The sequence below is a fragment of the Protopterus annectens genome, chromosome 1.part0 (assembly GCF_019279795.1).
Source record: "Protopterus annectens isolate FY-2018-M chromosome 1.part0, PAN1.0, whole genome shotgun sequence".
NCBI classification, from domain to species: domain Eukaryota; kingdom Metazoa; phylum Chordata; order Ceratodontiformes; family Protopteridae; genus Protopterus; species Protopterus annectens.
Genome location: NC_056725.1, coordinates 1,990,799,707 through 1,990,943,885, shown reverse-complemented (window position 1 = coordinate 1,990,943,885; position 144,179 = coordinate 1,990,799,707).

The window sequence follows — 144,179 nt, the reverse complement described above, 5'->3', positions numbered from 1 at the left end:
CACTGAATCCAAAAGATTTGATAGCATCACGGGTATGAATCAGACTAGCTTCATTTCTGCTGACATGCAAGGGAAATCACAAACTCTATGAGAAGCATGTCACTAACCTGAAACAATAACCTGGACACTCTGACAAATGAAAGGAAGGACTGAATGCTTGCCAACTCCTCCAAATGTTAATGATTAAGCAGACTACACTAAAAAAAAACTGAACCCTAAAATCATCATCACCAGCAGCTAGAGCAAGATACAATATACATTAAGGTAAGACAGTAGTACACTGTGGTACTTTGGTAAAATACAATCAGATTAAAACCATACAACAGTTCAGTCAAACTTCACGACTCATACTGCAAAATCTGAAATATCAGAATGATGACTGACATTTGTAGCCACTATAAATCCCACCACAAATAAAACAATTAGGAATTTGAAACGTAATACTTTGTACTCAGCTGTCTCTTTCTTTTTTAACAACTAAGAAATAAAGTCCTGACTCAATTGACCCAACTCATCTGACACAGGTGACAGGTGACCAGCTATATGAAGTAAAGTAAAGAATATTTCCTTAGCTGCAACACTATAGTGATAGGGCATGTTCATGAATTGGTACTTAAATAACAACTTTCCATCAGAACTGAGAAGTCACAGCCATTGGTAAATTATATTTGGGACTAAGAACACTATTTGATGAAGAACTATGAAAATTACTGAAAAAAACATCATACATACTGAGGTGAACCTTAGGAGAAATGACTTGCTACATAAATAGATAAAAGTAATACTATGAGGACAATGAAGTTTGCTACACAGTTTGTTGTTAAATTATGGAATAAACTGCCACTATCTGTTAGGAACAGTTCATCCTTGGAGTCTTTTAAGACAGCATTAGCCTGATGGGTCGTTTAATGGGCATATTCATGTACACAGAATGTCAGTGTTTTGATATGACTTTTGGATCTTAACACATTATAATTAAGCCTTGTAGCCCTTGCAACCTAATGCACATATAACAACTTCTACTCCCAGATAGCTCAATCCTTACCCTGAAAATGAATAAACAATGGGGGTCTCACACAAAGAAAATAAATGGGTTCAGAGTGGCTGAGGACAGGGCTCGAGAGTCAGCACCAGTAGACTATCACATACAAACAACTGGGATTTTTCACTTTATGCAGTTGAATATGTACATGGAGAGAGGAGGGTTCCTTTAGCTTGTCATGTAAGAGATTAAAATTATAAACTTCTTTTGGCAGCCATGGCAAACACGTTTCTGTACTGACCTACTTTTCCATTTTTTTCTTCTTTTTTTTTTTTTTTTCATTATATGAATAAATCTAAATAATTGATATTAACAAACTGCACATTTGTGGTTGAATTATGTTGCTTTGAATATAGATCAGATTTTCATAAAATGCAGCTCATGGCAAATGCCACAGTGCCATGGTCACAACACAAAACAAAGTTGCAAACACACACACACACACACACACACACACACACACACACACACACACACACACACACACACACACATATACCCCTACCTCCATATACTGTTTTGTGTTTTCAGTGCAATCTTTATTCTCATCTCCATATCACTTTCTCAGTTTTAGTTTTCTAAATGTTCTTTTCTACATTATTATCCACCTCCTAATAAGTATAACCAGGGAGTTATGCCCTAAGGCAATAATACCAAATATCCCCTTTGTGCTAAGCTGAGTTACGCTTTTTCTGGTAATTGCGACTTTTTCATGTAGCTGTTGTAGCAGATGAGATCAACATGATCTGCTCAACATTTTTCCAATTCCTCACCTTTACAACATTAATTTTTCAACTGACATCTATTTAAACACTGACGCTGCCAACTGGTAAACAAATGTACAATGAAAATAATAATAAAAAAAAAAGTCAAACAGATGTATTCTGCCTTCTTTCTCTAAAATTTGTGCATACCTATACTGAGATGAGGCCAAGCTTGAGACTAGCATCAAAGTTCTCATCCATAACATCAGCAGACCAAACATGTTTGAGGTTATTCAGAATGGGTCAAGCTTTACTGGTTATCATTATTGTATAAAATCTTAAGTAAATGTTGAACAGTATAGAAAGTACATTCAATGGTAAGTATCTTTTGCATTTCAGCTTCTAGTTCAATACTGCATTTCATCGTTGTGTTGGCTTATCCACATGTGCAAGTGCAACATTGTTGTTTTAGTCTAAAAGATCTTTATGCATATTTATGAGTATTGCTTCATTAATAGTAAAGATCTTATAACTGGTAATGAGGAGGGCGGGTGTTATAACACAAGAAACTGAAAACAAAATCTGCACCATTTTCTTTCTTAAACTGCATCTTGCCATTTTTTTTAAATCAAAAATAAACTGCATGCTGTTGCTTCCCCCATGACCACAAAGTATCAGCTGAGGAAAACAATGCTGTTAGCATCGTTACCTGATAGACCTTAGTTATTACAAGTATCCAGTATCAGCTCTTACTATGCAGTATACCCACCAGCCTTGGAATAGAAAACATGTAACACAAAATAGTTGTAAATTTAGCAGGTACAGTCTTGAACAGAAAAACATGTAACACAAAATAATTGTGAATTTAGCAGGTGCAGCCTTCTCCCCTGCTCTTCCCAGGACTGCCAGACTTCAGCTGTGCCTCATATTTAACATTTTGCTGAAGCCCATGATATGCATACTTACAGTTCCATAGAGACATGCAAACTAAGCCGTACTCAAAATGTAAGTCCTGACACTTGTCTGAGTGTCTAGACTATAAAAGTGTTCTACCACAAGTACTTATGCCTGCACCAGTTATAGAAGATTATGATCAGGTCACAATTTTAACCTGGTTATTATGTGCTCAAGGCATCTATGTCAAGAAATTTACCATAAGAGTGAAGCTTGAGAAATGAATCTTGGCAACCCATGTTGAAAACACATAATTACAGAATGAACTGGCACCCCACCTAAGTACCATGTTCAGTCATAGCCTCACTTCAAGCTTTGTGCCCACTGAATGGCACACAGCGACAGTTATCCCACTCCATAAAGGGGGAGCCATCATGGACCCCGGGAATTACCACCCCATTAGCCTGACGAGCCGGGTCTGCAAGACTATGGAATGTATCCTCATGGAACTTATAAACAATGATATTGGTAGTCTCCAAACTCTGGACCCCACCCAGTTTGGGTTTGTAAAAGGCATATCATGTCTCCTAAACCTGATAGACTTCTTTGAAGAGGTCACCAAAGCCATAGATGAAGGTAAGATGGTTTACACAGCCTATCTAGATCTTGCCAAGGCTTTCAACACCATTCCACACTCTGGAATTATAGATAAACTCACTAAACTAGGTATAAATCCCTATGTTACAAGATGGGTTGCCAACTGGCTCACTGACAGAACCCATACTGTGAAAGTAGCAGACTACAAATCCAACTTCAGACCAGTGAGAAGTGGAGTACCACAGGGTTCAGTTCTGGGTCCTTTCCTGTTTTGTATCTACTTCTCTGAAGTACAGGCTAACACAGAAGGTCTTTGGCTAACGAAGTTCGCAGATAACTGCAAACTAGGAGCCATAATCAAAACTCCTAATGATGTGGACATCCTACAAAAGGACCTCACTGAGACAGATGCCTGGTGTCGAAGCCATGGCCTCAAGCTCAATGCCAAAAAGTGCACTGTCATCCCTTATGGTAAAAACTCTGTACCCATGAACTACCGGTTCCACTTGAAACCATCAAATGTTCAGAACATTGAAGTTCTAATCATCGAGACCAGAACATCGATGTTCAGAACATCGAAGGTTCAAAGTGAACCACAGAAAAACAAATAAACAGTCAAAAACTATTTTATGCAGGGGGGCTTCGCCCCCACACCCCTCCTACTATAATATTCAAACTCCTGGATCGCACTACAGTCAGGTAAGGGAAATCTCTCATTTACCGCTATATGTGGTAGCGCTAAATGGGAGATTTCCCGTACCCTACCTGCAATGCCAACACTCATATGGCACACACACACAACATGCAGGGCACCTTGCTGCCTTGCATATACACCCAAAACTTACCAGTTTTACTTACCTGGCACTTCCACTTTCAACCTTCGATGTTCTGAACATCGATGTTCTGGTCTCGATCATTCAAACTTCAGCGTTCTGAACATTCGATGGTTTCAAGTGGAACCGAACTACCACATAGGCGGTAGTCTACTTAACACTGAAAGTGTGTTGAGACCTTTGGCCACAGGTGGAAAGTAATCTCCCCTTTGATAATCAAATCACCACAGTAGTCAGGAAATCATTCTACATGGCACACCCCATCACAAAAGGTTTCTCATGCAGTAAAAAAGAGGTCATTGTTTCCCTCTACTCATCACTCATTAGACCTATTATAGAGTACAACGCCCATTTTGGTATGTACCTCACAAGACATCTACAACAAATGGAAAGGCCACAGAAATACCTCACAAAGAGGATTACTGGCCTCAAACAGGTGCCCTATGCAGACCATTTAAAAAAAGTCCAACATTACTCCATCGCATATCACCTACTCTGAGGCGATTTCTACCTAACATACAAAGCTATGTCAAACCCAGAGCTGTTGGACATGCTCCACTTAAAGAAATCCCAATCCCTCCAAGTTACATGTGCTATGGACCTAAACCTTGTCACCACAATAAACAGAACATGCTGGGGGGATAGATTCCTGCCCACAGACTTCCCATACTCTGGAGCAAACTACCTATCTATATCAAACAAAGCTCCTCATTAGCACTCTTCAAGAAAAATCTTGATGATTGGATGGGAGATAGGAAACTCACCCCAGGGATCACTTCTGTGGCTCTGCTTGACAGGGGCACAGGGAAATAATTTTCTTGGGTGGCAAAAGCCAGGGTACCATTTGGCTAGGCTTATATAGGCCCTAGGGGCAATAGCCTAATACCTACCCATGAACCTATGATCAGAGACCCGATTATAATTTATTGTAGGCCATGGAGGTTTATCTGCACCATGTACTACTAGTTACAGAGAAAAGTGTTTTGCTGGCTTTGAAAGTCATAATGCACTTAGCGAGCACTGTCAGAAAGATAATGTAACAGTCCCTTAAGTTCACACTCACCTTGCTATGCCTTTCAAATGTCCAGATTTTCGCAGCATGTCCCCATATTTTTGCCTTATATATTTGGTCTCTTCCTCATAAAATCTTTGGATAAATCTCTGAGAATTTAAATCACTAGATAATGACATACATTTGAGTTTCAGACTTCATATTCTTCAGAAAATACAGGTGATCACACATCATGTCATTCTAGCTACTTTCTAAGTTTATATCAGAAAGTCTCTGACATGTTACTAGTATTGACTGCAGGCAGAAACAAATCTGTTCTAATTTATTTTGCAACTCTATTTGCTGGTCAATACTGGTAGATTTGACTGCCAAGTAAAAGACATGACTTTAATAAGTTAAGCAGAGGGTTCTTAATATTTGTTAAGATTGGGCTCCCTGTAAAGTAATGCTTAACTGATTTGTCTTTTTCCTAATATCAGAGTGAAATCATTGTGCTCCGTGCACTACAGTGATGCTGTTTTCAGATTATTATTTTTAATTAAATGCCACTTAATAAGCCCTTTACGATGTGAATGCAGAATAAATTTTAAGCTGTAAATTAATGCTGAAGATGTCTTAGCTGAGATAATCATAAAGCTACATTTACGCTATAACCATTCATTAAAGAAAAGCATAACTATAATGCTGATAAACTGATCTTAATAGAAGGGCATAATTAAAAAAAGACTTCTGTGATTGCAGAAATGCACCATTAAGGCTGAAAACCAAGGCTGGAATTCCTTAAGTAGAATGCACCTTTTAAAGATAGAGTAAATATTTTAGATAATAACACAGTAAAAATAAAGCAACACAAAACAGGTCTTAGTAATTCTTTTAATTTAAGTATTTCCCCTCCTAACTTTCTTTCTGATTTTGTGAATTCCATGTACTCAAAGTCTCAAATCTCCTGAAATTGTGCAACTAATATAAGTTTAACAGAACCCAATTTCTGTAGACAGCATGTTATGGTAGCAATATCACAACATATTTTGGAACCACAACACAGCCATTGTGCATAATTTATATTTAGCAATTTACTGTACTAACAGCAGCTATGTTTCTCTAAACCATTTAATGGTCTACTATATTAACTAGTTGATTATTCACCTGTTCTGAGAACACCTGTACTCAACATTCCTTTTTATTAGGTCACAAACAAGTAAGTAATAATGTAAGTTTTCATAATAAAATAAGGACGTGTACAAGTTTCCTATGAAAATGCAGTCAACATCCATGAGCAAAGCATGATCAAACCTCCAAAGAAAACAGTGTATGTAATGAAATAATGGAGAATTTACCTTATGTATGACTGCTTGCACTATGAGTCCTTCCTTCTGCTGAAACTGATAGGGCTGGATTCCAAAAGCTATTTGCAGACAGCGCAGCAACCCAAAAGATCCACCAGCTGTGGATGTGATTTCAGAAGACACACTGAAAGCAGTCCAAATACTTACCTATTCATTGTAGGATAATTACAGATTCTGTGCATGCCCGTCTGATTCCAAAACACCACATGTGCCCAACATAATTTAAATTCGACAAACTGCAATGCAAACTCTTTATCCAAAATCCTTGGCGTATGCTATATGGCCTCACAAGGAATAGAAACTACTACAGATTATGCCGTATTCCATAAAAATATCACAAAAAAAAGAAAAGAAAAGGAAAAAGAAAAAAATGCAACATGCAGTTACTGAAGTGCAACAGGCTGCAGTAATGCACCCCATAAAATGAGGATGTGGCTGTCTGCCCTAGATGGTAGCTAAATCAGCTGCAGCCTTGCACTGACTCTGGCTGGCTACCATCTAGGGCAGAGTCAGTGCAAGGCTGCAGCTGATTTAGCTGGCTGGCTACCAGAGTCAGTGCAAGGCTGCAGCTATAATTCTGGAATGGGGGATGGTGATGAAAGCCTTGGTGAGGTCAGGATAGGCTGTGTGAACCACCTTACCCTCATCTACGGCTTTGGTGACTGCCTCAAAGAAGTCAATCAGGTTCAGGAGGCATGATCTGCCTTTCACAAACCCAAACTGGGTGGGATCCAGAGTTTAGAAGTTACCAATGTCTTTGTTTATGAGTTCCATGATGATACGTTCCATGGCCTTGCAAAACAGGCTCATCAGGCTAATAGGGCGATAGTTCCTGGGATTAGTGAGGGCTCCCCCTTTGTGGAGTCGGATAACTGTTGCTGTGCACCATTCAGTGGGCACAAAGCCTGATGTGAGGCTATTATTGAACATGGTGCTTAAGTGGGGAGTCAGTTCGTTCTGAACTTCATGTAAAACGCAGCCTGGGATGTTGTCCGGTCCCATGGATGCTGTGTTTTTGGCTTTAGAGAGTGCAGCTTTTACCTGCGTAGTTGTGATTACAGGGACTCTGCATTCCTCCTGTATACATATAGGCCCTTTAGGGGGTGGTGGGTGGGGTAAAGTTAGCACTGAACGTATCTGCCAGGATGTTGGCAATATCAGTTGCTTCTGTAATTTCTGTGCCGCTGTGCTGTAACTCAGAGCAGATCTGGGTGCTGCCATCGAGATTCTTGACATAGCTATAGAATGCTCTGTGGTTGTCCTTAGAATTAGTGGTGATTTTGTTTTCATAGCTAGCTTTGGAGGATCTTATAAGGGATCTCAGCTTCTTACTGAGGCTGACCAGGGAGCGCCTCCACTCATGGGATTTTACTCTCTTTTGCAACAGTTTCTTCCTTCTGTTGTACAGCTTGTTTATGGCAGGGGACCACCAGACTGGCTTCCTTTTTTTGGAGGATAGCGTCTTGGTTCTGTTTGCGATAGCACAATCCATGCACTCATGTAAGTGCTCATAGAGTTCATTTGGCAGGATTCAGCAGTTGTAACTGTATTGTCCATCTGCATGGGTGCCCTGACGTTCACCACTTCTGTCTTAAGAAGCATGAAGTTGGCTTTGGAGAAATGTTTTACAGTGGTTTCCTTAATGGGAAGTGGGGGCGAGGTGTGGATATCAAGGGTGATTAGCTTATGGTCAGATTGGACCAATGAGGAGTTGACTTCAGGTGTAGAACACCAGTCACTCATGTTGGTAATGACTAGGTCTACGATATTTTTGCCCCTGGTGGGGGTGTGGATAGGTTGATCCAGGGCATTGGAGTTTATGAATTCCACAAAGTGTTGAGCTAAGAAGTTGGTAGACGAGAAGTTTTCCCAGTTAATGGTGGGGTTGTTGAAGTCACCCATTACTAGGGTGTTTGATTGCACCCTAATATTTTCAGTACATCAAGAAAAGACGAGTGGGAATCCTGGGGCATGGTGGGGATCTGTAACAAGCTACAATTTGGCTTGCAGTTTTGCCCAGACTTAGTTGCACTTGGATAATCTCGGATGAATTATGCTGAGCAACTAGCCTGGAGGTGTGGATATCCTTAATGAATACAGACACACCTCGGCCTTTGTTGTTTCAGTCCAGGTTACAGGGCTGAAAAGTGTGGTATGAGTTATAGCCTGGTAGTGCAGGGGTGCTCTCTGTAGCTTTGAGCCAGGTCTCAGTTACTGCACAGATATCGATGTTCTCCATTTTAAGGAGTGCCTTGAGTGAGTGCATTTTGAGATTTAGACTTCTAGCATTGAGTAGCATTGCCCTCAGTTTTTGCTTGCCTGTTCCTGTTATGGTGGCAAATTTGTCATTTGAACCTTGCCTAAAAAAGGCACTATAGGGGCAGCAAGAGGTTTAGCCAGTATCCAGAATCCCAGGGGCGACAGGAGCAGGCCATCTGTGGCAAAGCATCATGGTCTGTCGACCATGTCATCCCAAGCAGACAGATACTGGATCCCCTTAGAATGACACAAGAAGCTTAGCCAATTGTTGAAGTCAATCATTTTGTCCTTGTACTGCGGTATCATTCCGGGCAATGGCAGGATGCTACTCAGGGCTAGGGTCATACCTGCCTGGGCTACAAGATCGAAGAGCTCTTCCATGTCTCTTTTCATGTAGTCCAGGGTGGTACATTTCAGGTCATTCACACCAACATGGACAATGACAGAGTCATATTTGTACTTGTTGTGGAGTGACCTGAGTGCGTGGGTTATGTGTTGGATCCTGGCTGCTGACAGGCAGCTGACAGTAACCTTCTCCTTGTTTAGCCTGGTGAGTGGGACATCAGTGTGCCTATAGAGTCACCTTTGACTAGTGTGTTGGGTATGTTGTTTTGCCTTATTGGCTGTGGTTGAGTGGCACACTGAGTCTGTGGGTTATGTGTCATTTGGGTTGTGTTGGGGGATGGAGGTTGCTTGCGTTTCTGTTTTGGAGGTCTCTGTTGCTTAGACAGATTATTATTGAGAGCCTCCGCAAATGTTTTTGTGTTACTATGTGTGGATTTTAGTGGTGTAGATTTAGTGAGACTATGTGATGAGTGTGGTGTGGTGCAAATGTTTACCTTCTCCTCATGACTGTCAAGTTCAGTCTTGGTTGGAGACAGCTTTACCTCCAGTTTGGCTAGATAAGTGCATCTCTCACAGGTTGTAGTGTTGGGTGGTAGGAGGGGAGGGTTGTCTGTGTACATGAGGCAATTTCTACATTGCTTCAAGATGCTCAGATTCATCAGATGTACAGGAGAGAACACTGGGAGCTGACCCTTGGATATGCCTGAATGAAAAACTATGTTTCTCTAGATAAGTGAGGAAAGTGAGTACAAGAGCTGTTTTTCTCTAAGCAAGTAAGAAAAGTAAGTACAAAAACTGTTTTCCTCTAGGTAATGAGGAAGGTTAAGTGCTATAGTAATTAGTAGCTTATTTAGTGCTTACAAGTTCTGAACAAATGCTGAGCATGAATAAGCAAATGTAAGTGCTAAAACTAAGAATCTGTATCTGCACTAGTCGAGTTACAGGATAGAAGCAAGTGCAAATGCAGGCTTTCAAATCAGAAAGTTGAGAGAGATGGAAGAGATTGCCCAAATGGCCAATAACTAAAATTTCTGGGCCAGAACCACTCCTTATGTGGTAGACAGGTTACCTAGTGCTTACCACTCCCACTGATAAGCTAGAAGGCTTCCCTCCAACACAGAAAGGCTTGGGGGGCTAAGAAGCTTACATGCAGTCCTGGATACAGCAAATCTGTATCTTGAACACTAGTTACAGGAAAGGTAGGGAACAGGCTTACAGTTTTTTTTTTTTACAGAAAAGTAGCTAAAACAGTAGTAAAAACAATTCACATGCAGTGCAAGCTAGCACACTTGAATATGTAGCAATATTAGACCAAACACCATTTAAAAATGCAATTAAATTAAAAAGGACTACAAGCAAGTGCAGAAAGAGTTTATAGGTAGAATGTGGTAAAGAGATGGGACTGGGGGAGTGTCCCAGATCAAATCTACAGTAGGGCGGGCAACTGTAAAAGCCACCAAATTTAAACTAAAGCCAGAAATAGGAAGGCTGGGTGCGACAAAACAGTTTCAACAGAGATCTAAGCAACAATTAACAGTGCAAACTCTAAAACCAAAAAACTATACTCAGCTCTGTCTATTTGCCGATAGATTGGAAGGCAGTCTCTCAGAACACAGGTTCCAGCAACTAATGCAGGCTATTACTGCAGACTGTTTGCAGACTCCAAATATGACTTCATAGGATCATAGGTTCATAGATTAGTACTAAGCTAACTGCCCTTGTGAGCCATTTTAAGCCTAGCCAATTATCCCTTGTGAGACTTAAACCCTGCAACTTGTGTTTGTAAGGCAAACACCTTAACCATTAGGCCACCCTCCCAACCCCCTTCAAACCAGTGACAAGTGGAGTACCACAGGGTTCAGTCCTGGGACCTCTCCTGTTTGGTATCTACTTCTCTGAAGTACAGGCTAACACAGAAGACCTTTGGCTAATGAAGTTCGCAGATGACTGCAAACTAGGAGCCATACTTGATTCCCCAAATGATGTGGACATCCTACAGAAGGGCCTCACTGAGACAGATGCCTGGTGTCAGAGCCATGGCCTCAAGCTCAATGCCAAAAAGTGCATTGTCATCCCCTTTGGTAAAAACTCTGTACCCATGAACTACCACGTAGGCGGCAGTCTGCTTAATGCTGAATGTGTGATAAGAGACCTTGGGGCCCAGGTGAACAGTAGTCTCTCTCCTTTGATAATCACATTGTCACAGTAGTCAGGAAATCCTTCTATGTGGCACACCTCATCACAAAAGGGTTCTCATCCAGGAAAAAAGAGGTCATTGTTCCCCTCTACTCGACACTCATTAGACCCATTATAGAGTACAACACTCTTTTTGGAATGTACCTCACAAGACATCTGCAGCAGCTGGGAAGGCCACAGAAGTACCTCACAAAGAGAATTAATGGCCTCAAACAGATGCCCTACACTGACCATCTCAAAAAACTTCAGCTTTACTCCATAGTATACTGCCTACTCCGAGGTGATCTCTGCCTAACATATAAAGCTATGTCAAACCCAGAGCTGTTGGACATGCTGCACCTAAAGAAATTCCAATCCCTCCGAGCTACATGCTCTAGAGACCTAAACCTTATCACCACAATAAACAGGACATGCTGGAGGGATAGATTTCTGTCACAGAGACTTCACATAGTCTGGAACATTCTACCCATCTATGTCAAGCAAAGTTCCTCATTAGCACTCTTCAAGGAAAAACCTTGATGAGTGGATGGGAAATAGGAAATACACCCCAGGGATCACTTCTGTGGCTCTGCTCAACAGGGGCACAGGAAAATAACTTTCTTGGGTGGCATAAGCCAGGGAACCTTGTTGGCTACACTTACTTAGGCTGTTGGGCCAATACGCTAGTACCTACCTATGAACCTATGAACCTATACAGGTAGTTGAAATTCTAAAGGAAGAGATAGATGACAGAGATCAGGGCAACATGCTTACATCACATGTTGTTTATCATTAAATACATAGAACACATATATCTCACTACAATGATGCAGATAATACTGACTTACCATTAGGTCTTGTCTGTGTATGCGTAACAGGGAGTTGACAATTAGGTTACTTATCCAGCATACATGACATTTGTACAGAAGACAAACATAATGCACACCTTGCAAGGCTTCATGGGGAGACAGTGAGGTAGAAGAGGGATGAACTTCAACTACTGTAAGAAAAAAAAGTCAGTATAATTAATCCCATCATTGTCAGAATAAACCATTTGAATAGCATTAAAACATAAAGTAGGTTTTACAGAAACATACCACTTGGTTGTGCACTTGAGGACAATGCTGTCTGTCCTTTGAATGAGTAGAAGGACACAGTATTAATGAAGGGCAACAGTAGGAGTAACGGTGACGACAGGTATGAAAGATAACTAACAATGTACCAACTGACAGACTTCCAATGTTGTGAGATTGTGTGTTGTACTGCTGATCCTGCTGTGTAACAGTAACGAGAAAGGCAACAGAGTCATGTATGCACTCATCAGAATACTGACAGGATGACATATGACATATACAACACAGTAACAGGTGCTACGAATACTCACTGCCCCTGATGACCAGATGTCCCTGTACAGAAAAACAGTGACATTAATGTCATGTATCACAGCTCTAGTACACATTGCTGCAAACTATGAACATGTTGTGGTAACATACCTGGTCTGTCTTTACTTGCACCTGTATGGCTTTGGCTCACACTGGCTGTACCTGTAGTGTAGAATTTTAGGGAAATATCAATATGACAACAAACAGCGGTGCCATTACATTAGGCTGAGGCAATAACAGACAGTGATCACAGTAACACTCTATGGAGGCACTCAACTGTCATTCCCTGGTGTTGTCCAGAAATAGATGAACCTCTGAATATTAATGCAGACAGTGTTACACATGATGGTTTCACTCTCAGTGATTTGGGATGTTTGGCTAAGTAGAAAAAGGCCCTTGTGGTCCTTAACCTAGTAAATATCTATGATCCTACGTTCTGTCTGTACTGCAGCTGTAATTTCTATGACTACATGTAATTACACTTATGTTCATTGCCATCACATTTTGTGGATCTCTATGCACTACTCACGTTTGCTGATGTAAATCCAAAATGACAATACATGAATATGCACATGACAGCGATATCAGATGAATAACTCTGTAGTCATCCATGTCATGCAAAGTAAGACATACATGTTTGCCCAGGAACTCCTGCTTCTATCTTGCCCCTGGGTATACATCACTCCCTACTTGTAGGGGAGGCAAGAAATATTGTGATTGCATTGAGGGGGTCAATGGTGGGCCACCACCAGTGGCATCTCTTGATCTTTCATACCCTGTTGGCTGCACGGAGGATTATATCAGAGCAGCATTGGCTACAGGCCTCATGGGATGCATCATGACCTCCAACCACATTAACAATGTTGGTGATATCAGCCCACATTTCATTCCTCCATATTGTATTCCCTGCATGCCCAAGGAGTCTGCACCCATGTTGTTGCAGAGCATCTATTATAATGTAATTTTCCTGTGAGGATTGCCATCTGAAAGACAATGATGTGCACATGTTCATATTCATGTGGGGGCCCAGTTATGCAGATGATTATTTGGACAGCTTATATCACCATAAACAGTATGCATTTCTGTGCAATGCAAAAGTGTATGAATCACTCACTGTGACATATAGCGACATGTCTGGGCATCCAGTTGGATAGAGAAGGTGACAAATGCTGGAGTGGAGCATCAGGTGAGAGGCAGGCCAAGAACTTTGTGAAGAACATCATTTGGGATTGCGAGAGAGCACCAACAATGTATGGAGATCTATGAGACAGCAATGCATGTTTGCGGTCACTACAATTACTTGAATTGGAAAGACATAGAGAAGGTTCTTCGGAGGGTCGCCAAAGTGTGTAGACAACCAGTGGATCCATACATTAAATGTCACAATCCTATGTATGCCTGATCATTCCTATGGAATTTAAAGATATAATTGTGTCCCAAATATATCATATGCATGGCCTTTATAAGCAGGTGGTAGCTGTTCTGTCAATTAGCTCATCTGGATTTTTAACAAGACTTGGTGACTGCTCTCCATATAAGTATGGGTTCTATTCCTATGCTGTTAATTTATTTGCTAATGTTTAGAATGTACATAATACTGAATATTGTTAGATACACATCTGTTTTCCAACATATAATGACATCATTTCACTTATCCACTATAGTTGTGTATCACTGATGCCTATAGTGCCTAGGCTGCTGCTGACTACATATTTCTTTGTCATCCATTATACTATGACAGCATCACCTACTTTAGCTGTAAATGTCTGAATAGTAACTCATAAATAACTTCTTAACTTCATTCCTCCTAATAAAGTGAATATTCTTACTAGAGTCCCATTTGTTTAAGCCAACAGGAATGCGTGTTGTTTGAGTGATAGTACATATGTTTTTAGTTATATGTTAGTAGCTGCTATTTCTTTAGATTATAATGGCCAGTAAGTGTTGGAAGCTTCTGTATTCATCTGATATCCATAGGAAAATGGATAAACATGTGTAGTGCTTGTTTGTTAAGAAGAAATGTGCTGCCTGTTAGCATGTCCTATAAAGAGCCAGGGTCTATATTAAATCAGCGAATGCTTAAAAAAGTGAACGATGATTTATTGACCCCATGTAAGTGAAAGCTTACAATCTCGAACACTTGGAACAGAGATTTTTTTTTCCCAGGGGAAAAAAATTGCTGTTCTACAAAAAGAATAAAAAAAATAAAAATAACAACTTCAAAACATTATATAAAGTGTGCTCCCCACACCACCCCTATCCGAGATTCCACTACAGTGAGGAAAACAGCAAACTAACGGAGGCATCCAAGCGATTTCTTTCCCAAGGAAAGAAATCGCTTATATGCAGTTTCGCTATTTTGCTGTTTTGTGCTTTCAAGTTCGATCAAGACGCATTCAAAGGATTGCCTCTTTGATTATATAATAGGAACCCAGAAGCCAACCAGCATTCCTATAATTTGACATATTGTGGGTTAAAATCCACACAGGAAAAACATATTATATTGTTATCTTGGTTTATTCCACATATTGTCAAATATTCTTCTCTAAATAACTGCTTATAGATAATAATGTTTATTTTGTGCATGGTTATAAATAACTTGGTTATTCATCAAATTCCTATTGATATCTTCATAATCCATAATGTTCTGTAGTACAGGATTATATGTACACCTTGGAAGAGACTGTTATAGTTCTGACAAAAAGTTTTGTGGAATGTGCCATTATTTGTAAAAGTGCAATCAATTGTGGTTTTGTCATTCATTATTAAATTCACTTCAACAACCACTTCATTCTTATCTTTTGAAAAAGTCAGGCGTTACAGATGAAATGAAGAACAGAAAGATACAGTGATGTACACAGTTGATTTGTGATGTGCACTTTTTCCAAAGAATATAATTAAATGCATTCCTTCCACCTGCCTTACTGTGTCTCTGATGTACACCTTCTCTGTCTGCAGATGCTGTGTGATACATGATACATCCCACTGTCTTAAGAGTTGAAGGTTTTCTATTGCTATTAATAGCTTTGACCACAGTGCTGACATGAATTTATTCTTGCTAATTGTTTACCTAAATGCCCAGCACATGATCATTTGTTGAAATCTTATGCAATGACTCATATTAGTAGCCCAGGTCTATATTATGATATTGCATGCTTAGAAGAGCGAACAACACATAATCGACCCCATGTAAGCAAAAGCTTACAACATCAAAACCTCAGAACAGTGATGTTTTCCCAAGGAAAAAAAAATCGCTGTTCCGAAAAACAAAACAAAAAAAAAGAAAACTGTATAACATTACACCCCCCTACTTAAATATACCAACTCTGAAATCACACTACAGAGCTGAAAACAGCAAAGTAGCGAAAGTGGCCAAGCAAATTCTTTCCCAGGGAAAGATTTCACTGAAAAGTCGCTTTGCTATTTTGCCTTTTCATGATTTTCAGTTAGACAAAGACGCGTTCGACAACCTGCATCTGCGACAATGTAATAGGGAGCCAATGGCCTATTCTCCATCCAGGTGATATAACCCCCAAGCCATTTCACTGCTGAGGCAGACAACATTATTAAACAGTGCAAATCCCAATATAATGTTATCTTGAAGTTTACAAGCTTTTATTTTGTCAAATTTCAGTCATGAAAATGTGGTATAAGGCAGTGTCAGGCATGATTCCATTCAAATGTCAGAATATGTTACATGTGCTTGCTTTGCATGTGCTTGTCATGCTTCTTGCTAGTCGATAAGTAAATATTCTGTTGATGTCGTGATTTCCACTGGTAAGCTGCATTATGCATGCCATTGCACAGCCTTCATTGAACTGCTCACATTGGTGATGGATACATTCTCCCTGATTCTGTTATTGGACACATCCATAATTATAGATAAAGTGATATAGGGAAGGTGTTGTATCCATTAGCAGCCATTCACTAGTAGCAATTGTGCTGATTATAATATTCAAATTGAATTACGTTTTAAATAAGAACTTTAATTTAGGTTACTAAATCTTCAGTCTCATAGTTGTATTTGCAGAACTCATAAGTGGATGTATGTTAGATTTCAGATATGTACATCAGTTTCATTTTAAGGTCAGCTATGATCTTCATGTGAATGTGTGACTTGAAAGACATTTGTTTTTCATTGCTACTTTGGAATACTGACATGCATTGCATACGGTGGAACAGTGGCTATGATCATAATGTAGTTTAACATTTCATGCATATATAATTTCTGTCATGCTTTGTGATTCATCTTGACAGAGCATGGGACCTATGGACAATAGACAATCAGACATAGACAATGATCACATGCCAGGCTACTGACAGAGTCCTCAGATGACGACAACAATGATGACAGGGAAGCTGGACCTGCACCGGCATCATGCATGCAGCACCCCAAAGGAGATGATGCCAGGAACAGCAGAGAGGTGATAATCCAGAGGAAATCTGGAAGGTTGTGACCGATGTATTTTGAATGCAGATGAGAGTCATGATAGGGATTTTTTTTCTAAGACATGGCACAGGGTATGCACAACTCATTTGGAAATATAACCAGTGAGATAATTTGTGAGGCTCATTCCCATCAGGCTTGTGCCTCAGGTCTGTAAGTATTGTCTGTGTCCTCCAATTGCATTATGCTATCAACATGCTAATCAACATATAATTGATTGAACTGTATATGCACTCTTGTGCATGCATACCATGTAGCTGCCAGGTGTATGTGTTACATGTGGAAACATGTCATGCAGATATCATTGTATGACATGTAATTATGTTTCAATATGTGCATGACACAAATTAACACATTACAATTTCCTGCTGAATGCAGTTGTCTATGCATTGCGGCAGTTAATTTTCAGCTAGTACTGCAATAATTGCTTTCAAACATGTTTTACTGAAGGAAACAGACAACAGATGTTGTCCATAGTCCATCACTACCACTGTGATATGGTTAGGATTTATGTATTGCCATATCATGTATGTGCAACAGGAGGATATGTCATTTCCCATTTTGTTTGGATGACAGTTGTCATGCTGTCCCACTGCTATGATGTTTTGTGTGCCACACTGATGCTATGTAGGGTCACATACAGGTATGTCATACCTATGGGCAGTACTCCTTTCCTGACTGCATTGAACACCAATCTAGCATTAATATATACACTGTGGTAAGGATAATTTATTCAGTAACAGCACATTACAGTGTGTTTGCTCTGTCCGTATCCATTCCTTATTCACATAAGTTCATACCTTCCAGAAGTATTTGTACACACTAATTGATTATTGTACCTCTGTGCACATAGTCAGAGCCATACTGAAACACTGTTGTACCTTTGACTTATGAGCATTCACTGACTTATCATTGATGAGCTGTGATGATGCTCAAGGGAATGTTCTCTGCTCAGTAACAAGGTGGGTGCATGACATACACCTGTGGCTGTTTATTCCACACTGGCATGACAGTATATGTGTATGTGATTGAAATTCTTAGCTTGTTTACCTATACCTGTTGATGTTACATGATTGTGCATTACTGTGTATGTGTGATTCATACATACCCATTTTGATTGACAACAGCAACGCAGTCTGCCCATGTGACATACATGTGCCATTTGCTTAAATGTATTTTGGGTTGGCTCAGCAGCAGCCTGTGTGTTGTACGCATGCATTTACAATGTGTAACCTCACCTTGTTGTCCTGCTTTATCGTTGTCTTCCTTGATGTGGACCCAGGTTCTCCACCTCTCTTCCACCTTCATATTTACATAATATATTTTGCAGATATGTTTGCCTTTGTTGCATCGACTATTGTCATATATTATGTTTTTGACATTGTGGACGAGTGCCAAATGTATGCTCATTTTACGGATGCAGGACATCTGTACACACGTCAGTGGCTACTGCCTGAAATACATCCTTGTTCTTGTTATACCTTTTTTATTAACTAGTGTATATTGTTGAAATTCATGTGCACAACCCAATATATTTTTTAAACTGTAGTGTTAGACTTTTGCAAATATTCTTACGTCATTGGTGTGTGTATGTGTATTGACATTGGTTTCATGTATACTCCATGTAGGCCTCTGACAGACATGTGATGTTGTTTGGCTTACACTTGCTCTGCTGACAGGCTAGTTGGATATGTGTTTATTTATCCAATGTGTACTGTGGTCCTTATTTATTACTCTAAACCACACATCTACCCTTGGTCATTCTCATCCAGGTACGACTGCCACTCAGTTTGCAATATGTTGTAGTATGATAATGTATAGGTAGATATGTTTTTCTGCATTTCACCATGGCTGCTATGCATCCCCACCCTGTCTGACAACTTTCCATTGTTGTCTGTAGAAATTACCTGTCCTTACTGTTTTTTTTCCAGTCTTTGTCGGTCATGTGCTTTGATATTTGTTCTATGGGTATACCTACTATGATAGCCTTCTCCTCCTCTTTCTTGAACTGTACCTATCATTTTATTCTTAAAACAAAATAAAAAATGGGACCTATTCCCACACAAAAAAAACATTACCCATGACACATTGACTTTCCCTCTGATTTTCCTCTTCCAACACCCCTCTTGTGCATCACTCTTTTTCACCTATACTCCACATCTTCTTTTCTATCTCCTGGTTTCCTCAGGTGTGTGCATTACCTGTTTTCCCCATGCAAGTCCCACACCCATTGTTAGCTAATGTTAGCTGTGGCAATGTGGCCAAAATTGCCCTTTGCCTTTTTTAATTTTTTATTAGAAAATTTACAAATTCCATTGTATTCCGTAAGCGATAGCTAGCATATTTTAATACTAACAGACCTACGATAATATTCCATAGTTGCCCTTGAGCTTAATGGACAGATTCTGATATAAATATGTATTTCACCCTGTCAAGGATGCTTGAACTCTGAGTTTCTTTCTGTAACTTTGGTAATGTACATCACTCTTAAACAGTATTTTTCATTACTTACTTGCAAGTAATGTACAGTGCTCTGTTACTGCAGAGATAGTCCATTATGCATCGAGATATTCAGAGTTCACTGTGGCACATTTACATATTACCTTGTTATTCACAACTTTTCTGCTGATATTGGCATAGTGTTCCAGATTCCATGAACTTTAAGAAACCTGGCCCATATTCTTCAATTGGACAAATTTGAAAACTGGAAATGAAAAATTATCCATTTCTCTAAATTTCCTAATAAAAGAGGAATGCAAAAACTCAAAAGGGTTTTGACAAAAATCAAGGCTTTTGTCTTTAGTTCATGAACTCCTGCCCACTTTACCAAAGACAAAATGAACCAGACCATCTAGCCATGTTACCAACATATTTATGTCAGATTAAATACCATAGTAACCCAATGCTGACATAAATCCTGATAAAAAGCCTTAGGAAAAGGGGAAAAACAATTTACCATAACCTGTCCATGTGGCTTCCCATCAGGCATCATGTTCCCTCCATTTCCTGCCCCAATCACCCAAAACTTCCTTAACAACAAAGCGCTCTATCTTACCAGAATCTTTCTTCAACGATATTAACAAGTGTTCATTAACAGGATCCAAACCTATATCACTTAGAAGAATGCTATCTTGCCTAAAACACTCTTGTCTTTATCAGTGAAATCCAAATGCTTAGCTATTGATATACCAATAAAAGATGCTGTCCTTGCCACCCCATGGTTGATTAAACACCTCACCATCTCCACAGCTGAATTCTTGAACATTTCTCTTCAGTAAAACTGCTAGATAATGGCAGACCAAGCTACCAGTGTCCCTGGGAATTTTTGCTGAACAATAAGTAAATCCTTAATAATCTTGGACAGCAGCTTCAATTTTAATACAAACTGCAAACAATTAACCTTCCCAAAAGGGATCATGATAACCTTAAAACTAGATGCTATATCTACAAAGCCATCCAAACATGGAAACAACTGACTCCATAACATGCCTCAGGTAACTTTCCAAACCACATACTAGGAAGATGTATGGAGTCCTAAAAACCTTCCAACCAGTCTGACGATAGCACTTTTGGCCAACAAGAAGATAAAAGAGTGTCTTTTAATCAATATTTCCCCTTGACCTGTAATTTACCAAACAAAATACAACATTTCAAACATTACTTCAGCCACTCAACAGTTACTTTAAACAAACGTATATGCTGCCCTGGCCTGTCTACCCTTCCTTTTAATATAATCAATATACTTTCTCTAAATCTGATGTTCTCTCTGACTGATTGAAAAGACTGTGAGAAATACTTCCCCCCAACAATAACCTGACTAAACAAAGCTATTTTCTAAACCACATTGAAATGTTTGGGTAACATCAGTCCATCATCAACAAAACTAAACAAATAAGCCTGCTGCTCTATAACAACTTGATCAGTTTTAGACCTTGAAAGCCAAACTAAAACCTCTTCTTCTATCAAAAAAATACCAGTCCACTTCCAACTCCCCAAAACTTCACTAATCCTAAACTCACTTTGATACAGGCATAGTGACAGTGTTACCCCTAACACATACAACTCACAAGTAACAGAGACCAAATGTAAACCTTTCTATACCACTTCCAGTAAATGCCTACCAATGAGCATCCCACCATCCAATGATATACCTTTAACTGTATCTCTCATCCCTTCAACATTCTGCCAGTTGACCAATGTTTAGTAAACTTCATGGTACCCACCGAGCTAGCAGTAGTACCCATGACTGCTAAATTTACCCTCACAATTCCCAGGGAAACACCTTTACCCCATCTGTACACAATATACTTTGAAAACAGACTAACCACCTACTATTCTGCAAAGGCAACCTGCCCAGAAAAATCCCTAAAAGACAACAGAGCATCCCTATAAGACATCCTAGTGGCTCAGACCAAGATTGCTAAATCAACCAGCTGGCTATGGCTTCCCGGTTTCTCAAACCTTCTATTGGAATACTGCTGGAAATTCTCTGCCTCTGGGGCTAAGGCCTGAAACCTGCAAAACTGAAAACAAGGCAAGCTATCAGCAATCAGATTTAGTTTCCCAAGAATATGCTTTGAAGAATAAAAGAACATTCATTTTGAGAGAATGTAAAACCAACTTCCTTGCCAGCAAATGAACCACCTCACTCTTCTTTGACTTTAACAACACTTGTACAAGTGCTTAATTGTCTGAATGAAAGACTACATTCTTATTAAGCAACTCCTCTTGTCACACAACCATTGTTACCCAATTTGACTTTAATTCTAAAAGGACAATTTCCCTTCTTCTCACATCTGACCAACTCCGTGGCTATGCCAAGGAAAACTATTGTTCTTTAAAGTAAGCCTCCATACTCACACTTCCTGCCGCCTCTCTATAGAGGTGAAAATCATCTGATGAGACCCAGTCTTCCTGCCACATGGTTACTCCATTAAAACTTACCAAAAAAAAAACTTACTCAAAATGGACCAGTCCTCCTTGTCTTAGACATCCTAACTTTCTGATACTTTTTATTACTCTTTGACAGATTATCTAAAGACATGGTAAACACTCTATCTGGGCAAACTATTCTACATGCAGTAACATTCTGTCTGGGCCAACTGTTCCACATGCAATGAACACTCTATCTAGGGCAACCATTGTACATGCAGTAAACACTCTTTCTGGGCCAACTGTTATACGTGCCAAGATTAACAGCCCCAGCAATTCCATTACCTCTTTCATCCTCAGTTTTGACTTTTCCAAGAGACTGTCGAATTTCTCGGCAACATAATCAATTTATCTTGTGGGAGACAAAGTAAGGACCTGAGACACATGTTCAGACAAATTTAAAAATGTTAAACTTTATATGGGTCTTCTTCTTTTTTTCTTTTGCCAGTAATACCCATAAAACTTCCCACTGACTTAAAAAGGTATGGGCAAACTTCCATGCATCTTCTTAGCTTTCTCCTTCCAGCAAATACATCATTCAAATAATGCACCACCAGTGCATAGCTGAACTAGCTGAACTAAATGTCTGAAAGGTGGCAAATGGTACTGAACAACCCAACAGACATAGCTTTGTCAAAATAAAAGATACCCCATAAACATATCCCAAGCATTAGCCAGTCTTCTTGTCTAATGAGTAACAGGATTTAAGCTGATTCAATGACCAGCTTTTCCAGACATTGGTCTTGAAAGGTACATATCAGTTCTACTGCTTCATCCAGTGATGCATACTGCACCCTCATCTCCCTCTTATTGATGTGATCAGTGACTGACCATCATTCCAAAAAGGATAAGTAATAAATCAAGTGATAATTCCCAGGCAGCTTCTTGGGTATCAAACCTAGAGGAGAAGTCCTATATTTCTGAAAAGTAGCACAACTCACTGGGCCTAAAACCCTACTGGTTTGTACCACTTTATTCACCAGCTCCTAAACAATGTTCTTTTGACTCCTTACTGATATTAGATTATCACAGACCTGCTCAACCCCCTTGACTGGTGACTTAATGGGGAACCCATGCTTAAACCCATTAACCGTTTTTTTTTCAGAAATTGCCTTGTCAGGATACCCTGTAAACAAGATTCCAGTACCTAAACCTTCGTAGAGGAGTGACATGGTCAGTCTTCCAGCTTCTCCCTGAAAGGGAGGTTGACTCTCTCTGGCCTCTAAATGAACATCTGCACCACAAACTATTCTCACCTGCTGGCAATAAAGTATTCACCTCCTGAACATGAGAAAGAACTCAGTGCCCTGGCCCTGTTCCCTTATGTTCCAGCATGTGGACCTCTACAATGTGAACATAAATCTGCAAACTTGCACATGGTCTATACATCTGCTAGCATTAAATGCCCAAGAAGTCTTAGGCTTTCCTGAAACATCTTTCCAACTAGACCTACTGATGCACCATACTTTATCAATCATTGTCCCCAAAAAGGTGTCTGCATGTCTGCATTCCTAAAGTAGGGATCTATCTATCTATCGTTGAAATACCAGTTTACCACTAGCACTATCAGTCATAGGGTTTCCTATTGTCAAAAAGTAAGCTGTGAGTGGCAGACCTGATTTAGGGTCACTTTCCAAACACCACTGCTATATAGTACATAAACTCCATTACACAATTATCCCATGAACTCAGTCTGAATTGGCTGGGCCGCCATCTCTGTAGTGCAGTTAGAGCTGCCATCAAATCTTTAGACCTTTGAGCTTCTGTATCAGCAATCTCCTGAGCTCTATCTGCATCAGTAATATTTAAATCTTCAACAAACTCTCCTCTCCAAAGTTTTTCTTTCACTACCCCAGGAATGTGTGAAATTATGAAAACATTTTTGCTACCATTCAATAAAAAGAACTCAGCTTGTTGAATCGTGATCACTGTATCCAGTCCCAGGTCTTCCTCTGCACCTGCTTCAGCTGTTAAAATGGTAACTGGGAAAAAACAGCACCTGCCAATGGAGACTATGCCTCAGTTACATTCATTGTGTGTCCTATATCACTCCTGCCTTTACCGGCCAGGCCTTGCCAGATATTAATTTTGATCAACAACAAATATAGTCTCACTCACCATTTGCTCCCCAAACCCTGCAGTACTTCTAAAAGGTCCAAAATTGTGTGTGCTACACTGTCCTCCCATTGAATATCAGACAGAAACATGTTACCTGCTGCTCTCTGTGGTGCTGCTATTTTGGGCACCATATCTGCCTCTTGTATCTTGCTTGATTTTCTCCTCTGACCCTTCACTGTTTGGATGGAGTGCCAACCTCTATTGCTGCTCATTTGCTCCTCCCTCTTGGCCTGGATGATAGTTCCTGTGCATCATCTAATGGCTACTGAGCTGCTGTTGTAGGGTTAATACTTGCGAGGCAATTGCCTGCCACTTCTTCTGGAATTCTACCAGTGTAGACATCATGCAAAGAAAACAAAAAAGTTAATCACTATCATCGCATCAGGACTCCCTACTGCCCTCCACTTATTTTAAAGTAACGAGTGCCTGACCATATCCAGCTAATGCTTGTGTTCTATACTCTCCACCAACAATCGCCATTCCCATATTGTAGAAGGCTTCAATAACCAAACTCACCACCTTATCTGCTAGGTCTAATTCATCACCTTTTCCCTTCTTAGGTTCATAGGTTCATAGGTTCATACTAGGCTATCTGCCCGAGGGCATTTACAAGCCTAGCCCATAGTTTTGTGGCTTACGCCACCCCTTTAGTATGGGGAACTATACCCATTATTTTGCTGTGCCTCTGTTGAGCAGTGACGCTGAGGTAATCCCTGGGGTATATCTGCGATCTCCCATCCATTGGTCAAGATTTCTCTTGAACAAGGCCAGCGAGGTGCTCTGCCTCACATATACCGGGATTTTATTCCACAGCATAGGGAGTCTTTGGGTGATGAATCTATCCCTCCAGCACGTCCTATTAATAGCCGTGTCGAGGTTTAAGTCTCCCGCCCTTGTGGCTCTGACGGATCTAGATTTTTTGAGGTGAAGCATATTCATCAAATCTGGGTTTGACATGGCCTTGTATGTTAGGCAAAGGTCACCTCTGAGCAAGCGTGGCGACTGAATAGAGCTGGAGTTCTTTCAGTCGGGCAGCATAGGACAGATGTTTGAGACCCTTTATCCTTTTGGTGAGGAACTTTTGTGGCCTCTCCAGCTGCTGCAAGTGTCGGGTCAGATACATTCCGAATGGGGCATTGTACTCAATCATTGGTCTGATGAGTGATGAGTATAGGGAGACTATGACCTCCCTTGATCTAGATGAGAATCCCTTCATGATAAGGTGGGCAATGTAGAAGGTCTTCCTAACTACTTTAGCTACATGGGTGTCGAATGACAGACTACTATCAACCTGGGTCCCCAGGTCCCTGATAACTTCTTCTGTACTCAGTGGATTGCCACCTATTTGGTAGCTAGGGGTAACCTTGTTTTTCCCGAAGGGTATGACTATGCATTTTTGGCATTTAACTTTAGGCCATGGCTCTGGCACCAGTTATCCATTTCTGTGAGACCCTTCTGAAGGATATCTGTGTCAGATGTGTTTTCTACTATGGCCCAGTTTGCAGTCATCTGCAAACTTTGTCAGCCATAACCCTCCTGTGTTTGCTTGTACTTTGGAAAAGTAGATGCCAAACAAGAGTGGGCCCAGGACTGAGCCCTGTGGTACACCACTTGTGACAGGCTTTGAGTCTGACATGGCGCCAGCAACTCTGACCCTGTGGGTTCTGTCACTCAGCAAGTTTGCAACCCATCTTGTGATGTATGGGTTAACATTTAAGCTGATGAGTTTTTCAATGATACCCGAGTGGGGTATTGTATCAAAGGCCTTCGCCAAATCGAGGTAGGCTGTATGGACTGCCTTTCCTCATCAATGGCTTTGGTGACTGTTTCAAAAGTCAACCAAGTTTAGAAGGCATGATCTGCCTTTGACAAAGCCAAACTGGGATGGATCCAAAGTCTGCAAATTCCCTATGTCTTTATTTATGAGGTCCATTATGATCCTCTCCATGGCTTTGCAGATAAGGCTTGTCAAGCTAATGGGCCGGTAATTTCCAGGGTCGGTGGAGGCACCGCCTTTGTGAAGTGGGACCACAGTTGCAGTGCGCCACTCCCTGGGTACGTATCCAGAGGTAAGACTATGATTAAACAGCTGTCCTAGCTGTGGGTTTAATTCCTCATTGAGTTCGTGGAGCACACAGCCGGGGACACCATCAGGTCCCATGGATGCTGTGTTTTTTGCTTTGGAGAGAGCAGTTCTCACTTGGGCGTTGGAGATGTTTGGGGGGCTGCAATCGCTTGGTATAGATATCTCTCCTTTTGGGGGGGAGGGGGGCTCTCCTTTTGGGGGGGAGGGGGTCTCTCTTAATTGCAATTGCAGCCACTTTTTCCCAACCATTTTGTCTCATGTGTCCCTTATGTCCTTCATTCCTTCAAGTTTCAGAATGAGTTGTTACTACTTGGACTAATAAGCATCCCATCCATTAAATGTACATACAGATGTCATCAATCTCTCAATGCAGCACATTCCCAGAGAATTACCCTTGACTCATATTCATACCACTCAGCTACTCAGTCTCAATGCAATGCCTCAACCCCCTGTAGCTATATTTATATATATATATATATATATATATATATATATATATATATATATATACTTTTGCATGTATATACATATCTATATCTATATATCTATAAACACGCACACACACACACACACACACACACACACACACACACACACACACACACACACACACACACACACACACACACACATACTTCTTTATCTGTTCTCCATACCATTTTACTACTTTTAAAGTTTAGAGACTGCAGGCACTAAATAACGACAAATGTTGAGCTTAAAACTTCAGGTCAAATCAAGGCAATCCATTTGTTTTCTTTAGGTTGCTACACCACTGCAACTCATATCCCTGCCTCTCACAAATGGGGTCACCCTGCCCATGTCTGACCAACTGGAAAGCCCTCACAGCCCTCATTTGTCATATTCTTCACCCCACAGGTTTTACAAGCAGGTACACTCTTTGCCTGATACTTCCCTGTCTTCAGTGGTGTCCTGCTTTGTCCTAAATTTCCTCCTTTCTATACCTCACCAAGATGCTTCCATCATCTCCATTTAATGAGATGGATACCTGCAGTGGCCCGGAGTATGAACACTCTGTGCATTTATTTATTTATTTAGGTATTTATTTATTTATTTATGACTACAGATATCGCTCAAGAGCTCAAAAATAGCCAAACACTGCCCATCCATTTGTTGTCCTGAACTAACTGCAGCCTCATATGAGCTCATGATACTGGCCTGGCTAGATACTAAATTTCCCCCCTCAATAGCATATGCCTTAATTACCTGCCAGAAAGTCAGCAATTAATCAGTGAATTAAAATGCCCCCCCCCCACACACACACACATTCTATCTCATCTCCTTATTTATCTCTTCCTTTTTTTGTTTTTTTTTCTGTTCAAATCACAACTGCTGGTTTGATTCTGATCCCTCTATCCCTTGGGTGGTAGGGTTTTGTCCCCCTTCAACATGGTGATGTCAGTCTTCTAATGCCATTTATGGCCCAACAATAGGTGGCAGAAGAGACAGTGTCATTACCATCCCAAGGAACCTGCAAGCCGCTAACCATCGTGTTGCTCTGCCACTATCCATCGTGCTGCACTGCCAGCTATTATGCCTCACTATCAGCTAACAATTGCACTGCACTTCACTGCAACTAACCATCATGTTGCATTGCCAGCTAATCATCACACTGCACTGCCACTAACCATAATGCACACTACCAGGTAATCATCACATTGCACTGCCACTAACCATCATGCTGCACTGCCACTAACCATCATGCTGCATTGCCACTAGCCATCATGCTACACTGCCATTAACCATGACATTGCACTGCCACTAACCATCACATTGCACTGCCACTAACCATCATGCTGCACTGCCATTAACCATCACATTGCACTGCCACTAACCATCATATCGCACTGCCACTTACCATCACATTGCACTGCCACTAACCATCAGGCTGCACTACCAGTTACTCTTCCTCAGCTACTGCTTCCAGTCTGAACCCAGATACCTAATAACTGCCTCAGCTCTGAAACATGAACTCCTGCTCAAATGATAAAGCCATACAGCTCATAACAAAGACTCATAACTTAAAAAAAAAAGAAAATGAAAATTAATAAGAATATACTTAAGACAACTTACATATTAGTGATAGAAATTTTAATTGTTTAAACTAAAATTCTATTTAAATTTAATTCATGAAATAAATGCTCTACATGTGCTAAATCCAAAAAAAGAAAGACTTTTGTCTATTATACGCTATTTAAGAGGCTACCAAATAATTTCCTTACTGATATTTGTATAATTCTGAACTACTTGCCTAACAACCCCAATGAAAAATGAACTCTGCATTTTTTCTATGACCTAGTACCTGAACCTTGCTTGTTGTAAGTCACTTGGGTGATGGGAGCTGTATTGCAATGAAACACTTGCACCACAGAGATGGAGAACCTACTCCATCCCACTTAAATACTGAAGCCCACTGCCCCTATCAAAAATTAGCCTTTACTTCCCTTCCTCTCCTCCCTATTTCCTCATCTGACCCTCCTGACACACTGCTACTCAAACATCATCAAGCAGGCGTTCCTGAAAAAAACTGGGTGCCTGGCAACTGTTATTCCCTCAGTAATGGAGACCCTCTATACAGTTATATCAAGTCGAAGGGGTTGTGCAGGTTTGTCACCAGTCTCTAAGAGACAGAAAACTTTTCATCAAATGCAAGTTGGAAATCTTCTTATCACAGTTTAGTGCATTTAAGGTTTAACATTTGCTGCCTTTTTTAATATAGGGGTCAGGAACGATATGTCCAGTTACCATTCATTCACTAAACAAGCCAATTTTCCCTAACAATTGAATACTTTGAACTTATTGCCAGTTTGGAAGTTCATAGGTTCATAGATTATTACTAGGCTGACTGCCCTTGTGGGTAATTTTAAGCCTAGCCAACTACCCCATAGGGATTAGAAAACAAGGAAAAACAGTTTGGGTGAGTGGATTAGTAAAGTAATTACAAGTAAACCAGTGCAATAATTTTACTCTTATTGTATGGAATAATTTCCTTACTGATTATTGTGTAATTCTGACTGAATATTTTAGATAAGAGTGTACCCAGGCATACACTTTGCAGTCTACAGAGTATATATTGTCTTTGCATCACTCAGAAACGTTGTGACTTTTTTTCAGGTCATATAATTTTTACTGCTGTCAAAATTAATGCCTCAAACAGCAAGTGCATACCTTGCTTACAGAGAGGATTGCAAATTTAAAAACTGTATACCTCTCATGGCTTACTGGTAAATCACTTTGTCTATGGTGTGTAGGGTCCTGGGTTTGAGCCTTGCAGATCCTATTTATTCCAATCCCTCAGAGCCACACAATCCAGGGATCTAAACCTTGTCATCACAATAAACAAAACATACTGGAGGGATAGGTTTCTGACCCAGAGACTCCCCTGACTCTGGAATAGATGGCCCACACATGTGAAGCAGACCACCTCCTTAGTTCTCTTCAAAAAGAACCTTGACAACTGGATGGGAGAAAGGAAATTCACCCTGGGGATCACGTCAGTCACCCTGTTAGACAGGGATCCAGGGAAGTGAATAGTGTAGGAAGAAATAGCCAGGGAATTGTTATGGCTAGGCTTGTATAGGCCCTAGGGCCGATAGCCTAATACCAACCTAAAACAATATAGCTTTAGACAGAATGACTGAAAATGATGTCTATGTTTTATTAAATGCATGGGTGGCAACATTTTGAAAGATGTGCCAATTTGTTTGAAATGCCAGATGGGTTGAGAGGGCAGTAAAATGAGTCTTTCAGTACAAAATGGAATTTCTGGCTACACCTCTGGAATGGAGCCCTTCTTTTCAGTCTGACTTAAAATCCATAACACTGCATACAAATTGTTATAGTCAGATACAGAGACAGGAATAACAGGAAGATAGAGGATGCAGCAGTAATCTGAGCAGTCTTTACAGACCCACACATGCATGCACACAAATGCATTCACACACACACACACACACACACACACACACACACACACACACACACACACACACACACACACACACACACACACTTACCCACACATTACTCTTGTCGTCATAGAACTGTAAACCTGAACAATTTTCAAATAGTCTCAGAAGATGCACCAGTTATCTGGAGTAATTTTTAACTGTCTTGTTAAACATCTCAGTCAGAATAAAAGATCCCAAGCAAATCAAAACACCTGATTTAAAACTGCCCCCCCCCCCTCAAAACAAATGTTGTCAGGCTTGTTTCAGAGGTTTTGGGCCTCAAAAACTAAAATAATACACTGTCAGTGAACAAGAGTGGCAAATCTAATCTGAGAGGCTCTTAATCCTAACAAGCTGTAGTAAATTATATGCTTAGTTATTGGCATCACCACAATGAATTACAGCTGGCTTCGCTTATCAAAAGGAAAGGTTTATAAGTGCAATAACATGGCAGAAGTACTTGACACTTAGCACCTCCATTCCTTGGGACAGCAAGGGGTCACTCAACATTTTTTGTAGACAGATGTTTAGATTTATTCACTTTGTAATAATTTAAATTCTCTAATGCATTTAAAGTACTTTGACCTCTTTTGAAAATGATGGTTGTTGGAGTATGAATAGCTGGGTCTCCTTCACATGATCGACCTTTCACAAAGTCGACTTTCATATGGCAGAGACCATATGATCGACTTTCGAAAAGCCAACCATGGGGAACCGCTATCTCCGTACAGTGCAGAATGGGAAAATTTCCATCTTCCATGCTGAAGTGCGATCTCAGAGTTGGTATATTTAAGTTATGGGGGATGTGGGGGGTGGAGCCCCCCACGGGGGGTGCAGGGGTGCTTGCCCCCCTGCTAACAGATTTGAGGTGTTTGTTGTGTTTTTTGTGTTTATTTTACATGGTCGGCTTTCCAAAAATCGATCATATGTTCTCGGCCATATGAAAGTCGACTTTGTGAAAAGCCGACCATGTTAAGTAGACCCGAATATCTTAGGTATTGGCCTCAGTCCAAAAATATCAAGGTGAGGCTATAGCTGGTCCAATGTATGTCATTGTCATTTTACATTTAGTAGTTAAACTAGCTTCAGGTTGTAAACGGAGTTTTACAATTTTGCTTCTACTGCAGTAGAGCTTTCACTTTTGGAAACTTCTTTTTCAAATATTTCTTGACTAACCCCCCTGAATGAGGAGTTCTACCTTTTGAATCCCACAGTATAAGAGCTGTGAAACAGCAATTGCTGTAGTACTTACCTTTTTTACTTGAAATGAGGTTGAAGCAGAAGAAGCAGGTTCACATAATGTCTTTTAAAGCTATGAAAAACAAAGGGGGGGAATTCAATAAAGCCTACATTTTTTTTTTCGTGTAAGCATTTTGCCGCAATGCCTACATGAGTGCGAGCATTTTTAGATTCAGTAAGCATTGTTTATGGGCACACCCTCATGCACAAACACGGAAACTTCTATGGCATGCAGGTGAATCACATGCAAATGAGGCAGGTAGAGCGATCCAACATGTAGAAAGGCATCTGTTCAGACCCCATGTCAGTGTCCATGCTGTACATGGAAAAATTCTGCATACAGAACACTAGACAGAAAAAGGGGGTGTAAAAGTGTAAAAATGTGGACATAAACCCCCTGAAAATGTAATATCATATACGCATATGAACAAAACTATTACTTTGCATGTCAGAAAGATTAAAGGGAATAAGTTAAATTAATATATTTTTTTAATAATCTCAGGATGTTTGCTTTACACACCACAGTGTGCAATCAAGCTTAACAGAAAAAAAAAAATAGAAAAAAAAGAAGTTTTTAGTATGTGACAGAAATGTATTATAGGAACTTGCATGGGCTCCCTACAGTGGTGCATTGCTGATGTTGCTAAGGTGATAGGGCTATGAAAAGTGTAGTTTCTAGGCTGTCAGCATGGATAAGTATGCAGTTGAAGTGGGATTATTGAATAGCAGAAAGGAGTAATCGTGTCCACATTAAGGTTGCCACCTTTTCAAATGCCCAATGTGGGACATTTTTGGTTCAAACGTCAGATTTTGCAGGTCGAAACATACCCACAGCCAGTACAAAGGACAGAACCTCACTTTATTGCCTAAATAAAAGCTTATTCTTGTAGCATTTTAGTTGCTTATTCTGTTTCTTATAACATTTAGGTGTTTCAGATACAGAATAACTGTTTTATGCAACTATTACATAAAATATAGGAAATAATTTTGTCCTAAAATCTCAGGACATCTGCCATTTTTACAATTTTTTTGCAGGACACAACTGCCCAAAGAGGGACTGTCCCTCGCAAAGTGGGACAGGTGGTAACCCTAGTCCACATATCCCCTTAGTGTAGGATCTTACACCATGTTGATGTTTACACAGGATGTGGCTGACATTAGTGAGGGTGTCTCCTCACTTCTAAGCTCTTTTAAGCTTAGGTGCACATGTTTGATCAGCATGCTGCCTGGCTGAGAATGTTCTCAAAACCAGATATATTCAATTAGACATATTGACCTTTGTATAAGCTATGCTGCATGGGGTGGTGCTGTGCGCAGTATTGCACACTGAAATAGGGCCGTTAAAGTATGTTAATTATATTGTAGGAAGATGGAATGCATCATAGTTTGCCAATCACACATTCTGCACCTACAACAGAGCTGTATAAAGTATGCATACACTATGCATTCTAATTTTCACCCAATATCCTGCACCATTGGAGTACAGACTTGGGAATTTTAACTGAGATAATGCTAGGGGCTGCTGCAGGTCTAGTACATCTGTATGTGCTAGATGCTGAGGTCAATGCTGCAGGTGCTGTTGACAATAGGCCTAGGCAGCGAAGGAGAAGAGTGTTCAGGTCCAGGGTAACCTTCCAGGAGCTACATGAGCGGAAGATTGTAGAGTGCTACAGGGTGGACAGGGACATACTACAGGATATCACTGAGCTGTGCTGCCCTCAACTCAGACCCAGAGCTAATAGAGGGGAACCCATTTCAGTGGAAACAAAGATATGTGTAGCCCTTAGGATACTAGCTGCAGGTACTTTCCAAATACATGATGGGGGTGTCACAAGCATCTGCATCCGGGATATTCCACCAATTCTTGGATGCTATGCTTTCACATGCTAGTGAGCACATATTATTTCCCCTTTTCCCTGAGATAAGAGCCAGCAATATGCAACAGTTTACCATGTAGCACACTACTCTGAAGTACTGAGTACTATAGATTGCACTAATTTACACATCAAGGCACCACCTGGTGAGCAGTGTAGCATCTACATTAACTGTAAGGGGTACCACTCCATCAACTGCCAGGTTGTGTGCAATGCCCAGGGGATTAACCTGAATGTGTATGCTGGCAGACCTGGCAGTTATCATGACTCCCATATCTGACACTCATCACAGCTGTACCAGATATTTGTTAAGGGGGACATCCCACATGACCATTTACTGGGGGATGCTGGTTACTCCATGCAACCTTGGATGATGACACCCATCAGAAATGCACACACACTCACAGAAGGATGCCATAATGAGGCACACACACACACACACACACACACACACACACACACACACACACACACACACACACACACACACACACACACACACACACACATACAAACTACGATCATCATAGAGCATGTGTTTGGGTTTCTATAGTCATAGTTCCTGTGCCTCGATATATCTGGTGGAGCCCTGCAGTACTGTCTTGCCACATGTGCACATATGCTCACAGTATAGGCTATGCTACACAATCTGATCTTGCAGAAACAGCTGCAGCAAAATCAGCAAAGGGACAGGATACACAGCCTCCAACAAAAGCCCAGGTCACCACACCCACAGCACAGGAGGACTTGGAGGAGGAACCCTCTGCTGATCTCCCTGTAGGCAGAAGTAGGCATGCTCAGTTCACCCTGGCTTTGGCTTAGAGACAATGCATAGCACATTCAGTGACAACCTAGGGACCTAGGGAATAACACCTTACTCCTACTCACATACATATATCAAACTTGATGCCAGACAACCTACACAACCAGTACCTATCCATGTATTGGCTGTGCACTGCTTACATCAGACAGAGACAGCCCTGAACTACAGTTCTGTCAACCACTGCATTTACAAGGTAAGTCTCTAAAGTATACAGTACTTGTAAGGATTACTATGATATGGTATAGCATGTATGGATCTGCTACATTTATACAAGTAAATATGGTGGCTATTTAGACAAAAGTAACATCCACATGGGACTACAGATACCCTGTCCACTGTCATGTGTCCATTAATAGTCACTAGGCCTCATATATGGTATATTCACTACATCAGTCTAGGGAGATGTTAAACAGATGGGTTATATGATATTTGGACTACTGTGTATCCCAGCAGAAGTTGCGGTGTTGTTCTCCCACCCCCAACACAGCAGTGTTTCCATATAACTGCTGTAACAGTAACTCATCAATGGTATATCAGCAGTCCAGGCAATCTCAGGGCAGTGACATAGAAATTGATCATACATTGTATGAGACTCACTTAATGCAGGAATAACAATGTACATATTGATGGTGTTGATTGTGTGATGCATGAGTACACTCTGTCTGGCAGCTGGTGTGGTTTAGTGGACTAGTGAAGTTAGCATGGGTGAAGGTGTTGTTGGTTCTAATCTGAGAGTATCCACATCTTTTGGATGTGAGGTAGTATTATGTTAGCATTTTGACAGACTGTGTGTGGTGTAACATTGCTAACCTCTGTCACATATTAATTGCATCAGACAGCTGAAGAATGCCATGGACAATTTGAGAAGCGCAGTACTACAGACAGAGGGACAGCTGTCATTATCTGTAACACACAAAATGCATGGACTGGCGTACGGGTAGGTGTGGCCTGGAGCCAGTTTATAACTAATGACCTGTTATGTATAGATATGTCTATATATACACAGATATATGTATACATATCTGTCTACCACTATCTCTCTCTCTCCCATAGATAGTATGTCTATCTCTATGAATATACAAATGGAGATATTCCTATATGTATCTATCTTTAACTATATATATATAACATACATCTTAGGTCTCTCCCCATATATCTACGTAACATATATATATATATATATATATATTTTATATATATATATATATATATATATATATATATATATATATATATATATATATATATATATATATATATATCGTACACACACACACACACACATAGCCAAATTTCTATATACATCTCTGTAATATACAAAAATATGCGTGTGGATGTCTGTATTCTCCTATATACACTGATAATGGTGATTAATACTAAACTATCACGCACTTATAATGTTGCTAAAAGGATTGAAAGTAAGGGCTCAACAGTACATAAGGCACTTACCTACAGACCACTGTGCCTGCTGTATGTCACCACACATACAGCAATAGGTTAGCAGGTGGTGTAATGTGTAAAAAGAATGGACAGGGCACATTGTTCTTGCCCACAGTCATGCCCATCCAAATGCAAACAGCCACATATGGCCAAACTGGTAACTGTAGCCACATAGCTAGAATAAATAATGGTTTACATCTGCAATGGCCAGATGTGTGAAAGTATGATTACAAAAGTCCATAATAATGAACTAAAAATTGCAAAAATTACAACTGAGTGAATGCCAGTGTGCATTCGCTCATGTGAATTCGGCATTCTGAGTGGAGATCGTACTGCAGTGGGGATCAGAACATGTACCCTTCCCCTCACTGTAGTGTGACATCAGAGTTAGTGTATTAAATTAGCAGGGAGTGTGGGGGGTGCATAACAATGTTTGGAGAAATCCAGAAATGCTGGGTGTTTCGAAAACATTAAACCATCCTGGAATGTCGAATTCATTGCTCAGCACTTTTGGTGTTGTAAGCATTCGAAAGTGCAGTTTCCAACCTTTAAAACTGGATATTTGACTAGTTACACATTTGATTTGCGAAGTTATAAAGGTAAACCTAAATAACACATATCTGATTGCTAGGCCACTAGATGCAGATAACACTATGAAGCAATTTCACTGTGCATGCCAATGATGCTGTTCAACACAAGCCTAATTTGCGGAATCCACAATTAGTTTGTCTGCAGTCATGTCTAAAGCAGACATCAGCCGTGGCACATGCAATAAGTACTATGATAGAGGACATGTCCTCTGAGGTTCACATGTAACTACACTGTGCATTGTGATTCTGCTTTGTGGGGAAGGTTGATTTTTGTAATATACTGTTTCTACATGACATCGCATAAACACTATGTGCTTGTTTAGCTGAGAAGGTTGTGTCTCCATTTTAGGAGGCACACTCACCCCTGTTTTCACACAGAAATGTCCATCTGTTATTCTACATCCTCCTAATGGCAGTTGCCCACCACGCCGGTTTGTTGTGCCATTAGGAGCCCATGTTCCTCCTGTCAGGTACAGCTGAGTCTATGCAGTTGAACTGTTGCTTACATAATGCATGAGTACAGAGCTCTGCATACTTGCCTGTCCCATATGAGGGGGGAGGTTCAGTCATGCTATGTAATCCATCCTATATGGGGTAATACATTGCTTTGCTAAAGTATATTTTTGTATTGCCTGCAAGGAGGGGGTTAGGTCTGATAGTTTTAATAAGACTGATCCATGTTCAGAACTCACCAGGGAGGACTTTACAGTGGGGTGCTGCAGTGGCCACCCGTATTGGGATATACATGAAGCATTACATCACCTCCCCTTGTGGGGATGTCACACCACTGGTCCAGGGAATAGTAGTTAAGGATGTGGAGTAACCTTTGGGCAAGTGAGCTTCAACATGACTAACCAACACAGTTGGTGGTTACTTAATGTCACCACAAACCATGGTGTACTGATATATCTTGATAGACACACGTACATGCAAATAAGCACAATGGGTGTCTGGATTCATGGAGCTGCTCCTGTATCTGGCAATAGCTTGATCACTGCCCTTCCAGCAGCGATTAGGACCTGCAGTGTCCCTGGGAAAGCATAGTGTTTCACTAAATGTGGATGTGTATCTATCCTTAATGAATATGTACACACCACCTGCATTACCTTGCACACTGTCAGTCTGAGGCCAAACATGTGGAAGAATTTGCAGTCAGGTATGGCTGTGATGCTGTCCATTGCCATGAGCCAGGTGTCTTTGACTGCACAAATGCCTGCATATTCCAGGGTGGGGACACCATCTGCATAGTGGTGTTTAGCATTGCCATTCCCAGCATGTAGCAGCATAACCACAATGTTGTGGTGTTCACATTGGAAAGTTTTCCCTCTAGATAGTGCTATAAGATGCCCAGTGGGGGTGTCAGCAGATTTGGTCAGTACTCTAAATCCCAGGGATAAGAGATGAAGACCATCTCTGGCAAAGCATTGGCATCTGTTGAGCAAGACATCCCAGGCAAACATATAGTTGATCCCCTTACAATGACACCACACACTAAGGAAATTATGTAAGTCCCTCATGTTCTGTGTGTATTGAGCCATCATCCTAGTTGAGGATCAAATGCAGCTGAAAGCTATGGGCATATCTGCAGGAGACACAAAGTATGTAAGCTCAGTCATGTATCTGCATAGAGTCTGGTGATGTATGTCCCTAGTCATACTCACCTGCAGGAAATATGATGTCATAATTATGTCACCTGATAGTCCTTGAGTTGTGGCAGTGTGTGGTATGGTGTATCATGTCAACTCACACACAGCTAACTGTAAAGTTTCCCATATGTAGTCTGTGACATGGACTTCAATGTGTCTCAAGATGTACTCACCTATGAATAATAGATCTGCTTTTGTGTTGTGCCTCAGGTGTGTGACTGATTAGACCAGTGGTGCCTGCACTGTTATGTGTACAGTTCTTTCCAGAGGTAGGTTTTCTGAGGTGTCTGTTCTTTGGGAATGTGTTTGGTAAGGAACTGCACACATGCAGGTGTGTGTGTTGTGGGTGTGGGTGGTGCATGAGGTGAGCTGAGCAAGTTGGCAAAATGCTCATTGCCATATGTACTGAATGCTGTGAGACACCATGCAATCAAGGTTTGAAATACAGTTACATCTGTCATATGTTCTATTTGTGTGGCATAGGAGTAGAGTGGTGGGCACACTTTCCACATGTCACTGGCAGTCACTGAGAGTGCCATTAAAAATGCAGTAATGCTTGTGTGTACGCAACAGCATGCCATTGTTAGGCAGTGTCTTGACAGATGGTGAAATGTAACATGTAATCTTTATGTAGGTCCCCTAAGGTAACAAAACACCTGACAGTGGGCCATACAGTTTTTTTGTCAGTGATATGGACCATGGATTGGCCATAATCCTGTCATTAGGCATGGTCACAATACCATACTTAAAAAATGTGACACTCTGCAAGTCCTGCAAAGTTAGGGTCATGCTGCCACACCCCTGAGGTTGACAGCCTGAAACACAATGTTTGAAGGCACACCTTGCAGTGAAGATGTGGATGCCCGTGCATGCACAGAGGACTTGTTCAACTTTGCTGACATTACATTGCCCTAGCAAGCATTTAATACCTGTCAAGCAACCACACAGCAAACTTGTTGATGCGTGACTTGATGTGGTACATAACTGTACAATATGACATACCTAGTACATATGGCAGGTGGACACACTTTGGACAAAGATGGACAGTCCTCCACAGTAGGCCTCACAGCCATGTCATACAGATATCCACCATTACTCTGTGGAAGGACAGGATGCATGAAGTGCTGTAAAAGTGTCAAGATGGATCACCACCACCGTGCTGCTTTTTTCAACAAGCCTGGACATCTATGTCACTGAACATTGCACATTATATTGTGACACTGCAGCTTTGCTCCTAATCATCATCTGGTCAGTTCCATAGTGACTTACCACCCACCCTGGTACGGAAGGCATAATACTTGCAAAAACCAACTGATTGCTCAGGTTGCTAATCAAGGCATCTACCTGGAGGATGGTATGTGAAGCCTACAGAGCCTTTCATGATGTAGGACAACCATGTGGATGAAGAATCAGGCTGTGTCCTGTTACTCATCAGGAGCTTTGTAGTAACATTTTGCATGTGATGACAGAAAAAATAATTGGAGCATGGTATCCAATAACAGAGTGGTTATGGATAGACCAGCAGTAGTCATAAACAGGCACCAGCAATTCAGGGGACTCCCATGCTTTCCGCATTCTTCATGAGATAATTGTGTCCTTGCAGTACATACCACTTGAGTACTGTTCAATTGCAGAATAGCTGTGCAAAACCTCCCACCTTACCTTCACAAGGTATACATATTACGCTTCCCTCCATTGTTTCTCCCTGCTCTGTACAGACACATTGGATGACTCTTTTCTTGGAACATGATGGAAGAAACGGCAATATTTAGTTGCACAGAGGGCAACTAGCATGCAGTGTCAAGCATGTCCCCAGATCTGTCAGTCATCTGATATGTAAAGCCATGAAAGGAGTTAGCATGGATACAATCAGTAATAATGTCATACACCTACTGACACTGGACCAAAAAAAGTTTGTTTTACTTAAGGGCAGATCATGCCTACCTACCCTAACTGGTGGAACTTATTGAGTTTTACAGTATATAATGGATGATGGGAATATGACTCACTCTACCTACCAAGGCCTGACAAGGTGTTTGACAATATTAGGCCAGCAGGCCTTGCTGGAAACTGTGTAGGTTATTTACAAAGTTGTATGTCAGCTTATGGATAGCCAAGTGTCTAATAGTCATAATCTGGGAAGATAGAATTGGGTAGACCTACACTATAATGACATCAGTCAACAGTGGACTTCCCTCAGACATCATTAATAGAGTACCCCTTGTATCCATTCCCTTCACTGCAGTCACCGGCACTGTCATTGACCTCTGACTGACTACATTAGCAGATGATTGCCTATTAGGAGCTGTCACTGAATCCCACACAGAACCAACAGGTATCCAGGATGGCTGAGACACACATTCAGGTGTTGTCAGAGCCACTGGTAAATAGTAAATGCCAGGGACTTCACAATACTATCCATTTGGAAGTATCCACCCCTGGAAAATACAGTAGTGTCCGCACACCGCACACAATTGAATCAATACCCATGACCTTATGGAGACAGAAAGTAATGTTGCCTTTGACTTTCACTGGTCGGTAAGATGTGGGGATCCATTCAGTTTTGTACAACCTATACAGAAAGGTATAGCATGTAAATCCCAGACTGTCATTGTTATACCATATTTGGCACTCATCACACCTATGATTGAGTGCAATTGGACCTTTGCTATGTCACTAAACAGGCATATCTTACAACTGTAGCAGTCACTCAGGTTCCATGGTAAACCAATGCACATTGCAGATAACATGTCTGATGCAGTCCATGTCAAGAACGTACATATGTAGTCTGTCTCCTATATGCTTTGGAGGGGATGTGTATGGCTGCAAAACAGGGAGGTGTCAGATCCCACTGTGTACCTCCTGGTTATCCAAGGCAGATCTAACACATGTATTACCTGTTTTACACACCTACACCATCACTATGGTATAAATAGTACATGCTGAAGAGACAGGCATGTAACACAGACACTAAACCCTATATGTAACAGGTTCCTCATGCATGTGAAGCACACATCTGCTGTTACACACATCATGTGCAAGTTACACAATGGGATGCAGAACAAGACAATCATAACTGGTGTAGGAAAAATGTCTGTAATGGAAACAGGAAATTTGTAGAAGGGTCATCTCCATCAGCATAGCTTGCAGATGTGTTATGTACAGACACCATGGTGACACTAATCAAGAGTATCAGACCATGTCATACATGAGAGATGCAAGAGTAGACTGAGTGATGCCATTGTTTTTGTTAGCCTGTGTTAGAAAAATATGTATTTGAACATGTATAAAGTGTTAGTTTAAAAGCAAATAGTATATAATGCATTTTATTCTATTTACAATATGGCAATAAGAATGATTTTACATGTAATTGCTTGAAGCTTTGGAGCTGCAGTGTATTTGAACTCTGACCCTGGCAGTAGCCAGCTCAGCAAGCTTATGTTTTCACTAATGATTATCTGCTGGGTCAGGAAATTAAATGTATAAAGCATTGAAAATCTTCTTCCTTCCTCTGGGATAATTGGCCTTGTGAATATTATCAAAGATAAGACACAGCTGCTAAAGTAAAGTTGCAAGAAGAACAAAGAAGTATATTACAAGACTGAACCAACTATTGTATTCGAGCAGGCCTGAAACCTTGAAGGAGTAACATTTACAGAAAGACATTATAACGAACCAGGTGCTTTGCAAGGCTGTATTATTCCCATGGGAAAACTTTTAAAATGTATAACATCAGCTTTTTCTTATGAATAGAATATTGTAGACCATAGTGATGTAGGTGCCCTGTGACTAACCACGTCAGTAAGGTGGGCACAGCTTGAATGTAAGACTATATAAAAGTGTGTATTTCCTGCATCATGTCAGACAAAACTCTGTACTTGTATGTTTTTTTCCTCCTGGTGTACACTAGTAAACTTTTGCATCTGAGCCTCCTGTGTTGTTATCATTGTTTTTATTTAACAGTTTGGTCCTCCTTGAACCGGAAGCCCTCAGACAGCTACAGATCAGAGTGTACCGGTGGTCGAACACTGCGCAGGAGAAGCTACCGAAACGGTTCTTCTTGAAACACAAAGACCTCCGACTGAATTGTCGTTTTGAGAGGCTGGCCACTTTCTGATCTGCGGTCGAAGAGCGGTCTCGAACTGGTCGACCCAGGAGGCTCAGGTAGGAAGATATTTGCCTTTTTTCTGTTTTAGATCAGGGACTAGGTTACAGTAAATGTCATTGTCAGAGATTTGTTATACAGATCAGGGACAAAAGGAAATTACTGTATATTTTGTCAGAGATCAGGGAAACAGAATAAGGTAGGCAGTTATTCTAGATAAACTGTGTAAGGAACTGAAATACCACGTGGTGAAAAGGGTTATGTAACATTTTCTTTTAGAATGGGAAATCAGTGCACTAAAAACTCGCGAGATCCGCCCCTAACTGATGACGCAAAATATATAGGTTCATAGGTTCGTGCTAGGCTATCTGCCCTAGGGCATTTATAAGCCTAGCCAGAGTGTATGTGGCTTACACCACCCCTTAGGATGAGAATACTACGCCCTTTTAGGGTTTAGTTTACTATGCCTCTGTCTAGTAGTGACAAAGAGATGACCCCCGGGGTAAACCTACGATCTCCCATCCACTCGTCGAGATTTCTCTTGAATAGAGTCAGTGAGGGGCTCTGCCTAACATGGACTGGGATTCTGTTCCAGAGTGTAGGGAGCCTCTGGGTTATGAATCTGTCCCTCCAGCACGTTCTATTTATTTCTGTGTTGAGGTTTAAGTCACTTGTTCTCGTGGCTCTGATGGATTTGGATTTTCTGAGGTGGAGCATGTCCATTAATTCAGGATTGGACATGGCCTTGCTCAGTAATGCCAAATCTAAAATTTCACTTTCTTCATCCTCTACATCTGCTTGCACTTCCTCTGTTCCTTCCACTACATTTACGTTTGCCCTTTGTTTGTTTTCCTTCCCTGATGATTTCTGATTTTCATCACTATCATATAGTCAGTCCTCATCAACTTTATTTTCTGTATTTTCTGTAGATCTTACTGGGAAGAGATCTTATGCAGATATTTGGCATAGCGGTAGTTCCCACTATGCAGGGTATGGAGGCACAAAGACAAATGGATACTTTTGTGATTACAACGGGCTGATAATGTAAGGTATTATACAAAATGGGTTAATAAATACGGATTTGACGGTAAATTAAACAAGATTTCATTAGTTAAACTTTTAAAACAGCTTAAATCTGACGCAGAAGGTCAGGCAAAAAAACAACAGCGATTAGGCATTCCTCAGGCACACAGGTGGATTGAGGAAGTAAACCGAAGGGAACAAAAAACTAAAAATGCTAAGACGTTATTTTTAGATAAAGAGGATAATAATACAGTAATAGCGACGGCCCCTCCTTTTCCACCCCCTCCAATGCCTTTTTCAGGATATGACGCAGGAGGGCAAGCTGGTCCACCTCCATGTTATCCTGAAGTCACAAGAACACTAAAACCATTTGTTAGAGATCCTATTGAAACTAGGTCCCGGACACGTAAAACACTTGGGGACACAGACTTATATCAAATAGGGAGAAACACACTAGAGGAGAGTGAGGAAGAAATCTGTCCACTAATCGAGGTACCAAATCCTCAGGCAGGACAGGAAGGGCAAGACCCAACTCTTCTAGTATATAGACCATGGACACTGGAAGATATTCGGAAAGCTACAGAGGGAATCCCTCATCCAAAAGTTAATTACACAAAGTTTCTACAAGATTTACAAGGTATGAGACTAAGTTACCACTTGAATGGGGAAGAAGTAGAAAAGGTAGTTAGACAGATTGTGGGTCCAGACTGGCACATGATTTGTGGCACCTGGAATCCTCGTAATGCAGAGCTTAAACCACTCCCACATAGTGACGCAGAATTAGACAACAGAGTGAAAGGTCTTACAGATCGAATTTCTGAAAAATGGAAACCTAGAGCAGATTGGACTTGCATTAACCAATGCATACAACAAGAGAATGAAACTGTAGATGGGTACTATGGTAGATTATTGGAATGTTTCAATAACCATAGTGGTATGGCTATCCCTGAAAATCAGACACATGATACCTCGTATGAACAGCAACTGAAAAATGCGTTTTTGAAAGGTTGCATTGCACCTATCAGTAGCTTTATTAAAAAGCATATGATAGATCATCGAACAAGTAGGCTACAAGCCTTACTTGAATATGCTAGACATGCTGAAAGACACTTTAATAGTAAAAAGAAAAAGAAGACACAAGTCTTCACAGCTGAAGACGGAGCTGAGGTCTTTGTAGTACAGTCAGGTAAAAAGGGTAAGAAAAATACCCAGGGAAATAGACAATCTGACAAAAGTTCAGAAGATTTTGAAGAAAGAAAAAAGAAAGGTGAGTGCTTTAAGTGCGGTAAGAAAGGACATTTAGCAAGGGATTGCAGGCTAAATAAAAAGGTGACTACAGAAAATAAAGGTGATGAGGACTGACTATATGATAGTGATGAAAATCAGAAATCATCAGGGAAGGAAAACAAACAAAGGGCAAACGTAAATGTAGTGGAAGGAACAGAGGAAGTGCAAGCAGATGTAGAGGATGAAGAAAGTGAAATTTTAGATTTGGCATTACTGAGCTTGGAGCTCTATTTGGCAGACACAAAACCGGAAGTTACACTTCTGGTGGAAGGAAGGGAAGTGAAATTCTTGTGTGACTCAGGAGCGTCACGAACTTTGATACACCCCTCAAAGTTACCAGAAAATTCCGAATCACCTGATTATATATTAGTGAAAGCAGCAAATGGACAGCTATATAGGGAGCCACTCTCCCATGATATAGCAATAACTGACCCTGTTTCAGGTATGACTCAGAAAAGTAAAATTGTAGTTTCTGCAAAATGTCCAGTAAACTTACTGGGAAGAGATCTTATGCAGATATTTGGCATAGCGGTAGTTCTCACTATGCAGGGTATGGAGGCACAAAGACAAATGGATACTTTTGTGGTGCGACCGGAGGGTGAAACTTTTTACTGGTGCAGCCAGGACCTAGTTACGACTGGTCCAGGGGCAGTAACCGAGGAACTGATGAATGTAGCCATCAGTAAGGCCCCCTCCCTTGACACTGACCAACAGCATTTGTTACATTGTACTCTATACTACTGTAGCATGCCAGGACCTAATAAAGAATATGAGCAAGAATTATTCAAAAATCCTGCTAACAGATTAGTATTACGAACCTTGTATTGGGATACTGAGGGAAACAGTGTGGTAAGCTGTTCATTACCTCAGGAATTCATGACACTGTACAAATCTAATAGACTACCACATGTCAGTTTGACAAAGAATAAGGATGTGAGATGGGCAGACTTAGGAGAAAAAGTAACAAGATGGGAAAAACAAACTGATTTAGAATTATCAGAACAGGGAATACAAAACAGAAATTGAATTGGTTAACACAGACACATCCAGCTGTACACTTACAAACTAGTGAAGACAGCTGATTAGCATTCTTATTAGAAGAAGAAGAAAAAGCCTTGTGTGACATACCAAACATTCTTTGGTCAACAGGTAAATCAGATGTAGGACTTATTCAAACAGCAGGACCAGTAACTATTACACCAAAATCAGCATTTAGACCACAAAAAAGACAATACCCCTTGAGGAAAGATGCAGAGCAAGGAATCAAGCCTATAATAGCAGCATTACTCAAGGAAGGAGTACTGGTAGAATCTCTTGATTCACCATGTAACACCCTCTATTTCCTGTTAAAAAGCAAACGGGAATGGCGGATGGTACAGGATTTACAAGCTGTAAACAATGCAATAATACCCAGAGCACCTACGGTGCCAGACCCACACACCTTGTTGAATGATTTGAAGCCACAACAAAAATATTTTACTGTGGTAAATATAAGCAATGCTTTCTTTTCAATACCTATACATCCTGATAGCCAGTATTGGTTTGCATTTACATTTCAGGGTAAAAGATATACCTATACTCGGCTACCGCAGGGATATTGTGAAAGTCCAACAATATTTGCACAAGAAATGGCAAGCAACCTGGCAGGGTTTACTCCACCAGGAGGTAGTCAGATTCTACTTTATGTAGATGACATCTTGCTAGCAGCCCCTACCCAACACCAATGCAGGGAAGATACGATAGCATTATTGAAATTTTTAGCAGCACAAGGACACAAAGTAAACAAAAGTAAATTACAACTTTGGAGAAAACAGGTTAGATACCTAGGATATGTAATATCCAATGAAAGTAGAATATTAGACGAAGACAGAAAAACAGCGATTTTACAGGCACCCAAACCAGCAACCAAGAAGGAAATGATGTCCTTCTTGGGAACGACTAATTTTTGTCGAAGCTGGATATCAAACTATGCTTTAGAATCTGCTCTGCTGGCTGATTTAATATATAAAACACCAATGGCAGCACAAGATGTATTACAATGGACACCTGAAGCAGAAACAGCTTTCTGCAGACTAAAACAATTGATAGCTTCATCATTAGTTTTAGGACTTCCAAATAACCACAAAAGATTTTTTCAGACCGTAGATTGTAAACAGGAATACATGACGTCAGTTTTGACGCAACAGCATGGGGATAAGCAATGCCCCATAGCTTACTATTCATCACAGTTAGACCCAGTGGCACGATCGTTGCCTCACTGTGTGCAAGCAGTAGTCACAGCTGCAATGGCAGTACAGGCTTCGGCCTCAGTGGTGTTGTTCCACCCTCTCACATTGAGAGTGCCTCATGCAGTCGTGATAATTTTACTGCAAGAAAAAATAGCATATCTATCTCCTGCTAGACATCTTTCATGTATGACCATACTGCTGAGCCAACCTCATATGGTAACTGAACGTTGTACAACATTAAACCCATCAACGTTACTTCCAACTCCTGTGGATGGCACACCGCACAGCTGCCTGCAGGAAATTGAGCAAATAACTTTGCCCAGACAAGACCTCACTGATATACCCTTGGATGATGCCGAGGTGACATTTTATGTGGACGGTTCATGCAGAAAGGGTCCTACAGGAAAAAACCTAGTAGGATATGCAGTAGTTACGGATACAGAGATTTTAGAAGCCCAACCCTTACAGCATAACCTGTCTGCTCAAGCAGCAGAACTGATAGCCTTAACACGGGCTTGTACTCTAGCGAAAGATAAATGTGTGAACATATATACTGACAGTCAGTATGCTTTCTCTACAGTGCATGTTTTTGCACAGCAATGGAAAAATAGGGGAATGATAACATCGACTGGCAAACCAATTAATCATGCGCAACTTATTTTGAACTTGTTAGATTCCATTCAGTTACCTACTAAAGTAGCTATTTGTAAATGTTTAGCTCATACAAAACAACAGGATGCAATTTCAAAAGGAAATGCAAAAGCTGATGCAGCTGCGAAGCAAGCAGCCTCAGACTCAGAAACTTTACTTTTAACCGAGGAATTACAACCCTCTGAGATTTTAGATCTGGAAATGTTAAAAACAATGCAGACACTAACTACGAGGGCAGAGAAACAGAAATGTGAGAAACGAAGTGCAATCCTCGAAAATGGACTGTATATCTCCAAAGAGAAAAAAACAATAATGCCGTCTAATTTATTTAGATATGCAGCTTTGTTGAGCCATGGGCAGTGCCATGTCTCAACAGGGGGGATGGTACAGTTAGTAAATCGAATATTCCAAACATATGGATTCACAAACTTCACACAAAAATTTTGTGCAGCATGTCATATCTGTAACAAACATCATGCACAAGGAGCATTCAAACCCAAGCAAGGGAGTTTTCCTATACCACCATATCCGTTCCATACTATCTGTATGGATTAAATAGAATTGAATAAATGTGAAGGGAAAAAATACTGTTTAGTAATTATAGACATGTTTTCCAAATGGGTAGAAGCTTTTCCAACTAAAAATCCGGATGCAGCAACAGTGGCAAAGGCCCTAATAAAAGAAATAATTCCTAGATTTGGCATACAGAAAGAATCTATAGTGACAATGGGACACATTTTGTTAATCAGACGATTCACCAACTTGGGAGATTCTTTGGGATCTCCTTGAAGAATCATTGTGCTTACCACCCACAGTCTGCAGGACTGGTGGAAAGGTACAATGGAATTTTAAAAAGCAAGTTGAGGAAGTTAATAAATGAAACACAGAAGAATTGGATTTGCTGTTTGCCTTTGGCACAGCTGAGCATGAGAACAGTTCCAAATGTAAAGGGTTTGACCCCCTTTGAAGTGATATTTGGAAGGGCATATTATGTGCCACAGTGGAAAGCTCTCAAGCCTGCAGAACTAGAGGCTGGCAGCTCATTAGCTAGCTATATGAAGAAACTGTTAACAAATAAAACTGTTTTGCAGTTGAACTCTTTTTCAGATAAAAGACAGACCAGACTGTTGGAAGCAGTGCTGACCCCAGGGTCCTGGGTGTGGTTAAAGGTCACGAAGAGGAAGAATTGGGCGAGTCCAAAGTGGGAAGGACCGTACCAGGTACTGTTGGCGACGCCTACTGCAGTCAAAGTTGCTGAGAGGTTGTCCTGGGTCCACCTGACGCACTGCAAACCGGTAAAGAATTTTCAACTTGATAAACATTTTGTGACTGATACACAACAAAGGCAGGATGGCCAAGAGCGAAATGAGTAAAAATGCAGATCAACCCTGAAGATATTGTTTAATCATCTTGCTAACTATGCATTTATTGACTATGATTGTGATGACTTTCCTTTTGTTGTGGTTTTTCCTACATATAACCACACAAGTGAAAGTGGAAAAACGTGATGAACTGTCTATAGACTGGCATCCAAACTTTAACACGTACCTAGCTATGAAGTGTGTATATGTAGAGACTATGAACATTTCAAATTGCTGGGTTTGTACTGCCATACCAACAGCATATGGAGGACTGTTGATGTCCGCTGTCCCCTTGGGGATAAATGAGACTTGGGAAAATTTACTTTTTGATACAGGTTCTGTAAGATCACAGGACAAAATTGCATTGTATTTGCCTATTACACAGAGGGGAATTGTATGTTTCTATAAGAATGATACACTCCAAGTGGGTTGGAGTAACTGTAACATAACTATATCTTATAAATGCTATATTAAAGCTAAAGATAAAGGCACTGTTTGTAACACAAATTATGATTCATATTTGAGCTTAATGAAAACAACATTAAGTGATGTGCAGAGAAATCCTGTCTTGCATAAACAATTGTCTGTTATAGACAAGAAAATGTTTCATTCAGAATTAACCCACATCAGTACTAAAGTAGAAAACTGTTATTTTGTTTGTGGGAAAAAGGCATACAAATGGCTACCTGAGAATTGGTCCGGCAGTTGTTTTTTGGATTATCTGGTTCCGGCTATAAGGCATACTGCAGAATTACCTCTAGGTAAGATAGGAAATGTAAGAGATGTAGCCCGAAAACCTGAAGATCCAATCGGAAAACCTGTAAATCCAATGGGAAAAATCGAAGCTGGTTGGAAGAACCATCATTCCGTGAAAGATAAAGAAAAATTGACTCATATGGACTTGAGTGACAGTGTTATATCCTGGGCTGGAATATTTCCAGCATATGGAGCAGTCAAATCGATCTGGGAGTTGAGAAAACTGTCGAAGCTTCTCGAAGTAATGAGTAACGCAACTTTTTCTGCTCTCGAACTAGTGACTGATGAACTGAATGCAATGAGAACTGTTGTGCTACAAAATCGAATGGCTCTTGACTTCACCCTAGCGGCGAGAGGTGGTACGTGCACGCTTATCAAAGAAGAATGCTGTGCATTCATACCAGACAATCGACACGAGATTAATGACCACCTAGAGGTAATACAGCAGGTATCGGCCATGACTAAACCAGGCCCAAACCCACTGACAAACTTTTTCCAGAGTCTGTTTGGTGGGTGGGGTTCTATCCTAATGAATATTTTGATTGCTATTTGTGTTGGTCTGCTTCTATTAGGAGCATGTGTCTGTTGTGGGATCCCCTGCATGAAAAGATTAGTCAAAGATTTTGTTGATATATCTGTAACTGAAACTTTGTACCAAGACATTGAATTGGAACTATTGATTCCAGACGAAACTTTTTCCGAAATATAAACTAAATGACTTGCCTAGTTGAAAGTCCTTAAAGGAGAAGGCTAGGGGACGATATAACGTTGTTTATGTTTCTGAATAGAATAAAAAAGTATTAAAAGGGAGGAAAATGTTAGAAAAATATGTATTTGAACATGTATAAAGTGTTAGTTTAAAAGCAAATAGTATATAATGCATTTTATTCTATTTACAATATGGCAATAAGAATGATTTTACATGTAATTGCTTGAAGCTTTGGAGCTGCAGTGCATTTGAACTCTGACCCTGGCAGTAGCCAGCTCAGCAAGCTTATGTTTTCACTAATGATTATCTGCTGGGTCAGGAAATTAAATGTATAAAGCATTGAAAATCTTCTTCCTTCCTCTGGGATAATTGGCCTTGTGAATATTATCAAAGATAAGACACAACTGCTAAAGTAAAGTTGCAAGAAGAACAAAGAAGTATATTACAAGACTGAACCAACTATTGTATTCGAGCAGGCCTGAAATCTTGAAGGAGTAACATTTACAGAAAGACATTATAATGAACCAGGTGCTTTGCAAGGCTGTATTATTCCCATGGGAAAACTTTTAAAATGTATAACATCAGCTTTTTCTTATGAATAGAATATTATAGACCATAGTGATGTAGGTGCCCTGTAACTAACCACGTCAGTAAGGTGGGCACAGCTTGAATGTAAGACTATATAAAATTGTGTATTTCCTGCATCATGTCAGACAAAACTCTGTACTTGTATGGTTTTTTGCATCCTGGTGTACACTAGTAAACTTTTGCATCTGAGCCTCCTGTGTTGTTATCATTGTTTTTATTTAACAGCCTGTTATACACATATGACCCTATGAAACCTTGCGCATATACCGCTGTCCCTTACTGGAGACATATGTCTTCTGTGCTGACATTCCATCCTGTGCTGTGATGTCTATGGGTTTATTGCTGTTGTGCATCCATAGGAGTCTCCTAAAGACTCTTGCAACTGAACCATAAACAGGTCCATGACACACCTTTCATTGTGTAAGTATAAAGCCATTACAACATCATACAACATAAGTTACACAAAATTATGTGGCTTACTCACTACAAATGTCAGCAAACTGTATCTGTCAGTGATCAGTACAAATGGCATGGCAAAGCAACACTGCATTACACAATTACATATTAATTTATATAGTCACCCTGTGCATCAGACACAGCTTCACTTCCATGCATCAAAGATGAGGAAGACAGAGATGTGGAAAAGGTATCATCACTTACAAAGGGTGAGGTGTGGGAGTGCAGGAGGCCAAGGATGACCCAGTAGGTTTAAAGCATGTGTGTGAGTCAGGAAGGGAAGCAGGCAAGATGGAACATGGGAAATGTGCCATGTGTGTCAGTAGATGACTTAATTTTGACAGTGGTCTGTGACAGTGTGTGTGAACACAATCAAGCTCAATGCTAGCCATACATGTGTGTATATTGTACAGCTGTGAACCGTGCATGGTAGAGCTGACAGTTCACCGTCTCCTCCCCCCAGAACACAGGAAGTGGTTCTGCCAGGAGTTTCACTGGCATCTGCATGGCCAAGGTCAGAATCTGTGCTAGTATCTGATGGTGACTGCTGTCTGTTGGGACCATGCCCTCCATGAGAATGACCAGGACCAAGTGCCAATGAAATGTCATGTCTTGGTGTGGACAGTGCACTCCCCTCTGGAGCACTAGATATTCTGCCACTATCGGAGCGTGATTAAGCATGGTTATGTGGACTTTCAGTAGATGTAGTTACTAACCTACCTCCACAAGTCCGACGCTCAACTCCAGTCAGTCATTCCATCACAGACAATATGTGTTCCAAGACAAATATTCTCGATATGTCTCAGACCTCCTTCTTTCCACTGCATCAGTGAACCAATACAGGATATCACCAATGCAGTGGAAGCAGTCATGGATGTCAGACTGTGCTGCATCCATAACTCTAAGCATTCATCTGGAATTCCTTACAGAATGTGCTTGTGCCTCCATGATGGCCGAAAACATACGCCAAGTGACCCATGATGAGAAACCTGTGACAGGTGGTGGAAGGACAGCAGGCCCCCTATGAGCACCCCACTCAATCCTCCTTTGTGGAACCTCACCAGCTCTCTGGCTATAGCCAATGTCTACACTCACTGGAACTGTACATGCCATACTTTCCTGTTTAATGTCCCCACCCTCTGATCGTCCGATATCTGTGGCCTCCGGGGATTGGGTATATGTAGGTATACTGATCTTGTGTGCTAATAATGAGGGCAGAACAGGGATGTAAACCTGTGGGACAGATTCATCCCCTAAAACCCCCACCTGTGTCTCAATTTGGCCACTATCATCATCAGAGTCTGAAGAGACACCGGCATTGGGTTGTGTAGGGGACAGAGACCAACCTCCATGGTCACTTGTGTTAAGAAAGGGAAAAGAAGTACATTAATATCTGCACTATTATGCTCTGCAGTACTATGTTGTGATATATGTAAAACTGTATACACTGTTGTTACTATTACAGACGTGTTTATTCCCCAACCACATATAGTAAGACATGAGGATATTACTTTTCCCACAAACATCTGTAGTTACTTGTAAATAAAAGCTCTTTACACTGCAATCTCATCAGCAACACTGCTGACATTTGTGAAGACTCTGTACAGTTGACACATATGGCAATCTGTAATGTCCTGACAATATTGGCACATCTACCAGTGTTGTCACACCTACAAGGCATAAGTATGACTCTCAAGTGTGTGCAGTCAGAAAATATCTGTGCAATTGGCAATTATGGTGACAGTACAGCAATCCAGCAATCAGGCCTGGGATGAAAGTTTAGGAAATACATTGCAGTAAATCTACATCTGTAGCAAAACAGAGTTGTGCTTACCAGGAGCAGGACTACAGCCTTGTCCGATTCCTGAGGGACCTGTGGAAAGTTGACGGAGAGGTAATGTAAACACCACTTCTGTTGCACTAAATGAGGGTAATACATCCATATATCTCACATTTACAGTAATTACTTTTTTAATTGATATGTGGGCCACAATATGAGCATGAGACTCAAACTACAGTTAAACATTCCCCAAAGAATAAACACCTGACACCCATGTAAATGTATCTATACCCTGATACACTGAATGCTACAGTGTTTCAATGTTGATCAAACAAAGCCTACCTAGACAGTCCTCTGCCTTGGAAACTGTGTCACCCACATCCATGCTATACAGTGTGATGGATGTCTGGGAGGTGTTGTGTGTTCCTAGGTGTACCAGGAATTCCTCTGTAGCTGATAGTGGTTGTTGTGGTGCAGGTCCTCCACCGGTGACACCATGATCCCTGGCCACATCTGCTGCTCTTCTGGAGGCAGCATTAATGACATCTGTGGCACAGTGTCAAACTTCCCCATATGTCCTGTTCTGATGACCTATGGCATTCATATTATTGACAAGGTCAGCACACAGTGCTGTCCACTGTTCCCTGTTGTGCCTACCCCGGGACAGTAGGAGTTCATGGTTTTGATGGAGGCCTTCTAGGATGATATCATTCTCAGCATCCATAAAACAGGCACATCATCTGGCATGCATCTTTCCTGAAAGACAACAAAATGTGAGCACATGTCAGGATCACATATGTGAAAGCACACTGTGTAGAGGTACAGCAAGAACAGAATGGTTGGGATTATCCACTGCTTGATCACACCTGTCATATTCCACAGTGTGCACACATACTAACCATGTGGATACAACTCAGATACTAGCAATAGTCAGCTATTCCAATGTATGCCATTACAGATACTGCTATATAATGACACACCCAACACAGGAGTCCATTGTATTGTGTCCCCTAGGGGCAAACCCTTCCTGATAATATGTCAAAACAACAGTGCCAAACAAATAGCAGCTTGGCATTACAACCTGTATAGAGGGACATTTCCATGAGACCAGTGTGCACATTGACAAAAAGCATTCCTCCCTTGATGTACTGTACATCCCCTGTATGTGTAACAGATCTGGAGATCAATGACATGTTATCATTACAGTTCTAAGAAAGGCTTAATGCTGAAATCCCCATTCCCCCATGTATATTCACACATATGCATCATTTTGTAAATACAAAAAAGTTTACATAACTGACAGAGTATAATACTCCCTTGTTGATATGTGCATATATATATATATATATATATATATATATATATATATATATATATATATATATATAGATATATATATATACACATATATATGTATAAAGTTTTGGCAATGTGGTTACTGTCTGAAGAAAGTGTCATACAGACTAGTTCCCCTAGTCAGTTGTTTGCCTTTTTAACATGGTTATCATTATCAGGTGATTCCCTCTTAACCAATATGTGGCTGTAAACTGCTAATTGAGGCCAACACAGCTGATTTGCAGTATAATCAGCAAATGACATGCAACCACTGAACAAGACATAAGGCCTTCATGTTGATTAGAAGTCCATTCTAATATGTTGTGCTGAACATTCCTGGAGTCAAGATACTATATCATTGCAGAGGGAATGTCTGTAGTAGCTACTTTTACATACATATGTGTGTGCTATTAGGATGTCTGTAGCATCTACTTTTACATAGAGGTGTGTGTGCTATAGGCTGCAGCTGATGCTGCAGGCAATATGCAGAGAGTGTGAACACTTTGGAGGATGAGAAACTTAAGATTAACTGTGGGAGCTCAGTCAGCCTTGTTGTAGAGGCAGGGCCAGTGAGGGTACCCATTCCACTGCAAATTCAGGCATGTGTTCAAGGTAAGTATGTTAGGCAATGTCATCACTAACAGAGTACTTGTCAACAAGTTTGTTGTGTCCTTGCGTAACATAGAGGGTAATTATACCATTATGTTAATCATTTGGGCAACTGTCAGGTTTATAGGTTCATAGGTTCATAGGTTGGTACTAGGCTATCAGCCCTAGGGCCTATACAAGCCTAGCCATAACAATTCCCTGGCTATTTCTTCCCACATTATTTACTTTCCTGGACCCCTGTCTAGCAGGGTGACTGACGTGATCCCTGGGGTGAATTTCCTTTCTCCCATCCAATCGTCAAGGTTCCTCTTGAAGAGGTCCAAAGAGGCACTCTTCTTGACATGTACGGGCAATCTATTCCAGAGTCTTTGGAGTCTCTGGGTCAGGAACCTATCTCTCCAGCATGTTTTGTTTATTGTGATGACAAGGCTTAGATCCCTGGAGCGTGTAGCTCTGAGGGATTGGGATTTCTTTAGGTGTAGCATGTCCAACAGCTCTGGGTTTGACATGGCCTTGTATGTTAAGCAGAGATCGCCTCTGAGTAGACGATATGCGACAGAGTATAGCTGGAGTTTTTTAAGGCGGTCAGCATAGGGCATCTGCTTTAGGCCTGTGATTCTTTTAGTGAGGTATTTCTGAGGCCTTTCCAGTTGTTGCAGATGTCTTGAGAGGTACATACCAAATGGGGCGTTGTATTCTATAATGGGACTAATGAGGGATGAGTACAGTGGGACAATGACCTCCTTTTTTCTGGATGAAAAGCCCTTCGTGATGAGGTGTGCCACATAGAAGGATTTCCTGACTGTTGTGGCGATGTGGTTATCGAAGGTGAGACCACTGTCCACCTGTGTCCCTAAGTCTCTTATCACACTTTCTGTGTTTAGTGTACTGCCACCTATATGGTAATTCATGGATACATGTTTTTTCCCAAAGGGGATAACAATACATTTCTTGGCATTGAGCTTGAGCCCATGGCTCTGGCACCAAGCATCTGTTTCTGTAAGGCCCTTTTGTAGAGTATCCACATCATTTGGGGATTCAATAATGGCTCCCAGTTTGCAGTCATCTGCAAACTTTGTTAGCCAGAGTCCCTTAGTGTGGACCTGTACTTCAGGGAAGTAGATGCCAAACAAGAGCGGTCCCAGGACTGAACCCTGAGGTACTCCACTTATCACTTGTCTGGAGCTGGATTTGGAGTCGGCTACTTTTACAGTGTGGGTTCTGTCAGTAATCCATTTAGCAACCCACTGGGTGACATAGGGATTAATACCCAACTTAGTAAGTTTATCTATGATTCCAGAGTGGGGGATGGTGTCAAAGGCCTTGGCAAGGTCTAGATAGGCTGTGTGGACCACCTTACCCTTGTCCATTGCTCTGGAGACTGATTCAAAGAAGTCAATCAGGTTCAGGAGACAAGATCGGCCCTTCACAAACCCAAACTGGGTGGGGTCCAGTGTTTGAAGGTTGCCAATGTCTTTGTTTATAAGTTCCATGATAATACGCTCCATGGCCTTGCAGATAAGGCTTGTCAGACTGATGGGACGGTAGTTTCCGGGATCCAAGGTGGATCCCCCCTTGTGGATTGGGATAACTGTAGCTCTGCGCCACTCAGTGGGCATGAAACCTGAGGTGAGGCTATGATTAAACATGACACTTAGGTGAGGTGCCAGTTCATATTTTGTAGTTCATGTAGTACACAGCCCATGATGTCATCTGGTCCCATGGATGCTGTATTCTTGGCTTTAGAGAGTGCGTTTTGTACCTGTGTGGCCGTTATTACTGGAATTTGGCAATCTTCCGGTATTGAGATGGGCCATTTAGGGGGTGAGAGGGGGGTGAAGTTGGCACTGAATCGATCTGCCAGGATATTGGCAATATCCTTCGGATCAGTATATTTAATGCCATTCTGTTTTAGCTCAGAGCAGATATGAGCATTGCCATTTAGATTCTTGACATAGTTATAGAATGCTTTGTGGTTGTCTTTGGAATCTTTGGCAATTTTATTTTCGTAACTAGCTTTGGAGGATTTTATGAGGCATCTCAGTTTCTTACTGAGGCTAGTAAGGGAGTTTTTTGCATCCTGAGATTTTCCTGTTTTCTGCAAAAGTTTCTTCCTTTTGTTGTAAAGTTTGTTTATGGCTGGGGACCACCAGATTGGCTTCCTTTTTTTGGATGAGAGCATTTTGGTTCTATTTGGGATGGCACGATTCATGCATGAGTTGATGTGCTCGTACAGTGCCTTAGTGTAGGATTCAGCAGTTGAACTTTCAGTTCCCGTCTGCATGGGTGTCATGAAGTTTGTCACTTCTGACTTGAGTAGCATGAAGTTGGCTTTGGAGAAGTTTTTTATGGTGGTTTCTTTACTGGGGGGTGGGGGTGGGATGTGGATGTTAAGGGTGATTAGCTTATGGTCAGACCTGACTAACGAGGGGTGACCATAGGTATGGAGCATTGATTTCCCATGTTGGTAATGACCAGGTCTAGGATATTGGAGCCCCTGGTGGGACTATGGATTAGTTGATCCAGGGCATTGGAATTTATGAATTCAGGCCATGTGTTACATTATGGTAGTCATGTGGAAAGTGTGTGCTGCATGTTACTAACAGGATCTCCATATGTGTATGTTAGTTGTGCAGCGATGCTAATTTGTAATATCATTATGAAATGATTGTGTGGTGCAGTCTGATATTAGTGGGCCTCATTTGTATTACCTAAGTTAAAATCCTCTGTGAATGCATATTAATGCCTGACCTGGCACTTTATGCACTTATAGTCTTGCTACATGGATATGTCAAGTGTGTTCCTATCTGCAGGGCTGTGACTTCCATTTGAAATGCATTGTGTGCATAAAGCATGCATGACTCAGTCATTCATTGATGGCTTCACAATAATATCATTTAAATGCTACACACCAATAGATTCAAATCCAGGACTATGTGTGGCAAACGTTACTGTTTGCAAAGCATTTAACAGACTGAGCTGTTGAGTCACTGTTATAGCATGGGTATTTGTGATGGTATAAGTGCACGTATACCATCTGTGACATACCTCCATTATATCCATTATTATGCGCCTAGCCTTATAGGGATGTATTTCTCCACCAGAGTCTTAGTTGAACATGTATTTTGCCCTTTAATGTTGTAGCAGGTGTACTTGTACATGTTGCTGTTAAAAGTGCCCATTTACCTGTTATTAGAGACCTCATTTACATCCAATAGTGTCTGTCTGGCTTTCTAGTGGGGTACTCCTATACCAGACTGCAAATTACACTCCCAGGTTTTCCATTATTTTTTTCAGCACATTTGTATGTCACGGCACAATGCACAGCTCTGCTTACACATGCTTAATTAAGGTAACTTGCAATTGCTATGTTTTGCTCAAACCAGCTGTTTTAATTAACAGCTGTATGGTGTGGCAGGTTAATGCAGTGGTCTGCAGGTGCGATTGTCTCAGGTTCAAAATAGGGACAGGTGTTTATTATTATCATTTAAAACACATATATTAATATAGCTCCATTTAGCTGAGCTTAGCACAAAGTAGCACAAAAAAATCTTTAAAGAAAAGAAAAAAAGGAGAGATAGGACAGTGATGAAATGGGGTGCAATGAGGAAAACATGATGAAAGGTGGGTAGGTTTGTGCAAGAAGGGTGTAGGGAAGAACCATAGCTATCTATTTCTTGAACAGCAACAACTGTGCACATTGACAGAATTTGTAGATGAATTTGGACTGTCACCCTCAGAGAGAGGGAGTGAGGACAACATAACTACATTGTCAAGCCAATTGGATGAAATTATGTGCATCCAGTGGACACGTGCAAAATGGAAAGCTATGTATAGGATGATATTTTTTATTTGGGACAGGAGCCCATTTTTTTTTAAGATGAGAGTGGAATGTTGGGGAAGGGACATAGGTACATGTGGGCAAGGTAACTTGAGAAGGTGAGGAAGTTTTTGCAGACAGACAAGACAGCAGACAGGGGTGGTGTGTGACACAAGAGGGGGTAAACCCCTTGGATGGGGAGGGTGTTCTGAAATCCCAGTCTGAAGTACCTCCTCAAGGTAGAAGCATGACTGAAGTCCCCACCCTTGGGAATGTTGGCACTGTTCCTTTACTGCCCCTGAGGTGGCAATGGTGGAGGCTGTGCTCCAGGGTGACTCTGCCCCACCAGAGTGGCCAGCATGCTCTCTTTCCAGAGCAGGTAGTGTCCAAAACCACTGTATCAATCCTGTGCACCAAACCTGGCTTTCCTTTTTCGTGGCAACACCCCCTCCACCACTGCTCACAGAGGGGGGACGAGCCCTATCTTGAGGGGTGGAACTACCTGACACTGCAGGTAGTGCAGGGGCAGCAGAGAAGACACCACAAGGCTGGATCCCAAATGTGCTGCACCCAAGTGCCACAGCTGGAGGAGCCAAGGTGGGTTGATCACCTGGAACTGGCCTACCTTGCCGCACTGTAGTAAATTAGGTATAAAGATAGGTTAAGGTTAGAAATAACCAAAGCATTGCTAGTATTAACATAATGGAACATAATATTGATTAATCCAAATACATATTAAGGTATATTATGTTCAACACTACATTAAATAGCATAACAGTAAGTATGCTAACAGCAAACCAGATAACCCATAATGCAAGCAAAACAGTTAGTTTAACAGAATATATTAATATCAAAACATAATAATAAATAACATTAATAAATTAAAGAAGATAAGGATTGGTGAGACATACCATTAGTGAAGTCGCAGATGATATTAATACACAGACTGCTAATACATACTTCTACAAGTGTGCTGTGTCAGTTGTGAGTACAGTGACTCAAATTCTTCTATAGATGATGTAGCATGTACATACCTCTCAAACTGTTAACATGGGACAGTATGGGCTAAGCACTAACAAATGCAGGTACACGACTACACAGAACTGTTTCACATAGTGTGCACATACATAACTACCAAGCTGTTCTGTAAATGGATTTGCACATACAATGCATTCCAGGTAATCATTTTCTGCTAATCACGGTCCAGACAGATTGGGCAGTTGTCATTACATTACAAAAATTGTGGCACTTGAGAGGTATGTTTATGTACATTAAGTAGACTAGATGGCCATCATGACTTAGTTGGCAGGCTTGGGAATAGAACCCAAAAGCTGTGACTGCAGTGGACTTGTGCATATTATGTAAAAATTGACTGCAGTGACATTAGAACAGACATGCAATGAATACAGCACTACTGCTCTAATTTCAACATAATCTTATTAAACCACAATCCTGCTTTATACTTTATTGTTATTACTCAGAAGAATCTGTGAAGTACACACATATCTGTCCAGTACATGGGCTACCTTACCAATATACCTTGTTCCTGGAGTGGGAGGAATAGAGAGCATTATGTGAATGAAAGTGGGTTGCAGACAGCCCTGAACCATACAGTGGTTTGTGCAATACATTTATCAGGCAATTACTTTTGCAGTCTTTACTTATTTCAGTTCTACAGTTGACTGCAGCAACATTAGAACAGACATGTAATGAATACAGCCTCACTGCACTTATTTATTTGTTGTTATTTGTTTATTTATTTATTTATTTTTTGCATTTGTTAACTGGAAAAGTCCACTGGGCATAGAAAGAACCCATTTCAGTGGAGGCATGGGGAGAAAAGCTCCACAAAGTTATATACAATGAAGTTATTAAAAAGATAAATAGATTAATATAAATAAATGGGTATAAAGTGGTAGTATCATAATCATTGTAAGATAAATTAATGACTGGTGTACATACAATCCAACATTAGTGTAAAATACTAAACTAGACTTAGATCACTGGCATTAGTTCACTCCAGCACTAGTGTAAAATGCATTTACAAGGAACATAGCAGAAGGAGGATAAATATAGGGTGATAAAATAGAAGTAAGGAAAGAAAAAGTGCATTTTACACTGTTTATTGCACTTTAAGTTACTAATTGTTGCAAATTGTTTCTGTAGGCTACACACTAAAGTGCGCTAGCCGATTTAAAGCATTTACTGTCTGTTTTTCTCCTTGTCTCTGTAAAAAAACAAAAAAAAAAAAAATCTCTTGTTTTCCCGCCTTACTGAACTAGAGTAGTCCAGTTTCAGAGTTGCTGATCCCTGGGCTTTGTTTTTAGTTCCTGTTACTGATCCATTGCCTTATTAGGAGGGAGGGAAGTTTCTTTGCTTACCAGTGGGAGTGGGAAGCACTGAGCGGCCTTTTTGTCCGATTTGGTGAAGTTTCAGCCAGAAACTAGTAGTCCATTGGTCGTTTTGGGCCAATTCCTAGCTCCTTTCAGCCCCCTGCTATAAAACACACTAAACACGCGTTTTCCAGCTTGTACCAACTCAGCACAGATCCTCGTGGTGGCCTGCAGAGTGATCCAAGCAGCAGAGAGCTAAAAGAGTGACTTTCTACCAGATATAAGTATTTTTTGTGGCTTTCCCACTGTTGTTAAGCTAGCGACTGCATTTCGCCTGTTTTACTGCTACTTTAAGTGATTTCTGCATTTTACACTGTTTATTGCACTTTAAGTTGCTAATTGTTGCAAATTGTTTCTGTAGGCTACACACTAAAGTGCGCTAGCCGATTTACAGCATTTATAGCATTTACTGTCTGTTTTTTTCCTTGTCTCTGTAAAAAAACAAAACAAAAAAAAAATCTCTTGTTTTCCCGCCTTACTGAACTAGAGTAGTCCAGTTTCAGAGCTGCTGATCCTTGGGCTTTGTTTTTACTTCCTGTTACTGATCCATTGCCTTATTAGGGAGGAGGGAAGTTTCTTTGCTTACCAGTGGGAGTGGGAAGCACTGAGCGGCCTTTCTGTCAGATTTGGTGAAGTTTCAGCCAGAAACTAGTAGTCCATTGGTCGTTTTGGGCCAATTCCTAGCTCCTTTCAGCCCCCTGCTATAAAACACACTAAACACGCGTTTTCCAGCTTGTACCAACTCAGCACAGATCCTCTTGGTGGCCTACAGAGTGATCCAAGCAGCAGAGAGCTAAAAGAGTGACTTTCTACCAGATATAAGTATTTTTTGTGGCTTTCCCACAGTTATTAAGCTAGCGACTGCATTTCGCCTGTTTTACTGCTACTTTAAGTGATTTCTGCATTTTACACTGTTTATTGCACTTTAAGTTACTAATTGTTGCATATTGTTTCTGTAGGCTACACACTAAAGTGCGCTAGCCGATTTACAGCATTTATAGCATTTACTGTCTGTTTTTTTTCTTGTCTCTGTAATAAAACAAAAAAATCTCTTATTTTCCCACCTTACTGAACTAGAGTAGTCCAGTTTCAGAGTTGCTGATCCCTGGGCTTTGTTTTTAGTTCCTGTTACTGATCCATTGCCTTATTAGGGAGGAGGGAAGTTTCTTTGCTTACCAGTGGGAGTGGGAAGCACTGAGCAGCCTTTCTGTCCGATTTGGTGAAGTTTCAGCCAGAAACTAGTAGTCTATTGGTCGTTTTGGGCCAATTCCTAGCTCCTTTCAGCCCCCTGCTATAAAACATGCTAAACACGCATTTTCCAGCTTGTACCAACTCAGCACAGATCCTCGTGGTGGCCTGCAGAGTGATCCAAGCAGCAGAGAGCTAAAAGAGTGACTTTCTACCAGATATAAGTATTTTTTGTGGCTTTCCCACTGTTATTTAAGCTAGCGACTGCATTTCGCCTGTTTTACTGCTACTTTAAGTGATTTCTGCATTTTACACTGTTTATTGCACTTTAAGTTACTAATTGTTGCAAATTGTTTCTGTAGGCTACACACTAAAGTGCGCTAGCCGATTTACAGCATTTATAGCATTTACTGTCTGTTTTTTCCTTGTCTCTGTAATAAAACAAAAAAATCTCTTGTTTTCCCACCTTACTGAACTAGAGTAGTCCAGTTTCAGAGTTGCTGATCCCTGGGCTTTGTTTTTAGTTCCTGTTACTGATCCATTGCCTTATTAGGAAGGAGGGAAGTTTCTTTGCTTACCAGTGGGAGTGGGAAGCACTGAGCAGCCTTTTTGTCCGATTTGTTGAAGTTTCAGCCAGAAACTAGTAGTCCATTGGTCGTTTTGGGCCAATTCCTAGCTCCCTTCAGCCCCCTGCTATAAAACACGCTAAACGCGCGTAAGCACGATTTAGCGCGGAGTTACCACTGTTGCACACAAGAGCAGCGGCGGTTAAACAAGGTTAAACTATTTGGGCCATCTAAATTCCACTCTTCCAATTTTCCCTTAGAACTACCTTCCTCGAGCTGTACTGCTGATCTAACCAGCATATCCTATAACTGAAAAGTTCATCTCTACTTGATTCCCAAGTAGACTATTCTCTATCTGTAAAGCCTAGCACTTACTCCTACAGTACTTGCACCTTGATAAAGCACTCTTATTATAGATAGTACCCCACCAGCCTAAAACCCACTTCCCCCGGAGTCCTTTGAAAGTCTCTTTATCTACTACTTCTAGTATGTCGAGGGATCAGTTGCTAGTGTCCTCTCCAGCTCAACTGGTGAACCTGGGAATATTGAGGCAATGTTACAATTGCCTCATGTACACAGACAATCCTCTCCTTCTCCCACAAAACACAAATACATGCGAGAGATGCAACTATACGGCCAAACTGGAGGCTGTGCTCTCTCAACATAGGACTGGCAAGACCAGACAGGAGGAGAAGGTAACCACACACAATACATACCCAGCCACACATGGTACCATCACAACTTCAAATCATACACATACTCACACAAAGACATACTCGGAGGCTCTGATCAAAAATTTACCAAAACAGCAGAGGCCACCAAAGCAGACACCCAAACAACTACCACCTCACGACCCAACACATGCAACACATAGACCACACAGTCAGAGTGTCAAACAGTCACAGCCCTTAAGGCCAAACAAAATGCCAGACACACTTGTCATTGGTGATTCCATAGTCAGACACATTGACGTTCCGCTCACCAGACTGAGTAAAGAGAAGGTCACAGTAAGCTGCCTGTCGGGCGCTAGAATCCGCCACATAATGCAAGCACTCAGGTCTCTCAACAGCAGGTACAAGTATGATTCAGTCATTGTCCACGCTGGTGTCAATGACCTGAGACGTACCTCCTTGGACTACATGAAAAGGGACATCGAGGAGCTCTCTGATTATGTAGCCCAGGCAGGTATGACCCTGACCTTGAGCAGTATCCTACCTTCACCTAGAATGATGCCACAATACAGTGATAAGATGATCAGCTTTAATAATTGGCTTAAATTCTGGTGTCATTCAAAGGGGATCCAATGTCTGTCTGCCTGGGATGACATGCTGGACAAGCCACGCTGCGCAAGGGACGGCTTGCACCTGTCACCCCTGGGCTTCCGGATATTGGCAAAGGCTCTTGCCACCCCCATAGTGCCATTTTTAGGCAAGGCTCAAATTCTAAACCTACCACCCTAGAACACCAAAAAGGAAAAAACTAAGGGTAATGCTGCTCAATGCCAGAAGTCTCAATCTCAAGATGCACGCACTCGAGGCCCTTCTCAATATGGAGAACATCGATGTCTGTGCTGTGACAGAAACCTGGTTCAAGGCTCCTGAGAGCACCCCAGCACTAACAGGTTTCACCTCATATCATGCGTTCCGGCCCCAAAATCCGGACAACACCAAGAAAGGAGGGGGGGTGTCCATATTCATAAAGGACACCCACACCTCAAGGTTGGTGGCAACGCACGATGCATCGGAGACCATCCAGGTGCAATTAACCATAGGCAAGACTGCTCTGCAATTTGTAGCATGTTACAGGCCACCCTCTCAAACTCAGGAACCTCACATGCCCTTCCTGAAAACATTGGCGAGGATAAATGCATCTCCAAACACCATCATACTAGGTGACTTCAACTACCCTAATATAGACTGGGAACACTACTCAAGCCCGAACACTCTAACCCAAAGATTCCTGGAGTTCATAAACTCAAATGCCATGGAACAACTAGTCACCATCCCCACAAGAGGAGAAAACATACTTGATCTCATCATCACGAACATGGGATCAAAATGTTCAACACCGGAAGTATACCCCTCACTGGTGAGATCAGATCATAAACTAATCTCGCTGGAGGTCCTCATCCCGCCCCACCTGAAACAAAAAAGACCACAGTGAAAAACTTCTCAAAAGCCGATTTTACACTTCTAAAAACTAGTGTGGTCTCCTTTAAGGCCCCTGAGCCAGTGGTAAACATTACTCAAACCGCTGAATCACTTACAAATGCCTTCTACCAGCACCTACAGGACTGCATGGATCAGGCAATCCCAAACAAAACTAAGACTCTCTGTACCAAAGGCAAGCGTCCAGTCTGGTGGACCCCAGCCGTAAACAAGCTCTACAACAAAAGGAGGAAGCTACTACAAGATAGAGCAAAATCCTTGAAAGGTAAGACACCTTTGATCATTATAAGTAAAAAGCTAAGAGCTCTCATAAAATCATCCAAGGCAAATTTTGAGAGAAAAATCGCCAAGGACTCTAAAGAGAATCATAAGGCCTTCTTTAGCTATGTTAGAAACCTAGGAGGAAACTCCCAGATATGCTCAGAATTAGTTCAAAATGATGTGAAAATTACTGAACCTACACACATTGCCAACATACTGGCTGACAGGTTCAGTGCAAACTTCTCCCCCCCCTCCCCCCCAAAAGGAGAGATATCTATTCCAAAGGATTGTAGCCCCCCAAACATCTCCAATGCCCAGGTGAGAACTGCCCTCACTAAGGCAAAAAACACAGCATCCATGGGACCGAATGGTGTCCCCGGCTGTGTGCTTCATGAACTCAACAAGGAATTAATCCCACAGTTAGGACAGCTGTTTAATCTTAGCCTCACCTCAGGATACGTACCCAAGGAGTGGCGCACGGCGACTGTGGTCACACTTCATAAGGGCGGTGCCTCCACAGACCCTGGAAATTACCGCCCCATTAGCTTGACAAGCCTTATCTGCAAAGCCATGGAGAGGATCATAATGGAACTCATAAATAAAGACATAGGGAACTTGCAGACTTTGGATCCAACCCAGTTTGGCTTTGTCAAAGGCAGATCCTGCCTCTTAAACTTGGTTGACTTTTTCGAGACAGTCATCAAGGCCATTGATGAGGGAAAGGCAGTCCATACAGCCTACCTCGACCTGGCAAAGGCCTTCGACACAATACCCCACTCAGGTATCATCGAAAAACTCATCAGCTTGAATGTAAACCCATACATCACAAGATGGGTTGCAAACTGGCTAAGTGACAGAACCCACAGGGTCAGAGTTGCTGGAGCCATGTCAGACTCAAAACCTGTCACAAGTGGTGTCCCACAGGGCTCAGTCCTGGGTCCACTCTTGTTTGGCATCTACTTTTCTGAAGTACAAGCAAACACAGGAGGGTTATGGCTGACAAAGTTTGCAGATGACTGCAAACTGGGCGCCATAGTCGAAAACACACCTGACACAGATATCCTCCAGAAGGGCCTCACAGAAACGGATAACTGGTGCCAGAGCCATGGCCTGAAGTTAAACGCCAAAAAATGCATAGTCATACCCTTCGGGAAAAACAAGGTTACCCCTAGCTACCATATAGGTGGCAATCCACTGAGCACAGAAAAAGTCATCAGGGATCTGGGGACCCAGGTTGACAGTAGCCTTTCGTTTGACACTCATGTTGCTAAAGTAGTTAGAAAAACCTTCTATATCGCCCACCTGATCATGAAGGGATTCACATCTAGATCAAGGGAGGTCATCGTCCCCCTGTACTCATCACTCATTAGACCTATGATTGAGTACAATGCCCGGTTCGAATGTATCTGACCAGACACCTGCTGCAGCTTGAAAGGCCCCAAAAGTTCCTCACCAAAAGGATAAAGGGTCTCAAAAATATGTCTTATGCTGCCCGACTGAAAGAACTCCAGCTCTATTCAGTCTCATACCGCTTGCTCAGAGGTGACCTGTGCCTGACATATAAGGCCATGTCAAACCCAGATTTGATGAATATGCTTCACCTCAAAAAATCTAGATCCCTCAGAACCACAAGGGCGGAGACTTAAACCTTGACACGGTTATAAATAGAACGTGCTGGAGGGACAGATTCATCACCCAGAGACTCCCTATGCTGTGGAACAAAATCCCGGTACATGTGAGGCAGAGCACCTCTCTGGCCTTGTTCAAGAGGAATCTTGACCAATGGATGGGAGATTGCAGATATACCCCAGGGATTACTTCAGTGTCACTGCTTGACAGAGGCACAGCAAAATGATAGGCATAGTTTTTATTCAAACTAAAGGGGTGGCGAAAGCCACATAACTATGGGCTAGGCTTATAAATGCCCTTGGGCAGATAGCCTAGTATGAACCTATGAACCTATGAACCTATGAAAGGAGATGTTTGACAGAGAGAAGGGAAAGGCAATAACAGTAATAAAATATTTGATGGTGAAGTCATAGGGGAGATAAGTCAGGTGTTAGAGTTGTTTATTTGGGTCCAGGAGCATAGCCAGTGAGGGGAGAGATGTAGTTTGAGGGATTTTTTGAAGCAGCCAGGATTACTATTAGATCTGAGTGAGGGGGGAAGAATATTCCATGACTTGGAGACAGTATGGGAATACAACATTTGGCCAGCTGAAACCTTGGGTTTCTTGACAGACAGAAACATTTTGTTTTCAGACCTAAGGTGTCAGTTAGGATGGTATACAGTTAGTATAGAGGAGAGGGGGGGCAGGTTTCAGGGTGATAGATTAGCTTGTGGGCCGTGGTTAGCTGTAGAAAAGAGAGATAGTGGGGGAATTCTAGCCAATTTAGTTGATGCAGAGAGGAACAGTGATGGGTGGAAAATTTCGTATTAGTAGCAAACTTGGCAATTTTGTTGCAGCAAGAGTCTAGTTTTGTTCTCAAGGAGGACTGTAGACTGGTGAGGATGGGAACACCATATAGCAGAGTAGGGAGCAGGAAGGATGGGGCTAGGGCTTTTTAGCAGGGAGGCTAAGAAAATAGTTGTGCCTATAAAGAGCACCTAGTTTCTGATGGGTTTTCTGATGTTGCTGGATATGCAAAGGTCAAATGTTAGTCTATTATCGATGATGACACCTAGCAATTTGGTACTCGGGACAATTTCAATAATAGTGTTGGTTTGGGAGTGAATGGAAAAAAGTGACCTGTCAACAGAGTTTGATTTAATGGGGGTAAAGATTAACAGTTTAGTTTTATTAGGGTTGAGGGCTAGATAGTTCTGGGACATCCAGGTTTCAGTGCAGGAAAAGGCTTCTTGGGTGAGATGCTGTAGTGCAGTGGGAGATTTAGAAGTGCAGATGATAGTGGAGTCATCTTCATATTGGATAAGAGTACTGTGAGTAAGAGTGGTATGGAAGTTATGAACAAATATGCTGAATAAGAGAGGACTCAGTATAGAACCTTGGGGAACACCTGTATTAGTATTTAAGAAAGGGAAAGATGAGTGTTACCATTTAGACAATTGCTGTCTATTGCTGAGGTAATTTGTAAACCACTGTAGGGTTGGAGAAGATAGGCCAAGGTTAGCAAGTTTGGTAAGCAGAAGGGAGTGGGATATAGTATCAAATGCCTTTGATAAATCAAGGAACAGTGCTGAGACTAAGGAACCAGCATCTCAAGCTATGTTTACTGTATCCAAGAAGGAAATGAGGACAGTGTTGGTGCTATGTCCAGGCCTAAAGCCATGTTGAGTGGGGGAAAGGATTTAATGTTTTATCAGATGGTTGAGCAACTGAGTATGAATACATTTCTCTAGTACTTTAGAGATGGGGGAGAGAATGGCAATAGGACAGAAGTTGGAGATATCAGAGTTGTTGCCGCCTTCATGAAGTGGAAGGGCAAATGCCTTTTTTCAGATGTCAGGTATGCATGATTCTTTAATGGACATGTTGAGGAGGATGCTGATAGAATATGCAGTGGAGGATGATTACAACAAATTAGTTATCAAACCACAGTCCTACTTTATACCTTATTGTTCATTGTTATTGGTATTGTTTATTCTTTATTGCACTACAGTTATCAGAAAATATATGTACTTACCACACTCACAGCTCATCCTGGCCAGACTCCCAGCATGAGACTGGATGTTGCGATCCTGTTCAGATGCAGCTATTGGAGGAGAAGCACACCATTATGCATACCAGTTTTGCAAAGATTCTGCTTGTATTTTATTAAAGTAGTGACAAATATACTTACATATCTGTGGGCCATGCCCATCCCTCACCTTTTGAACCCAGGTGTTCAAGGTTCCCCTCTTCCTTTGCTTCATGTCATCATAGTGGTGATGATACTGCTCACCGGTGTGGGGATACCAGTAGCACTGCTAAGATTCCTGACAAACTGATCCAAGGCTTCAGCTTTACATTCTGAATCCTAATAATTGCCCTTCAACAGCTGGGGTTCATAGTTTTGGACCAGGAGTCTAACAAGCACTATGGACTCCTCAACACCCCACCTCTGCCTCAGATAGCATGCTCCCTCACCAATACCACCGGGCATACTGACAGATTAATGAGACTACAACGAATGCTGCAGAATTCCCATCTAATGCCCCTTAATAAAGGTTGTTTTCCTGCCCTTACACATCATACTGCAACATTCAAAAAAAGTGCTATGTTGCTTAGCATCACACAAACCCAATTAGCATTATGCAAACTCGCATGACAGTGTTTCAGCAAAACTTAGCAATGTGCAAACAGGAGTGGCTGTTAACCATGTTTAAGCAGTGCTTAGCACTGTGCAGCTTTTTCAAATGTAGTAAATATGTTTTACAGTAAACCATCCTTTAGGTCAGCTGACACATTTCCACAGCAATAAATGCATAAAAAAGCTATGACTGCGGGGGCTCGAGCCAAGTGCCTACATCAGTCTAGGCTTTGACGCTACCTACTCTGCTATGTGGATAGTATGAACACCAGTATACCTCACAAATACTACTAAGTTACCTGTTAACATTGCTAAGCACCACACCGAGCCACTCACACAGCCATTCGTAATATAAAAACATGATAAACAACAGCACATAATTGATTACATCCTGTTTTTATTTGTAGATGTCTGGCAAATGTCACCTGTGCATGTATAAGCACAGCTTGGCATCACTGTCCTCTGTGGCAAGCAAACGAGCTTTCACAGAAAGTAAAATAAATAATTAATTACATTCAGCATCTATTTTTAGATGTCTGGCAGGTGTTAGCTGTGTATGTGTAAGCGCAGCTTGGCATTACTGCACTCCATGCCACACTGTGCAAGCAAGCATTAAAAGAAAAAAAAATCACTTCACACATATTTCTAGACAACCAGGGTACATTACAGGTGTGTACATTATTCTGTACTTAACATCAGTCCAGGAATTCCCTGGACAATCCACAACCACAGAACACTACACTGCTGCCTACACAGATTCAATATCCATGTGACTGTGATCTCCCTTGGCAGTGGGCCATGATTAATATGCATGATGCACTGCTGATGGGGAACCGTGGCCAGGTACACCAGTACATTTTGTGTAGGCTCTACATGGAGCCTACATAGATATTATTGAATCCTGGGCGGAAAAAAAAAAGAGACATTTTACACATCCAATGTTACCATTACTATCCCCTTTCAGTTCAGCTATGAACTAGCTGTTCTAATTTGGAAAATGTTAAATACTTTGAAATAATCAGTGACCGGGCTTTAACGGTCAAGCTCCAATTCAAATATAAAATTTATTTAACACAATTTTGATAAGAAAGAGTCATAGTACGTAGGCATATATTGTGGAGGCATACTTGTTTATATTCCTTCTCTCAAGTACATTAGTTATACAGGCTAGCAGTGAACATTTAGAAATTAGTTATATTATAAGCTTGTTTTGCATCAGAAGGTTGTATTTGTTCTACCATGCCCAGATCAGCTTAATATCTAGAGGCTTTATCAAGTGAACCATTTATAGAATGCCTTGACATCTGGAGGCTGACTTTAACTCAGTCATGTAGTTAAGAAAAAAAATGACAAACTTGAAACAACAAACAGCATTATGGTATTGATTCAATGGCATGGGAGACAAAGTGATCAGTAGGAAGTGTATTATATTTAGCTATGATCTGTAACTATAGTTAACTCGTGCTGCACATTTTCAATAGAGCTTAATGTGCATGTCTGTAAATAATATTTGTTTGTCAGAGGTGAACAACATATTTATTTAGCTGTACATATGTACAGTATCTGGAACATGTATTAATTCAGTTTCACATAATAGCTTATCACCGTAAAGCTGATTTGATTCTACCATTCCTTTGCACTTATAAAAAATAATGATAAATGAGAAGTAGCATATGGCACCTTGGTCTTGATTCTTTGACAAGCACTGTTGTCTGGTTCCACGTAGTGAGAAGTAATAGCCAAATAAAGTTAAGGACACTATTTCAGTTTATTTCACATGCTTACAGGTATCATTTAGAGAAATGTCAGTATACATCTTTCTCAGTACTGTGGGTCACCTTAGCACTGTGAAACTATTAATTCTGCCAAAAAATGCAGTTGTGAAAAAAAAAACAGAAGCTCATGGAGAAGCACTATATGGTATTATGGAAATGAATCTTTGAGAAGTGTTACTGTTTGATATACAATACTGAGAAGTAATTGCAAAATACAGAAAAGATGAACAATAAGGGTACGTTACTTTATTTTGTGAGCTGTTTGCACGTGGATATTACAGTACTGTGTACAATATAGCAATCCCCTTAAGTTGTTCTTCATACCCTGGAATATTGTAGCAATTCTGCTGTACATAGTAAAACATCAGGAACCAGTAAAATGCAGCATCTAGATCTATATTAATTTTTGCATGCAAATGTACTTGTAAAAACAATAATAATAGGCATGGAGAATTATGAAATTCATTTATAGAAATGCAATGTTCTATGACACCCAATAGTGGGAAGTAATAAGCTAATATAGCTCACACTCCAATAATCTTGTCCCCAGTAATCTGTACTTCCATGATATGTGCTGTCATTCACAGTGCTAACAGTCAAAATCTGAGTGAAAATTCTTAAAGCATATTTTTTTAAAATTCACCATTTTTGTGAGCTTGATGACATAGTTATGTATACAAATCTTTATTCACTGAATAAATAAAAAAATATATGGCAAGCTTTTGTATTTACTTGATGCAACTGCAAATATGTATTATAATATTCTAAGTTAAATAAAGCAAAAGGAATAAATCATGCCACACCTGTCATTGATCTCTGACAATTCTTAATGTTGTATCTATTCTGTTTCATTTAGTTTCCCTAAACTGGCATATGGTATGCTCAAATAGAGACACTACTTCTGGACTTTATAAAAGACTATGGAAAATGAAAGAGAAAATAGCATTAGACTATTTGACTGAAACATTTATTTAAATTATGTGTTATGAATTTGCTTAGTAAAATGGCGCTTCTATACGTAGAAAAAAATACTGGGCTAGATTCATAAAGGTTACAATGAACTATATATACACTATGGGCTGGATTCATGAATGGCTATTTTCTGCACTGCTATTGAGTCTCCATCTCTGTGCAATGTGCATGTGATAGCACACTATTTTGTAATAATTAAATGGCTCTACACAACATGGGAGCCACTAAAGGTAGACAGCAAAGTATGCTAATGAAACTATAAGCAGCTGAATTACATGCTGATTAACCCATTCAAGATGATGGGGCCATTCAGGAAACTATAAGGTAACTGTTCAGAGATGGTGTAGCCCTTTGCCATGAAATCCAAAACCTAATGGAAAAAAGCCGCCATCACACTTTGAAAAAAGGAATGTTAGGGGCTACTGCTGTATATGCCGCATGGTCATATCTACACTGCTGATGCTTATAGAACTTGTCCAAGGAGAAGAAGGATATACAGACCCTGAATAACATATCATGGACTACATAGTATTGAATAATACAGTGATACTTGGTTGATAGGGAAGCACTACAGGAACTATGCAACCTCTGCTGCCTCCACCTCAGACCCAGGTGAAATCAAGTAGAACATATACCAGTTGAAACTAACTGGTATATGTAGAATTAAGGATACTAGCTACTGTTACATTCCAGAGGCTCAGAGGGGATATACCCAAAGTGTCACAGTGCTCAGCCTCCAGAATATTTCACCAATATCCTAATGCTGTGCTACAGCATGCAAGAGAGTACATTTATTTTTTCATGCAAACCACAGGAGAGAGCAAGAAACATGCAGGAATTCTATGCTGTAGCACACTTCCCTCAAGTCTTAGGAGGCCATAGACAGCACTCACATAGATAGAAAAGCCCCACCTGGTGAACAGAAAGTAGCAGACATCAACAGGAAGGGGTTCTACTCAATCAACTGTCAGGTTGTCTGTAATGCCCAAGGGATCATGCTCAGTGCTTTGCAGGCAACCCAGACAGTTAGCATGACTCACACGTATGACACACCTGCAGCTTTAGACAGGTTTGATAGGGGTGATGTTCCACAAGGCCATCTGCTGGGTGATGCAGATTATGCACTGAAATCACGGCTCATGACACCCATCAGAAAAGTGCACACATCCATAGAGGAAGGATACAATAAAGTCCATGCTCGAACTAGAAACATCATAGAATGTGTGACTGGCATGCTGAAGTCATGGTCCCACTGTCTAGAGACATACAGTGGTGCCCTGCAGTACAGCCTAGGCACCTGTGCAAAAATTCTCACAGTCTGTGCCATGTTGTACAATATCATCATGAGGAAACAGTTACAACAGGGACAGCAAGGGCCAAGACCACACATTCCTGAACCACAGGCAAGGGCAGCACCTCCAGCATATACAGATGAGGATTCTGAGGTAGAACCTCCAGCTGCAGAGGTAGCCAGCATATGTAGACATGCACAATATATGCTTGCCTTGGCTAAGAGGCAAAGGATAGCACACACACACTAACCACATAAGACTTAAAGGTTAGTGTGCATACTCAGTAACTAAGAGGGAAATAATAGCATACACACTCCTCAGTGAAGGAATACACATAACAACCTAAGCACATATGAATATTAAAAGTGATGCCATCTGATGTCCACAAACTGAACTTATCCATGTAATGACTGTTTGGATAGTATCAGATAGCAATAATCCCAAAGCACAAAACTCATAACTACATTAATGTCAAGATAAGTGTGGAACCTGTAGTACACAAACAAATGTGTAAGAAGATAAACTACCTGCACACTCAGTCTCACACCTATCCGCTCTGTACATCAGACATGTACGCAACTCAGACCCAAAGTCCATGGCACCATCATCATCATTTTTACGGGGTGATGGGGTGCAGTAGGCCAAGGGTGGTACCAAAGTAGTGAGTGTTTGTGAGTAAGCAACACAGAGTATTTATTAAAGTATGAAATAATGTTTTTACCTTGCATGTGTGCAGTTCAGCAATGGCAGTTTCTGAGAAATGTGTGCATGTGTGTCTGTGTGAATACAATCAAGCTCTGTGCTAGCACTACATCCTGCCATGTGGGACCAGTGTGAGCCATGCAAAGCAGAGTTGTCTGTTCAGTGTCATTGCTCCCAACCATGTGAACTGCCTCTGCCAGGAGTTACACTGCAAGTTCCACTTACCAGGTTCAAACTGGGGGTGGGGTCTACCTGAACATAAGCAGTGTCTGCTGGATAAACTCTCTCATAACTATGTCCAGGACCATGACCCAGTAGCCTACCATGTGTGGGTGAGGACATTTCACTGACAGGCAGAGCAGTGGAAGTAGTGCCAGTTCAGGAGAAGGATCTGCCACAGCCACATCGGCTGATACCATAGGATGTTGTGGCTCTACGGACACATGGATGCTGGCCCTCCCCTACAGATGTTCCATCACAGACACTGCTTAATACAGTGTGCCACTCATCCTATCATATGAGCCACCCACACAGTTGAAGCAGTCACACAATATCAAATCCATCTAGCCATCTATCCATCCATCCATCCATCCATCCATCCATCCATCCATCCATCCACAACCCGTTCTTTCCAGTTTTTACACATGAGGTCAGGGTGTCACTTTAACAGTGGTAATCATCTAGAGTCAAGGTTCATAAGTAATGATACTAACTTAGAAAGCACAGCAATAGCTGACATATGTGCTATATACCAGCAGTTAATTCTTAAAACTGTACATATCACCAAATTATTTTTTCCCGTTGCATAATGAAATACATTCAAAAATGAACATGTAAGCAGTTTGTGAAGAGTACATAGATAACTTATGAAATATTGCAGTAATTTGTAGAACAATCTCCTCCAGAAAATTAGTTTTAACTGTCTGTCTGTATCCAATCATTGTCCCCTCCTTCCACTTCCCCAGCTACACCCTTACACTTATATAGTGTAGAATCAGCCTTCTGAACACTGTGAAGATGTGAATGAGGTATGAAATCATTAGCCTTCCTGAATGCTGAAAAAACATCACTTGGTGTAGGGAATGTAAACATGGTGTAAGCAGCTACAGATTGCATGCACATATCCTAGGACTGCAATGAGTAGCAATGACAATTGTTAGCTGCTAATGGCTTTCAAATATTACTGATTGCTCTGACTTCAAATGTAAGCAATATTGAAGTGACCCCTCTCTGAAGTGTTTCTATCATGCAGAGTAGACTTAAAAAAAAGAGTAAACATCGTAAGGGCTATGACAACAACCTTACTGACACTGATATCCTTGGTTTAAGATCACACTGTTCATCCTTTGCTTGAAATCTGTCTGAAATGCTGATCAGCTATGCTACACATTGAAACAAAGATGCAAATAAATGGCCATGATACTGTATTTCTGTAGTTAAGCTGAGAAGAGGGGAAGATGCTAAGAAAATAAAGAGAAGAAAGAACTGGCAGTGTTGGCAGCCTGACATTAAAATGGTGTGGGCTATTATTAGCAGAAAGTATTTATCAATATCAGAGCGATGTAGACATGTTCAAGCAAATGAGAAAGGAACATTTTCTGGCCCTGTATTGGTGGCAAAGAGGAATAAGAAACACAAAAGCGTGTGTGTTGCTAATACACTGACTTGAGAGTTCAGTTCCAGATAGTGTGCTGTCTGACAGAGCTAATGCATATTTTCTGTGGATATGATCAGGTTATGACACACTGAGCTCTACAAAAGTCACAATCCTGCCTTTTTATTATTATTCCTCAATATCGTTTAATTCTGACAATTTTATTTTTTTTTTATTCTGTGTTCCTTATTTGCACATTTTTTGGCAAAGCACACAGTTGACTGACAACATTTCAAAGCAGTGAATGACAGTCAACTGCCCAAGGTAGAAACTGAGACATTTAATTTGGCATGCAGCATGCTATCTGTAGCACATTTTATAGGTGCACAGCACTCTGAATAGCAGTAAGAGAATAAATTCTACACCACACCTAAGTATCATTGTAGCAGATGGGTTAACTGAAATGATTTTAAAGAAACAGGAAAGAGGATGTAAGGTTTGAATCCAGCTTGAAGCCCCTTGCTGCTTGGAATGTTTGCAGCAGATGTGGAAATGCAGTTTGCATTTTATGTGGACTATAAATTGTTATACATGTTCTTTTGCCTGTGTAATTTCCTCATTGCTTAGCAAAGTGCAAACAGGGTTCATAGGTGAAGGAAAGAGTGAATCATTTAATTTCTGCAATTTCTATTAGTGTAAGCAGTTTTGGCACCAGTGCAGATTATTTCTAATGAATCCATGATGTATGCATTCTGTACACATTTTGCAGACATTGTAAATGCATTTATTTATTTATTTATTGACATTTGTTAACCAGGTTTGTGCAGCTGGGCAAGCGACCCATTTTCAGTGGAGGCCCAAGGAGAAAAGCTCCAGTTACAGATGGTTTACAATGCATAAAAGTTTATAATACATAAAATTGCAATTTACAATACAAATACATAGAAATTTACCCCAGGGATCACATCTGTGTCACTGCTAGACAGGGGCACAGTAAACTAATTCTATTATATAAGGGGACCTTCATTGTGTCACTACTAGACAGAGGCACAGTATTCTAGATTTATTCTGTACATTTTTGTACCATTTCATGGGGTGGCAAAAGCCACATCACTATGGCTAGGCTTACAAATGCCCCAGGGCAGATAGCCTAGTACTATACTATGAAACTATGAAACTATGAAATTCACAGTGTAAGATAAGAAAACAAGTAAGGTAAATCAGATCAATAGATGTATACACAATAGCAGTAAAAGCTTTTCTTTTTTTTTTGTGGTACCTGTTTAGCAGTACAGCTGTCAGAGCAATCCATAAAAGTTTTGAAGTGACGGAGTAGTGTCTGTGTTGAGGAAGTAGTATTTTAAGAATAGTACAAGTGTGAGGTGTGAGAGATGAGAATGCATGTATAAGGTGGAAGGGGTAGCAGGAGGTAGATTAACATCCTAAGGCAATATAAGGGAAAAATTGGAAAATATTAGGATAAAGGATAGCAGTGGAGTTAGGTAGGGTCATGACAGGTACAAGTTTTGGTGATAAGTAAGTGAAGCCTTAGTTCTTTCCTAAAGTGTATAGAATGGGTAATGGAGCATGTTGGACGTTTATTCCAAGCTTGGGGTACAGCGGATTTGTACAATAGTTTACTGACAGTTTTCTTTGGTTGGTAAATGTCTAGGAATTGCTGGTCTGAAGTGCGGAGTGTGTGAGTGGCAGTATAGGTGGATACTAAGGAGGAGATAGCAGGGCAGCAGGATGGTTTGTATAGTATAGGGTGAGTGATTTAAAATTGTGATAGAAGGAGCAGTTGTGTTAATTCAAGCCATTGTAGAGAGTTGAGTGCAAGGCAATGGTGTGAGTTATAAGGGGAGAGTGTGACAAATCTTGCTATTTTGTGGTATGTTTGTTGGAGTTTGTTGGAGTAAAAACAGGGACTTTTGCCCCTTAACAGACTTGTTCCGGGGTTCAAATCCATACAGTGTGATGAGAATGCGGAAATTGTTACACCAGATGTATGACTTGCTTTCATAAGAACATTATATGCTTTTTCCCAGTTTCTTGCCTTGTGCAGTTGCTTGCTGCTAAGCAGCATGCAACCAAGCTTACCTTCTTAAGGAAAAAAAAATAAAAAATTGTATTCAGGAAGCCTTATGTAGAGCAAATAGGTTTAGCAGCAATGTGTGAATGTCAGCACTCTGAACAGTAGTGAGTGGAGAACCACCACCTGCTGTGTAACTGTCTCTGTGTCACAAAATGTAAGTGCACTGACTTTAGAGACAGAACACAGGAAATCCAGGGTTCAGATCTAGCAAACACATCTTTACAAAGGGTGTCAGAATGCAATTTCTCACATTTTGATTAGGAAGGTAACCGACATACAAATGGATATCATAACTGTATGTATTACAAGAAATGTTTCATTAATGCTTTCATAAATAAATGTTTCTAAGTAGCATATCTCATAAATTATTTACTTATGAAACACAGCTGAATGTGTGCGTATTCTTTTAAGCACAATAATTATAATAATGAATGAAAAATGCACTTGCATATCTATGATAGGCAACAAACTTAAGTTACAATCATCTGCTCTTCTCACATAGCCCAATTCTGTGTTTAGGACAGGATGTGTAATGAAGTATGTATATATGCATAATACCCCAACCTGTAGTAATCAACTCATGAAAGTCTATCCATCTGACATACATTTACAAACAGCAATAATGTCTCTTTCATGGCAATGCATTTCACGATTTCCTAAAAATCACACTTGGATGTAAGCCTATCTGAAGTGTATTCCTATTCATACTAAATGCAGTTTATCTCTAATTAACATGGTAAATAGGAATTATCCTGTCACACTGACAAATAATCACCTTGACTGAAATGTATGCATTATTTCTGTCTTAGGTTTGATTCCCACATTGATCAACTAACTTTTAACAGTGTGTAATTCCTGAAAGTAATGTGTAAAGTATTCCTATTCGACTTGTAAAATACCAAGGATAACCATCCAAGCCATTAAGCTTGTCAGGGTTGACTAATTGAAAAAGTATGAATAGGTTGACCACCACACAGCCATGTTTCACACCTTCATTGCTGTTTGATAAAATACCTTCCTCTTTGCTTTCAAATTATACTCTGTGCACTGCTTTCCAATATGCAAATGTACTTGGGATAATTGTGCATGTTAGTGCATTAGCTATTAAATGTGAGATTGAAATCTAGCGTCACTTCAAACACAGAGCTGCTGCTTGACTTCTGCAGGCATGGCTGATGCAGGAGATAATGGTGCTAAATTTAGACCACAGAGCTGGGGTGTTGAGGAGTCCAGGACTTTTAGAGCACTCCTTGTGAAGTGCTACAGCCAAAGAGTACTGCAGGGGAACTACATTGGTCTCAGTATAAGACTGAGGCTTGGAATAGATTAGCCAAGGCTGTCTCCAGTGCACCTGGCATAACATGCACTGGAAAGAATTGTCTTCACCAATATAGTGACCTGAAATGGTGCAATAATGACATCCTTAGCTGACGGGAGGATAAGCTTAGAACTGCTGATATCTCTCAGTTGTGTAAGTATACTGACCCATCTATATTAAATGATATAGAATTCAGGACATAGCCAAAACTGTTACTGAGTATACTTTCATGACTGCTTTTGTCTTCTTCAGTGTTGTGCTGCTATTGAAAAGATTGCAGCAAACCAGGAGGTACACCAAGGGAGGCACAAGATACATATGCATCAGATCTTACTGTAAGTTTATAGTATATGTATGATATCATATCAGTGCAATTGTTTACTTGTACAACAGAGTAAGACCTTCCCATCCTCCACAGGTTGCAACAGTAACACCCAGCACTTCAGGGTCCCAAGCTATCAGAGCTGCCTTCATAACCCCTGCCCTACCTGCCCCATATGCGTCAGCTAGCTCTACCACAGTAGCTAGTGCAGTGGAACCCCCTGGGAGTAATAGTAGTGGAGATGGTGATTTTATCACCTGCCAAGAGTTGACAGAGCTGGTTCAGGGTATAATATAAAGTGGTTTCATGCCTGAATTGGCCATGTAGAAAAGGTACTTCATCACATTGCCAAGATCATGCCACATCAAGCACTGACACTTGAAACTGAGACAGGAAACAGTGATGACAGTTCCCATGGTGAGGACTAGATTCTTACTGTTCTCAGGCTTGATGTGGTTGTGCCTCCAATGCCCCCCACCTATCCTTAATCATGGTGTCCCTCAACCGTTTGTGTCTATCACCATCCTTGCCCTGTTTTGTTTATCCTGTATGTCTGTGCCTGCTTTCTCACCTAATCTTCCTACCTGACCTTCACATTCCTCAGCCCCACCCCCAACATTCTTCTCTCTTTGAAAGAAAAAAAAGAAGAAAAAAACGGGCACTTGTGTCATAAATAATAATGACCCATGCATAGCTCTCCACTTCACCTATGTATCTTCTTGGCAAACTTAACTTGCTACAACTAGCTTTACAACATTATGCTGTTGTCACCTATCCTTGGTGTGGTGACAGCATAAATTCAGTAAATTCTGTCTACATTGCTACATATATGTTATGAAGAAGTGGATGGCTATGGTTATCTCCCACTACCCTCCTGAACATTCATCTATTCTTTCCTCTGCATCCTCCCCTCTGCTTTACCCCTCCATTTCACCACTTTCCTCTCAAACCCAATTTTTATACATTTAATATGGTAAAAAAATAGAATCACGCACAGCACACATGGTCAGAAATGGCCCATAAGAAAGCCTTCACTCTTTTTTCTCTCAGCATTTGCACTGATGTTGGTATCATGCACCAATGCTGAGTGACAGTGAATGGGTCTTCATGTCCTATGGCAAATTCTGGCCAGTTGTTGCCATCACCCACAGTAGTGCGGTTATCCTGATGCAAAAAGACTTAAACATGTTGCACTATTGGAATACAGACTAAAGGCAGACCGAAGGAAATCTTTCACAAAATTACTCTAACAGTTCTTTGTCTATTGGATGCAGACAAGTGCAACATCCTTTTGTGTTGACATAAAGCAATTATGTGAAGATTTCATTTCTGACTATAGCATCAAGGGTTTCATTCCAGATGCATGTCATATAATTTCTTACTGTGATGTTGAACTTGTATGATATTTTTCTGGCACATATCTTACTTTTTATCCAGTTAAAAATTTGCCAACACATCCATGCCCATTAGGAAGATTTAGTAATCCATCCTTATTCTACTCATGTCTTCATCAGGTTTTGTTTGTCCTACAGCTACTTAATCCCCGGAGCCATGAGTTACTGAGCATGACAGATGAATACTGAAGCCACACCATAAAGATGTGCATTAATGACCCATAGCACCCTTTCATACATGTATTTATATTTGTCTCTATATTCACCCCTTCTCTCTCTCACCCCATTGTACTGTTAACTATTCATTATGTATGTAAATGTTATGTAAATAGATATAAATGTCATGTTATGGCATTTTCAGTCAACAATTAATTTGCTGAAGAATAAAACCTGCATCTTCCATTGACTGAATAGGTTATCACTGTCTCTTTAAAGGTGTGATTTTAAGATGTCTTAAGTATGATTTCCTTGGTGGGGTGTAGAGATAATGATCATAAATGTGAACTTAAGTTTTCATCTTGGCAACGATTTGAATCCAGTACTAGGTGAAACTGTTACTGCCTTCTTTTATAAGTCTTTCCTGTGAATGACTTGGCTATGTATATATCTAAGCCCTTTCTATTTGATCAAGTATACTCCTCAGCATTTGCATGAGGTCTACCAATGAGCAGCTGTAGTATGTGGTGCTAAATGGCATTTCAGATGTTATCACAAAATGCAGTGAGTGTTTGCCTTAGACCCCACTGTACATCCAGTTAACCTGTGATTTCCATTGAAGCATGTCTCATATGTAGTAGGTATAAAATATTATTTCAGTAGGTATTACACATACAATATGATCAGGCAACATATTTATAATAGCAATTCATAGATATTCTTCAAGTCATGATAAAAAGTTACTATAGTAATCACATTCTGACAATCTTTGTAAAATGATCTGCATACTGAAGTCAAAATCTGTATCATCTCTGTCTTTTCATTTAGCTTTGAGACTTTACACCTTCTGCTACAGAGAAAGCTCTGTGGAAATGTGGATTTTCTCCACTAAGTACTGCCTACAGTGCTGATTGCCACGCATCACTGCTAAGCCTGTTTGTGCTGTCTACGGCAAACCAAGTTAAAGTTGTTTATTTTTTTCTATCAGCAAAGAACACATTTGTTTGAAGCCTAATGTCACACAAAAGCAGAAAGCAAGCAGAACACTTCATTTTTCAATTGAGCTTTGGAGATAAAATGGAAAGGTATAATAAAACATGCAGAGCACCACTAAGCACCACTAAACACAGGTACTTCACAGTCCCAGTTCAACAAATCAAAGCATAATCATGTAATCATGTAAACATGTATGTGCTAACACTTTGCCAACATCCGTGCAAACACATTTCTCAGCACTGTGCTTTAGGAAGAGATTTGGAACAAAAATAAGTATTGATCCTGGTTTATACTTCTTCATTACTTGGAAGCTATTTAATGCACTAATGTGAAATGCAGTGAACTATGTGGTTAACTGACCACCTCATTCTGTTCAATTGGGGCTGAATTCTAGCACAGGTACTTACAAAGATTATACAACCATATACAACCTTGACGGACATAAATCATTTATCTATCCTGCATCAGGACATTGAGTATTGTTTGGTATGTCTTGACAGTCCACATTACCCATGCATGACCACATACCATTGTTAATATCAGCACCAGTCATTAAGATTTAAATACCATCATCATAAACTGATGATCCATGAATGATTCATTGTCCATCCTGAGTTTTCCAAGTGTGTGTGTCTCATATATAGAAGGCAGGTACATGTCATTCTCAGTTCTGTAGTATACATTAATGTCAGCATAACTGACACAGGTCAGCCATATGTATGTATATATTCTTGATCCTAACATTACACTTCTTCTGTTATATCACACAAATTTGGATTTGCACAAAACCTTCAACATCAAAATAATTTTTCTGACACAGAATTAGAAGCTACTCCTATCTACGCTCTGCTGTCACAGTATAAAAGTCAGATTTCTGCTATGGCTTTTGCATTAAGGATTATGTCGATAGATAAGTAGTGTTCTAATCTCACAGCAGTCAATGCATGTGTATGTACATGTGTTTGTGTGCATGTGTGTGTGTGTGTGTGTGTGTGTGTGTGTGTGTGTGTGTGTGTGTGTGTGTGTGTGTGTGTGTGTGTGTGTGTGTGTGTGTGCATGTGTGCGTGTGCGTGTGTGTGTGTGTGTGTGTGTGTGTGTGTGTGTGTGTGTGTGTGTGTGTGTGTGTATACATAGAGTCATGTAAATATGACCTTAACTATTGATGGTCTCAATAAAGTAGTAGCCTGGAGTTAATTTTATGCTTCAGGGTGAGTCCACATCAGTGTCAGACCATTCTGCTAAAATCATCTTCTCTGCAACACAGTGCTGATGTCATCATCTATAAAGTCTAGTATCACAGTGTAAAGTCAGACTTCTATGGTGGTGCTTGCATTAAGTACTGAGTCCTCTAGATTGCATGGCTCGCTAGGTAAAGAGTTCTAATCTTACAGCATATGGAGTTATCTAAATAGCTACTCCTGGCCTCAATAAAGCAACAACCTGCAATTAATTTTGCACTGCACGGTGAGTCCACTTCAGTGTCAGACCCTACTCCCAACATTATCTTCTCAGCAACAGCACACAGATGTCATCCTCTATAAAGTGTACTCTCACTCTGTACAAATTCAGATGTCTGCAGTGCTGCTTGTGTTAAGTACTGTGCCTTCTGGATTGCATAGCTGTATAGGTAGTGCGTTCTAATCTCATGACATTCAGTGTGTGTGTGTGTGTGTGTGTGTGTGTGTGTGTGTGTGTGTGTGTGTGTGTGTGTGTGGTTCTGAAAATATAACATTAACTGCTGCTGGCCTTAATAAAATAGTAGCCTGGAGTAAATTTAGCACTGCAGGTGAGTCCTCATCAATGCCAAATCCTGCTCTTAACACCAAATTCTCAGCAACACACTGCTGATGTCATCTTCTATAAAGATGGATCTCACACTGTCAAAGTCAGACTTTTGCGGTGGTGCTTTCATTAAATACTGTGTCCTCTAGATTGTATAGCTAGAGAAGTGGGGGATGGGGTCTCATCTTACAAAAATGATCTTGTGTGTGTGTGATGGTGAGTTCATTGCATCACTGGAGGATTAATTCAACAGTTGTGCTCATTTGACTCCCATCGTGAGAAATATTTACATGGTCAGATCAATCCCACATCCCCTTTTCACTCTGTCCACAAACACATACTGTCTGAAACACACTGATGAGGTCATAGTTTTGATAATGCACTCTCACTCCTCTAAAGTCAGACCTCTCCTTTAGCACTTGCATATTATACACTTGCATGTAAGTAGTGTTATCCAATATTTATAGGGGAGAAATGTAGCAGTGAGACTCTCCTGATTTTGTGTGTGTGTGTGTGTGTGTGTGTGTGTGTGTGTGTGTGTGTGTGTGTGTGTGTGTGTGTGTGTGTGTGTGTGTGTGTGTGTGTGTGTGTGTGTGTGTGTGTGTGTGTGTGTGTGTGTATGTGTGTGTGAATATAAATGGATGCAAGAGTGTACTACACCTCTTAGTACTGACAGCATTTAGAAGTCCACAGGTCCATAGAAGTGATTTTTGTACACATATCTTCTTTGCATTATACAGCTGATGTCATCCTTTCAAAGATGTAGTGTGGCTGACATGCAATTAGACTTCTCCTGTGGCTCATGTGTATAATACACTTGTTTGTAGATTGGGTCAGTCAGTATGTAAGGACTTCAAATACAGGACTGACTGTCATCTGAGATTGCGTGTATTCCTCTTAGTGTGAAAAACAGGCTGCAAATACATATATGAGGCTTATTTATGCAGTGTGCTTGTGCTGTACAAACACTTTTTAGTGGAAACTTCAAGGTAATACACAATAATGATGTCATCAATTGAAATGTGCAGTGTCAAAGTTGTGAAATACATCTGTAGTTGCGCTTGTGTTTCAGAATAAACTTCATTTCCTGTGATGTTAGCTATATAGTCCAAATCACAACATCACTGGTTACAGTCAGTGTACATGTTGTTAACAGTGTTGCCACCCACATGTGCTATGTTCATCTGTAGATGTTGTTTCCTGTTACAAGAGTTGTTCTTCATTTCCTTTGGAAAGGCTATATTGAAGACTGATGCTGTTAATTGAATAGAGTGTAGTTTCATTACAGTTGTAGTGATACATTCCTTAGAAATGAGGACATGAGAGGATGTAATATATGTTGCTGCCTAAGTAAGGCATATGTTCCAATAAAGGATTATATCCACATTGTACATAATTGTAGTTCTACCATTACAGTGGCAACAGCAGGGGGTTACAGATGTGTTTGGGTTTACCTAGCATCAGGGAATGTTGTCTGACATACAGCAAATTTCTTTCTAAGTAATTATGGGTACACATATTCCTTGATTCATGCATGAAGTAGTGCTTTCACATAATCACAGATATAACAATTGGTGATGCATTTATACCATGGCACATTCATTGGTCCCACTATGATGTTGATTTTCTCAATGCTTAGGCAAGTGTTCTAAACTGTCCTTGGGTGACTGTAAACATTTGTGTCCTTAACATCATCAGTTTTAGTAGATAAAAAGTGTGGTCAAATAATTTAATGACTTCACATAGGTGGAGTTCAGCAGCTGTGTTAACAGATCCATTGTGGCAAATGTGATTAATAGCCGTATTGTTTTTGGAGAAGTTGTACAGCTTAATGTTCAGTTCTAGCATAGGGTTTCATTTTGTGTGAATGTACTGACATCACTGAACAATCATTGCATCATGTTAGACTTATCCCTTGATATGTTACATGAACACATGCGAACATAGCTTTGGATTTCATGGCAGTAGACATTTGTTCTGCCAATGTCATGGTTAGAGTGCTACTCTGGCACATGCATTGAGTCCTGTGGTGTACACAAATGTGTTCCTTTTCTTGGGTGGTATGTATACAGTCATATAAAGAAACCTTCCTTGACAATGGAACATTGATATATGATTGAACATGAGCATACTCATTTAATTGCCATCAGTCTGACAAGCTGATATGACATTCATTATCAGGGATCCTTTCTTAATTCACACATTAATTTCATTTGTCTGTGACAATACCCATTGTCACTTCCTGTGGCAGATGCTGACAACATACAACTCTGAGGCATACATTGCATCATAGTGTGGTGCTTGTATCAGTTCTTATATATTTGCGCAATAATTACGTTAGGCAGGAGTGCCTTATGCAAGGGTATTATGTATGTCAAACTTTGCTCCTAAATTTGTAACATCATGCACACCTGCAAGTATGATGCATAACCATTAGAGTACTGAAGTGCATAATTCCATTCATGTGTCATCCTCCTCATACATATGTTAGGCTTATTTCTGTGGCATATACAGTTACTACACACAATGGGTTTAATTCTTGGAAAAGGAGATTGTGGCTTTTGAGATGCTCCTATTTTCCAACATGTTATAGTGTCAAAATGCATGCTGTGCAACTATCCCATAATGTATATACTGTCCTTGCGAACTGTCATCTCAACTCAGCATGTCAATGACATTCATATGTCATGTAATTCCCATCTGTTATAATGTTGATTTGTGTAGCTGTCACATCCAATAATATCATGACTGCTTTTATTTGCCTATATTTGCTATGGAATTGTGACTACCACTTATTATTATAAAAAAAATTGCTAAATTTTATAATTACAAAATTGTCTTTGAAACATAAGCACCTTCACATCAGTTTATCTTACTAGAATTTAAACATTTACCCTCCTCTCTTAAATTCCTGCATACATCTCTTTGATTTCTATGTGCATTGTCCTCATTACACCTTTCCTCTTTGGCAACCCATGTATTGCAGTTGTGCCATTTCCCCCTCCCCACTTACTTATTTCTCTTTTCATATTATGTATGATTTACATGAAAAGTACACTTAGCACACTTTCCCTGCCTGAGTACAGCATGCATTATTTGCATTATGTGGTCTATAGTGTATAAGAGTAGTAAGATAGGGGTTCTAATCTCACTGCAAGCCATTGTGTGTGTGTGTGTGTGTGTGTGTGTGTGTGTGTGTGTGTGTGTGTGTGTGTGTGTGTGTGTGTGTGTGTGTGCACGTGCGAGTGTGCGTGCATGTATCCCCTTGCAAAACAACTGAGAATCCCTCATTGACTATGAAACTCCAATAGTTCTTCACTTTTTGGCCCTGTAAGTTGCTGCTGGTTTCCAAACTGCCCTCTTCTACAAGGCCTGCTGATGTCATCAACCTTAAGACTACAGCTGCCACTGTAATGTTCGACCTAAGCTGTAGTGCATGAGATAAGTACTGTGATCTATAGGATATAAAAATAGTTAGGTAGGGGTTCTAATCTTACTGCTGCCCACTTGGTGTGTGTGTGTGTGTGTGTGCATTTATCCCCTCCAAAATAAGCAACTGAAAATCCCTCATTAACTATGCATCTGCAATAGTTCTGCACTTTTTGGCCCTGTAAGATGCTGCTGGTTTCCAAACTGCCCTCTTCTACAAGGCCTGCTGATGTCATCGACTTTAAGACTCCTAGCTGTCATTGTAATGCCAAACTTAAGCTGTGGTATGTGCGGTAAGTAGTGTGATCTATAGTCTGTAAGAGTAGTTAGGTAAGGGTTCTAATCTCACTATAGACCACTTGGTGTGTGTGCATGTGTCACCCTGCAAAACAACTTAGAATACCTCATTGACTATGAAACTGTAGTAGTTCTGCACTTTTTAGCCCTGTAAGTTGCTACCAGTTTCCAAACTGCCCTCTTCTACAAGGTTTGCTGATGTCGACCTTAAGTCTACCAGCTGCTATTATAATGTCAGACTTAAGCTGTGATGCATGCAATAATTACTGTGATCTATAGTGTATTAGACTAGATAGGGGTTGCAATCTTGCTCCTGGACACTCAGTGCATGTGTGTGTGTGTGTGTGTGTGTGTGTGTGTGTGTGTGTGTGTGTGTGTGTGTGTGTGTGTGTGTGTGTGTGTGTGTGTGTGTGTGTGTGTGTGTGTGTGTGCATGTGTGTGAGAGTGTGTGTGTATCTACATCATAAATATTATCACCTCAGTAACTTAGAAAGAGGTAAGGTTTTGCAGTAGTTTGGTTGTAGCAGGTGATGTGGGCCTCCAAATGCCTGACCACAACTATGCCTGCTGATGTCATCAAGCATGAGATGTCCTAAAGAAATATCAATAACAGACCTGAGGCGTAGCACGTGCATCACTTACTGTGATCTGTAGTGTGTACCATTAGATAGACAATTGCTCTAATCTACATGCCTCCAACTTTCAGTGTGTGTGTGTGTGTGTGTGTGTGTGTGTGTGTGTGTGTGTGTGTGTGTGTGTGTGTTTGCTGAGCTGTGTAGAAATGGTGCTCTTATCAATGTAGCCAGGTTTGTGCATGTGACCGTTATAGCATTTTGCATCAGCTTATGGAATTATAGCATCTTTGAACTTCAGTAGCATAATGGCACTACAGCCCTCACAATCCTAGCCAAGTTTATATCCTTATTTTCCATGATCAGCACATATTGCCCCTGTCCATGAGGAACACAGACAGTAGCCCTGTGATGAAATGATGGTCACCCAGCCAATCATACAGATGGCATCAGATGAGGTCCACTGAGGTGCTCTGTTTGCCATCAAGCAGGATTCTGCTTCAAAGGTCTGTTAAAGTCTGGTCGGCAGATCTCTCCCACTAGTATGTATTACGAATGTCGCATACCAGGTTAATGTCCTTAGAGTGAGTAATCCATGTATCATGCCACCTAGAGATATGCAGCATTTCCAATCAAGCAGGGTCACACATTGCCCAGTATGCAAGGCAGAGATCACCTCTGAGTAGTCTGTATGCCACAACCTATAATGACCACTGATTTCAGACGAAGCTCATTGAACTGATACTGAAGACGTGAAGCTCCCTTGTGAGGGACCATTGTGTTGCATGCAATTTCCAGTGCTGCTTGGAAAGGTACAGTACCAAATGGCCATTGCACTCAAATATTGGCATACTGAGGGAAGAGTACATAGAGGTTATGACTATGTCAATTTTGGGTGACTGTGCCCTCAGTTATAACACATGATTCCCATCTTAACACTAGGGAGCCATGGCGATCTCAGGTACATTAGGTCTAAACCTGTGTGGTCAGGCCTGTGTGCCCAGGACTATCACCTCTGAGTATGTACATCACATATTGCGACTGATGTGCTACTTAACAGGAACATAGGTGTTACCAATAGAAATGATACTACACATATATTTGGATGGAGTTTATGGCCAGTAGTATGTCAACTGGCATTTGTTCATCAATACCCTTTTGCAGGATATTGACATAACTCACAGAGCCTATTCCCGCTCACAGTTTGCAGGCATCAGCCAACATTGTCAGCTACAGACAGGCAGTATTCACTTGTATCTTGGTTTAATGGATCCCAAGCTGTACAGGACCCAGGACTGAGACCTGTTGAACACTGCAGCTTACAGATCAGATACTAGAGGTAGAGTTCATATTTTGAATATGCGTGCTATTAATGAGCCACTTACTGACCCCTATAATGATAATACCATGGATGCCTAAGTGTCTGTTTTGTCACTGATGCCTGAGTAAGGAATAGAGTCACATGGCTTGGATATGTTCAGGGGGTTGTATGCCCTGATGTCCCCTCACCCAAGTCCTTGGTGACTGCCTCAGACATATCCACTATATTTAACAGCCATGATCTCTCTGTCAGACATCCAAACTTTGTACAGTAAAATGTTTTATTTGCTGATCAGTTCCATGATGATTTGCCCCATGGGTATACAGATATGGCTACTCAGGCAAATAGGTCTATGGTTCCTGTGGTCAGTGGATGCACCTCCTCTGTGCAAAGGGATAACAGTTGCCATTGTCCAGTCAGCTGGAATGCAGCCGGTGGTTACAGTATGATTGCAAGGAGTTCCTAATGGTGCTAGTAATCATTGGTAAATCCCTTATAGGATGTAGCCAGGGATGTCAGCATGTCCAATAGATGTTATGTAGCCCCCATAGAGAGGATAGTTATGACCTGCTCTGTAGATATGGAAGGTATGGGACAGGTTTATGAATGTCATGTGGCACATTTGGTGGGGACAGGGGAGTTGAGCTGATGCAGAACCTGTGGGGCAACAGGTTGGCTATGAGTACAGAACCATTATATGTGGTATCATTATGTATGAGTTCACTGACAATCTGTCCCTGTCCTCTGAGGTTACACATATAACTGCACTGTGCATTGTGGTTCTGCTTTGTAGGGGAGGCTGATTTTTATCACATACTGTTTCTACACAATGTCACACAATGTGATTGTTTTAGCTGAGGAGATTGTGCCTCCATTTTAGGGGCACCCTCATCCCAAATGTCACACAGCAATGTCCACCTCTTATTGCACACCTGCTAATAGCAGTTGTCCACCACAGAGGTTTGCTGTGCCATGAGGAGCTCATGTTCCTCCTGTCAGGTACAGCTGAGACTGCAGTTGAACTGCTGCTTACATAATGCATGGGTGTAGAGCTCTGCATACTTGCCTTTTCCATCTGAGGGGGGTAGTGCAGTCACGCTATTTAAGCCATCACATAGGGGGTAATACATTGCTTTGTTGAAGTATATTTCTGCATTTTCTGCAAGAGGGGTTAGGTCTGATAGTTTTAATGAGACTGATCTGTGGTCATCAGGGAGGACCTTACAGTGGTGGGCTGCAGTGGTCACTCATATTGGGAAATACATGAAGCACTACATCACCTCTCCTTGTGGGGATGTCATGACACTGTCCAAGGCATTATAGTTAAGGACATGAACAAACCTTTGGGCAAGTGATCTTCAGCATTACTAACCAACACAGTTGGTGGTTACTTAATGCCACCCCAAACCATGGTGCACTGAGTGACCTCAGCACAAGAATCTTGTAGTAATTGGTCATTTTGGGCCATTACTAGCTCTTTGAAGTTCCCTGCTTAAAAATCCACGTTAGTGCACGTTTGCGCGCTTTTGCGCGATTTAGTGCAAAGTTGCCCATAGCGCAGCATCAGGCAGCGCCGGTTAATCTAGTTTAAACCATTTCTGGCTCCGCAAAGTCTGCTCTTCAGTTTTTCCCTTAGAACTGCTCTACTTTCAATCTAAACAGTCTATTTTCTATCTAAAAAGCCCAGCACTTGCTCCTAAAGCATTTATACACATGTAAAGCACTCTTAAACAAAAAAAAAAGCACTACATCCACCTACAATCCCCTTGAATACCCATTACCCTATAGGTCCTTTCTGACTCAGTTACACAGCAATCCCTTACACTATTCTAGCATGTCAAAGGGTCAATTACTGGCATCCTCTCCAGTTCAGCTGGTGAATCTGGGAATCTTGAGGCAATGTTACAACTGCCTCATGTACACAGACAACCCTTTCCTCCTCCCAATAAATACAAATATATGTGAGAGATGTGACTATATAGCCAAACTGGAGGCTGAGCTCTCCCGACTCAGTACTGGCAAAACCAGTCAGGAGGAGAAGGTAACCACACTCACCACAAACTCAGTCTCACATAGACCTATCACAACTGCAAACCAAACACATAAACACACAAAGAGGCTCTAATTAAAAATCTACCAAAGCAACAGAGGCCTCCAAAGCAGACATCCAAGTAACCACTACCTCAAAACACAGCACATGCAACACATAGTTCACAAAGTCAGTGTGCCAAACAGTCACAGCCCTTAAGGCCAAACAACATGCCTGATACACTTGTAATAGGTGACTCCATAGTCAGACACACTGACATCCCACTCACCAGACTGAACAAGGAAAAGGTTACAGTAAGCTGCCTGTCGGGCGCTAGAATCTGCCACATAACACAAGCACTCAGGTCACTCCAAAGCATGTACAAATATGACTCAGTCATTGTCCATGCCGGTGTGAATGACCTGAGATGTACCTCCCTGGACTACATGAAAAGAGACACAGAGGAGCTCTCTGATAATGTAGCCCAGGCCGGTATGACCCTGACCGTGAGCAGCATCTTACCCTCACCAAGAATGATGCCACAGTACAAAGACAAAATGATCAGCTTTAACAATTGGCTCAATTACTGGTGTCATTCTAAGGGGATCCAATGTCTGTCTGCTTGGGATGACATGCTTGACAAGCCACGCTGCTTCGCAAGGGACAGCTTGCACCTGTCACCCTTGGGCTTCCGGATATTGGCCAAGGCTCTTGCCACCCCCATAGTGACTTTTTTAGGCAAGGCTCAAAAGACAAACCTACCTCCCTAGAAAACACAAGTGGAAAAAAACTAAGGGTAATGCTGCTCAATGCCAGAAGTCTAAACCTCAAGATGCATGCTCTCGAAGCCCTCCTCAGTATGGAGAACATTGATGTCTGTGCAGCGACTGAAACCTGGCTCAAAGCTCCTGAGAGTACCCCAGCACTACCAGGTTATACCTCATATCATGCTTTTCGGCCTCAAAACTTGGACCGAACCACAAAAGGAGGGGGAGTATCCATATTCATCAAAGATACCCACACCTCCAGGTTAGTGGCAATGCACAAAGCATCGGAGACCATCCAGGTGCAACTAACCATAGGCAAAACTGCCCTACAGTTTGTAGCATGCTACAGACCACCCTCTCAAACTCAGGAACCCCACTTAGCCTTCCTGAAGACACTGGAGAGTATGAATGTCTCTCCAAATACCATCATATTGGGGGACTTCAACTACCCAAACACAGACTGAGAGCATTACTCAAGCCCCAACACCCTAGCCCAAAGGTTCTTAGAATTCATAAACTCAAATGCGATGGAACAACTAGTCACCACTCCCACAAGAGGAGATAATATACTAGACCTGATCATCACAAACATGGGGACACAATGCTCCACACCAGAAGTATACCCCTCATTGGTGAGATCAAACCATAAATTAATCTCACTGGAAATCCACATCCCGCCCCAACCCCAGCACAAAAGACCACAGTGAAGAATTTCTCAAAAGCTGACTTCACACTTCTTAAGACTGAAGTGGTATCCTTCAAGGCCCCTGGGCCAGTAATAACCACTGCCCACACCGCTGAATCCTTTATAAATGCTTTCTACGGACACCTTCAAGAATGCATGGATCATGCAATCCCAAATAAAACCAAGACTCATTCCCCCAAAGGCAGGCGTCCTGCCTGGTGGACCCCAGCCATAAACAAGCTTTACAACAGGAGGAGGAAGCTACTGCATGACAGAGCAAAATCCCCAAAATGGAAGGCATCTCTGATCAGTACTAGCAAAAAACTACGATCACTCATAAAATCATCCAAGGCCAACTTCAAGAGAAAAATCGCAAAAGACACTAAAGACAATCACAAGGTCTTCTTTAGGTATGTTAGAAACCTGGGTGGAAACTCTCAGATATGCTCAGAGTTAGTCCAAAATGACAGAAAATACACTGAACCCACAGACATTGTCAACATACTGGCAGACAGGCTCAGTGCAAATTTCTCTCCCCACTCCCCCCAAAAGGAGAAATATCTGTCCCAGCAGAGTGTAGCCTCCCTGACATCTCAGATGCCCAGGTGAGAGCCGCCCTCTCCAAAGCTAAAAACACAGCATCAATCGGACCAGACGGTATCCCAGGTTGTGTGCTACATGAACTCCAAGAGGAACTAAACCCACACATAAGGCTGCTGTTTAATCTTAGCCTTACTACAGGATACGTACCCAAAGAATGGCGTACAGCAACAGTGGTCCCACTTCACAAAGGAGGTGCTTCTATGGACCCTGGAAATTACCACCCCATAAGCTTGACGAGCCTGGTCTGCAAAGCTATGGAGAGGATCATTATGGAACTCATAAACAAAGACATTGGGGACCTACAGACACTGGATCCTAACCAATTCGGCTTTGTCAAGGGCAGATCCTGCCTTTTGAACCTGGTCGACTTTTTTGAAACAGTCACTAAGGCCATTGATGAGGGTAAGGCAGTTCACACAGCCTACCTTGATCTTGCAAAAGCCTTTGACACAATACCCCACTCGGGCATCATATACAAACTCACCAGCTTAAATTTAAACCCATATGTCATAAGATGGGTTGCAAACTGGCTCAAGGACAGAACCCACAAGGTCAGAATTGCTGGAGCCATGTCAGACTCTAAGCCAGTCACAAGCGGTGTCTCACAGGGCTCGGTCCTGGGACCCCTCTTGTTCGGCATTTATTTTTCCGAGGTGCAAGCAAACATAGGAGGATTGTGGCTAAAAAAGTTCGCAGATGACTGCAAACTGGGTGCCATAATTGATACTCCAGCGGACACAAGCATCCTTCAGAAAGGCCTCATAGAAATGGATAACTGGTGCCAGAGCCATGGCCTTAAACTGAACGCCAAAAAATGTATAGTCATACCTTTTGGGAAAAACAAAGTACCCACAAATTACCACATAGGTGGTAATCCATTAAGTACGGAAGAAGTAATCAGGGACCTAGGGACCCAAGTTGACAGTAACCTCTCATTTGACACTCATGTTGCCAAGGTGGTTAGGAAGACCTTTTATATTGCCCACCTTATCATGAAAGGATTCACATCTAGATCAAGAGAGGTCATTGTGCCCCTGTACTTTTCCCTTATCAGGCCCATAATTGAGTACAATGCTCCATTTGGGATGTACCTTACCTGACACCTACAGCAGTTAGAAAGACCCCAAAAGTACCTCACCAAGAGGATCAAGGGTCTCAAACATATGTCATATGCTGCCCGGCTAAGAAACTCCAGCTCTATTCAGTCGCATACCGCCTACTCAGAGGCGATCTATGTCTGACGTACAAGGCCATGTCCAATCCGGAATTAATGGACATGCTCCACCTCAGAAAATCCAAATCCACCAGAGCCACGAGAGCTAGTGATATGAACCTTAACACAGAAATAAATAGGACGTGCTGGAGGGACAGATTCATAACCCAGAGGCTCCCTACACTCTGGAACAGAATCCCAGTCCATGTTAGGCAGAGCCCCTCACTGACTCTCTTCAAGAGAAATCTTGACGAGTGGATGGGAGATCGTAGGTTTACCCCGGGGGTCACTTCTGTGTCACTACTAGACAGAGGCACAGTAAATTAAACCCTAAATGGGCATAGTATTCTCATTCCAAGGGGTGGCAAAAGCCATACACACTCGGGCTAGGCTTATAAATGCCCTAGGGCAGATAGCCTAGTATGAACCTATGAACCTATGATATAGCTTGATAGACATACATACATTCAAATAAGCACAATTGGTGCCTGGATTCATAGAGCTGCTCCTGCAGCTGGCAATGGCTTGATTAGCTGCCCTCCAGCAGTGAATAGCACCTGCAGTGTCTCCAGGAAAGCATAATGTTTCACTAAATCTGGATGTGTATCTATCCTTAATGAATATGTAAACACCACCTTCAGTAACATGCACACTGTCAGTTTGAGGTCTGAACATGTGGAAGGATATGTAGTCTATTATGGCTGTGGTTCTGGTCACAGTTGTGTACCAGGTGTCTTTGACTGCTCAAATGTCTATATATTCCAAGGTGGGGACACCTTTCACAGAGTGGAATTTAGTGTTGCCATTACCAGCATGTAGCAGCATAACCAAGATGTCGTATGAAGATGGCATTCTCATTGGAAAATTCTCCCTCTAGTCAGTGCCTATAAGATGCACTGTAGGGGTGTCAACAGCCTTGGCTAGTACGTAAAATCCCAGGGGTGAGAGATGAAGACCATCTTTGGCAAAGCATTGACATCAGTTGATCAAGTCATCACAGGCAGACATGTAATGGATCCCCTTACAATGACACTACACACTAAGGCAATTATTGAAGTCCCTCATTTTCTGTATGTATTAAGCCATCATCCTAGGTGAGGGTCAAATGCAGGTGAAAGCTATGGGTATACCCATGAGAGACACAGAGTGTTTAAGCTCAGTCATGTGTCTGCATACAGTCAGGTGATGTATGTCCCCAGTCATACACACCTGCAGGAAATATGATGTCATCATTATGTCACTTGATATTCCTTGAGTTGCGGCAATGTTTGATATGGTGCATCATGTCAACATACAAACAGCTAACTGTGATGTTTCCCATATGTAGCCTAGTGACAAGGACTTAAATGTGTCTAAAGATGTACTCACCTATGAATAACAGGCTTGCTTTTGTGTTGTGCCTCAGGTGTGTGACTGGTGAGACAGTGGTACATGCAGTATTATATGTACTGTGCTCTACAGTGGTAGGTTTTCTGAGGTGTCTGTTCTTTGGGAATGTGTCTAGTAAGGGGCTGCACACATGCAGGTTTGTGTCTGTTGTAGGTGTGGGTGGTGCATAAGATGAGCTGTGCATGTAGCAAATTGCTCATTGCCATATGTACTGACTGCTATGTGAGACACCATGCAATCACGGTTGACGTACAGTCACATCTGTCACAAGTTGTGTTTGTGTGATATAGGAGTAGAGGGGTGAGTACACTTTCCACATATAATTAGCAGTCATTTATAGTGCCATTAGCAATACTGTCATGCTTGTGTGTATGTCACAGCATGCCACCGTTAGGCAGTGTCATGACAGATTGTGAAATATAACATGTCACCTTTATGTAGGTCCCCTAATGTAACACAGCACTTGACAGTGTGCCATACAATGCTTTGTCAGACATGCGGACCTTGGATTGACCATAATTCTGTCATTAGGCATGGTCCCAATACCATACCTAGAAATGTGACACTGTGCAAGTCCTGCAAAGCTAGGGTCATGCTAACACCCTTTGGGTTGACAGCCTGAAACACAGTGTTTGTAAGCATACCTTGCAGTGAAGATGTGGATGTCTGTGCATGCACAGAGGACTTGTTCAACTTTGCTAACATTACATTGGCCTTGTAAGTGTACAAAACTTGTCAAGCAACCACACAGGAAACTGGTTGTTTTGTGACATGATGTGAGAACACAGACGTTTTCTGTGTACATAACTATACAATATGACATACCTAGCATATGTGGCAAGTGGACACACTTTGACCAAAGGTGGCCAGTCCTCTGCAGTAGGCCTCACAGCCATGTCATGCAGATATCCATCATTAATCTGTTGAAGGGCAGGATGCATGAGGTACTGTGAAATTGTCACCTAAGATGGTTCACCACCACTGTGCTGCTTGTTTCAACAAGCCTGGACATCTATGTCACTGGACATTGTGCATTATATTGTGATGCTGCAGTTTTGCTCCTAATCACTATATGGTCATTTACCTAGTGATGTACCACCACCCTGGTACAGAAGGCATAATACCTGCAAAACTATCTGATTGCTCAGGTAGCTAATCAAGGCATCTACCCAGAGGAGGGTATGCAATGCCTACAGAGTCTTTCATGATGTGGGACAACCATGTGGATGAAGAAACAGGCTGTGTCCTGCTACTCATCATGAGCTTTGTAGTAACATTTTCCTGTAATGATAGAAAAAGTAAAGGTATCCCATGACAGAGTGGTTGTAGTGAGACTGGTAATGGTAGTAGCCAAGCACCAGCAATTCATAGGACTTCCTTGGCTTCTGCATTCTTCACAAGATAATTGTGTCTTTGCAGTACATACTACTTGAGTAGTGTCTGACTGTAGAATACCTGTGTAAAACTTCCACCTTACCTTCACAGAGTATACATACTACGCTTCCCTACATTTCTTGTCTGTGCTCTGTACAGACACCTTGGATGACTCTTTTCTTGCAACATGATGGAAGTTACTGCAATACTTAGTTCCACAGAGGACAACTAGCATGTGGTATCAAGCAGTATCCCCAGATACTCTGATATGTAAAGCCACAAAAGGAACTTGTGTGGATACGATAGGTAACAATGTTGCACACTTACTGACACTGGACTAAACACAGTTTATTTTGCTCAAGGGCAGATCATGCCTACCTACAATAATTGGTGGACCTCATTGAGCTTACAGTATGCAATGGATGACGGGAATATGACTCACTCCACCTACCATGCCCTAACAAGGTGTTTGATGATATTAGGCCAGCAGGCTTTGCTGGAAATTATGTAGGTTATTTACAGAGTGGTATGTCAGCTGGTGGATAACCAAGTGTCTGATAGTCATAATCTGGGAAGGTAGCATTGGGTAGACCTATGCTACAATGATGCCAGGCACCAGTAGATTTCCCTCAGACATCATTACTGGAGTACCCGTTGTAGCCATTCCCTTATCTGCAGTCATGACCACTGTCACTGACATCTGTATGACTACATTAGCAGGTAACTGCATATTAGGAGCTGTCACTGAATCCCACACAGGACTAATAGCTATCCAGGATGGCCTGAGACACACATTCAGTTGTTGTCAGAGCCACTAACAAATAGTAAATGGCAAGGACTGCAGAATACTATACTTTTGGACGTCTTCTACCCCTTGAAAATATAGTAGTGTCTGCACACCTCACACAGCTGAGCCATTACCCATGGCCTTATGGACACAGAGAGTAGTGTAGCCTTTGACTTTCACTGGTTGGTAAGATGTGGGATCCATTCACTTTTGTAAAACCTATACAGAAAGGTATGGCATGTAAATCCCATACTGTCATTGTTATACCATATTTAGCACTCATCACAGCTATCATTGAGTGCAATGGCACCTTTTATTTGTCACTACACAGACATAACTTACAACTGTTGCAGCCACACAGGTTCCATGGTAAATCAATACACATTGCAGATAACATGTCCGATGCAGTCCGTGTCAAGAGCGTACATATTTAGTCTGTCTCCTACATGCTTTGGAGGGGATGTGCATGGCTGCCACACAGGGTGGTGTTAGATCGCACAGTGTAAATCTTGCTTATCCAAGACAGATCTAACACATTTATTACCTGTTCTACACACCTACACTCTGGTATAAATAGTACATGCTGGAGACACAGGTATATAACACAGACATTAAACCCTATATGTAACAGGCTCCCCATGCATGTAAAGCACACATCTGCTGTAATGCACATAATTTGCAAGTTACACAATAGGATGCAGAACACAACAATCATAACTAGTGTAGGACAAATATCTGTAATGCACACAGAAAATCTGTGGATGGGTCATCTCCATCACCACAGCTTGTAGATGTATTAACTCCAGAAACCCTGGTTACAATTATTAAGGGTATCAGACCATGTCATAGATGAGGGATGCATGAGCAGGCTGCATGAAGCCATTGTCCTTGTTAACCTGTTAAACACGTATGACCCTATGGACCCATACACCTATAAAACTGTACCTTGTAGGAAACATATGTCTTCTGTTCTGACATTCCATCCTGTGCTGTGATGTCTATGGATTTATTGTTACTGTGTATCCATAGGTGTCCCTCACAGACTCCTGTAACTGAACCATAAACAAGTCCATGACACACCTTTCACTGTGTAAGTATACAGCCTTTACAACATCATACAACATAAGTTACACAAAATTATGTGGTTTACTCATTACAAATGTCAGCATACAATATCTGTCAGTGACCAGTACAAGTGGCATGACAAAACAACAATGCATTGCACAAGTACGTGTTAATTTATATTGTCATCCTGTGCATCAAACACATAGCTTCATTTCCCTGCATCGATGATGAGGATGACAGGGATGTGGTGCAGGTATCATCACTTGCAGAAGGTGTTGTGTGGGGGTGCAGGAGGCCTAGGCTGACTCAATAGGTTGAAAGCATGTGTGTGAGTCAGGAAGGGAAGAAGGCAAGATGGACCATGGAAATGTGCCAAGCATGTCTGTAGGGGAACTGATTTTGACAGTGGTGTGTGAGTGTGTGTGTGTGAACACAGTCAAACTCAGTACTAGTCCTACATGTGTGTATGTTGTACAGCTGTGAACCATGCATGGTAGAGCTAACAGTTCACCATGTCTTCCCTCAAACACGGGGACTGGCTCTGCCAGGAGTTAAACTTGCACCTCCATGGCCAAGATCAGAAGCAGTATTTGTATCTGATGGTGACTGCTGTCTGCTGAGACCATGGGATTGCCCAGGAACATGAGCCCATGGCCTACCATGTCTTGTTGTGGACAGCACACTCCCCTCTGGAGCGCTGTATATACTGCCACTATGGGAGCATGACTGAGCACGGCCATGTGGACTGTCAGCAGATTTATTTGCTGACTTACTTCCACAGGACTGATGCTTGAATCCAACCAGACATTCCATCACAGACAATGTGCGTGCCAAGACAGATATTCTGTGATCTGTCTCAGACAACCTTCTTTCCACTGCATCAGTGAACAGATCCAGGGTATCACCAATGCGGTGAAAGCAGTTATGGATGTCAGACTGTGCTGCATCCATAACCCTGAGCATTCATCTGGAGTTACTTTCAGAACATGCCTGTACCTCCATGATGTCCCAAAACATATGCTGAGTGACCCACGGTGAGACACCTGCAAGAGGTGGTAGAAGGGCAGCAGGCCCCCCTAAGATTACCCCTCTCAATCCACCTGTGTGGAACTTCGTCAGCTCTCTGGCTATGGCCAGCATCTACAATCACTGGAGCCATAGTTGCCAAATTTTCCTGTTTAATGTCCTCACCTTCTGACTGCCAATATCTGTGGCCTCCAGGGATTAGGTATGTGTAGGCATACTGACTGTGTGGAGTGATAATGAGGGCAGAAGAGGGATGTAAACCTCTAGGAAAGATTCAGCCCATGAAACCCCCACCCATGCCTCACTTTGACCACCATAATCATCAGAGTCTGAAGAGACACTGACATCAGGTTGTGAAGGGGACAGAGACCAGCCCCGCTGGTTACCTGTGTTAAGAAAGGGAAAAGCAGTACAATAATACATGCACTATTATGCTCTGTAATACTATGTTGTAATATATGTAAAGCTGTATACACTGTTGTCACTATTACTGGCCTGTTTAACTCCCAATCTAATATAGTAGGAGATGAGGATATTACTTTTCCCACAAACATCTGTAGTTACTTGTAAATAAAAGCTCTTTACAATGCAGTCTCATCAGCAACAATGAGGTGCACTGTTTACATTTGTGAAGACTCTGCACAGTTGACACATATGGCAATCCATAATTTCCTGAAAATACTGTCACATCTATCAGTGTTGTCACACCTACAAGGTATAGGTATGACTGTAAAGTATGTATAGTCAGAAAATATCTGTGCAGTTGGCAATCATGCCGACAGTACAGCAATCTAGCCAGCAAGCCTGGGATACATACATACAAACAAATGTTTCAAGCATGGGCATTAAAGCTCTTCTAGCTTGCCAATATGCCAAAACACTTGTTCCCATAATAAATGTCCAGGCTGTTCTTAAAAATATCTAAACCTTGCTTCAATGTAATTTGGTAGTCTGTTCCAAGCATCAGCTACTCTGTCAGAGAACCAGTTAGTACCCTTCTCATTCCTATAGAATCTTCTACATAGGTTATCTTATGATTTTCTAATACTTTATGATAACCCCAAACATTCCCAGAGGTAGCTGTCCATAAATGCCCTATATACCTGAGCAAGATCTCCTCTTAAATATATGTAAGAAACACTGTACAAGTTCAGAAATTTTAGTCTTTCATAATAACTTAGATTTTCACATCCATGGATGCCCTTAGTATATTACTGCTGTACTCTTTCCAGTTTATTCATGCTTGTTTTCCTATAGGGTTTTCATATTGTTATTCCATACTCAAGTTTGGGTCTATTGTAACTAACAAACAATGACTTCATTATGTTTGATTTCGTAGACTTTATAAATCTTTTTATCCAACATATAGTTTGTAACTATCATTAGTCAAGTGGTTGATATGATTAGAAAAACTCATAGCTGAATCTACCCATATACCCAGGTCCTTAAATGAGTCTGCAGTTTCAATCATTGTGTGCTGTACTTATGTCTCCCAAATCTCATATGCTTAGTTTTTGATGTATTTATCAACATGTTATTCTCCTGTGCCCAAATCGTCAATTTAGTCAAATTATTTTGCAGATATGCCTTATCTGTAACATTTGTAATCAGTTTACCCAATTTCAGATTGTCAGCATACAGACTGTAGAACACCTCAAATGAAAATGTAAGGTCTGAAAGATACAATCTAAACAAGTAAGGGCCTAGTACAGAGCCCTGTGGGACACCTTGACTGTAACCAAGGATTTCACCTGTCCAGTTAGTGTATGATACTTGCCATGTCCTATTTGTAAGCCATACAGCTATCCATCTTATCAACAGTACATCAATACCTAGTTGCACTAATTTATTGATCGGTGTTTTGTGAATGACTCTATCAAATGCTGAAGTTAAATCTATATAGAACACATCACAGCACCATTTTTCATTCATAGCTGTTATTATATTGTTATAGAACATCATGATACAGGTGGTAATAGATCTATTTTCAACATATGCATGCTGATATATGGTTTCAAGCCCCAACCTATCCAGTTCTAACAATAACTTATCCAGTATTACCTTCTCCATTATTTTCTACAACATGAAAGTAGACTTAAAGGTCTATATGATTCTGTGTTTGTCCGACTCCCCTTTCCCTTAAAGACAGGTTTAATAAGTGCATGTCTCCAATCTTGAGGAATCTCCTCATATTTATATGGCCTAGTGAATAATAGATGTAATGGCAGTGTAATTTCTTGCTTAAGTGTTCTCAGGTCATTCTTACTTATTCCGTCTCCTCCCTGCACTTTGTTTGGATCCAGTTTGCACAGTTCTTTTTCAATATAATCTAATTTGATTCCAGTATCTGGGGTTACCTGGATGTCACTAGGACAACTTACCACCCCTTTTGTGGAGCTAAACTGTTTTGCATAAGATTTTGTAACTATATTTATAATCTGTTGTGTCCGAGAATAAATTTTAGAATCTCCACACAGTTTATCAATTTGTGTTTCTTTACTCCTTCCACATCTTATGTATCTATAAAAAGGTTTCCTATTATGCTCAATATCTTTATATAAATTTTCTTCAAATTTTTCTTGATCTTGTCTAACACTATGCTTAATCTATTTGTCCAGCTCATTTATTTCAGTTTTCAAAGTTGTAGTTCGACCTCTCATCCATTTCTTATATTTTATGTCTCTCACCGTAATCAGGTACCTTGTTCTTATGGAAATATACCCCCTGATGTTGTGCGCCTAGATCCTGATGTTAAACATTTTTTTTTACTTTTTGCATTCAATTTCACTTTTAAAAATTTCCACATTCCATCTGCAGTTTTTCCACTGAATACCTCACTCCAGTTAGTTTTATATAGTAACTGTTTTGCTTCCCTATAGTCTGTAATTAACCTTCTGTGCATTGGTTTAGATTTCAGTTTGGCAGAATTATCTAGCAACAAATTAACCTTTATGACCCCATGATTACTGCACATCAATGGTGGTAAAACGACTTGAAGATACAGTCATTTTTTTTTGGAACACAAACACTATCTAGTATATTCCATCCCCTGGTAGGACACCTCCACCTGCTTTTTTTTTTTTGTTAGAATGTCTGTTATAGTAAAAACATTTATACCCTAACAGAACTGGTTTCCAGTTATTGTTCTTTAACCATGTTTCACAAACTATAACAACATCAATCTTGTGGAAATGTAGCAAATTTTCTAATAAAAAAACAGGTGGTTTAAACAAAACAATATTGCTCCATTTAGCTGAGCTTAGCAATGCTTAGCATCTCGCAAACCCACTCAGTGGAGCTGAGCATTACTTAAACTTGCACAACCGTGTTTTAGTGAAGCTTAGCAACACACAAACAGGAATAGCCGTTAACCATGTTACAAAGTACTTAGCACCACGCAGGTTTTTCAAATGTAACTAATTTGTTTTTACATTAAACTGCCCTTTAAGGTATGGCTGCTGGGGACTCGAATCTGGGACCTACAGCATTGTAGGTGGTGACTCTACCTATCTAGGTACTTGGGTAGTAATAAAAAATGTATACCATCACATATATTACTAAGCTATCTGTTAGCATTGCTAAGCACCGTGCTGCTACATGGAAATGGCCATTCAAAAAATAAAATAAAAACACATAGACAAAAACACATAGTTAATTACATCCAGTTTCTATTTATAGATTTCTGGCAGATGTCACCTGTGCATGTGTAAACGCAGTTTGGCATTGCTGTGCTCTGCACCGCACTGCACAAACGAGCATTCAAAGAAAGCAAAATAAATAACTAATGACATCCATTTTCTATTTTTGGATGTCTGACAGGTGTCAGCTGTATGTGTAAGTGCAGCTTGGCATTGTTGCACTCCACACTGAGCAAACAGGCATTATTAAACAAATTTAATTACAATTCACACATATTTCTAGACTACCAGGGTACATTACAGGTAAGTACATTATCCTGTACATAACATCTGTCTAGGAATTCCCTAGACAATCCTCAACCACAGGACACTACACTGCTGCCTACATGGATTCAATATCCATGTAACTGTGATGTCCCTTAGCAGCGAGCCATGATTAATCTGCATGGTGCGCTGCCGATGGAGAATTGTGGCAGTGTACACTGGTACGTTCCATGTAGGTTCTACACAGGGCCTACATGGATTTTATTGAATCCTGGGGTGTATTTTGACAATTTCCCACATAATCACCATATACTTTTTAATGGAATATGCATAGAAAAAATAGTTATTATTGTACTTGCTGAATGTCCATAATGATGTCCTAATACCATCTTCCAGTTTATTTGTTACTACTTGATCATCTGACTGCAAAGTCATTTCAGTTTTATATTCCTAATGACAGTCAGTGATCAGTACACCCTTAGAAACAATGCATGAGTCATTTCTGTTTACAAAATATGCCAGCACATATAGTGATACAGATTATTGCTTTGGGTGATGTTAGGAAATAATAAATAGCCAGTATGATCTGACCATCTGTGGTGGCATATGTGCAACCTTAGTGAACAGCTGGCAGTTTGCATGTATTGAGCATGTGCTGTGGCAGACTGTGTGAGCAGGAAGTAGGCAGCATTCCAGTCACTGAAGAAGCACATAATTATTTAGCAGTAATGGAGAACATTAAATGTTAGTAGTACGCTTCCATATTGTTCAGAATATTAAGGCAGTAACATAGGTTGACAGCTGCCTACTACTGCCCTAACAGTTTAAACATTATTTTGGACAGTTAAAAAAAATCACTGATCCATCACCTGAAGTGCTTGATTTTGCAGAACAAATAGGATTTGTCTCATATTTTTTCTGCTTTCTTCATAAAATGTTTGTCTTCTGTCAAACTACTGAAAATTGCAGTCTTCCAATATGTTACACAGAGTTTTTTACCTATTGTTGATTTTGTTTCAGAAAGTGCATGTCAATGCAAAACTGTTGCCCTGTTAACTTTGTAACATCTCTGATCTCCCCCAATCATTCTTACTGTTCAGAAAATGGATGATGATACAAAACCTGGTGTTCTGTTTAAAAATATAACAGTTTTGATTGTGTCCCTTCATTTTTGCCCAGTTCCATGTAAGTTACTTGTTTTTCTGGTAAATCTCAAAGGATTACAGTCAATGCATAGTGATGCAAAGCCTGTTGTTCTGTTAACTTTTTAAATTAATTAAAAAATAAAAAAACAAACAATCTTCATAGGTTCATAGGTTCATAGGTTCATAGGTTGGTACTAGGCTATCGGCCCTAGGGCCTACACAAGCCTAGCCATAACAATTCCCTGGCTATTTCTTCCCACACTATTTACTTCCCTGGTCCCCTGTCTAGCAGGGCGACTGACATGATCCCCGGGGTGAATTTCCTTTCTCCCATCCAATCGTCAAGGTTCCTTTTGAAGAGGGCCAAGGAGGCGCTCTGCTTGACAAGTATGGGCAGTCTATTCCAGAGTCTGGGGAGTCTCTGGGTCAGGAACCTATCCCTCCAGCATGTTTTGTTTATTGTGATGACAAAGTTTAGATCCCTGGAGCATGTTGCTCTGAGGGATTGGGATTTCTTTAAGTGTGGCATGTCCAACAACTCTGAGTTTGACATAGTCTTGTATGTTAAGCAGAGATCGTCTCTGAATAGACAATATGCGACAGAGTATAGCTGGAGTTTTTTAAGGTGGTCAGTATAGGGCATCCACTTTAGGCCTGTGATTCTTTTATTTCTGCAGCCTTTCCAGTTGTTGCAGATGTCATGAGAGGTACATACCAAATGGGGCATCATATTCTATAATGGGTCTAATGAGGGATGAGTACAGTGGGACAATGACCTCCTTTTTTCTGGATGAAAAGCCCTTAGTGATGAGGTGTGCCACATAGAAGGATTTCCTGACTTTTGTGGTGATGTGGTTATTGAAGGTGAGACCACTGTCCACCTGTATCCCTAAGTCTCTTATCACACTTTCGGTGTTTAGTGTACTGCCACCTATGTGGCAATTCATGGGTACATGCTTTTTCCCAAAGGGGATAACTATACATTTCTTGGCATTGAGCTTGAGCCCATGGCTCTGGCACCAAACATCTATTTCTATAAGGCCCTTTTGTAGAGTATCCACATCATTTGGGGATTTCATATGTATCTCTAAGACTGGTCTTTGTCCTGAGTTCATACCTCTCAACCTCTTAAAGCAAGAAATCTAGACAAAGCCATAAAAAAAGTTGAACAAAGGCCAAAAATAGGGACAATTTTTAAATATTGTTCTTACAAACTTAGAAAATTCTTAGAATAACAGGTTTTGCATTAGCGTGAATTTTCTGAAGGATATAAAGTCTGAAAATCAAATGTCTGTCCTTATTTTCTAGCTTCAATCTTTAATGATTTGCCACTAATTTGCCAGAAAATGACAAATTTATGAAAAATGGACCAAATATAAATGACAAAAATCTGGACGTTCTGTGAAAATCTGTACAGCTGAGAGGGTATGGTTCTGTTGTAAGAAAACCTAGTACTGCATTCAAGACCACAACTTACGTATGGTCCATTGCTCTCTGTTATCACTGACGACTCAGCAGCAATGAGAATGTAACATTACCTATATTCTCTTCCTCTATATCAGGCATTCAAGGCTTAAATATATGAAAAAAAACACATATTTTATCGAAATCCCCATGTTTATGGCATTTACATTAAGTGAAAAATTCCATTTTAATGTTACTTTCTAAAATTTCCCAGCAAGAAGTTCCTTAGCCACATTTTGCAACATGGCTTAAGTGACATCTTTCTTGTATTGCCGATATGGCTTACCACAGTACTTTGTACTCATATGTTTAAAATCAAATTCAAAACATACTTCAGTATGACTTCTGCAGAATGTGTAGAACAACCAGGCTGGTGACAGGAAAATAAAACCACTGTTAGGTGTGAAAAAAAAAATAGCAAAACCCAAGCAACATTGAAGGGAATTTCCATACTGGAGTCAGAGGAGTACTTTCCATCTCATAGCTGTGTAAAGATTACGTCCACTGAGCAAAAATGATTTTTTTTTTTGTGAAAGCGTGAACATTTTAGGTAAATAAAAGAGAGAGAGCACCACAGATGTAAAGCTACACCTATAAATATTAATTTTGTAATTTTGTGACAACTATCAACATTTAAGTGTTCATGTTACTATAACATTAGCACAGGTTAGTCAGAATATTTTTTACATAGTAAATATGCACAGCAGTTACACACAGAAACAGGAAGCAGGAATGCAGCTTGCATGTAATAACACTTATATGTTTGGATTAGATTTGACTGTAGAGTAGAATAATCCTAAAGATTTTCTTTGCAGTTTGAGAATGCCATGTACCTGTTTACATTAGTGTTGATTTTCTGCTGTACTGCTGACCTCAGTATATTGCAACAAGAAAAAATAAAATTAACTATGATAATAATATAGTGAAAAAATGTATAAGAAATTAATTGCTGTGCAAATGTACTTTTGTCATTAATTGCGTGTGAGGGTGTTGCTACCCCCTCAACACACATTCAGTAATTTAAATGTTTCACTAGTTAATAATTTTGCCTGTAGCAGGAGGTTAAGATATATGAACCCCCCCGCCCCACACACAGACACATTCTGTAATAGCAGTAGACTACTACTGTGCAAAAAAAATCAGACAAATGTCATTGTTTAAATACGGTTGCTGTTAATGGCATTTAATTGGGGACTGATACTCAACCCCTGGAAAAGTTTAAGTAGTCAGTTTCAGTAGTTTTGCAACTAGTGGAGGTTGGGGGGTGGGGCTGTAGCACCCATTTCATGCTGCTAAAGTAGCAGTACATTTCATGCCAAGAAAATATAGTTATATAAGAAATGAATATCATAAGGGAGTAATATAAACTGAAACATCTGTAGTGAAGACATATATAAGCATCGTTCATTTATTTATTTTCCTTATAGGTAAGTTTTAAGCCTAACTAATTTCCTTTTAAAGGTGAGAATCAAACTATGTATCTTCCATCTGTAAGATAAGTAACTTAACCATTATGACAAACCCAAACCCTTCATCCATTCATTCATTCACTTGCTCCTTTTGTTGGGTCTTTCCAACTTGTCTCTAATTATTCATCCAATTTTCATTTATTTTCTTTTGAGTAAAATGCATTTTAACAAATGAAATAAAAAAAAATATTCTGGCAATACTCAATCAAGCTGGTCTGTGCTGTACATTAGTGCTACTTTCACAGACATGCACAACAAATGAACAATGGCATTAATCCCTACAACAATGCATACTGCCTGTGATCAAATCCCGTAAAATGTCTAGAAGTGTACCCAATTGCATGTTTTCACTCCCCTGTCATAGGTTCATAGGTTCATAGTTACATACTAAGCTAATGACCATCAGGGCCTTTATAAGCCTTGCTGTGCAATTCAACCCGATTATGACCCTATGTATCATGGGTGTTTATTAGGAGGGGGTATGTTAGTTAGGAATTTATATAGATTATGCAAGGGGTGTTAATTTCAACATTACTGTCTGCCTTTGTCTATAAGAGAACTGGGGGGTGCAGATGTGGAGTGAATTTCTGATTTCCTTCCATTGGTCATGATTATACCTAAATATGGTTAGGGATGGACTCTGCTTTACATCAATGGGGACACTGTTACAGAGCAAGGGAATCCTTTGAGATACATATCTGTCTCAGCAGCAAGTCTTAATTATGTCATAAGCAAATTTTAAATCCTTAGATCTAGTGGTTGTGATGCTGCTGGTTTTGCAGATGTGCAAAAGGTCCATCAGAGCTGGATCAGAGGATGCCTTGTATGCCAGGGACAGATCAGTTGCAGTAACCTGTAGGAGGCAGATTATAGAGACAAGGCTTGAAGGTGATCCATATAGGACAATGTGTTTACACACTGGATTCTCCGGTAAAGGAATCTTGTTTGTACCCACCTGAACTGAGGTGGACTACTAGTCACAAATCTGAGCTGAGATACCAGACGACTGGAGGCTTCTGAGCTTCCAAAAAAACATACATTGCCTGTTTTTTCGTTTGCTTATTTGTACTATTTACTGCACTTTTTATTGCCTGCTGTCTAGTTTTATATTCTATTTATTTACTGTGTACCAAACTACACTGTTTTACTGAATTGTCTGCTACAATGTGCCTGTAAAATTGAATTATATTGCTGTTTTCACTGTTTAGCAAGCTTTCTTGTTGTTTCCACTGTTAGTTAAGTATTTTACTGGTATTTTTCACCATTTTAAAGCTATCTGTTCTGCCTGCTTTGGTTTTCCCACCAAGAAGTATTTAATTAACTGATCTGTTAGCTGTTTAAATCATCCTTTAGAGCCTCCTGGATGATTTTCTTCTGTTTTAAAATTTTTTTTCAGTGTCTCACTGCTATTTTTCTGCTGTTTCTGCATTGTTTATTTATTTATATTTATTTATTTATTAACATTTGTTGACCGGGAAAGTCCACTGGGTCAGAGATCCATTTTCAGGGAGAAAAGCTCCACAAGCATTACAAAAGAAAGACAATATTTAAAATACAATTAAAAGTATTACAGATATAACAGGGAGAAAAACATATAATTTACATTTCTTAGGATTTACATTAAATTGAACTAGAAAAATACTAACAATAGGTTGTAATGTTACATCAATAGACAAAGGCAAAGTTTCTCACTGAAACTATGGTAGCTAGTAGCTTTAGCATAATCCACATCCAGGCCTGCTGCTTCTGGAACTGTTTGTAGTGGTTGGTTTGTTCAGAGCATGTTTTCCAGGGCATCTTCGATTGGAATGGGACTATCTGCACTTTTGTGAGATAATTGTGTTTGACTTTTACCTTACTGGTAAAGAGAGGCCAGTCTAGGCCTTGAAATAAGCATCCTCATTGGCCCTTTTGGATTTTGTTATTTTTTTTTCAAGTTTTAGCTTCTGGTATTTAGGCCCTGCATCTGAGCAGGTTTCTGCTTGTTTGCATGTCATGCAGCACTGTATACTGCTGTGCAACTGTGCACCAAAGCCAGAGAGTTAAATTCAACACATTTTTCATTAAAACCCAGGCAGAAATATCCATTTGCTGAGCTCCTTAATGATTGTTTCTGAAAAGCCACCCTTGGTGACAACAGTCTTCAACCTAGCATTATGGACAGTTGGACTACCCTTGTTTCTCCTGCCAACCTTGTTGACTTGGGTCTTTTGAGGCAGTGTAGCAATTGCTTCATGTCCACAGACAATCCTATACTAATAACACAGTCTAGTACAGAGTGCAAGAGATGTATTTACACCAAGAATCTAGAATTCATGCTCTCTCTCTCACTCAAAACAGTAACAAGGAGAAGGTTGTCAACTCTCCCACCACTACATATTCACATAGTACCACTACTCATACACATAATACACATCAAACATGTAAATCCACATATGTGAAGGTTCTCTTAAAAGACTTACTGAAACAATATAGACCTCCAAAACATAAGTCGGCTATAGCTAACACAGTCTCCACAGCACCCATGACACATAGCAACACCAGTGTCTCACCCACCAAGCCTGTAAGGCATAACACTCAAAAAACAAGTTTTCTTCTCATTGGAGACTCAATAGTGAGACACACAGATGCCCCACTCACCAGGTTGGACAAGGAGAAATTTGTGGTCATCTGCTTGTCTGGTGCCAGGATTCACTAAATCATTCATGCACTCAGGTCTCTCATCAACAAGTACTGTTATGACTCTGTCATAGTTCATGTGGGTGGGAATGACCTGAGACATACCTCACTGGACGCTATGAAGAAAGAGATGGTTAAGCTCTTGAGAATGTGTCCCAGGAAGGTATGCCCCTAGCCTTGAGCAGCATACTACCCTCACCTAGAATGATGCCACAGTATAAACAAAAAATGACTAATTTTAACAATTGGCTTCATTTTTGGTGTCATTCCAAGGGAATCCAGCTCTTGCCTTCCTGGGTAGCCATGGTCGACAAACGTTGCTGATTTGTCAGAGACAGTTTGCACCTGGCACCCCTAGGCTTTCAGTTGCTGACAAAGGCTCTTGCCTCTCCCATAATGCCTTTTTAGGCAAGGTCTTGAAAACAACATTACCAACATGAAATTAACCAATCAGAACAAAATAAAGGTCATGTTGCTAAATGTTAGGAACATAAACCAAAAACTGCACTCCCTGGAAGCACTTCTATCACTAGAAGATGTAGATGTCTGTGCAGTCACAGAAACCTGGTTTAAGGCCTCAGAGAGTATCCCAGACCTGCAAGGCTACAATGTCTTCCACACATTTAGACCATAAAAGGGATGTGTGAAAACCAATGGAGGTAGTGTTTCAATCTATATTAGAGATAAGTTCACCTCACGTCTAGTTAGACTAGACAACTCCATGGAGTTACTCCAGGTCCAGGTTATGGTGGATAAGACCCCCATTCAAATCCTAGCCAGTTATAGATACCCCTCTATGGGTCACAACACCCATGAAGCCTACTTAACCAAACTGAAGACAATCAAATTTTACTGAATACACTGGTTATGGGGGATTTCAATTATCTCACCATCAATTGAAAAATCTGCTCTAGTCCAAACTCACTAGCACAAAAGTTCCTTGACTTTGTGAATTCAAATGTCCTGGAGCAAGTTGTCCATACCCCAATAAGAGGAACAAACATTCTAGATCTGGTCCTCACCAACATGTCAAACAGATGCACTGCTGCAACTGTTGGACCCTCATTGGTTAAAACTGGCCACAAATCAGTCACCTTCAAACTGCGACTAACACCAGAACTCACAAAGAGTGAAATCAGACTAAAAAACTTCACCAAAGCAAACTATAACCTCCTATTAGAAGGTATAAATGCGTTCCAAGCCCCACTCTAAGCTGAAAGTGATAACTATGCCAAAGTTTACACTAAAGCCCTTTACAATCACTTATATAAGTGTGTAAACTCAGCTGTACCATATAGAATCGAAGCCCGAGCTCCAGGTAAAATCAAGCTGCTATGGTGGACTTCCTGAATCAACAAGCTCTACAATAAATGCAAAAAGTTGCTGTCCAAGAAAACAAAGACAAGCACCCAACAATGGAAAAGCACTCTCCTCAGCCTTACCAGGCAAATAAGACAACTTGTCAAATCGTCCAAGAGCTCCTTTGAGAGAAACCTAGCAAATACTTCCAAGGATGACCATAAGGCCTTTTACAGCTATGTACATAACTTGAAGGGTAGGACCCAAGCATTTGCAGAACTGGTAGCCAATGGTATTACACACACTGACCCCACAGACATAGGGAACCTGCTAGAGATAGGTTTGATGAAAATGTCACTCCCTTATCCCCTCCTGACTTAAAACAAACCCTCTCCCACTCCCCACCTTACATCTCTGAAGAGCAGGTCCTCAAAGCCCTGTCAAAGGCAAAGAACACGGACTCTGTGAGACCAGGTGACATCCCAGGCTTTCCTCTAAATAGGCTAAAACATGAACTAGCATAACCATTAAGTACCATTTTCAATCATAGCCTAACTACAGGGTTTATTCCTGTGGAATGGAGAACAGCTACAGTTATTCCCCTCCATAAAGTTGGCCTAGCAACATAACTGGGAAATTTCAGACCTATAAGCTTGACCAGCCTCATCTGTAAGGTCATGGCATGTATTATTATGGACCTCATAAATAATGACATATGTGACCTCCAACCCTGGAACCTACCCAGTTTGGCTTTGTGATGGGCAGATTATGTCTAATAAATCTGGTGGATTAATTTGAAAGTGTGACTAAGATCATTGAGAACAAATCTGTGCACACAGCATACCTCAACTTACCAAAGGCTTTGGACACAAACCCACATTCAGGCATGACTGATAAACTTAGCAAACGTAATGTAAAGCCCTTTGTTGTAAGATGGGTTGCCAACTGGCTCACAAACCAGACACACACTATCAAAGTGGGTGATGCCACATCAACCAGCAGACATGTTACCAGTGGGGTGCCACAAGGGTTAGTGCTGGGCCCCCTACTGTTTGGTATATACTTCTCAGAAATTCAGGTCAAAACTAAAGCATTGTGGCTGACCAAGTTTGAAGATGATTACAAACTAGGTGCAATCACTGAATCCCCAAATGATGTCAGTATACTCCAGGATGGTCTCACACAGACCAACAACTGGTGTTTTAGTCACAACCTCAAACTACATGCAAAGAAATGAATCATCATTCCCTTTGGCATAAACAATGTCCCTTCACACTGTCAAATCAATAACAATACCCTAAGAACCCATGAAGTGGTAAGGGACCTGGGATCACAGGTTAACTGTGACCTTAACTTTGATCACCACGTGTCTACCATTGTAAGGAAAATTTTCCATGTAGCTGACTTGATTAGTAAAGGCATCACCTCTAGAGCAAAATAAGTGATACCCCCCCCCCATACTGGGCACATATCTGGCCCATAATTGAGCATAATGCCCCAATCAGTATGTACCGTACTAAGCATCTACAGCAATTAGAGAGACCTCAGAGGTTTCTAACAAAGAAGATCAAGGTTCTCCAACATATGCCTTTCATGGACTGACTGAAATCCCTGTCACTGTACTCTGTATCATATAGACTTGTTAGGGAAGACTTATGCCTGGCCTTACAAAGCAATCCAAGACCCAAACCTAATGAACTTTCTGCATATCCATTAATCAAATGGGTCTAGGGCTACCCATTCCAGGGATTTAAATATGGCCTGTAACTTAAATAGGACATACGGGAGGGACAGATATATCTCCCAGCGACTGCCACATCTTTGGAGCAGGCTAACAATTCATGTAAAACAGAGCACCTGTATGACACTGTTCAAGAGGAACCTGGATGGGTGGATGGAGCACCGTAAATTCTTACTGGGGATAGTGCCCACAACCTTCTTGGACATGGGCAGTAATCACTAAATGCAATCTTCAGTATTGACTAGTATGGTATCATATTAGGTTGAAGAGGCTATGCTTAAAATGACCTCTGGGTCAGTAGCCTAGGAATCTCCTATGATCCTATGATCTATTGCATATGTCTGGTCAGGTACATGCTGAAGGGAGCATTATACTAAATGATGGATGTGATAAGGGCCAAATAAGGTGGCACCATGACTTCCTTGGACCTGGATGCTATGCTCTTACTTACAAGTTGGGCAACATACATTGATTTTCTTGCTACCTTGGTCACTTGTTGGTCAAAGGCCAGATTACTATCTACATATTTTCCCAGATCCCTGACTATTGGATCAGTTCTTAGGGGAATCTTATAGACTGAGTAATTGGACTGAGTGATAGTTTTCCCAAAAGGCACTTGAGTTTTAGTCCATGACTTTGGGACCAGTCATTTACCTGTGTTAGACTAACTTGTAAGATGTATGTGTCATAGGGGAATCTATGATTGCTCCCAAGTTGCAGTCATCTGTGAACTCCAAGACGTAGATGCCAAATTGGAACTGTCCCAGTATGCGGCCCAGAGGGACCCCACTGATATCCAGTCTCTTAATGGAGGTGATATTAGTAATCTGGCTTCCTGGGTCCTGTCAGTGAACCAGCCAGAAATCCAGCAAATTATGCAGAGTTTTATCCACAATTTGCTGAGTTTGTCATTTATATCCAAATGGGGTACTGTATCTAATGCCTTAGCCAGATCCAGGTAGGTGGTATGCACAGTTTTCCCCTCATCTATTACCTTACTGACCTTCTCAAAGAATTCTTCCAGCTTTAGTAGGTATGAATTTCCCTTGACAAAACTAAACTGGATTTGGTCTGGTATCTGAAAGTTGCCTATGTCTTTGTTAATCATGTCCATGATAATTTGCTACATGGCTTTGCATGTTAAACTAGTCAGACTAATAGGTCTGTAGTTTCAAGAGTCAGTTAGTCCTCCATTCTCATGGTAAAAAGCCTGTTTTGAAATTATAGTTGAAAAGTGACTCAAGTGGTCCTGATAGGTCATATTTCCAGTTATTTAAAAGGCATCTTGGGATACTGCTGGGACCCATTGATGCTGTGATGTTGGCTTTAGTGAGTGTTGCCATGACCTGCTCCCTATTAATAGTTGGGGATGTTTTTTTTTTTTCTAGTAGATATTACACAAAGGAGGTAGGAATGATTTGGGGTGTGATGAAGTTTGTCTTCCCCCTCTCTCTTTGTTGCTCTCTCTCTCTCTTTCTCTCTCTTCCCCTGTCACCCTCTGTATTTTTTTTGCCTTCCCACTTGTGTGTATGTAGAGCATAACTCTAGTGAAGTGGACTAGTGCTCAAATAACAGCCAAAGTGTACATTCTTTGAAAGAAGCCTTCTCAGTCAAAGTTCAACCTTCACAAAGTATAGTGATCTTAGATCTTGCATTATATCCACAGATGTAGGGGTGATCTATTAGTTTTTGATTAACTCATTTTCTGAGGAACTAACTTTGATTATATAACAATGAATGTTTATGTGCATGTTCATGTAAATACTAGCAAAAATCCTTCTGTCTATATGTATGAAGCTGCAATAAAACAGTACAACAAGACTACTGCCATGGATGCAACTGCACCCGCTATACACAAGCTTCTTGTTCCAAGGGTAACAATTTGGTTAAGGCACAGAGATGATGCTATACAAAGAGTAAAGCAAGTATGTATTACTTTTAGCATATAGTTTCCTAAAGAAAAGTAAAACTAAATAAATTAATACATACATACATACACAAATAAGCAAATAATACTAAATTTTGCTTAAAGCTGCACTGAAGATTTTCACTAGCATCTCTCTTTATATTTCTCATTGATGGCCATCACTGAGAAGACCTGCTGTCACAGTTACAGCATTGCTGCATCACAGCATTTGGTTCTATGTTTCTGATCAGAGCTGTGGTGTCATCTGTATAGGATCTGCATACCCTCCTAGTGTCAGCTTTTTTTTGCCAGTTGCTCTGATTTACTCCCAAATCATGAAGATATGCTCTAGGTAAATTACCATTCATCTAGGTCATGCGTAGTATTCACAGTAATGCCTTTGTGCAGTATGCACTCACACAAGTTGTAGATAAATGCACATGTATAGTATTCATAGTCAGTAATGCATTTGTTCAGCAAATACTTGCACAAGCTGCAGATGCATGCACATGAAGAGTGATTGACAGTGGTCTTTTGTCCCCATGGGCAGCCCTCAAAAAATCACAGAAACAGTTGTATGCAAATGAGTATAAAATGACATTTATATGAAATGATAGATAAATATAGTAGCGTATTTTTGCACTCTAGCAAGCACTTGTTTCTACATCAAGAGGTCGGTGGATTTTCCATCTAGTGCACTGGGAGGTAGACTGGTCTGTTTAGGTTAGGAAAACACTTGAGATTTCTGCATAGAGTTTTATTGGCTGGAGGGCTTATTAATCAGTTTATATCTCTTGGGTCATTTATACAAAGTGAAGTACTTTTATTGAATAATCACACTTTTATAATCTGTTTAAAGTACACTACTCTATCTTTAGACTCTAAGTTTGTTTGTGACAACATTTTGTATCTTTTAAGTTTGTTTGTGGTAACATTTCATTCTGGAAACTCCTTTACTTTGCTTTTACATTAGGAGGACTGGGATTATTCATCTAGTGGCAGTAGGTGTTTACCTTCTCAGTTTGAGCATGGAAGCACAAAAGCATTTTTGCACTTCTCTTATATACTGTGATTCTACTTCAGCAATTAAAAAAAATGTACTGTCTACTGATGCTTTAAGCTGTTAATTACACTAGAAGCTCAGTTTTTCCCTAAACAGCTATCAGTGAAACCCTTCCAATCATTTCTACTGCTCTAGGAGCAATTCAGTTGCACACTGAGCAGTGTTGCCTTATTGATCAAGCTTAAGCTACATAAAGTATAGGACCCTCTTGTAGTCTTGGTACTACCAGCACAATCCTGTCCAATAAACCCATTCCCTTCCCTAATAAATATACATTAAGAGCCTGCTATCAAGATCAGGTAGTTTCCCATCATCTCTCTGCCCAGCCTGATAGGCATGAGCATCCTAAGGCAACGTAGCAGTTGTCTGATGTATACTGACAACCACTTACTCCTGAAACAAACAAATACTTTATGTGAGAGATGTAGTTATACTATGAAATTGGAGGCAAGTCACTCACATAAGGACAAATTGAATGCCAAACAGGTTGTCAGCATGCACACACTTCCCACACTAAATAAGGACATCACACATAAACCCACATATGTGGAGGTGCTCACTAGTAACTTGCCAAAAGATCAAATGCCTCCCAAAGGAAAACCACTTATACACATAACAATGCAAAAAACAACCACAACACATAATAGCACACAAACGACACACCAGTGTCTCAGTAAATAAACCCATAAGGTGAAGCACCACAAAACCTAATGAATTGGTCATAGGTGACTCCATTTTGAGACACACATATGCTCCACTCATCAGGCTGATAAGGAGTGGGTTAAGGTTAGCCACCTGTCAACTGCCAGGATCCATCTAGTACTGAACCACTCAAGTCACTCTATCACAAGTACCAATATAGCACTGTCATAGTCCATGTGGGGGTGAATGACTTCAGATGTATCTCGCTAGACTATATGAAGGGAGACATGACTGAGCTTTCATATTATGTGTCAGAGACAGGTATAAACCTAGCCTTAAGCAGCATTATACCTTCTCCAAGGATGATGCCATACTACAAACATACAATGATTAAGTTTAACAATCGCCTTAGCTTCTGGTGGCAGTCCAAAGAGATCCAATATCAGCCTGAGAAGACATTGTTGACAGGCCATGCTGCTTTGCCAGAGATGGTCTGCACCTGCCTCCTGTAGGCTTTTGGATACATGCAAAGGCATTAGCCATCCTTATTGTGTTTTTTTGAGGCAGTGCTAAAATAACTAACCTCTCAACATAATAAAAGTCTCTCTAGATAAACTCAAGGTGTTGCTGCTTAATGCTAGGAGCCTAAACAGGAACCCGCACTCCCTGGAAGCACTCCTCACTTTGGAAGATGCTGATGTCTGTGCACTCACATAAATGTGGGTCAAAGACATGGAAAGCACCCCAGCTGTGCAGGGCTACAATGCCTTCCATAAAATCAGACCACAAATTAAGAGGGGAAAGAACCAAAGGAGGAGGTATATCCATCTTCATTAAGGATAAGTACACCTCAAGACTGGTCACACATTATGATTCTCTTGAGCTACTTCATGTCCAATTAGCTATAGGCAAAGCCCCTTACCACATCATAGCTATTTATAGTTACCCATCCATGAAACAGGAAAAGCATACCACATACCTGGACTTACTGGAGTCACTTGCCATACAGCCCAACACCTTACTCTTGGGTGATTTTAATTATCCCATCATTGACTGGGAAACATACACAACCACAAACATGCTGGCTCAGAGTTTCTTGGACTTTGTCAATACAAATGCTCTGGAACAGCTAGTCAGCACACCCACAAAAGGCTCAAATGCCCTGGATATAGGACTCACTAACATGACAGAACGTTGCACCCCCCTCCCCTTGTGATGTCCTCTCTGGTAAGATTGTACCATAAATCCATCTCATCCGATGTAATTATAAGACCAAAAACTCCATCAAGCACAAAAATGCTTAAAATGTTTTCAAAGAGAAACTACCACCTACTAAGTGATGGTATAAGAAGTTTCAAAGCCCACTTGAACACAGATAACGCAGATTCTTATGCAGAGGTGTACACAAATGCCCTGTATAACCACTTAAGCAGTCATATAGAATTTGCTGTACCTGATCGGATTAAAGCCAGGACATGCTAAAAAAACAAGCCACCTTGGTGGGCCCCTTAAAATAAACAGTCTATACAACAAAAGGAAGAAACTAATGTCCAAGAACAAGAGGGATTAGTGATTGGCTAGTTGACTTGTGATGCTGATATATAAAACTGAGTAATACTGTTGGTTTTTGTAAGTCTGATGAAGTGTCCAGACAGGGCACAAAAGCGCTAACTGAATTAAACAGTTAGTGATTGGCTAGTTGACTTGTGATGCTGATATATAAAACTGAGTAATACTGTTGGTTTTTGTAAGTCTGATGAAGTGTCCAGGCAGGGCACAAAAGCGCTAACTGAATTAAACAGTTAGTGATTGGCTAGTTGACTTGTGATGCTGATATATAAAACTGAGTAATACTGTTGGTTTTTGTAAGTCTGATGAAGTGTCCAGGCAGGACACAAAAGCACTAACTGAATTAAGCAACAAATTCTCTTTCCTCAAGTGGCCGTGGTGTATTTTTCTCTGTGTTGTTATTTTATTTTGCTGTGGACTTTGGTCTTTTTTCAGAGAGATACATTATTCTCCAACAGCTGCTTTGTTAAATTTAATGATATAAACTATAGCAACAGTTTGCTGCAATTAAAAAGAGGACTTTTCTAAAACTAAAACATGAGTGCTATGGCACTCAGTGCAGACAGGGTATTAACTGTGACAACTGTTTGCTATGTTTGTAGCAAACAGTTTGCTATAGTTTAAAAAAAGAAATTATTATTATTTTTTTAATAAAATATCTTGAAGGAAGATTAGGGACAGGGCACAGGAATGGGACCTGAATGTTGGTGGAGAGTAGGGGTAGATTGTCATGCATCTGGCCACCTGATTTGTGTGCCAGTACAAGGACCATTCATTTCCCCACTGCATTAAGGCAATCATTTAAAATGTAACAACTGGATTGATTTTTGATCTTCACTTGAAGAACTGAAAGGGCTGAAGGGGTATGTCATTGGTTAGAAGTACTTGCCCAAGGCTCTAATTAAATCAGCTACACTTTTGGAGTAGACAAGAGCATTTTGTGAAATTGTATGGCCCACAAGCTAAAACTGGGGTAATGCATGGCCTTCCTATCCCTAACGATGCCAAGGTATGTATAGCCCTCATTAGACCTTTCAGAAGCAGACTAGAGGCACAGTGGGTATCTCTCAGGCTTTTGCCTTTATGATACTCTGGCAGTTCTTCAGTGCTATTCTTGCTTTTATGAATCTACCTTCCAGTGTCATCACAGGACCAAACCACAATTATATGGGCCTTGTACAGTGTAGTCCACTTCCCTAAGATGTTTCTGTGATGCATGTGGATGTATCATCAATGTAATGTCCCAGAATCCTTACAGTATCCATGATTTCCACATACAGTAAATAAGTTCACTGCACACTCACTTCCTACATGTAACGGCCAGTGACTAATGAAATAAATGCTACAGCACAGTAATAATTGGACACCCTTTAAGGGCCTTTGAGTAGCTGAAAAATATTAGCTGGGTGGTGGTAGTGATTTCTACCATATAGTCTGGGTAAAAGGGGTGCAGCTGGAGAACCTGTGCCAGCCTTACCAAGGAGTGACTGTGTGGTTGTATAAACTTATCTCAAAGTGTGTATGTGTCAGCTACTTGGGCAGGGGCACAAAGCACTAATTGGACAGACAGGGTGCTGGAGATTTTAGCTTGCCCAGCTGGCTGCGATCTGGACCCTAAAGCTGTGCCAGTGGGGAGTCTTATTGGGGACCTGGAGAGCAAGGGAGCGGCCAGCCCCAGACTGACTGTGATCAGCCAGCCCCAGACTGACTGTGATCTCTGTGTGTTCTTAAGGGAAATCACACTTTACTGTGTGTATTTGTTATCCTTTCCTCATATATGAGATGCCCTCTCTGGTGTTAGTGGTGAGGATTGAAGCTCCTTGATTGCTGGGCCAAGACACAGGTGTCACAAAGACAACAAGCCTGTACCTTGCATTAATATTTACAAATGATAGAATTATCTATAAAATTCTATCTGGCTAGGCTGGCAGCCTTCACATCCCCCCACCCTCCCCTCCCGGAGAACTCAAGCTAGTTTTTAAAGTGACCCTTGATAAACGCTGCTTGAGAGGGTTAGGTCAATCTGAGTATACCTTACCCCATTCCATGTCTTGTGAGCCCATCTGCGTTGGCATTGCTAATCCCACTGCAGTGCTGCACTGACATATCATATGCTTGTAACCCTAGGTTCCATCTTAGCAACTTGGCATTTTGCTGGTTGTCTCTGTTTGACCATTTTAGGGGATTGTGATCTGTCATAACAGTGAATTTCCTTCCATACAGGTAAGGCTGAAGTTTCTGCAGTGCCCACACTATGGCTAGACATTCCTTTTCTAAAGCTGCATAGCATTTGTCCCTGGGTTGGAACATATGACTGAGATAAACCACTCGGTGCTCTTCTCCCTCTGAAGAAATTTGGCTAACTACAGCCCCCACATCATGGCTCGAAGCATCCACCTGCACAACAAATTCTCTGCTGTAATCTGGACTGGATAACACAGGGGGTCCTTCCAAAGCTTCATTGAGCTTCTGGAATGCCTGCTCACATGCTGGTGTCCACACTACCTTATCTGACCTGTTCTTCCTTGTCAGGACTGTGAGGGGAGCAGCTATGGTACTATAACTGGGGACGAAATTTCTGTAGTTCCCTGCTGTCCCTAAAACTGCCCTCACCTGCTTTTTAGTAACAGGTGCAGACCATGTCTGAATGGCTTCCACTTTGGCAGATTGTGGCCTTATCTTATTACTCCCCACTCTATGTCCTAGGTAGGAGACCTCTGCCATAACCACCTGACATTTGCTTGGCTTAATGGCCAACCCTGCCCTCTGTAGTCTGCCCAGCACCTCCCTGACATGCTGAAGGTGCTCTCGCCAGGAATGGCTGTAGATGGTAATATTTATTATTTTATTTATTTATTTTACATTTGTTGACTGGGCTAGTCTAACTGGATATATGTCCATTTTCAGTAGGGGCCCGGGGAGAAAAGCTCCAAGCATCAGCAGTGACAAAGAATACAATATATAGTAATAGTCAAATGAATTACAGTACATTGTTTACATTGAGGGCCAGATAAACTTGTACAGAGTCCTTTAGTAGGTTTAAGCTAAGATCAAATACAGAGAGCAATCATTTGAGAGTGAGCAATCAAAAAAAAAAAACAATTTAAATTGGAATTGTTTTTTATTTTTTATTTTTATTTTTTTTTTTTCAGTACTATGAAGGAAATCATTATTACAGGTAGGCGACATAGAACAGTGGAGTAGATAAGTGTAGAGAGAGCAAGAAGAGGAATGAGATATCAGTCAGGGTTAGAGCAGGGACAAAGCCAGTGAGTTTTAAGATATTCTTTAAGATACTTTTTATAAAGAAGAGTGGAAGCAAGGGTGGAAAGTTCACTAAGAAGCTGGTTCCAGGTTTTTCCTACTGTGTTGTTGAAAAGTGAGTCCTCAGCTTTGTTGTTGGATTTAATAGTGGAAACTAGAAGATTATTAGCAGAGCATAGTATTGCAAGATTTTTGTAGGGGGTAATCAGATTAGTGAGGGTTGGGGTATTAGGGTGGTAAAAAATCTTTTGGGTGATAACAAGTTGTTAACAAAGTAGTAGGTTCTGCAGTTCTAACCATCCCAGTTGTTTGAGGTTGTGACAGTGGTGAGTTCTAAAGGGGGTGCCAGTGGCAAATCTGGCTATGTTATTGTAACTGGTGGAAAGTTTGGTGAGGTTGCTTTTAGATAGATTGGTATATGTTGCAGAAGCATAGAACAGGGTAGAGGTCAGGTGGGTCTGGACAATAGTGATTCTGGCTGAAGGGGTAAGGAAGGGTTTGATTCTGTAAAGGGTGCCTAGTTGTTTGTTGACAGACTTTATTGTAGAATGAATATGGTCATCATAGCTAAGGTTGTTATCAATTGTTACTCCCAGTAGACGGGTTGTAGTGTTTGTTAGTTCCATTGTTAGAGGTTACTGTGAAGTGCAGTTGAGGTGACTTATGAGTAGGAGCAAAGAGCAATAATTTTGTTTTTTTGGGGTTCAGAAGGAGGCAGTGTTGCATGAACCAATTTTCAACACTGTTAAATAATCTTTGGGTGAGGGACTGGAGAGAGGTTATGGACTTGGCTGAACAAATTAAGTAGAGTCATCTGCATATTGTATGCAGGTGGCTTGAGGAATTTTGGTATGTAGATCATTAATAAACAATGAAAAGAGAAGAGGTCCTAAAATAGAGCCTTGTGGTACTCCAATGTTCAAAGGGTGGGATGTAGAAAGATTATTATCTCAAAGTACTGCTTGCTGTCTGTTTTGCAGATAGAATTTAAACCATTGTAATGCTTGTGGATCAAGTGATTGGGCTTTTAGAATGTCAATAAGCATGTTATGGTTCCATATCAAATGCTTTTGAAAGGTCAATAAATAGTGCAGAAGAAAAAATGTTATTGTTACGATTTTTGTTTATGGAGTCAGAAAAGCACAGCAGGGCAGTTGTTGTGCTATGGAATGGCCTAAAACCATTCTGCCAGTTGGCAAATAAATTATTTTGGAGAAGGTGGTCAAGTAGTTGTCTGTGTATGCATTTTTCCATTATTTTAGCTATTGGAGAGAGTAAGGCAATAGGCCAAAAGTTGGAGAGCTCAGTAGATGACCCACCTTTATGTAGAGGGATGATGTGGGATACTTTCTATATGGAAGGGATTTTGCTTTCTAAAATTGTTCTATTTATAAGGATGGAGATGGGATAGGCAATGGCTTTAGCTGCAATTTGCAGGTATTCAGCTGGAAGACAGTCAGCAGAAGGGGTGCATGGTTTAAGTTTTTGAAGGAGGTTGCAAATGAGGGATGTAGGTACAGCTTGTATATGAAAGGTCGGAGATGGCGTATTAGTGATATTTAAAGGGGAAGTGGTAACAGGTGGTAAAATATTAGCTAGGGTTAGAATGGCTTCATTAAAATAGTTATTAAAGGCATCAGGAATCTGGTTAGAGTTATTATGGTTGAATCCTGAAGGGGCAGGAGTTTTAGAGTGCCCTGGCTGAAGAAGTTTGTTAATGCCTGACCAGAATTTTTGTGAGTTTTGTTGGTGAGTTTGTTGGAGGTGAATGTAATAGTCTTTTTTGTCTCTGAGAATGGGCAGGATTCACAAAGGCTTCCACGGAGTGTAAGAGACGTGTAACACTCCATGCAAGCTTCGCGATCCAGGAACAGCCCGAAACTCCGTGTAAGAGACCAGCTAAAACGTCTCTTACATGGACTGGGTGTGGATATGCTAAATACCTCACTTGCAGCCAAAAGGCATGCAAATGAGATAGAGTAGCGATCCATGAAACAAAAAGCAGCCCGTGTAAGAGCCGTTTTAGCTGCAGAAATGTACTCAGTTGACAACTGAGTACGTTTCTGCAAAAATCACAATGGAGCCATGTCAGCTCCAAATAAAGGGTGCATATGTGTCAGACAGCATGCCAATGGCCAAATATGTGGCCATTGGCAAGGTAACTCGATGCAAATATTAAAAAAATATAATTTTTTTTCCCTGCGATCGCCGATGTTTAAACGCAGCGCAGCCCCACGCAAACGGGCTGTGCTGTATAAAACATAAAAGTGAAGGTTATAAACCCACAAATGTGGGTTTTATGCAATACATGGAATGACAATGGAGGGACCAGCAGACCAAAAACAACATGGCCACCGTGTAGTGGTTGCTAAGGGGGGAAGCTGAGTCTAAGACATGTAACTAAGCATTAGTAGGCAATCTGATGTAAATGAGGGTTAGGATACTGAATCCCACAGTCACATAGCAAATGAGCACAGTCTGAGTAGTGTAAGAGATACATAAGGGGGAGGAATAGAGTAGGAGATAGGTGACATCACAGGGGGGAATGGTAGAAAGAAATGCAGTTCATTGGAGGTCAGTGTTACATGACAGATGACAGACACAGATCATGGAAAGAGGAGTGCCACAAGATAAGCATGGGAAAGTCAAGAAATGGAAGGTGTACACTGTTACTTACACCAAAGTTTCTTGCTGGGTGTGCATGCTCATGTGTGCGCGCCATGAAGTGCGAGTAGGGCGCGTGTGTAAGGCAGACTGAGCATGTGGGAGCGTGTTGGTAGATTTGTAACACTGTTTGCACTGGTGTGCGCGCGTTTTAACCAGAATAGGCAGATCCTGAACCGTGTAAGCATGTGTGCGTGCGTGTAAGCCACAGTGAGCGTGTTTCTGCTGGTATGCACGCTGCTCCCCCCTGTGGAAACAGAAAGGAAAAAGGAAGCAACAGAATTAGTAGGAAGCTAGCAGGGAATACTGCTGGAGCTAGCAGGTGAAAACAATTAGAAGCAGGCAATTACACAGGCAGAATAGTAGCCCAGCCCAGCACTTAAAACTCTACAAACAGCAGTGCAGGATGTTTCTCTCAAGAGACACTGCAAGACAGGCGTAAGCTATTAGAAGTGAAAACTAAAAAAGCTGAACTCAGAGCAGAAATGCTAGGGGCTGCCATAGCTGTCATAATGAGACATAGGCGACTTGCTGAGGGTGGTGACAATGAAGATGGTGCCAGACAACCCACAGTGAGGAGACGGAGAAGAGTGTACAGGCCCAGGGTCACCTACCATGGGTTACATGAGCTGGAGATAGTAGAGCGCTATAGAGTGGACAGAGAGCTCCTGCAGCAAATAGTCGAGCTGTGCAGGCCACGCCTCACACACAGAACCAACAGAGGGGAACCATCCCAGTGTAAACCAAGGTATGTGTTGGCCTAAGAATACTAGCAACAGGTACCTTCCAGAGACCAACTGTTGATATGATGGGGATATCACAGGCATCAGCCTCCAGGGTACTGCACCAGTTCCTGGATGCCATGTCAGCACATGTCAGTGATCATGTATATTTCCCCAATGCCCGTGAGGTATTGGCCAGCAATATGCGTCTCTTCCAGCAAATAGCGGAATACCCTGAGGTAGTAGGTGCAATAGACTGCACGCACATACGCATCAAAGCACCAGCCAGTGAGTGGGGTAGGGCCTACATTAACCCTCCATCAACTGCCAGGTCATGTGTGATGCCCAGGGCATAATAATGAATGTGTGTGCTGGCTGCCCTGGGAGCTACCATGATTCCCACATCTGGCATTTGACACAGCTGTACCAGACATTTGCCAATGGGGACATCCCACACGGACACCTAGTGGGGGATGTAGGTTATGCACTGGAGCCGTGGCTGATGACACCCATCAGAAACGCACACACACCTGAACAGGAACGCCATAATGAGGCACACGCACAAACACGTAATGTAATAGAGCGTGTGTTTGGGCTGCTCAAGTCACGGTTCCGGTGTCTGTACACATCTGGTGGAGCCTTGCAGTACTCACCAACTACATGTACCCAAATTGTCATGGTATGTGCTATGCTACATAATATGATCTTGTGAAAACAGCTGCAGCAGGACCAGCATAGGGCTGGGCCAAACAGCCCCCCACCATTGCCAAGGCCATCACAGGCAGAGTGCGACTCGGAGTAACAACCTGAGCCTGCCCCAGTAGGAAGAAGGAGGCGTGCCCAGTATGTCCTGGCCTTGGCAAAGAGGCAATGCATAGCACATACACTGGCTCAGTAGGAACCCTGGGAATGATACCCCTCTCTGACTCACTCAAATAATAACAGGGATGCCTAATATGACATGACCTGCTCACAAACATGTACAGGGAGTGTAATATGTGCATCCGACAGAGGCAGCCCTGCAGCACAACCTGAGGCATGAATGCCATGTGTTAAGTAATGTAACACCATGTACTATATGCACACTTGAGGACCCTGACTGACATCCACCCTCACCAAGCATGAAGCCACAAAATGAAGATGGGATGATCAATTGCAATAATTGGATGAAGTAATGCAGTTAGTCAAAGGGGAGCCAATGTGTTTCAGCCTGGGAAGACATGCTGAGCAAGACATGATGCACCACCTGCTAGGGGTGGCGTGCACCTATCAGTCCAGGCCCCATGGATACTGGCAAAGGCTGTCAGTACCCACAGCGTGCCCTGAATAGGTAAGTCTCAAAACACAAACCCACCTTCATAGGTACCACAAGGGATAGGAACCTAGATGTAATGCTACCCAATGCCAGAAGTCTAAACAGCAAGATGCGTGCAGTGTAAACGCACACAGTATGGAGAATGTTGATATCTGTCCTGTAATAGAAAACTGGGTCAAGGCTCACATCAGCACCCTAACACTACTAGGTTACACTGCATACTGTGCTGTACAGCCTCAAAACATGGAACAAGCTACAAAAGGAGGGTGACTAGCAATAATTGTCAAGGATAACCACACCCCCATGTTGGTACCACAACAAGAAGCAGCATGGATTAGCCATGGTCAAGTACCAGTGGCTAAAACCACCTCCCAGTATATAGCCTGCTGCAGACTACTGTCCTAACACCAGGAACTGCACCTGGCCTATGTTGGAATACATGAATATATCAAGCCCCCCAAACCACATTATATTGGTTGACTGAAAATACCTAGACATACACTGGGAGCATTATACTAGCACCAACACAGTAGGAGAAAAGTTCCCAGAATCCATAAACCAAAATGCCTAGGAACAACGTACAACTCCCACAAGAGGGGTAAGCATACTGGATGTGATAATCAGCAACATGCGTACTGGATGGCAAGATGAGAAGTGTATCCCTCACTGGTAAGACCAGACCATAGAGTAATCACACCGGATATACACATCCTGACCACAGTCCCTGGCCAGAAAAACACAGTGAAAAACATGTGTAAAGCATAAGTTGCACCCCTCCAAACTGATGTGGAATCCACTAAAGGCCCTGTGCAGGTGCAGAATATGGGACACCGCAGAACCTGTTATACAGGCATTCCATGAACACAGCCAGGAATGCTTGGATTATGCAGTCACAGATAACAACAAGACACAATGCCATACACGCAGGCATCTGACATGCTGGACTCCAGCCATTACCAAACCATGCAAGAGAATGAGGAAGCTACTACATGATAGAGCAAACATAAAAAGGGAAGTAATCACTGATCAGTAGTATGGCAATAAAATATGTCCACACATACAATCCACTAAGGCCAGCCACAACAAGTAGAATCTGTGAATCCTGAGGCAATGTTACACCTGTCCCAAGTACACAGACAACCCTCAACTCCCCCCAATAAATACAAATATATGTGAGAGATGCAACCATCTATCCAAACTGGAGGCTGAGCTCCCCCAACTCACTACTGTCAAAACTAGTCAGGAGGAGAAGGTAACCACATACACCACAAACCCAGTCCCACATAGACCTATCACAACTGTAAACCAAACACATAAACACAGAAAAACATTCCCGGAGGCCCTAATTACAAACACACCACACCAACAGAGGCCTCCAAAGCAGACCCCAAGCAACCACAACCTCCAAACATAGCACATGCAACACATAGTACACAAAGCTGGTGAGCCAAAAAGTCACAGGCCAGAAGGAGAAACAACATGACTGATACAGTTGTAATAGGTGTCTGTATAGGCAGACACACTGCTGTCCCACTCACCAGACTGAACAAGGGAAAGGGTACAGTAAGCTGCCTGTAGGCTGCCACAATATGCCACATAACACAAGTACGCAGGTCACCCCAAAGCAAGCAGAAATATGATGCACTCATTGTCCATGCTGGTGTGAATGACCCGAGATGTACCTCCCTGGACTACATGAAAAGAGACATGGATGAGCTCTCTGAGTATGTACTCCAGGCCGGTATGACACTGGCCGTTTGCAGCATCCAACCCTCACCAAGAATGATGCCACAGTACAAACACAGAATGATCAGCTTTAACAGGTGGCACAATTACAGCTGTCAGTCCAAGAGGATCTAATGTCTCTCTGCTGGAGATGTCATGCATGACAAGCCATGCTGCTGTTCCAGGGATGGCTTTCACCTGTTACCCCTGGTCGTCTGGATACTGGATAAGGCCTTTGCCACCTCCATAGAGCCGTACGTAGGCAAGGCCAAAAAGACTAACCCACCACCCTAGAAAACATAAGTGGTAAGAAACATAAGGGTAATGCTGACCAATGCCAGATGTGTAAACTGCAATATGCATGCTCCTGAGGCACTTCCCAGTATGGAGAACATCTATGTCTGTACAGTGACAGAAGCCTGCTGCAAGCCTACTGACAGCACACCAGCACTACCAGGTTATACCTCATAACATGCGTCATGGCCCCAACACCTGGACCAAAACATCAAAGGAGGGGGAGTATCCATATGCAGCACAGACACCCATACGGGCAGGTAACTGACAATGCACAAAGCAGCGGAGACCACCCATGTGCACCTAACTGTAGTCAAAACTGCTGTACAGTCTGTAGCATGTGACATACCACACTCTCACACACAGGAACCCCACCCAGACATCCTGAAGACACTGGACAGTATGAATGTCCCACCAAATACCAAACAAGGTACTCACAAATTACCACATAGGTGGTAAACCATTATGTATGCAAGGGGTAATCAGGGACCTAGGGACACAAGTCGACAGTAACCTGTCATGTGACACTCACAATGCCAATGTGGCTAGGAAGACTGTCTATATTGGACACCGTATCATGAAAGGATTCACATCTACATCAACAGAGGTCACTGTGCCCCTGTACTGTTCTCTTATCAGACCCATAATCTAGTACAATGACTCATATGGGATGTACCGTATCTGACACCTGCAGCGGTTAGGAAGACCTCAAAGGTACCTCACCAAGAGGATAAAGGGTGTCAAATATATGTCATATGCTGCCTGGCTGTAGACACCCCAGCTGAATGCAGTCACAGACTGCCTGCACAGAGGCATTGTATGTCTGTTGTACAAGGCCATGTCCAACACAGGAGTAATGGACATGCTCCACCCCAGGAAATCAAAGCCATTGGAGCTGTGAGAGTGACAGATGTCAACCTCAACACATAATGAAATAGGATGTGCTGGAGGGACAGATACATAACCCAGAGGCTCCCCACATCCTGGAGCAGGATCCCTCTCCATGTTAGGCAGAGCACCTCAATGACACCCCTCAACAGGAATATTGCCAAGTGGATGGATGATCGTAGATGTACACTGGGGGTCTTCACTGTGTCACGTCCAGACAGAGGCACAGTAAAGAAAATCATAAATGGCCATAATATTCACATAGCAAGGGGCAGCGAAAGACACACACACTCTGGCTAGGCTTACTAATGCCCTAGGGTGGATAGCCTAGTATGAACCTATGAACTTATGAAGATACAAATTGTACAGGACACTAAGGATAATCACAAGGCTTACTCAACTGATGGTAGGAACCATGTTGTGAATTCACAGATATGCTCCGAATCACACAGATATTACAAACAACATACTAAACACACACACATATTGCCAACATACAACCTGACAGGTGCAGTGCAAACCCCCCCCCCCCCAGAATGCAAAATATCTATCCCAGCAGACTGCTGGCCCCCTGACATTGCAGATGCTGAGGTAACAGCCATCATCTACAAAGCAAAACACACAGCAGCAAAGGTATGAGATGGTGTCCTGGGCTGATGCCAACATGGACTTCAAGAAGAATGGAATGCAAAATCACACTACTGCTCAATGTCAGCCTTACCACAGGATATGTACCCAAAGAGCAGTGTACAACAACAGTGGTCCTTCACAACAAAGGTGTTGCCTGAATGGATACTGCAAACTACCACCCCAGGATCCTGACAAGCTTGGTCTGCACAGCTATGGAGAGGATCAGCATGTACCGCAGACATAAAGCTATTGGGGACCTACTGACACCGGAACCTACCCAGTGTGGCTGTCATAAGTGCAGATCCTGCCCCTAAACATGTTTGACCCATTTGAAACAGTCATTAAGGTCATCGATGAGGGCAATGTGGTCCACACAGCGTAGCTGGACGTTACAAATGCTTCCAGACAATACCCTACATGTTCAGTATGGATATGTTCACCAGCTTAAATATAAACCCCTATGTCAGTAGAGGGGTTGCAAACCATACCAAGGACAGAACTGACATGGTCAGACATGCTGCATCCATGTCAGACTACAAAGCAGATATAAGTGGCATCCCACAAGGCTTGGTCCTGAGACCTCCCCCATTCAGTATATATGTCCCATAGGTACAGGCCAGCATGGAAGGACTGTGACTGAACATGTATGCAGAGGAGTACAAACTGCCCACCATATCTGACCCCCAGCTGACACAAGCAACCCACAAAAGGGCCACATAGAAACAGACAACTGGTTCCATAGCCATGTCAGCAAGCTAATTGCAGAAATGTGTATAGACAACCACCATGGATATACAGTAAGTGCCCACCAATAACCACACAGGTGTTAACCCATTACGTACCTAACATGTAATGAGAGACCTGGGGACACAAGGTGATAGATATTCTGCATTGGACAAACATGTGGCTGTAGCGTTCACAGAAACATACCATATGCCCACCCAATCATGAAGGTTGTCACATCTAGATAAGGGGAGGTCACTGTGGCTCTGCAGTCATCCTTCATCAGCATCACAATTGACTACAATAGCCCCTGTGGAATGTACCTCAGCAGACACCTCCATCAACTGTAAAGTCCACAACAGTACCTCACCAGGAGTAGCAAAGAGCATGAACAGATGCCATGTGTTGCCTGATTAAACAAACTGCAGCTCCACACACTGCCATACTGCCCACCCAGAGGCAAGCTGTGCCTGATGTATGAAGCCATGTCCAAGCTGGAATCAATGAACATGCTGCACCTTGTACAATCTGAATGGCAGTGAGCTATGCACATGAGAGACCTGAACTCCAGCACTGACATACATAGGACAAGCTGTACTGAATGATCCATAACACAGAAGCCACCCCCACTCTTGAGTAAACTCCCAGTACAGGTTAGCCAGAGAGTCACCTATCGACACCCCTCAAGAGGAATCCTGATTAGTGGATGGGAGATGGTAGGTTTACCCTGGGTATCACTGTTATGTCACAGGTAGATGGAGGCACAGTATACTAACCATGACATATGTCATGGCAAACTCCAGTTACAATGTGTGTCAAAGGACAAACACACTCTCTGACAAGCATCAGTAATGGCCTAGGGAACATTGCTACTGTTTGCCACTGTCCACCTATGTTGTGGAATACACTACCAATGTTGGACAAGCCTGGTGTAGGTAGTCCATATTTGAACATAATGCAACATGGTCATATATGCACAACTGGCCCCTACACAGTCTGTTGTGCTCACTATGAAGATGTCGAGCAGTGATAGGACTAAAGCCCAGGATACTGTCCACTACAGTGAAAGTACTGAACCAGTACACTATACGGTACTATAGTGTTAGGTCATTATGAAAGGATGTTGACAACTGTATGCAAAGTATCCCATGCAATCCCTGCAGGCACAGTATAATCCCTGTTGTGGTCAGACATGAAGCAGTTGGCCAGTAAGTACACAACATGACACCCAACACACAACCATAAACATGAGATATTGTTGAAGTTCACACTCACCCAAATATGTGGTGGACTGCAGAGTTCAACATATGGAAAGCTCACACTGGGCATGCTCGCACACTTTGATAAATGAGGCATATGTCAGACAACATGCCATGGAAAGGCTGAACTGGGCATGCTCACACACTTAGACCACACATATCTGGTATTTGTACGTGTCATTCCAGGAACCAACCACAACACAGCAATCTTCCCAGTGCACACAGTAAATGACTACAGAGACATAAGTGATATAGTGGATCGCCCTCATATTCAAACATCTTCCACAGATACACAAGTTTTTCATAGGAACAGGGAATGCTATGGCAATAAAGACCTGCAAACAGTCTAACAGCAACAAATATTGTGCATCTGACAATTAAATATATGGGTGTAGAGGTCAATACTAGGCTGTTTGCCCTAGGGAATGACAGCTTAGCCAGAGTGTGCTTGGCATCTGCATCCCCAGTACAGTAGGCTACTGTGCCACTGTAAAGTAGGTCACATAAGGCAACGTGTGAGGCTAGTGTGCTGTGCCTCTGTCAAGCAGGGGCACAGTGCAGATCCCAGGGTTTGAATGTGCTAAGCCACATCCATGTTGTTGGTGTGTGCTGGAAGAGGGTTGCTGAGGACCTCTAACAGTAAGTGGGCGTCAATAACAGACTGAGGGAGCCCTATCTGCATTGTCTGGACAATTCCACTGGCAACACTGTGTTGTGATGATTATGTGGGATTGAAGTGTGCGGTACTGTTCACAGATGTCCTCCCTCTGTGGGCTACAGCTCTGCAATGTATTAGCTCACTCTGTCTGTTGGATGGCTCATATATGGCTGGTGTACACCTGACAGGTGTCCTGTTGTGGAGCAGTCATGGGTATATGTGGGATAGCATGATCAATGCAAACTTTACACATGCTCATAGAATGCAATTGTCAAGGATTATGCAGAGTGGCCAGTATAGTCCACCAGAATGGGTCCTTTGAAGTCGTCCACCCCAGTCTTCACAAGTGTAGAGTCTGCTTGTGCTAAATACAGTTTGTTTGCAGTGACAACCTTGCCCGGTGGTGGGGATGGGATATGGATGTCCAGGGAAAGGTGGGTATGGTCAGATATCAACAATGGTGGTCTACCTCTGGTGTGGAACAGTGAGTTCCCATGTTGCAGATGGACAGGTGAAATATGTATTCCCCCATGTGGCTGTGGTGAGTGGTTCTGCCATAGCACATGGACCCACAAATTGTAGTGGCTGTAGGGTAAAGTTGTAGAGGCCTGAGTAGTTCCCACACACAATATGCCTGTACCTGATGTTAACAACTGGAATGGTGTATGTGAACACCTGCATATCCCGGCACTGTTCCCAGGGAAGCAAAGTGTGTGTCCTGGATGTGGGAGTGGTGTTCTGGACTGGTTGTGTTGTGTGTTACAGGTCCTGTGGTCACAAAGCATGGTATAGAACATAACCTGCCAGTGCGATGTGCATATCTGACCCTGAAGTGGGTGGCTGCAAATGCATATATATGCTATCCCCACCTGACAGGTAGTACTAGATGTACATACCTCTGTAGAAATAAAGATGTCAGCACCCTATAAATACTGCAGGTGCAGAACAGATGCCCAGTAAATCGGATAGCGTGCTCTACTAATGCGTCTCCCTCAAGTGCCATAATATAGTTAGGGAGGAGTTTGAACCATGCAAATGCTCAGTGTGTGTGTGTGTGTGTGTGTGTGTGTGTGTGTGTGTGTGTGTGTGAAACACTCTACAGGATGCACATTCCCTCTAAGCACACTGATGATGTCCTACCACCCCCTACAGCAGGAGAAGAGGGATTGATGTGTGTGCAAGTCTGTGTGAGGGAAATGTCCCTTTTGGCAACTGGGAAAACACTCTACAGGATGCACATTCCCCTATCTAAGCACTGATGATGTCAGCACCCTATAAGTACAGCAGGAGAAGGAAAACCTCCCAGTAATGCAAATAGCGTGCTCTGTTAATGCATCTGTCACGAGTGTCATAACATAGTTAGGTAGGGGTTTGAATCCTGCAACTGCCCAGTGTGTGTGGAGTGGGTTAGTGTGTGTGCAAGTCTGTGTGAGGGAAATGTCCCTTTTGGCAACTGGGAAAACACTCTACAGGATGCACATTCCTCTATCTAACCACTGATGATGTCAGCACCCTATAAGTACAGCTGGAGTAGGGAAACCTCCCAGTAATCCTAATAGTGCACTCTGCTAATGCGTCTCTCTTAAGTGACTTAACATAGTTAGGTAGGGGTTTGAAACCTGCAAGATAGCAAGTGTGTGTGTTTGGATGAGGGGAGTTTGAGTGTGTGCATTTCTGTATGACAGACATGTGCTTTTTGGCAATCAGGAGAACACACTACATGATGCACATTACCCTTTCCAAACACTGATGATGTCAGCACCCTATAAGTACAGCTGGAGAAGAGACACCTCCTAGTAATCCGAATAAAACACTCTGCTAATGCATCTCTCTCAAGTGTCATAACATAGTTAGGTAGGGGTTTGAAACCTGCAAGTGTGTGTGTTTGGATGAGGGGAATTTGTGTGTGTGCAATTCTGTATGAAAGACATGTGCTTTTTGGCAATCAGGAGATCACACTACATGATGCACATTATCCTTTCCAAACACTGATGATGTCAGCACCCTATAAGTACAGCCGGAGAAGGGGAACTTCCTAGTAATCCGAATAGTGCGCTTTGCTAATGTGTCTCTCTCACGTGTCGTGACATAGTTAGGTAGGGGTATGAATCCTGCAAGTGTGTGTGGGGGGGTAATAGGGTGTGTGTAATTGCAAGTGTGAGAGAACAGATCCTTTTGGCAAATACTACAATACACCAGATGCTGCATATTCCCCCAGTAAACACAGGGGATGTCACCACACTATCAGTACAGCCAAACAGGGCTACTTGCCCAGTAATGCCAATAGTGCGCTCTGCTACTGGGTCTATTACCACTGTCAGAGCACAGATAGGTATGTTTGGAAACCCACAACTGCCACGTGTGGTTGTGTCACACAATATGACCATGTGTGGGTTGTTGTTTATTACAATGCATGCCATTGTCTAAACCAGCAATGGCAATGCACACATGATGTATGTGTGTGACACATACACATATATACCTGTGACCTTCAGTAGTTACCATGTCTGACACGTGCTTCAAGTGGATAAATGGTATTCGCAATGCATAACAATAGGACTGTGTCTTACTGTGCAGGGGCCGCACGTGGAATGTGTCTATACAGTGTGAGTTGTATATGGTATAATACCTACAGCAGGGGATACACATCTGGTCTAGGCCATATAGTCTACATGTAGTCGATGAACTGGTGCTGCATGTTCCCACCTGTTGTGGGAGAGGTAACATGTTGATCCACTGCAATTCAGTGACCACATGCTGGGAACCTTTCAGCTAGTGTGTTGTAGCTACAGTAATGCTCATGCACAATGTTTGGCTGGATGCAGTCCAGCCATATAAAGACATTTCTTGAGACTGTCATATTGCCAGTGTTGTTAGGGAGGATAGGTGGGTTTCCTGTGTATGGGAGGGTTGTGTGTGCCAGGCTATGAACCAGAAGGCAGTCCAACACACTGTTAGCTGCTCATGGATAGGCCCTGCTGCTTTGTGCTGTGCCAACAACCTGGAGGTGTGTGTATCTGTGGTGCCTTGAGATACCACCCCCCTGTCCATGTGTGTTACATGTGTAGGGGACAACAGGCATGGTATGAGGTATAACCTGGCAGTGATGGGTTGCACCTGTGAGCTGTGAATCAGGAATCTGGTACTGCACAGATATTGCAGTTCACCATGCTGAGGACAGTGTCCAGTGCATGCAACTTGCGGTGTACACTGCTGGTGTTGTGTAGCATCACTGTTAGTGTCCTATCCTGTGTGATACCCACGGAGGTGGCTATGTAATCCATGTCCTGCAGCAAAAGGCACTATGTGTGTATCAAGGGGCTTCGCCAATATTCAATGGCCCATGGGTGTCACGTGCAAGCTGCCCTCAAATCATTGTGGCTTCTCTAGCATGTAAGCACACGTTGACAGCCATTGGATACCCTATGAATGACATTGGAGATTGAGCAGAATGTAGACATAGAACACCCTTCCTACATATTGTGGTAGCATACCTGGTGAGGTATGATGGCAACCAAGATCAGGCTCATACTGGCCTGTGCCACATGCTGAGAGATCCCTTCTATGTTCCCTATCATGTAGTCCAGGGAGGTATGTCTCAGGTCATCCATAGTGGCATGGTCAATGACTGAGTCATATGTGTCCATGCCTCTGACTGACCTGTATGTATGTGTTTTGTGGTGGACCATAGTGCCCCACAGGCATATCACTGTGACCATCACCATGTACAGCCTGTTGAGCGGGACCCCACTGCAGCGGCCAGGAGAGGTACCTGACACATCTGTAGCAGGTGTGTTGTGTAGCCCTCCAGGCTGTGAGTGTGTGGCACATGGGATGTGTTGCCATGTGTGGCATGTGCACTTTTCCGACGTAACGTATGCCTGTGCGCCAGCTGCGAAGGTGTGTGATGCTCAGGCAGGATGCTATTCTGAGTCTCCAAGTATGCCCCAGTGTGTTCGGATTGCTGTCAGTGCGGGTCTATGTCAGACTGGTATTGTAGTCACTGTAGTATGTCATGCCACCTGACAGGGTATGGCAGTACTGGGTTCAGAGTGCTCATTCCCCAGATTGGCTATGTGGTGGCATCCCACACATGTGTTGTATGTTCCTGGCCAGGGGAGAGGGTTGACTGCATACATGTGGCAGCTGTGACATTGCCACATGACTCACATAAACCACAACTGGACCATAGAGATGATTCTCAGGTTACCTATGCACATGCTACCATAGTAGTGTGATTGCCATGGTGATTACCAACACATAGGGCCAATGGGGAACAACATACTGAAGGTGAGTATGTGTGGGTGTACTGCTACTGATTTCATAGCACTGGCATATATGACTGCACATGTGGGTAAATGCCAGGTAAGTCATGTGCAATGTGTCACAGGCAACGTACATGCGAACAGGACAGACAGTGACGTTCTGTCATGTGGAAAATTGACATACGTATAGTACGCTATGCAGATGTCACTAGGAGTCCACAGAAGCTCTGTAACTCTGCATTGCAGGTGGAAGCAGTGTTCCAGGGAACCCCAAGCAAACATGCATGCAAACAAAGCTACAGTAAGCAGGGCTGGAAGTAGTCCATTGTACAACAAAGAAGGGGTTACACTTACAGTAGGTAACAGTGCAAATATGTAGGCACTTTCAACATGTACCCAGGAATGTACAGCTCAGATGTCCATGGTAGAACTGATATTATGTCATAGTTAATTGTGATTTGTATTACATTGGTACTGGACACATATCACCATGCGCAAACATCCACATTGCATAGTCGTTGTGGGCAACATGAGACCATTACTGTACATGTCCATCATTGCGTATCACTACTTACATTAGCTTCTCCCCTGTGCTACCTATGTATGTGGCTATCTGTTGACATCCTTACCACTGGTATGCAATAATGTGCAGTTGTTACACTATGGTACTTACTATGGGTGTAGATAACAATTCAGGACAGTCATACAGTTACTGCATCAGGCATGCTGGGATATACACACAGTCATATCAGCACACTGTACTGTTACCAACATGATACTAGTAATACACTTCTATGTAGTCACCATGTGCATCAGCAACGTGTTTACCTGTTCCTGCACTGATGTTGGAGATTGCAGGAGGTGGCACAGTTTCATCATATGCACAGGGTGTGAATTAGGTATGCCTGAGTCTGCCACTGATACCACCAATTGACATGTGTGTGTATGTGTGTTGGTGAGGGACAGCAGTACAGGGTGGGGCACTGTTGGTGCAGTGTGTGTGTATGTGGTAGCCCTAGGTGTTAACATTTTGCATGTGTGTATGCATGCACACAGTTCCACCTCATGGCTGCCATATACTGGAGTTTGTGGACAGCCACAGACTGCACCTGGCGGGTTATACAGATCAGTGTCTGTCGGCATGGACACAGTACCTGTGCCTGGCAGGGGTGCTACGGACCGTATCCGGTACTAAGCCAGACTGGGTACTGTCATCAGAAGCGGGAGTGTGTTGACTGGACACAGGTCCCTGTTGGGACTGTCCAGAGCCACGTGCACGTGGTCTCCTGGGGCGTTCCAATGACAGCACAGACCCAGCATTGCTGCAGCTGCTGCTGGCACTATGGGGCATCCGCGGGCCTGTTGTCATCCGTGCCGACTGCCAGCTGCTGCTGTTGCTGGCATACGGCCACGTCGACACTGCAACCGTCCACCATTGCCCTGGCTCATGGACATGTGGTTGTGGAACTGCTGTAATATGTCCCCACAACGTCTGTCTATGACATCGGTGAAATTACGGATAGCATCCGCGATGTCACGCATACTGTCAGTCATGGCTGTGTGACATGCTCTCAGCTCCCTCAGACCCTGTCTAGAGTACCTTTCCATACGTGACTGTGCCTGCACAACAGCCTGAAACATAGCTGAGGTTGACAGACCTCTTTGGGCACGTCTGCCAGAAACAGTACGCCCGCGGATGCTCCCACGAGAACCCATGGGCAACTGTCTATGTGGTACCATTGCAGGACCCTGCCCATGGCTGCTATGTGGGGAAGCATGTGCCACAGATACCACATTACCCTGGTCAATGCCCACTGTATCCTGTCCATCACCTAGGGACAATGGTGACATAGGATGTACTGGCAGGATGACTGTGCGCAATGATGGGGTTGACAGCTGTGAACTGTCAATTGGCTGACCAATGATGGACCCTGACACATCTTCCTGTGCCATTACACAGATATCATCATTATCAGTACCTGTGGCACCAGATTCAGGTTCCTGCTGCAGGACACCAGAGCAGCACCAGAACCTGTGGGAGGAAGACAGGAAACACAGTTTACAATGTCTACATAATGTTACCAGTGATGCACTAATGCACACATGCACACATGCACACGTGGACACATGCACACATGCACACATGCTGCGTGGACACAGGCACACATGCACACATGCACACATGCACATGTGGACACAGGCACACATGCACATGCACACGTGGACACAGGCACACATGCACACATGCACACATGCACACGTGGACACAGGCACACATGCACACATGCACACGTGGACACAGGCACACATGCACACATGCACACCCCACAGTATACACACAGAGCACTACTGAGTTACACTAGTATTACTAGCACTATCAGGACTATTATAGGTATTGTTAAAACACACTCACCAGCATGGATGGGCTGCCTTGCTGTAACACTGGAGGGACCTGCAGAAATGAGGAGATTAATGTCAGTGGGCACAACTGTGCCATTGATACTGCGTATGATATAGTGCAGTAGTACACCAGTTGCCTTTCACATGTCAGCTGCTGATATTGGCAATATCACACCTGCACAATTACATACTATGTTGACAGCTACATACCATGGACACACCTTACACATGCATAAACTAACAGTGTACAGAACAGTCAAGTGTACATATGGCATATTACCTGCATGCTCCATGTCATGTTGCTGTGTGGATCCAGCCTCCATCATGATGCAGGTGTGTTGCTGTTGATGTTCTGAGGCTGGAGCCACAATACTTAGGAGTAGCCCCTCCAGTCTGGTGAGGGGGGGATGTGTGGCCACCCCACCTCCTATGGCGACCTGTTGCCTATGGATATCCGACGCACGCTGATGGACATTTCTGATTAAAAAACTGCAGTGATGTTGTACCTGCTGATATGTCCTATTATGCGTGCCAATGTCATTTACCCTACGGACAAAGTCTTGCCACAGTGCAGCCCTCTCCTGCTGATTCTGGCTGGTGCGGGAAAACGGTATGTCATAATCCCGCACCAGGCTCTGGTGTATCTCTTCATCTTCTGCAGCAGAGTAGGCAGGATTTCGCTGACACACCATGTCCCTGGAAGAGAACACAAACAGGATATCAGCAGACTATGTCAGCAATATATGGCACACATACTATACACGATACTCAACTGTAGTGATATACTACTACTCCCATATGTAGCATGTGTGTGTCTCTTGGTGGATACACAAGTACATGGCCAGATATCAGTGCTCAGCCAACGCCTGTGCAACAATACCTGCCACATTCCATACAACATAGTAGCATGCCCCATCGGTCAGCACACTGAGACAGGTCCAATGCACAACCTCACTCTGGGGGTTCATACCAAGGTACTGTATGTGGAACGCCATCCACTACTGTGATCTGGACACAAATTACTCAGCCTGGATATACATATCCCACCACCACCACCAGCAGCACAGTAGACTACTTTGATATATATGTGATTAGACAGATATTCACTTGTTAGGACTGACATGGTATCCATGCAGCCCACTGGGCCAGTGGAAGCCACAACCCACACTGCTGACCCCTTTGCGAATGCTTCCCATGGACATCCCAAAGAATGCATGGAACATGCACACACATTTCTAACCCAGACCCTATGCACAAAGGTTAGGCATCCTGTCTGGTGGACCCCAGCCAAAGGCAGATTGTATAACGATAGAAGGAGGCTACTGCAGGACAGAGCAGATTCACATAAAGGGAAGGCATCTGTGGTCAACACTGGTAATAAGCTACGGTCTCTCATAACAATATCCACGGCCTACTCTGGGAGGGAAATGGCCATGAACACTATAGATAACCACAAGGCCTTCTTCAGTTATGTTAGACATATGGACCAAATGCCTCAGATATGCTCTGAGTTACTACACACCTACTTAACATTCACTGAACACACAGATATTGGCAACATTCTGGCAGACAGGTTCAGTGCACGTATCCACCCTCATTCTTCCCCACACTTAGAAATACTTATCACAGCTGAATGTAACCTCCCTATCATCTCAGATGTCCAGGTGAGGGCCGCCCTCAGCAAAGCAGAACACACAGCATCAATGTGACCTGATGGTATCCCTGGATGTGTGCTACGTGAACTCCAAGAGGACATACAACCGCATATAAGACTGATATTTAACTTTGGCCGTACTACGGGATATGTACCTGAACACTGGCATACAGCAACAGTGGTCCCACTCCACTAAGGAGGCACCTCTACTGACCCTGGGAACTACCGCCCCATAAGCTTAACCAGCCTGGTCTGCAAAGCTATAGAATGATTCAGTATGGGACGCATATACAGCGATATTGGGTACCTGCAGACACTTGATCCCACCCAGTTTGCCTTTGTGATGGGCTGATCCTGCCTTTTGAACCTGATTGACCTTTCAAAACAGTCACTACAGCCATTGATGAGGGCAACGCAGTCCATACAGCCTACCTGGACTTGCCTAAGGCCTTCACCACAGTACTCCACTCAGGCATCATAGACAAGCTCATTAGCTTACATGTTACTACATATGTCACATGATGGGTTGCACACTGGTTGACATACAGAATCCATAATATCGATATTGCGGGAGCCATGTCAGACTCAATGCCAGTCACATGTGGTATCCCACAGGGCTCTGTCCTAGGACCCCTCTTGTTTGGCATTTACTTCTCAGATGTGAAAGCAAACATGTGCGGGTTGTGGATGACAAAGTTCCCAGATGACTGTGAACTAAGCGCCATAGTTGTTACACCAGCTGACACACACATCCTACAGACAGGCCTCACTGAAACGGACAACTGGTGCCAGGATCATGGCCTAACACTGAATGACATGTAATGTATAGTCATCCCCTTTGGGTGGAACTATGGTGGGTGGAGGGTGGCCTAATGGCTAAGGTGTTTGCCTTGCAAGCACAAGGTGCATGGTTTGAATCTCACAAAGGATAATTGGCTAGGCTTAAAATGGCTCGCAAGGGTAGTTAGCTTAGTACTAATCTATGAATCTATGAATCTATATCACATGGACATACCTATAGATACAGACCTATGACACCTATGGAGGGTTCACAGTATGTAGACTATTAACTTGTTACTTTACATTACCTGTGTTTGCGCAGCTGGTTGCGTTACTGTTACTACAGCTTCCTGCTGCTGCTAGCCCAGCTTGGTACTGACACTGCTGACAGCTTCAAGTTAGTTTGTGTCACGTGCGTTGTTGTTTGTGTTCTTTTTTTCTTTTTTTTTTTTCTCTCTCTCTCTCTCTCTCTCTCTGTCTGCCTCCAGACAGTGCAATGAAAGTATTGCATGTGTGGAGTGTGAGTACAGGATGCTTTTGTAGGTATCTGCATAAGTCCATGTGATGGCCTCTGCACCAATTGTAAGCCAGCATTTGCTAATTGCATGCAGCCAGTTGTGTACTGATTGCAGTTCTCACTGTGATTTCAGGACAGTGCTATAAAAGGGTATGTGAGATAGGCGTTGCCCTTTCAGATTGCAAGGGCGGGGACCATGCTGGTATGCTGTGGACACTGTTCTGTGAGTGTAAAGGTTAGTATCTCTCTCATGATTCAGACTGTGTTGTAGATTCACATGTCTTCATTCCTCTCTCCTGTTTCCTGTACTAAGTGTGTATGCACACTGACACCTACAACTATATATATATATATATATATATATATATATATATATATATATGTAAATATACATACATTTATATATGTACATTAACTGACATTATTACCTACTAGATACCAACTAGAATGGCTGTTTCTGTTCGCACACTACTATTATAGAAATCCACTCGATTTGACACTAAGTATACATGACATGCTTTGTGTACTACACATCCTATATTCCCTTTACATTCATTCCTACTATTACATGCTATATTTATTTTAGCACAATGCTCTTGTATAACAGTCATGGCTTAGTGGTAGGTCATGCAGACTACTGTTTCCAAGGTCCTGGGTTCGGGATTGACTGTGGGATTTTATTTTGCTTTTGAACTGACTACAGGACCTGTCAATCAGAGTGACTAAGGCACTTTTAAGCAGTTGTAACCGGGTTAGCGCTGGTTTGCGCGGAGCTCCCGCATGCGCACTGGCATTCAGCTCCACGCACACCTGCTTATAACCGCTTAACAGTGCTTACTCTGGCGCACACCTGCGCTATTTTCTTTGAAAGAAATGAAAATGGGGAGACAGGAAAGTGGTGAAAAAGGGGTCACAAAGAGGGTAAGACAGTAGGGAAACAAGCTTGGGTTTTGCAGGAGGGATATAGGTGAGGCCCATAGCTGCCCATTTCTTCATCACAACAGCTGTGCATATGTTTGTAATTTGGTGTGACATTTGAAACCTTCCACCCCTGAGAGAGGTGTCAGAACAACAATAATACTTGTTGTACAGCCAATTGTAATTAGTTTCCATGTCCGGCAGACATGTGTGCGGAATGGGCAGCTATGTATGGGGCGTAATTTTTTTGTGGGTACAGAGTGGCCTTTTTTTTTTTTTTTTTTCAGGTGAGAGTGGTATGTCAGGTAAAGGAAGTCGCTATAGCTGGGGAGGTAGGTTGGGTAGTTCAACAGACAAGACAAACAAGACTCATACAGGGGCGG